The sequence below is a fragment of the Aulostomus chinensis genome, chromosome 21, assembly GCF_037954235.1.
Source record: "Aulostomus chinensis isolate RoL2024-O1b breed Wild chromosome 21, RoL_Achi_v1.0, whole genome shotgun sequence".
NCBI classification, from domain to species: Eukaryota; Metazoa; Chordata; class Actinopteri; order Syngnathiformes; family Aulostomidae; genus Aulostomus; species Aulostomus chinensis.
In genome coordinates, this window is record NC_141340.1 from 15151351 (window position 1) to 15294734 (window position 143384).

The 143384-nt window shown below is 43.2% G+C and overlaps 7 protein-coding genes across 12 annotated transcripts in view; 5 read left to right on the forward strand and 2 right to left on the reverse strand.

Annotated features, from left to right (window-relative positions):
- The window catches only part of LOC147241834 (uncharacterized), a 983-nt gene extending 489 nt beyond the window's left edge, over positions 1 to 494 (reverse strand). The window contains exon 1 of the mRNA XM_086191614.1: positions 1 to 494. This exon is cut by the window's left edge and continues 212 nt beyond it. Coding sequence (XP_086047740.1) covers positions 1 to 233 — 233 coding nt within the window. The 5' untranslated portion in view covers positions 234 to 494.
- Positions 495 to 9807: 9313 nt separating this feature from the next.
- Positions 9808 to 63105, forward strand: tgfbr1b (transforming growth factor, beta receptor 1 b). Of its 2 annotated transcripts, none has more exons than XM_086190816.1 (9): positions 9808 to 10091; positions 36389 to 36640; positions 39016 to 39285; positions 46846 to 47076; positions 49352 to 49519; positions 51810 to 51966; positions 54090 to 54214; positions 54361 to 54491; positions 56861 to 63105. In XM_086190816.1, exons 1-9 carry the CDS (start codon positions 10019 to 10021, stop codon positions 56984 to 56986), a joined length of 1533 nt encoding a protein of 510 aa, XP_086046942.1. In that variant the 5' UTR covers positions 9808 to 10018; the 3' UTR covers positions 56987 to 63105. The 2 variants fall into 2 exon arrangements, with proteins under 2 accessions (XP_086046942.1, XP_086046943.1); XM_086190817.1 differs by lacking the exon at positions 9808 to 10091 and adding an exon at positions 20159 to 20276.
- On the forward strand, positions 15535 to 16515 carry LOC147241836 (uncharacterized). Its single transcript, XM_086191641.1, has 2 exons — positions 15535 to 16238; positions 16284 to 16515. The coding sequence occupies exons 1-2, from the start codon at positions 15794 to 15796 to the stop codon at positions 16397 to 16399; spliced, it is 561 nt and encodes a 186-aa protein (XP_086047767.1). The 5' UTR covers positions 15535 to 15793; the 3' UTR covers positions 16400 to 16515.
- Positions 63106 to 68527: 5422 nt separating the features above from the next.
- Positions 68528 to 74750, forward strand: LOC147241837 (E3 ubiquitin-protein ligase RBBP6-like). Of its 2 annotated transcripts, none has more exons than XM_086191747.1 (12): positions 68528 to 68874; positions 70452 to 70554; positions 71144 to 71192; positions 71283 to 71371; positions 71618 to 71696; positions 71817 to 71905; positions 72186 to 72316; positions 72608 to 72711; positions 72810 to 72896; positions 73167 to 73612; positions 73742 to 74020; positions 74222 to 74750. In XM_086191747.1, the coding sequence occupies exons 1-12, from the start codon at positions 68571 to 68573 to the stop codon at positions 74313 to 74315; spliced, it is 1854 nt and encodes a 617-aa protein (XP_086047873.1). In that variant the 5' UTR covers positions 68528 to 68570; the 3' UTR covers positions 74316 to 74750. The 2 variants fall into 2 exon arrangements, with proteins under 2 accessions (XP_086047873.1, XP_086047874.1); XM_086191748.1 differs by having other exon boundaries at positions 68529 to 68874; positions 73525 to 73612.
- On the reverse strand, positions 74149 to 83174 carry map3k8 (mitogen-activated protein kinase kinase kinase 8). 3 transcript variants are annotated; one of them, XR_015110955.1, is made up of 9 exons: positions 83038 to 83174; positions 81887 to 82710; positions 81616 to 81786; positions 80703 to 80964; positions 80251 to 80357; positions 79003 to 79155; positions 77988 to 78234; positions 76253 to 77354; positions 74149 to 75349 (listed from the first exon to the last, which is right to left on the reverse strand). XR_015110955.1 is itself a non-coding variant. In XM_086191750.1 (9 exons), the coding sequence occupies exons 3-9, from the start codon at positions 82247 to 82249 to the stop codon at positions 77230 to 77232; spliced, it is 1428 nt and encodes a 475-aa protein (XP_086047876.1). In that variant the 5' UTR covers positions 82250 to 82302; positions 82528 to 82710; positions 83038 to 83174; the 3' UTR covers positions 76188 to 77229. The 3 variants fall into 3 exon arrangements, 2 of the variants coding, with proteins under 2 accessions (XP_086047876.1, XP_086047877.1); XM_086191750.1 differs by lacking the exon at positions 74149 to 75349 and having other exon boundaries at positions 76188 to 77354; positions 81887 to 82302; positions 82528 to 82710; XM_086191751.1 differs by lacking the exon at positions 74149 to 75349 and having other exon boundaries at positions 76188 to 77354; positions 81887 to 82302; positions 82485 to 82710.
- Positions 83175 to 84770: 1596 nt separating this feature from the next.
- On the forward strand, positions 84771 to 95897 carry mtpap (mitochondrial poly(A) polymerase). Its single transcript, XM_086191893.1, has 9 exons — positions 84771 to 84954; positions 85677 to 85843; positions 85938 to 86171; positions 86272 to 86496; positions 88778 to 88989; positions 91181 to 91407; positions 93134 to 93226; positions 93305 to 93378; positions 94958 to 95897. The coding sequence occupies exons 1-9, from the start codon at positions 84807 to 84809 to the stop codon at positions 95300 to 95302; spliced, it is 1725 nt and encodes a 574-aa protein (XP_086048019.1). The 5' UTR covers positions 84771 to 84806; the 3' UTR covers positions 95303 to 95897.
- A 25880-nt stretch (positions 95898 to 121777) lies between these two features.
- jcada (junctional cadherin 5 associated a) lies at positions 121778 to 142842 on the forward strand. Of its 2 annotated transcripts, none has more exons than XM_086191825.1 (5): positions 121778 to 121919; positions 133675 to 134190; positions 135855 to 136784; positions 137369 to 140811; positions 142722 to 142842. In XM_086191825.1, exons 2-5 carry the CDS (start codon positions 133823 to 133825, stop codon positions 142754 to 142756), a joined length of 4776 nt encoding a protein of 1591 aa, XP_086047951.1. In that variant the 5' UTR covers positions 121778 to 121919; positions 133675 to 133822; the 3' UTR covers positions 142757 to 142842. The 2 variants fall into 2 exon arrangements, with proteins under 2 accessions (XP_086047951.1, XP_086047952.1); XM_086191826.1 differs by lacking the exon at positions 121778 to 121919 and adding an exon at positions 123859 to 124161.
- Positions 142843 to 143384: the final 542 nt, after the last annotated feature.

A 143384-nucleotide genomic window follows, 5' to 3' on the forward strand; every position in this document is an offset into this window, starting at 1 on the left:
ATCACCTCATCCCCTGCACCATAGTACCGCCGAAATTCATCAAAGATGGCGTACAAGCCCTCATGCATGTCGGTGGCTGGAGCAGGGTTTCTCTCAGCATGAACCATTTCACCACCATGCTGTCCATCATCAGGAACATCCAGGACTGGCTCCCAGATCATCTCCATGACCTCATCCCCTGCACCATAGTACCGCCCATGGTCATCAAGGTGCAGGTCTGGATTCCTCTCCATCGTTGTAGTTTGGTTGAATTTCCTCCTTGTCTTCTCAACACAACGTGTTAAGATTTCAGTCGCGCTCCGTTTAACTGTGAGGTTTTCTTCTTTGTTGAGACACAACAGCAGTTGGTAAAGTCACCTTCAATATTCTGCACAAATATACTCATGGAGAGTTCTTTAATAAGTGTTTGTAAGTCAGAGATCAAAGACAGAAAAAAGAGGTGAAAGCACAGAATTCATGAATCAAAGAAAGAAATCAAAGACAGAACACAGAGATCAAACAAGCCACAGATCAAAAAGATCCATAGATGCAACAGCCAAGGATTTTTTGTATTGTTGTCAATATGATCATTTTCTATTATTTTGTCCACCCTCCACATCTGAAGATTATTTTGCATTATAGGGATAGAAGATTTTAAACAGCCTCCAAAAATTTAGAGTTCAGTACAGAGGGCAGCTGCCTCATGCTTGGTATCATCCTTCTCTACAGCGTTAGCAAACTAGAACTCTCTAAAGGTAATATAATTTCCTTTGTGTAACCTCTGCCACTCCACCTCGTGTCAGACAGTGGCTTTGGAATCTTTATTTTTGAATATCTTTATGTAACGCCACATGGCACTGAGACCAGAGCCTGGTGAGTTTCCGTATATGGAGCTTACCCTGAAGTTGTGACATCACAAAATGAGACTTTTGAAAAAACTCTCCAAATCCGAGCGTTCTCAGCAGTGCAGATTACTTTAACATACACCTACCTCATGATATGACACGACCATGTCCTCTAGAACAAGTATCCAACATTTTAAACATGTTCATGAGTCTGAAAAGCTGGAAAATAATAGACCCCTATAATGTCTTGCAACACAACAACGCAACACATCCATTTTTCGGCATGAAGAGTCTCATATTGGTGCCGCAGGTTATATTTTTCAGCACGAAACATGCTGTGAACGCACTAAACACACAGGTTTCCCCTTCACCTCCGTGAATAAATTGGGGGGGGGGCGGGGGGGGTGTCCACTTTACTCTTTTTTGACAAAGAAATTTTGGGGCAAAAAGGGTGCCAAAGCACATCATGTTCAAAGTAGAAGACATCATAGGCAGAGCAACAAAGTAGCTCCGGGTTAGCTATACTTGCTATCCCTGCTCAGCACTGTTATAAACTGTTTGCTTGCTTCACAGAATTGCCATTGCGACATCAAGTGGACACATTTAGAGCAGCAGTTTCTTTCATTGAAAGCTTGCAGCTCATTTTTATACGTTGCAAAATCATCTCGCAAGCCTAATTAAACCGGTTAGTGGGCCTGATCTGGCCCATGGGCTGTAAGTTTGACACCCCTGGGGTAAAGGTAGACATCGGATACACATATACAGTCAGGTGCATAAATACTGGGACATCAACACCATTCTCATCTTTTTGGATTTATACACCACCACAATGGATTTGAAATGAAACACAAAGATATGCTTTAACTGCAGACTTTCAGCTTAAATTTGAGGGTACTTACACTCAAATCAGGTGAACGGTGTAGGAGTGACAACAGTTTGTACATGTGCCTCCCACTTTTTAAGAGACCAAAAGTAATGGGACAAATGAACAATCATAAATCAAATTTTAACTTTTTAATACTTGGTTGCATGTCCTTTGCAGTCAATTACAGCCAGAAGTCCTGAACACATAGACATCAGCAGATGTTGGCTTTCATCCCTGGTGATGCTCCGCCAGGCCTTGACTACTGTCTCCAGTTCCTGCTTGTTCTTGGGGCATTTTCCCTTCAGTTTTGTCTTCAGCAAGTGACATGCACGCTCAATTGTATTCAGGTCAGCTGACTGACCTGGCCATTGCATAACATTCCTCTTCTTTGCTTCAAAAAACTCTTTGGTTGCTTTCGTAGTAGTATGCTTTGGGTCATTGGCCATCTGCGCGGGGGAGCGTCGTCCAATGAGTTCTGAAGCATTTGGCTGAATATGAGCAGATGATATTTCCCAAAACACACTGAAATTCATCCTGCTGCTTGTCAGCCATACATGCTCACGCCATGACACTTTCACCACCATGCTTCAATGATGAGGTGGTGTGTTTTGAGGGTGCAGTGCTGTCCCAAATTGCATACTGCCGCGTGGCGCACTCACCGGAAATGACAACGCGATGTTTTCTTCTTCTATGCCGATTTGTGACCGCCTAGCACCGCATCAGCATCAGCTAATTACCGCCACATTTTGCTTGCACTTGTTTGTCGATTTTTGAAGCAGTAAAACAGCAAAATGAACAGTCAACGCACATTGTTACTCCACAATCAGCGCTGACAACACGATGTCCTCCTTCTGTTGGCTGAGGATGCAACGGAATGTAGAGTTTATTTGTGAGATGTATTTAGCAAAACATTTTGGGAAGATGTCATTTTATTTTTGGGACGTAAATACCCTCAAATTTAAGCTGAAAGTCTGCAGTTAAAGCACATTTTGTTTGTTTCATTTCAAATTGAGGTGGTGTAGAGAGCCAAAAAGATGAGAATTGTGTTGATGTCCCAATATCTATGGCCCTGACTGTAGTACACATACAGTATTTGGTATTATATCAAACAGGATTCAAACAGCGGTTGCCTCAGTCTGCTTCCTGCTGCATTCACATACTTCTCAATCACATCGGATGAACGCAATGACATCAAAGACTCCACCCAGCTACTTATTTTCATGTACTGACATACAGTATTTATGACATAATTCAGTGTGTTATATTGTATTGTAACTGTCAAAATGGTGGCTCTTTTCCGTGTAAGATCAGAGTTCACAGATTGAAATAAAAAACAGCTGAGAAAAAAAAAGTTCTAATTCATGAATATATTCCATAATGGTGTGTTTCATGTTTCCTTGTGATTGATGTGTGGCTCCTGGCTTACTTTCCCATGCCAGTGTGGCTTTCTAAGAAAAATTGTTGCCCAGCCCTGGTTAAGCCTGCACAAAATCCAAAGAAGATGACAGCGTTATGCTTCAGTTGAGCAGCATGTGTGTTTGGGGAATTCAGCCAGCAACTCAACTAAATTGTCAGGCCGTCAATGAATTGACGCTGATTGACACTATACACGGGAATGTGAAAGATAATATTGTCAATGGTTGTAGAAAAAATGGGAAGTTAAACCTAAAAAGATTGGTTTGGTGATGTGATGAGTGCACGCACATGTGCATGTTCACACTCATACTGACTGCCACCCCTGTCAAAGAAGATGATTTGGGACTTTGAAACTGACTTCGTCCATTCATCCATTTTCTACCACTTATCCTGTTAAGGGATGCAGGGGGTGGAGCCTATCCCAGCAGCTTTCACGTGAGAGGCGGGGTTCACCCTGGACAGGTCACCAGTCCATCACAGGACCAACACATAGAGACAGACAACCATTCACACTCACAGTCACACCTACGGTCAATTTAGAGTATCAATCAGCCTCGTCCCCTCTTGATGTCTTTGGACTGTGGAGGAAGCTGGAGTACCAGAGAGAACCCACACAGGAACAGGGAGAACATGGAGACTCACACAGAAAGATCCCGTGCTCCAGCCGGGACTTGAACCACAACCTTCTTGCTGTGAGGCCACAGTGCTGACCACTGCACCACCGTGCCGCCTGAAACTAACTTCATTTGCTTTGCATTTTATTCGACTGGAACCTTATGTTCTTTGTGTACTGACACATTTTGTTCTCACAATTCCGTTTAATTTCTCTATTTTCAATTTCAGTTCATCCTTCCATCCAGCCATCCATTTTCTTCCGCTTATTCCTGTTAAGGGTCACAGGGGGGCTGGAGCCTATCCCAGCGGCTACGGGCGAGAGGCGGGGTTCACCCTGGACAGGTTGCCAGTCTACCAATACAAAAAGATATTCAAAAATAAAGATTCCAAAGCCACTGTCTGACACTAGGTGGAGTGGCAGAGGTTACACAAAGGAAATTATATTACCTTTAGAGAGTTCTAGTTTGCTGACGCTGTAGAGAAGGATGATACCAAGCGTGAGGCAGCTGCCCTCTGTACTGAACTCTAAATTTTTGGAGGCTGTTTGAAATCTTCTATCCCTATAATGCAAAATAATCTTCAGATGTGGAGGGTGGACAAAATAATAGAAAATGATCATATTGACAACAATACAAAAAATCCTTGGCTGTTGCATCTATGGATCTTTTTGATCTGTGGCTTGTTTGATCTCTGTGTTCTGTCTTTGATTTCTTTCTTTGATTCATGAATTCTGTGCTTTCACCTCTTTTTTCTGTCTTTGATCTCTGACTTACAAACACTTATTAAAGAACTCTCCATGAGTATATTTGTGCAGAATATTGAAGGTGACTTTACCAACTGCTGTTGTGTCTCAACAAAGAAGAAAACCTCACAGTTAAACGGAGCGCGACTGAAATCTTAACACGTTGTGTTGAGAAGACAAGGAGGAAATTCAACCAAACTACAACGATGGAGAGGAATCCAGACCTGCACCTTGATGACCATGGGCGGTACTATGGTGCAGGGGATGAGGTCATGGAGATGATCTGGGAGCCAGTCCTGGATGTTCCTGATGATGGACAGCATGGTGGTGAAATGGTTCATGCTGAGAGAAACCCTGCTCCAGCCACCGACATGCATGAGGGCTTGTACGCCATCTTTGATGAATTTCGGCGGTACTATGGTGCAGGGGATGAGGTGATGCAGATGATCTGGGAGCCAGTCCTGGATGTTAAATGCAATCATGATAGACAGTCGGGTGGCAAAATGGATCATCCCTACAGCAACACTGCTCCAGCCAGCAACACGCATACGGGCTTGGAGCATCATGACCAGCCAGGAGGCCAGTCCTCCCTCATGACCTACAGGGACCACAGGGACCGCAGTTATGAGTATCAGCAGTGCTGTGGAGAACTTGGTCCCTACACCAGCTTTGAACATCAGCAATACTGTGGAGAACCTGGTCCCCACTCAAACACCTATCATGAATGGATGGATCCCGACTTCTACTGCACTGATGTTGGGGAGTACTACGAGGACATGGATCCCCACAGCTCCACTGACACTGAGCAGTAGAACACCTGCTGGTCCAACTGTGTCAGCACCATCTTCTCTGTGTGGAACAAGTTTATGTCTGTGAAGAGAGGCTTCATCCAACAGCCCACCATGAATTACACTGCTTCAACGATTTGTATTATGTGAATAAATATGAAATACATTTGACATCTATTTGAACCCTTATTCTATGTGTGTGTGTGTGTGTGTGTGTGAGTGAGTGAGTGAGTGAGAGAGAGACAGAGAGAGAGAGAAAGAGAGAGAGAGAGAGAGATGGATGGACCTTTTATTGAAAATCACTGATCATCATTTGTTTTGCCTGAACATACTGGACTTTGTGGTGCCTGATGAGAAGACAACTTGGGCACAAAGTTGGAGCAGAGAGTTTTTGGAGAGGAGATTTTTTTATGGTCTTGCTACTCTACTCTTGCCTATTGTTGTGAATTGGAGACAAACCACTCCGGTCTGAATGCAGCCAAGATGGCGTATGTATCCCTGTATATTTGGATGAGGCACATTCTACACATATCAGGGAACATATTGGAAGCACTCTGCCTCCATCTAGTGGCATGAGTGTAAACTACATCCAGGTAATAGCTGCAGAAGTGTTGGCTTGGCAGAGCACATGGTTTCTGGAGATAATTTCTGGAAATTTTCCAAGATTGAGGTAAACTGCTTCTGTTACTGATGTATCGAAATAGACCACGTGATGAAAATTGTGGAAAATATTTGCAGACTTTGTTTCATATGGTTGCATATGAATAATATCATATCCAGGCGCAATATCAGAACAATTCGAAATCTTGGGCATATTTTTCAAATGCCTTGAAAAATGTATCTCCTAATTAATGTCTGTAATTGTAATTGTCAAGATTCAAAGTGGTTATTGTCATGTGGCACATTAAGGAAAACGTGTAACAGACTGTTGCATATATATATATGTATGTATGTATGTATGTATGTGCGTGTGTGTGTGTGTATGTATATATTGTACGCCATCTTTGATGAATTTCGGCGGTACTATGGTGCAGGGGATGAGGTGATGCAGATGATCTGGGAGCCAGTCCTGGATGTTAAATGCAATCATGATAGACAGTCGGGTGGCAAAATGGATCATATATATATACATATACATATATATATGTATATATATATATATATATATATATATATATATATATATATATATATACATATACATATACATATATATATACATATATATGTATATGTATATATATATACACATATACATATATATGTATATATATATGTATATGTGTATATATATATGTATATATATATGTATATGTGTATATATATATATATATATATATATATATATATATATATGATCCATTTTGCCACCCGACTGTCTATCATGATTGCATTTAACATCCAGGACTTGACCGTAGGTGTGACTGTGAGTGTGAATGGTTGTCTGTCTCTCTATGTTGGCCCTGCGATGGACTGGCGACCTGTCCAGGGTGAACCCCGCCTCTCGCCCGTTGACGCTGGGATAGGCTCCACCCCCCACGCGACCCTTAATATGTAGGAATAAGCGGAAGATGACGATGGATGGATGGATATATATATACACTATATTGCCAAAAGTATTTGCTCACCCATCCAAATGATCAGAATCAGGTGTTCCAATCACTTCCATGGCCACAGGTGTATAAATGAAGCACCAAGGCATGCAGACCGTCTTTACAGACATTTGTGAAAGAATGGGTCGCTCTCAGGAGCTCAGTGAATTCCAGCGTGGAACTGTGATAGGATGCCACCTGTGCAACAAATCCAGTCGTGAAATTTCCTTGCTCCTAAATATTCCACAGTCAACTGTCAACAATGGAAGTGTTTGGGAACGACAGCAACTCAGCCACGAAGTGGTAGGCCACCTAAACTGACGGGGCGGGGTCAGTGGATGCTGAAGCGCATAGTGCGAAGAGGTCGCCAACTTTCTGCAGAGACAATCACTACAGACCTCCAAACTTCATGTGGCCTTCAGATTAGCTCAACAACAGTGCTCAGAGAGCTTCATGGAATGGGTTTCCATGGTCGAGCAGCTGCATCCAAGCCATACATCACCAGGTGCAATGCAAAACGTCGGGTGCAGTGGTGTAAAGCACGCCGCCACTGGACTCTCGAGCAGTGGAGGCGCGTTCTCTGGAGTGATGAATCACGCTTCTCCATCTAGCAATCTGATGGAAGAGTCTGGGTTTGGCGGTTGCCAGGAGAACGGTACTTGTCTGACTGCATTGTGCCAAGCGTAAAGTTTGGTGGTGGGGGGGATTATGGTGTGGGGTTTTTTCAGGAGCCGGGCTTGGACCCTTAGTTCCAATGAAAGGAACTCTGAATGCTTCAGCATACCAAGACATTTTGGACAATTCCATGCTCCCAACTTTGTGGGAACAGTTTGGAGCCGGTCCCTTCCTCTTCCAACATGACTGTGCACCAGTGCACAAAGGAAGGTCCATAAAGACATGGATGGCAAAGTCTGGTGTGGATGAACTTGACTGGCCTGCACAGAGTCCTGACCTCAACCCGATAGAACACCTTTGGGATGAATTAGAGCGGAGACTGAGAGCCAGGCCTTCTCGGCCAACATCAGTGTGTGACCTCACAAATGTGCTTCTGGAAGAATGGTCAAAAATCCCCATAAACACACTCCTAAACCTTGTGGACAACCTTCCCAGAAGAGTTGAAGCTGTTCTAGCTGCAAAGGGTGGACCCATGATGAGGAATGGGATGTCACTAAAGCTCATGTGAGTCAAGGCAGGTGAGCGAATACTTTTGGCAATATAGTGTGTGTGTATGTGTAGATAGCTAGCTAGCTAGATAGACTGCTGTTGGTGTGGAGAGTTGAATCAGGTTAATGAGCCACCAGGTGGGCAGAGGAGGGTGGCTGCTGAGGATACCGGAAGGCCCCGCCCAGCCCTGGGGAAAACAAAAGACATGGACATGAACAAGAGTGCACTGGATCCTGACACGTCTTCCCTCTGTAAATGCTGCTGAAACTGTTTAAATTTCCCCTGTGTGGGATTAATATATTCTTATTCTTCTTATTCTAAGTTGTTCTGGGCCCAGCACAATAACTTCACTTTTGTCAGAGTTTAATAAAAGGAAAATGTGGATCGTCCATGTTTTTTCATTTCCTTTAAACCAGTGGTGTCAAACTGATCCAGTAAAGGGCCGTGTGGCAGCAGGTTGCTTTTGCTTGGTTGGAATGAAAACCTGCTGCCACACGGCCCTTTACTGGATCAGTTTGACACCTGTGCTTTAAACCAATGGTACCCAGCCTTTTCCAACTCAGGGCCCACTTTTAAGACTCAAAAATTTTCGTAGCCCACCTCCAACAGCTGTCGATTCACCACCAGTGTTTTGTCTCTCTTTCCTCTTAATTCTCCCTGTTGCTAGCCAGCTATCCATAGCTGATTACAACAAAATTCCTATCTCTCTTTTGCTTGTCACATGTCTAATACCATTCATTCTTTTTTTCTGCTTATCCTGTTAAGGGTCACAGGGCTGGAGCCTATCCCAGCAGCCTTCAGGCGAGAGGCGGGGTTCACCCTGGACAGGTCACCAGTCCATCACAGGACCAACACATAGAGACAGACAACATTCACACTCACAGTCACACCTACGGTCAATTTAGAGTATCAATCAGCCTCGTCCCCTCTTGATGTCTTTGGACTGTGGGAGGAAGCTGGAGTACCAGAGAGAACCCACACAGGAACAGGGAGAACATGGAGACTCCATACAGAAAGATCCTGTGATGGAGCTGGGACTGGAACCTGGAACCTTCTTGTTGTGAGGCGACAGTGCTGACCACTGCACCACCGTGCCCCCCATTACTTATATTGTTTATATCTATATTGTTAATCTATCCACTTTCCTGCTACAACATTGTGAATTTCCCTGTCGTGGGACTAATACAGGAATATCTATCGATAAAATTCTCATGATCACACTACAGAATTACAGAGCAGATCCTCAATATTTATTTTAATAATATTTACTTATGCTGTGGCCATCAAAAATTTTAATCATTTTAATTTTCAACTAGTTTGACTGTGTAAAAATAAACTGACATCTTCATCCACTGCAGGGGGCAGTGGAGCTCTGCTGAACACGCAAAGTAGCTGAGCGGCAAAGAAAGACAGATGAATCTTAAACTGGTTAAAAAAACACAAAGATACGATGACCTCACACCCAGACGAGGGATAAAGAACACTGAACAATTGCAGGAGATCAATTCTATATTTTTGAAATCGAGTCCATCCATTGATTGCAATCTATTTCCAAAATATGAGCCTAAACAGGAATAGATATGCCAGTCATTTATGTATAAACATCAGAAACGAATGCCAGAGTACTGCCTATGGTCCCCTAAACGTCATGTCTGATCTCACCAGGGGTGTGGCCAGAGAGTGGCCCCAGGTGGCACCGGCCATCACCTGAATCTGAGTGGCCACCCCAGGTGCTCCCCGTTATCCTGAAATATGTTTGGGCTTTTACCCGGTCAGAGGCAGGACATCCGTAGTAGTGACAACAAACCAGACTTACAGCTGTAATTCTGTTATAAACATCAGAGGCACTGAAACCTTAAAGTAGGGTCGAGACTCCACACGGGCAGCTGACGGCCGGTGGGCCATCCCAGCCCGATCCTCCTCAAAGGGTAAATAAAGACTGGCGGTACTCAGCCTGAGTGAAACCTGGAAGTGACCGTCATGAAGCTGCAGCTCCTGGACACTGCAGCTTCATGAAACCACAGGCTCCCCTTTACGACTCACCACCACGGGCAAAACAGAGGCAGTGCCTTCCTCTCATTGACGGTAAGATAAATTCAGACGTGTGTCATTTGAAAACTTTCTTGTGCGCATCTCGGACAAATAGCGACCATGTGCAGGTTTGGGCGGTGCTAGGAGACATATTGTCCCACCTGTGCTGGGCCTGCAGCAAGCACAGCCCCCACTGCAACTGAAGTGGTGTCAAACTCATTGAGCTCAGGGGCCACATGGAGGAACATCCATTCCCAAGTGGGCTTGACTGATAAAATCATGGAATAATAACGAAAATAACGACAACTTCAGATTGTTTTCTTTGTGTTAGTATGGTCCAAAATAGCACAAGCACATTCTGAAAATGTATACATCAAAAATAATCCTCTTGAAAAAACACTTCAAATTAGTTGAAAATTCTGAGGACAAAATTGGTGCAGCGGTGAGCACTGTGGCCTCACAGCAAGAAGGTTCTGGGTTTGAGCCCCGGCCCGCGCATTGCGCCTTGCGCCCAAGTTGTCTCCTCACCACAAAGTCCAGTATGTTCAAGCAATACAAATGATGATCAGTGACTTTTTTTTTTTAAATAGCTCTCTCTCTCTCTCTCACTCACTTACACATAGAATAAGGGTTCCAATAGATGTCAAATTTATTTCATATTTATTCACATAATACAAATCGTTGAAGCAGTGTAATTCATGGTGGGCTGCTGGATGAAGCCTCTCTTCACAGACATAAACTTGTTCCACACAGAGAAGATGGTGCTGACACAGTTGGACCAGCAGGTGTTCTACTGCTCAGTGTCAGTGGAGCTGTGGGGATCCATGTCCTCGTAGTACTCCCCAACATCAGTGCAGTAGAAGTCGGGATCCATCCATTCATGATAGGTGTTTGAGTAGGGACCAGGTTCTCCACAGTATTGCTGATGTTCAAAGCTGGTGTAGGGACCAGGTTCTCCACAGCACTGCTGATACTCATAACTGCGGTCCCTGTGGTCCCTGTAGGTCATGAGGGAGGACTGGCCTCCTGGCTGGTCATGATGCTCCAAGCCCGTATGCGTGTTGATGGCTGGAGCAGTGTTGCTGTAGGGATGATCCATTTTGCCACCTGACTGTCTATCATGATTGCATTTAACATCCAGGACTGGCTCCCAGATCATCTGCATCACCTCATCCCCTGCACCATAGTACCGCCGAAATTCATCAAAGATGGCGTACAAGCCCTCATGCATGTCGGTGGCTGGAGCAGGGTTTCTCTCAGCATGAACCATTTCACCACCATGCTGTCCATCAGGAACATCCAGGACTGGCTCCCAGATCATCTCCATGACCTCATCCCCTGCACCATAGTACCGCCCATGGTCATCAAGGTGCAGGTCTGGATTCCTCTCCATCGTTGTAGTTTGGTTGAATTTCCTCCTTGTCTTCTCAACACAACGTGTTAAGATTTCAGTCGCGCTCCGTTTTACTGTGAGGTTTTCTTCTTTGTTGAGACACAACAGCAGTTGGTAAAGTCACCTTCAATATTCTGCACAAATATACTCATGGAGAGTTCTTTAATAAGTGTTTGTAAGTCAGAGATCAAAGACAGAAAAAAGAGGTGAAAGCACAGAATTCATGAATCAAAGAAAGAAATCAAAGACAGAACACAGAGATCAAACAAGCCACAGATCAAAAAGATCCATAGATGCAACAGCCAAGGATTTTTTGTATTGTTGTCAATATGATCATTTTCTATTATTTTGTCCACCCTCCACATCTGAAGATTATTTTGCATTATAGGGATAGAAGATTTTAAACAGCCTCCAAAAATTTAGAGTTCAGTACAGAGGGCAGCTGCCTCATGCTTGGTATCATCCTTCTCTACAGCGTTAGCAAACTAGAACTCTCTAAAGGTAATATAATTTCCTTTGTGTAACCTCTGCCACTCCACCTAGTGTCAGACAGTGGCTTTGGAATCTTTATTTTTGAATATCTTTATGTAACGCCACATGGCACTGAGACCAGAGCCTGGTGAGTTTCCGTATATGGAGCTTACCCTGAAGTTGTGACATCACAAAATGAGACTTTTGAAAAAACTCTCCAAATCCGAGCGTTCTCAGCAGTGCAGATTACTTTAACATACACCTACCTCATGATATGACACGACCATGTCCTCTAGAACAAGTATCCAACATTTTAAACATGTTCATGAGTCTGAAAAGCTGGAAAATAATAGACCCCTATAATGTCTTGCAACACAACAACGCAACACATCCATTTTTCGGCATGAAGAGTCTCATATTGGTGCCGCAGGTTATATTTTTCAGCACGAAACATGCTGTGAACGCACTAAACACACAGGTTTCCCCTTCACCTCCGTGAATAAATTGGGGGGGGGGCGGGGGGGGTGTCCACTTTACTCTTTTTTGACAAAGAAATTTTGGGGCAAAAAGGGTGCCAAAGCACATCATGTTCAAAGTAGAAGACATCATAGGCAGAGCAACAAAGTAGCTCCGGGTTAGCTATACTTGCTATCCCTGCTCAGCACTGTTATAAACTGTTTGCTTGCTTAACAGAATTGCCATTGCGACATCAAGTGGACACATTTAGAGCAGCAGTTTCTTTCATTGAAAGCTTGCAGCTCATTTTTATACGTTGCAAAATCATCTCGCAAGCCTAATTAAACCGGTTAGTGGGCCTGATCTGGCCCATGGGCTGTAAGTTTGACACCCCTGGGGTAAAGGTAGACATCGGATACACATATACAGTCAGGTGCATAAATACTGGGACATCAACACCATTCTCATCTTTTTGGATTTATACACCACCACAATGGATTTGAAATGAAACACAAAGATATGCTTTAACTGCAGACTTTCAGCTTAAATTTGAGGGTACTTACACTCAAATCAGGTGCACGGTGTAGGAGTGACAACAGTTTGTACATGTGCCTCCCACTTTTTAAGAGACCAAAAGTAATGGGACAAATGAACAATCATAAATCAAATTTTAACTTTTTAATACTTGGTTGCATGTCCTTTGCAGTCAATTACAGCCAGAAGTCCTGAACACATAGACATCAGCAGATGTTGGCTTTCATCCCTGGTGATGCTCCGCCAGGCCTTGACTACAACTGTCTCCAGTTCCTGCTCGTTCTTGGGGCATTTTCCCTTCAGTTTTGTCTTCAGCAAGTGACATGCACGCTCAATTGTATTCAGGTCAGGTGACTGACCTGGCCATTGCATAACATTCCTCTTCTTTGCTTCAAAAAACTCTTTGGTTGCTTTCGTAGTAGTATGCTTCGGGTCATTGGCCATCTGCACGGGTGAGCGTCGTCCAATGAGTTCTGAAGCATTTGGCTGAATATGAGCAGATGATATTTCCCAAAACACACTGAAATTCATCCTGCTGCTTGTCAGCCATACATGCTCACGCCATGACACTTTCACCACCATGCTTCAATGATGAGGTGGTGTGTTTTGAGGGTGCAGTGCTGTCCCAAATTGCATACTGCCGCGTGGCGCACTCACCGGAAATGACAACGCGATGTTTTCTTCTTCTATGCCAATTTGTGACCGCCTAGCACCGCATCAGCATCAGCTAATTACCGCCACATTTTGCTTGCACTTGTTTGTCGATTTTTTAAGCAGTAAAACAGCAAAATGAACAGTCAGCGCACATTGTTACTCCACAATCAGCGCTGACAACACGATGTCCTCCTTCTGTTGGCTGAGGATGCAACGGAATGTAGAGTTTATTTGTGAGATGTATTTAGCAAAACATTTTGGGAAGATGTCATTTTATTTTTGGGACGTAAATACCCTCAAATTTAAGCTGAAAGTCTGCAGTTAAAGCACATTTTGTTTGTTTCATTTCAAATTGAGGTGGTGTAGAGAGCCAAAAAGATGAGAATTGTGTTGATGTCCCAATATCTATGGCCCTGACTGTAGTACACATGCAGTATTTGGTATTATATCAAACATGATTCAAACAGCGGTTGCCTCAGTCTGCTTCCTGCTGCATTCACATACTTCTCAATCACATCAGATGAACGCAATGACATCAAAGACTCCACCCAGCTACTTATTTTCATGTACTGACATACAGTATTTATGACATAATTCAGTGTGTTATATTGTATTGTAACTGTCAAAATGGTGGCTCTTTTCCGTGTAAGATCAGAGTTCACAGATTGAAATAAAAAACAGCTGAGAAAAAAAAAGTTCTAATTCATGAATATATTCCATAATGGTGTGTTTCATGTTTCCTTGTGATTGATGTGTGGCTCCTGGCTTACTTTCCCATGCCAGTGTGGCTTTCTAAGAAAAATTGTTGCCCAGCCCTGGTTAAGCCTGCACAAAATCCAAAGAAGATGACAGCGTTATGCTTCAGTTGAGCAGCATGTGTGTTTGGGGAATTCAGCCAGCAACTCAACTAAATTGTCAGGCCATCAATGAATTGACGCTGATTGACACTATACACGGGAATGTGAAAGATAATATTGTCAATGGTTGTAGAAAAAATGGGAAGTTAAACCTAAAAAGATTGGTTTGGTGATGTGATGAGTGCACGCACATGTGCATGTTCACACTCATACTGACTGCCACCCCTGTCAAAGAAGATGATTTGGGACTTTGAAACTGACTTCGTCCATTCATCCATTTTCTACCACTTATCCTGTTAAGGGATGCAGGGGGTGGAGCCTATCCCAGCAGCTTTCACGTGAGAGGCGGGGTTCACCCTGGACAGGTCACCAGTCCATCACAGGACCAACACATAGAGACAGACAACCATTCACACTCACAGTCACACCTACGGTCAATTTAGAGTATCAATCAGCCTCGTCCCCTCTTGATGTCTTTGGACTGTGGGAGGAAGCTGGAGTACCAGAGAGAACCCACACAGGAACAGGGAGAACATGGAGACTCACACAGAAAGATCCCGTGATGGAGCCGGGACTCGAACCCGGAACCTTCTTGCTGTGAGGGGACAGTGCTGACCACTGCACCACCGTGCCGCCTGAAACTAACTTAATTTCTCTATTTTCAATTTCAGTTCATCCATCCATCCAGCCATCCATTTTCTTCCGCTTATTCCTGTTAAGGGTCACAGGGGGGCTGGAGCCTATCCCAGCGGCTATGGGCGAGAGGCAGGGTTCACCCTGGACAGGTTGCCAGTCTACCAATACAAAAAGATATTCAAAAATAAAGATTCCAAAGCCACTGTCTGACACTAGGTGGAGTGGCAGAGGTTACACAAAGGAAATTATATTACCTTTAGAGAGTTCTAGTTTGCTGACGCTGTAGAGAAGGATGATACCAAGCATGAGGCAGCTGCCCTCTGTACTGAACTCTAAATTTTTGGAGGCTGTTTAAAATCTTCTATCCCTATAATGCAAAATAATCTTCAGATGTGGAGGGTGGACAAAATAATAGAAAATGATCATATTGACAACAATACAAAAAATCCTTGGCTGTTGCATCTATGGATCTTTTTGATCTGTGGCTTGTTTGATCTCTGTGTTCTGTCTTTGATTTCTTTCTTTGATTCATGAATTCTGTGCTTTCACCTCTTTTTTCTGTCTTTGATCTCTGACTTACAAACACTTATTAAAGAACTCTCCATGAGTATATTTGTGCAGAATATTGAAGGTGACTTTACCAACTGCTGTTGTGTCTCAACAAAGAAGAAAACCTCACAGTTAAACGGAGCGCGACTGAAATCTTAACACGTTGTGTTGAGAAGACAAGGAGGAAATTCAACCAAACTACAACGATGGAGAGGAATCCAGACCTGCACCTTGATGACCATGGGCGGTACTATGGTGCAGGGGATGAGGTCATGGAGATGATCTGGGAGCCAGTCCTGGATGTTCCTGATGATGGACAGCATGGTGGTGAAATGGTTCATGCTGAGAGAAACCCTGCTCCAGCCACCGACATGCATGAGGGCTTGTACGCCATCTTTGATGAATTTCGGCGGTACTATGGTGCAGGGGATGAGGTGATGCAGATGATCTGGGAGCCAGTCCTGGATGTTAAATGCAATCATGATAGACAGTCGGGTGGCAAAATGGATCATCCCTACAGCAACACTGCTCCAGCCATCAACACGCATACGGGCTTGGAGCATCATGACCAGCCAGGAGGCCAGTCCTCCCTCATGACCTACAGGGACCACAGGGACCGCAGTTATGAGTATCAGCAGTGCTGTGGAGAACCTGGTCCCTACACCAGCTTTGAACATCAGCAATACTGTGGAGAACCTGGTCCCTACTCAAACACCTATCATGAATGGATGGATCCCGACTTCTACTGCACTGATGTTGGGGAGTACTACGAGGACATGGATCCCCACAGCTCCACTGACACTGAGCAGTAGAACACCTGCTGGTCCAACTGTGTCAGCATCATCTTCTCTGTGTGGAACAAGTTTATGTCTGTGAAGAGAGGCTTCATCCAGCAGCCCACCATGAATTACACTGCTTCAACGATTTGTATTATGTGAATAAATATGAAATAATTTTGACATCTATTCGAACCCTTATTCTATGTGTGTGTGTGTGTGTGTGTGAGACAGACAGAGAGAGAGAGAGAGAGAGAGAGAGAAAAACCTTTTTAAAAAAGTCACTGATCATCATTTGTTTTGCTTGAACATACTGGAATTTGTGGTGAGGAGACAACTTGGGCACAAAGTTGGAACAGAGAGTTTTTGGAGAGGAGATTTTTTTTCAGTCTTGCCACTCGACACAACTGTTACCCAAAATATTTCACATATGTAAGGTGCCCAGGAACTTCTACAGCCCAGACATTGGAACATTTAAAAAGAATTAAAACCGCCCAAAGGCATGCATTCAATCATGTCATGTCATTCAATTCCCTGAAACCCTAAATAATATTTCTCTTTTATTTCAAATGTTTCATTTATCTGAATACATTATTCTCTTCAAACTCACAAAACAAGCCTGGTGTTTCCTGTTCACTCAAGGCCTGGCCAAACACTGGAGCCTCTCCCAGCTGACATTGGGTGAGAGGCGGGGTTCACCCTGGACGTGTCGCCAGTCCGTTTCAGGGCCATCAGGAGCAATTAGGGGCTCAGTATCTTGCTCAAGGACACTTCGACATGGTCAGCGGGGGAAGTGAGGATGGAACCAGAAACACTTCAGTTGCTAGACAGCTTCTCTACCTCTAAGCCATGCTGACCCTGTCAATGTAATTTAAACTTTCAGATCCAAGCGTGTTAGGAAATGCACTTACGGTGAGATAGCTGCAATGAACATCGAATTATTAATAAAAAAAAGTTTTTTTCCTCCTGGAGAAGAGGAGACCGCGAGTGTTCTGGGATGGTATGAATTTCTCATCATCACAGAGCAGATCCTCATTATTTTTTAATCATATTGATTCATGCTGTGGGCATCACCAATAACAGTTTTACTTTTCAACTAGTTTGACTGTGTAAAAAAAAAAAATGCAGTGAACATGAACATGAGTCCACACACACTCTTAACTCACGCATGGCAAAGTGTGAACATAAAGTCAGTGACACCTCTTACAGACATAAAAGTCCACATCCTCATTATAAGTCCTAATTACAATGTGTTGCGCTCATATAGGACCGACACAGAGGATGTGGAGTGTCGTGATTGTGAGCGTTGTTACTGTTATGTGATGAGGACGAGATGATAGCAGTCTTTGTGGTGCTGGATTACCTGTGATTATCTGTGACCGCTGGTTTTCACTGCAGTGATTTTACATAAACAAAAAAGGCAAAGTATTATAACACCCAGATCTGCCATTGTTTTAATGTGATCTTTGATTTAACTTATATGATAATTGGTGTGGTGCAGTGGTCAGCACGGTGGTGCAGTGGTCAGCACTGTCACCTCACAGCAAGAAGGTTCCAGGTTCCAGTCCCGGCTCCAGCAGGTGATCTTTCTGTGTGGAGTCTGCATGTTCTCCCTGTTCCTGTGTGGGTTCTCTCTGGTACTCCAGCTTCCTCCCACAGTCCAAAGACATCAAGAGAGGACGAGGCTGATTGATACTCTAAATTGACTGTAGGTGTGACTGTGAGTGTGAATGGTTGTCTGTCTCGATGCTTTGGCCCTGTGATGGACTGGTGACCTGTCCAGGGTGAACCCCGCCTCTCGCCCGCAGGCTGCTGGGATAGGCTCCAGCCCCCCTAGCTATAATAAGAACAATAATAAGAGGAATTCAAAACAGCATCAAAATGACTTGTCATCTTACATTAAATCTTTATTTTGTTGTACTGTAAATTCACCAGACCTCAGTAGCCGTGTCTGCTTGGGGCAACAAGAGCAGAGCAGTGACAACATCAAGTCCTCTACTCTTCCAACGGCAAAGTGACTGTTCTGTCGAGGCAAACTTGCCCAGCCTGAACTCTCATGTACGGAACACTCAGCGTGGTCTCATTAGTACTGAGACACACCCCTTATCAATGCTGCACGTCTCTCAGAGGGGTAGACTGTTGCAGTTGTGGGCACGCTCGCACTGAGAGGTAAACAATTTGAAAATTGTCATTGTTATATTGCAGATATTGCAGGAGCATTTTTTAATTGTTTTAAGAAATGGCCTATCAGGTGCTGTGCTCATGTAATGATGAATTCATGCAGTGTGAGCCTGCCTCAAGCAAGGTTAAGTGAAGACTGTTGTTTTTGGCTCACACTGCTGGCGAAGACTGAGCTTTGGAGTGCAGGAGAGAGGAGACCCCTGAATGAGAATGGCAAAGAGAAGCAATGAATGAAATGACAACACTGAGGCCAACATCAGCATTTGATTAAAGTGCAAATTGTGCCTTTGTGTGAGAGTGTGAATCGCATCGTATATCATTTTTACAATTTGTGCTCCGGGATTTTATGACACTACATGTTTCACCAATTTACATTATTCACCGGCTCAAAAGAATTCTGTCAATCCTTTAGGGACATGTCAGCCTGTGCGTGTGTGTGTGTGTGTGTGTGTGTGTGTGCGTGCGTGCGTGCGTGCGTGCGTGCGTGCGTGCGTGTGTGTGTGTGTGTGAACTGTTCAGGGCTCAGAAGGACGTGAAATAATAGGCTGTCATCAATCTCTGTCACGTAGTAGGGAGTGTGTGTACCAGCGTGTGTTGCAGTTAGGTGAGGAGAGTGGAGAGTGTGTGTGCATAATGGAGAGAATAAAAGTGAATGAGACAAACGAAGGGTTTAGAGGCTTATGTCCATGCATTAGAAGTATGTGTGTGTGTGTGTGTGTGTGTGTGTGTATGTGTGTGTGTGTGTGGTGAGAGACAGAGAGCGATAGAGAGAAAGAGAGAGAGCGTCTGTGAAAAATAGACGATGCCCCTGTGTGTCGCCACAGGCACAACATGCCATTGAAGATATCTTTTTACTGATGTTATAATTACAATATGTTCCCTCAATCAGAGTCACTGTGACACGTTCTCCTTCATCCTTAAAAGTGTTCTCTCAACATCAGATTTCTACCCTTCCTCTTTGAGTCATCGTTAGAAGTTAGGAAACCAGCCACAATGCTATTTTAGTCACAGCTCCAGTCGTTCCATCTAAAAATCTTCAGTCATGAACTTACGGGAATGTTCATAAGATATTCTCAAATGCTCTGTTTTGAATTAAATATCACCATAAAATTATTTCACAATATCATTAATATATACAGAGGCTCCCTCAAGGGGAAACCTCTTGGATTTTAAAACTTGACGCAATGGTATTGCTTGATTTAAATGAAGAAACTGTGACACAGGCTTTCTGTCTGACAAAATCATGTCTTTCTGCGTTTCACTTTCTTGTCAGAACACCAAGCTTCGTCTAGAAATGACCAGCAGTTAGACTGATGCAGATTTTAGTGTAACCTACTGTAAATGTATCACAGGAAGCAGTTGTTTGTTTGTTGTTGTTTTTTTTAGATTTTTTGGTTCCACTTGTAAAAACAAGTAAAAGTCAGGCAGGAATGGCAATAAATAATTCAATGTTATATAGTGAGTAGCAACAGTGTTTACAGCAGTGGTAGACTGACTCCAGCGGGGCGGGGTGTGGCAGGACTCCGTGCCAATCAGTGCATTCTATCCAACCGACTGCTGTTTGGGCGGGACCTGTGGCTCAGTCAGCCAATCAGCACCCGCCTCTCTCAGACCAGGGAGAAGTTAGCGTTCGGCTGCGGCAGACCAGCAGTCTGGTTCACAGCCACGATGGATACAATACCGTATTTTATCCTCGTCCTCTTATTCGGGACAAGGATACAAGAAAATGCAGGTAAGTCCTGTAAAGAGACAATTTAGTTTCTTTTGTTTTGCTCCTCGTTGTTGTCGGAAGAGTTGTATTGTTGGTTCCAGAAGCCTGAAGAAAGAAGAGTGACTAACTAAAATGGCGCAGGGTCGGCGGCTAGCCTGTTCCTCCCTGTCTGAGGAATCTTTATTGTCTGGGGGGGAAAGAAGTAGGGAGCCAAAAGTCACATTGGGCTTTAAAGGGTCATCGGCTTTGGCCCAGGTTGAAAGCTGTCCTCTCGTCGGCCAGGTTTCGGTAACACACTCGCAGGCTTTGGATGTGTGATTTACCAACGGAGACCTGGAGTCCGTGTTGACGGAGTAACTTAACGATATATCAGACCCCAGTTTCGCAAATACAAAGTTGGCAACATCTCCCTGAGTAGAGGTGAGCTGTTGGTCAAACACTGGTTGTTCATTTACTCTGTCTGGAGCGTGTCCCCTCGCAGGTGTTTGGAGAGCAAGTTTGGGATGAATGACACCGTCTTTCTCCATTAAATCCATAAACAGATTCGTTTGGGTTTGCTTATTACGACCCTACCTCCGTAACCATTTCCTCTTTTCAGATGCTGTGAAATTGAATTCTGCCTTTTTTTTGGCTGGTGGTTTGATAACGTTGAATGTTTTTGCGACTTCAGTAGATAATTGAATTCCTGACATTTTTTTTTGTCCTTTTTGCTCGGGTTATTGTTTGTTGTCGTGCCAGGTACCTTGTAAAGTTTCGTCTCCATCCTGTCTGCACTCGAAAGTTATTTCCGTACCTTAAATTGCCTTTTAATGTGCCGTTTAACGGGTGTACCACAGGCACAGCCACCGTGGACCAGCGCAGGAGACTTTAGATGTCGTTGGTTATTTTGATAAGCTATAATACTGTTGCTCACCATTAGTTTTAACCTCTGGATAATTAACTTTTCTATGCTGGTCTAATTATTATTTCAGTGACGGAGGTATTGTGACAGGTAAGATGTTCTCATAGGATGACAATTCTTTGGTAACGTTACTTCAGCTCATCCTCCAAATTCATCAGCGTGCACTTCACCCGGGCACGCCAACCTGCATTAAGCTGTTTGCCAATTTAGTGAAGATTTTATCCCATCAAAGTCGAGTCCTCTAGCTTGTAGTGTGTTTCATTCGTTTGCTTTGCAGTAATGGCGTCAATTCACTTAGGTTTGAATACTGTGGAAAAGGCTGCGGTTGAAATTTCTAGGGAAGACCCACAAGCGGTGTTTGACTCATCCTGCATCCACGGGAGTCTCACAAAGACGCTCGGATTAATGTCGAGTCATGTGTAAAGGGATGTATACAATATTTACCTCGCAGGATTTGGGACTATGATACGGCATTTACAGCCTGTCAGAGAATGCAATTGATACATTACCCACCATGTTGTCACCGTTTATTTTACACGAGCTCTCATCACATGATCTGTATGTCAATTTTGCAACAGATGTAAGGTCGTTTTTCTTTGTTTCAGTAGCCAGCATTTGATAAGGAGAGGCGAGGTTGTTGTTTTTTTTCTCGTTGGAGCAAACAGCAGGTAGTGTGATTTATCTATTGACTGGCAGACTCATGCGTTTCCTTTGTGTGCCATTCCTTTGTTAGTGAGAGACTAATCTGAGTGGACGAACATGCTTTTCACACAGCATACATAATCAATTTTCCATCGCATGGTTTCGGCTCGACCCGTCTCAACTTGGCTTACTTTTGGTAGCAGGTAGGGACGCCAGTTTCAATTAATTATGCTTTCGATTACCCGGAAGCCCTTGTTTGGAAACTAAGGGTTAATTAAAAAAAATCACATGACTTACAATAGGTGATGAACTGCTGTGGCTTCATCCTATAGCATCCTCCCTCATGTAGACCTACTGTTCCTTTCAATGATAATATTTTATACTGTCGTTATCGTACACCCGTTTTTATATTTGCACCATTTAGAATTTGCTTTTTGCAGAATGACAGTATTTCCTGGTGTTTATATTATCAATGCTGGGAGTATTTTTGCTTGTTCTCTGACTTATAAATCAATTTCATATAATTTTTGTGCTTTTGATATTTGATTATTATCAGGAGTGGTTGTTACTTTTTTGATCTGTGCTTGCAAAGCTCTTTAGACTGTGTACTGATGTGACCTGGCAACACAAAACTTTGTTTATGTACCATTATGGTATTATTCGTTTATTGCATTTTTATTGTTACTGGCAACACAGCAATTATCAAGACAAATTATTATGTTTATTGCCTGCCTGCTTTCGATGCCCCTTAAAAGCATCACTTGAAGGTTTTTTGGGGATTGCACTTTCTCCAGTAGTCCAGTACTGTATGTGATGTGCAGTAAGGATTTTAGTGCTGAATCTCTTTTTGATATTGGATGAAGTAGCTTGGAACTTTGATGCAGGTGAGAAAAAAAAAAGACTAAGGTGTTGCATACAGTTCACATTTGAAGTTATTTTGCTTTCGGTGGAGGAACCACCCTTGAGACACTTTTTTCTTGCCATTTCCCTGGCTCTTCTTCTATCTCATTATGCATCTGTTTTCGAGGGCTGGCTGAATCTAGCAAACACGTGAATCTCAGATTTTCTCCCTGAGATATTGGGCCACAATTCCGTGACAAGATCTTTTCAGCTAAAACATGCATTGGACTTTTGATGAGCCAGAAGAGCTTACTGTGTAGAGTAGAGATTAATCAGGTCATGTTACATATGTCAAAGCTTGAATTATCAAATTTTGTTTATCATCTCATTAAGGATGGGCAATTTGAAGAAATTAGACATGTCACTTGCCTCGGTGCGCTGCTTCGCCCAGGAATAGCGACAAGTCTATTATTGAAGGACAACACGTCGATTTGCACTAAGAAGATTGAGCAAGTCAGGAAATCTTTGCATTAATGTCATATTATGTCCAGTCAATTTTCAAAATTAAACAACACATGCAGGCTTCTGATGACAAACAAACCTGAAAAGGACACACTAGAAAGGGATACTCAACGTGCACCTGAAAGAAACGCATAAATTAATAGACAACAACCAAATCAGCAAAATCTGAGCAAGTGAACAAAGCTGGTTGGTAGCCAGAAATTACAGCTGTGCGGAGGACTTCATAATATTGGGGAAAAATTGACAATGCAATGCTTTTTGGCATTTTATTGCTATATGGAAAAAAAGATTTTTTTTACGATTCTGTAAGAGTCTTATCTTGTCTCAAAATTTATGTGATGGATGTTGCATCCAAATGGCCACATCGGTGCACACATATCAGTCAGTTGTGTACCCTCCAGTCTGAAATGAGCTTTGGTATCGATTCACTACTTGAGTTGAATTTGTGTCACACATACACTGGAAAGAAGTATACAGTGTGAAAATAGCAGCAGAGTGTGTCACGTTAGGCATGTATACAGTCTTTGTTGACTCCACTGACAGTATTTCAATCTTAGCAGAGCTCCATTTTTGCGAATTTGTGTCTGAGATGGCGCAAAGTTGCAGAGTTACCAGTGGAATTGACAAGCTTTCATTTCCTCCACATATATTATTAAAAGCGGGGTTCCAACTGCTCTTTTTATGTGTGCAAGATTGGAAACATCTGAAGATGGCTGTAAATTACCATGGCAACTTGAGTGAAAAAGAGAGTGTGTATGTCAGCAATTTAACTGCATCATTTTTAGCCCCTCTTCTTAAACAGTGTGACATTTTGCCATGTCTTTAGCTTATTTTTCCAACCTAGTAAGGTTACTGTGATGATGCTTTTGGGTGTGGGCTCTACTTACACAACATGATAAACAATGATGTTGTGTGATGGTGTTTGGCTTAATATCAGACCAGTTGGTTAAACACCAGCCAGGGTTCAACATCAAGGTTTTTTCTCACGAACTGGCAGCGGTGTCAAATCTTGCCACATAAAAAGTTCTTCTTGGCCTCCTTTGGGTTTCATCGCTGACTATGTGATGCATACATTTGTCTCATAATATACTTTTTCTAAAATTCATATTTTGCGTAAAACATTGCATGTTGTTTGTATCTAAACATGTCTGTTTTCTATAATTTTTAGTGCTGGACAAGCAGATAGACATTGTTCTTTCCTCTCTGCATGTATTATTGAGCTCCGGACCCCCACTGGATGGCTGGCTGCTTGTTAGTTTAGCTGTGATAAAGGTTAGCAGTAGGGCCCGGGTGCAAACCATCTCAAAAGTATATTTTTATTTAACCATTCCCTTCCGACAGACATCATTCAGTGAAAGTAATTAGTTGTAACATCAGTAAGTCTTCATGTCGTCTGGAAAACAACGGCCCCACAGTGCAGGAACAAAATGGCATGGCTTTCCACCTCTGTCTTCTGTTGGTGTCATTATCCGGGAAATATGTTCATTTATTTTGTCAGAGTTCTCGATCTGCATTTGGGTACTGAATGTCTCTTTTCGCAAAGGGTAAAACATTCTTGACTTGGTAAAGTCCTTTACCATATCTTAATGAGCCAGCGATGTCTGACATCAGCTCATTGCTTCCAACATAGAGAGGTTCCTCCAAGGCATGGCATAAATTAAGAAGCCAAAAACCAAATAATTATGCTGAGGTGGCAAGAAAACCTGTCATGAGTGCACTGAAATTGCTTTCTCCTTCTGATGATCATCTTTTTTTCCTGTGTCCTCGTAGGGATGTTGCCATGTCAAATTTCACAGTAATGGTAAGACAGGGATATGACATCGACCAAAATATCACAGCATAAATTATTTCACGATTTTGCCTCCCCTGTTTAGTTACATTTAGTATAACCCATCAAAAAATGAAAAACAAATGAGTATTTTTACAAGTAAGCCTCATTTATTTTTTTCTGCAAAGTCATTTGGTTTTCAGTATTTGCCAATACAGAGACCCAGTCAGATATTTGTGCAATGCACTAAGCCTGTATCCTAGTTGTTGGTGGAGGTTTTTAAATTTGATTTGCTTCACAGTCACTAATATGAGGCTGAACACTGCTCCAGGTACTGCAGGGTAGCTTTTCTTTGAAACCTTGTAAACAAAGTAAAGCTGAACAAGATTTTGTTGCATATTAGTTGTGCAGCACAAAATAACCATGTTAACAAAAATCGAAAATATCTTTAAATGTCCTGTCCTGTTGCTTGTCCATTCCCCAAATGTTGAGCAGCTCCTGGTTGCCCAGCTGTATGGGATCTTTGACTTTGACATGGCTTTTAGTTGAAAATCAACATTCCAGCTCTTTTGGTAACTAATTTGGGTGAAGGTTTTCAGTCTTTCAGAATGAGTCTTTTTTTTCTTTTCTTTTCTTTTTTTAGTGACTCCTGCATAACCAGTGAGCTGCATCACTCTACAGTGTAACATCAGATAGCGGAGCTGTGATTGTAATTCCATGCAGCTAAAATGTCTTGTGTTTCACATGATGTTGCTGGTAACCGTTGTTATTTGATATCACAGTTTACAGTAAAATGATATATTGTTACATTGCCAGTCTCTGGCACACCCAACAAAATGCACACCTGTAGATGAAATCGCCTGAATTTCAAGCCCCTTCAACTGAAATTAACTCGACTCCCCTCAAGTAAGTGATGACATCGGCAACACGGTCACGCCCTTCACTCACATGCGTTCCAGTATATGAATTGGAATTGATTCAGAAATTGATATTTGTTTAAAACTGTTTCCTTTTCAGTTATGTTAAATGTTCATGGTTTATTGGTAATATGAAAAAAACATTATTCCGTGCATATGAATTATTATTTATCCTAGATTCAAAGTGCAATTTAAAAATGATTTCCACTTTTATTAGGCTATAAATACTTGGTCCCTGCATAACCCCTCTTAAACAGCAGCCACTCAAAACATCCAGTCATTAGCCAAAAATTAGAAAGAAAGGCATGAAGAGATGTATAAGCAAGTGAAGACTCGTAAATTGTTTTTATAATTAAAGAATTGTTGATATAAATTTTTTCTCCCATCAAAATTATGAGAATCTGTCATTTCCTTTACAACTGCGAATGTAGAGCTTTTCTTCCCCTCATTTTTCTTGTTCAGGTTTTGAGTATTCTGTGTAAAGTTAAACAAAGCTGTAGTGAGAGCATAGTCTAGATAATACATTTCTCATGAGCTTTATACCTGACCACGTTTAAGGCCGGAGTAAATAATTTTAAAAACACATGGGCAAATTAACGCAGAGGAATATCATTATTTTTCTGGAGAAGCTTTTATTTTGTTAAAGCCTGATGCATCACGAGAGGAATACACTGCTACTCCCCTATGCAGTGTCTTGTGCAGAACAGGTTGGTAAGCTGGCAGATAGGTGGCTTTTGGTAGTTGGTCAATCAGTTATTTGATCATTTGTAATGTTACTCTGTAGTTAGTCAGTGTTCATTTAATATTTTTTATTGTAGTCTATTATACCCAGTAGCTGTTGTTATGTCATCGGTAGCGCAAGGTGGCTCATAGCATGCTAGCAATGACTGCGAGCATGCTATGAGCGGCTGTTGAGAAGGATCACACGATGGAAATTAGCGCTGGCTCAAATGTTTGTTGTGTTTCAACATGATGGATGTTTTTTGGCAGTGTATTTCTGGATGATTTGCTGACATTGGGCTGTTTTAGACAGTCATGCTGTCCATCTGTTGGGAGGATGTGAACTCCAGTGAGTGGGGACAGCAAAGCTAGAGAACATGCTGTGGTTGAGCAGTTTCTAATAGATATTACCTTGATGTTTAACTAGACTTAGGCTCCAAATGCTCCACCATCCTCAACAAATATCTGCTGGCCATTGAGCAACTTCCCTGTTCTCCCTTTAGCCTGTGGGATTTCTGCTGGAAGTTTAGTGTGGCTTGGAATGCTCAGCCAGTGTTGATTGTAATGTACAATACAATATTAGTTTAGCCCCTCTGAATGGACACTGAATTTACGTTACAGGTTGCTGCTTAAATATCCCCAAACTAAGCCAGCATGTTGAGTAGGCTAACAGCTAATGCTACAACTCCCTTGCCCCTCAGCCCCTGTTTATGTTGGTAAGGGGGGAAAAAAAGCACACTGTGGTGTAATAATGGCAAACAGGAACTCTGAAAATGTGGAAGGAAACATGGATCAGTCCGACAGCTGATGTGTGAATCATGTCATCAGCAGGCATCTCTGCAGTCTATTGGCTCAGTCCCAGTATGAGAGAGAAAAAGATGTAGCATGCCATTACAAGGAAAAATGGCCTTTAAGAAAAAAGTGCAACTGAAATAGTAAAAACATTCCATTAAATCGCAGAGAGTTGATGTTGTGAGTTTACTTCCCTATGCTCAACAATGTAGCGGACCCCCTCCCTGCTTGTGTAGCATTGTGTTCTGTGTGCTGCTGCTAACAGTACTAGAACTGGAGAAATGCAAGGCATTCGAGTGACCCCGGACATCCGTTGTCCTGGTCCAAGGAGCCGCAACTAATTCGAGAGGTTGCGGCTGTGCCACCAGCCATTCAATTCAGGGGCATCAATGTGTTAATGAATGGTCCCTTACCCTCCTTCATGGAGGGACCCGGGAATCACAAACTTTACTGCTGATTGGATGTTTCTGAGAGGTTAGGTTTTTATGTGTTTTACCTCAGTACATTTTAGGGCTCAATCTGAATTTCTGCATCACTGCTGAACATTGAAAAATACTAGGGCTGTAATCTCCCAGTCGACTGGTCGATTTATTAGTCAATACGTTCTGGCTCAACCAAAATTCTGATTGGTCGATTTTTTTGCCACGTTAATTTCATCAGGAGGAAAGTACCGAAAGCATCCCTGCTTCACAAATAACAATCTATCTTTGAACACCCCCCTTGTTTTTGCTATTTTGGATTAGCCTGACCCACCAGAGACAGACAGACTGAAGAATACTAGGCCAACGTCTGGTGGTTTGATGAATGTACATTTAATTTTGACGGTTTCATTTAAGGTCAGTCCTCGTCCACCATGTCAAAGACATCTGCAGCATGGCAGCATTTCATGAAAACAGATAATGGAAAAAAGTCGAATGCAAAGTTTGCAAACAACAGTTTGCATATCACAGCTCCACCACAAACACGACGGCGTATCGCCTAGAAACGGTAAGCTAACTTGTCCACCTTAGGTTGCCCCGTCAGTTTTGAGTATATGAACATATCGGCATTGACATTTCAATGTTTTAGTCTAATAATTGTTTTGTTTTAATCGTAAAAATTCTTACCGTGGACCTGCCTTTTGTGTTTAAGAGTAAAGTTTTAAGTTAAAAGTCTATTTGTGTCTCAGCCGCCATGCCGAGCTCCTCTGTTCAGTCTCGCTCTGTGCGCAGGACAAATGATAGTGTCGTCACTTATTATAACGTGACAAAAACAATTGTCTGAATCTTCCTCAACAGGTTTTGTGCTGATGGTTGACACAGTATATTTTTCACATTTAAAATTTGTCGATTTTTAGTCGAAATTTGAGGGCTTCAGTCGACCAAGAATTTCTTTGGTTGACTACAGCCCTAAAAATACCTTGTCATTCAATACCAAATTGGAATTCCTCATGGAGCAAAGCCTCAAGTTCTACAGAATATTAGATTCCTAACCACAGGTTCATCTAGACAACCTGCTGCATGGAGTATGCATGTTGCATGTGACAGGAGGATTTTGCTAGAGGCCGCGACGGATGCAGAACTTCGGGGTTTGGGTTTTCGTAAAGCCCCAAAGAATAACAATGACGGAGGAGAGGAATTATGAACATAGAGAAGTATTTTAACAGAAACAGTTTGAATTTAGCGTGAGAGATGCTGTGCATCAGTGACATGTAGAACCATCAGCAGCAGCTGTGACTTGGGGTTAAACTGTTCATAACGTTGCTATGTGTTTGCGTCTTGGCTGTTCTTGTGCAAAATACAAAGGAAATTTAAGAAAATAAATGGTACGCTGCAAAGACAGCTCTGTCCTGATTCTTCTGACTGCAAACAAGCAGGGTCACTGATATAAGGGAGTTGAGCAGATGAAGGAGAAAATTTGATACCATTCACTGAGTGGAGCAGAAGCGGTTAAGAAAGATACAGTCCTGGCACTCTGCTGGGAGTTTTGGGGTCATCTTAGTGTTTGGTTTCTTCCACTAGTATTCAGTTATTACTGAATATATAAATCTTTTTTGTTAAGTTGGTTTGAGTTGATATTTAGTTGCACTCTAAAGATGAACTATTTTGAATGTCGGGCTCTAGACGACTACGTGCTTGTCTCTTTGTGAAGGCTACCTAAGTTCATGACATGTATTGTAATATATATATTTATGAACAAACATCCAAAGTAATAACACTTTTCCATTAATTTTTTTTTTTAATGTCAATTATATTTTAATAAGGAAACAGCCAAAATGTGTATCAGCTATTGAATAAACTGTAGTCTGCCCTTGCCAACATGATTGGAATCTGTGTATATCTACATAAAATACAATGCCTAATTATGTTTACAATCTTGAACACGCAAACACGCAAAAGTTCAATGTAGGTTATGTAGAACATGTCATGACCAATATAGACCTATTTTCCAAGTTGCAAAGTAACACAACCTCTGTCCCCAGGGGACAGTCAAAGTGTGTGCATTTTTGACTCCTGTGTTATATATGAATCTGGTCATACCCTGCCAACCATGGTGTACATATGACCAGCCGCTGATAAATGTGCCAGCTAACACAGTTGTTGTCTCCTCTTTACATTCTGGTTTTGGAAGATTGCCCCTCAAGATTATAATATGGAAAAACTTTCACTCACCTGATCAACTAAACTTACTACTTTTACATGTGACAGCCAGAAAAATGAAATAAAAGAAAGTTATAACGTGGGGTTTTGTTTGAAATCACTTTTGTTTGGTCAACGGGGTTGCTGTCATCAATCAAATGCCAGTGCATGTTTTAATGTTTGATTATCATCATTGATAGATGGTTAGTAGATATTTTAAGGGGCATGTGGCTGTGCTCACAAGTGTCAGTAAATGGCAGAGGAGACACAAAAGCACCACTAAGCATATCGGAACATCCAGTAGCCCCGTTCAGCACAATATTTTGCAGAACCCCACCAATATGCCATACTTACTCCAGTTTGTACGGCAGAGGTCCTCCTCGCTGATCTAAGACAGTCATCTGTTCAGAAGCAGCCTAGTAAAGTTCTCCACCATCACCTTTCTGCATATCTGCCAACAGTTGAACCTGCACTCCTTTTCTATTGCAGTGTTGCATGTATTAAATATACAATATGACAGTGGTGCACATAGTCAATATTGTACGTAACCTTCAAATAAGTCAGTGCAATAAGTGTAAAATAAGGAAAATAATTAAGTGTATTATGATGAGATAGGCCGTTGTTATATTAATAGATGGCACTTATTACTTCCCATCTTTGCTGAGCAAGATTTTGGCTCAACGGAATTAAAGAACCGTCCCAAATTGAAGTCTGCTCGAGTTCAGTGAGTTCAGTAGGCAAAAAGATGTCGAAATCCAGGCTATGAAGGTTTCTTGTATTTTGAAATTCCCATTGCACAATGCTCTTTCACCATCTCTACTCAGTCCACCTTGGAAATTGGTAAATATTATCTCAGTTGCTTTTTGTGAGTTGATAGAACTATAACAGAATATTGAATGGACCTACGGTATTATCTCAAATTGATCACAGGCACCTAAATCACATCAAATTAAAATCATATTAGGGTAGACATTGTGATATCAACAAATCGCCCATTCACGTCAAAAGTATCAATATATTGTTTTTTTGATGACATTGGCAATTCCCACCCCAAGAGTATGCGTTGTTACATCAGCACAAGTAGGGGTGGGAATGGATAAGTTTTTATCAATATCAATGCCATTGTCGATTCTGCCTATCAATCCCATTCCTTATCAGTTCTCTTGTAGATTCCTGAGTAGTTCATTAAGTGGCAAAAAAGTTCTACACAGTCCTCTGCACCAAAAGCAACACTTCCCTTGCAAGGTGACAGCATGCTAATGCAGGATATTTAATGTGAACGTTACCGTCGTCATTGGAGGAGCTTGTTTGGCCAGCAACATTAGTGCTCGTATGCAGGTGGTCAAACACTTGGCATTCTTGTAATTTAACTCCAGGCCTGGTGGACAAATGCTTCTGGATGGTGCTGGTATTCCCACCTTTGCACACTATCACTACATTGCATTGATTGCATATGGCAGCATTTTCATCACATTTTGTGAAATGGAGCTGGACTTAAGACCGCTTCCTTGTCTCCATGATGCTGCTAAAGATGGTGGATATGGACGTGATGCTGCTGCCTCGTGTAGTCTGATTCGTCGCAGAGTGTGACGCAGTGTACCGCGATGCAAAATTTCTGGAAAACCAGAAAATGTCATGCAGGGAAATGAGAGAATCTTTAAGAAGAATTGATAACATTGGAGGCATACAATTCCGATTGAATGGGATAGTTGGAACTGGTTCTGTCTCAGAACCTAAGCACAGGGCTTTACAAAATAAACTATTTCAGCACCTCAAAAAATGGGCTCAAAAGTATTACTTTGTATCTTCTAAGCGTGATCTGAGGATCCTGTATGGATATTGCAGTAGTGACAAGGCCGAGGGATAAATGAATAAGAATATGTCCTTTTCTCAAGGAAGTAAAGTCCTCATTGGGTGTCTGTGTCTCACAACATTCTCTGATAGGAAGTTGGCCAGCCAGTCACAAAGAATCCTGCCCCTCCACACACACACAGTTGAGAGGCGCAGCTCTTCATGGCTGCTTCAGTCGTCACACAGAAGATAGACATGCTTTCTCATTGCCAAGTGAGGGCATAACCTCACTGTGTACAGGATTCACTTCCTTCATTGCTATTTGTTCACTGTTTATTAATTATTCCTCCATCAACCTGCTTCTGTCTGGAAAGTAACTAATCAGCAGATTCCTGCAGATTGCTCAGTGGACATGGCTGAATGAAGTTCTGCTTTATTTCCTCCATTGGATTATGTGTCAGGTTGCTGATAGAAAAACAGACCACACGCTTTTCATCATCCCGCAGGTTCACGATCACACGTTCAGTTAGTTTAAACATGAATAAACAAAACCCAACCATCATCTGGCCATCAAATGAATAACACTCACTCTTTCATTTCTGTCCTAAGCATGACTGTCCTAGGCAGACAAACTCACTCATTTAAATTTATTTGTATTTTATGTGAAATGCGTATATACTGAGGACAATAAGTGATGTCGGGGGTAGTTGGTCTGAGAGTGACACTGAAATAGCTGTCAGCTGCCATGCATTCAAAGGCAGTCAGCATCAAGTCCATGGCAGTTGAAGCCCAATCTGGGAATGATATGTAAAAAAATTAGGGTATGCTAATGATCAAAAACATTGGTCCATCCTTAATATGAAGCTTTTTTAAATAAGTCATAAATATATTAACTTCTGATTAATCCCTCCCCCCTCCTTTTTTTTTTTTTTTTTTTTTAGAAAGACATTTTGCACATACTTCTACATTAAGCCCCTCATATGTAGTATTTTTTTGTGCCTATTGACAGGTTCGATTGAAGCCAAAAGGACAATTTAAGCAGTCAAACCTATTAAGAAATAGCGACTTTTCCATCATGCCCACCCAGTGACTGGAGATGACAATAATGTGATAAAATACAGTCTCTCACAAATTAACTATCCTACTGTGAGGAAATAAGCGCTGTGCTAAGTTAGCATAGTGTATTAGCACAAACATACGTGTGTGCAGAGTGAGAGAAACTAGAATGCCAAAACATTATGTATTTACATTTGTTTTTCTCAAGTGATGTAGTTCATGACAAGAGTCAGATGGGCAAGAATAAAAGGCATTTTGTCATTTATTTTATTTTGTTCAAGGGTCCTGTCTATGTGTGTTGGGTCAAACTTGAAATGGCTTGGATGAGGGAAATGGTAAACATGATTTCAATCAAATACATTAAGTTTTGGACTGTGGAATCCATGACCTATGGTGGCAGGGAGAAATTCATCCCCCTTTTATGGAAAGACTTTAAATGGATTTGATATTACCTCATTGCTGTCTATCTGTCAGTAATTTAACCAATATCTGCAGGTTGTTTGTCAACTTGAAATGGGTGTCATAAGAAGTTTATTGATTCCAGATCTGCTGTTGAGTTCCCTTTTCAACTCCGCAATGGTGAAAAAGAGGTTGTGATATTTTAATATGGATTGGTCAGTGCTGCTTGGTTTGCTGCTTCTAAAGAGATTTATAAAAGCCCAGTATGTTCCACTCAAATTTGTCTCCACCCATATGCACCAACAGAGTTATAAATCAAGTCCCTCTCTTTGTGGTGACTTAACAATGAGTTGGAATATTTTTTTCTTTTGAAGTGAGTTATGCGCACATTGTAGCATGCGACAAAATGGTTCTGCTGTCTGGAATTTGTTTTCAATCCTTGATCAAGGACCGTGCGTTTGTGGGCGTGCACTGTCTCTAGGTTGAAGCAGCTGCCAGGGTGCTAGATGTCAAACCTTTAGATCAAACTGTTGAATATTTATAACCATCATCTTACGCAGATGTACTGCCACCCCCTTTTCCAATTCTCTCTCTCGGTCTTGCGCTCTTTCCCTATATTTCTCTCTCTATATATAGATATATCTATAGATATACTTATATCGATATCTATATCTATCTATCTAGATATAGATATAGATATAGATATATATCAGACTCCCGCCACACTCTTGGCCATCTTTGCTGTTACTAACTTCCAGCTGATTTCCAGTTTTCCCAGTATCAAGGACAGTGCCGATTTATCAGTTGTTTTTGCCCCGTGATAGTATGAGCCACAGTGTGGTTTACACCATAGAACTCAGCTTTGGTTCCAGCTTCGACCCCCAAAAACAAACAATTCAACAGGCCAGATAGCAGCCCCTTTCTGGGCTACACTCTTTGTCAAACACACACACAAAGAGCACATCTGGTATAGACAAAGGGCTTGCCATAATGGAGCTTTCTGGGTAGGTGGGTGCAGGGAGGATTTGGGTTGATGGGGCCATGACCTATGGAAATAAGTTTAGGCCCTGAAAGGTCACACTGAAAAAGGACGCACATATTGCACTGTTAAAAATGACCACACCCTGTCAGTGTTTGTGTTTACAAAGAGCCAAACAATGCAAATATAATAACAACCCAGCATTTGATTTTTGTATGGCATTCCACAAGTAAGGCATGGCATGTAAACATATGTGTCGTGTTGGGTGTGAGCTGTTCTCACACCACATTCAAGGTGCTGTTTTTCACTTGTCATATTCAGTTCAGCTCTGTGTTAGGAAAACTTGCTCAGGTTTTTAGTTGACAAAACTGCAGGATTGCTTTTTAGAAATACTTTGCATTTCAGGATAAGGAAAGGTGAAGGACACAAGCAGGCCCATATGCAAGTTACTAGGGCTGCACAATTTTTCATATCTTTACCAGGGCTCCTGACTGTGACCAAAATGGTCACATACGTGACCTTTTGTTTGTGAGTGTGCACTCTATCTGGGTACGGCTGCATTGCATTCCTGCTGTGACACTGATCACATCTGCCCTCCACACAGCTGCAATTTCCACCAGCAGCATTTTAGTCATGGTCTGTTTTGCCTGCCTGGTTTTGTTGACTTGCTCAGGATTTATTGATTTGGTCGTTGACTCTTGTTTTATGTGTTTATATTGTTTATATCATATGCACATAGTTTATGTGGTTATCTTGAGTCCTTTTTGCCTGTTTTTGCGATCAGGTATTTAGCCCTTCCTTTAATGAAGGGTTAAATACCCAAAATGTCAAATGTATATCCTGCGATGTCATTAAATTAAATCGACTGGGAGATATAGAACTATCTAATATGGGTGGCACGGTGGTGCAGCGGTTAGCACTGTTGCCTCACAGCAAGAAGGTTGTGGTTGGAGCCACGGCTGGAGCACAGGATCTTTCTGTGTGGAGTCTGCTTGTTCTCCCTGTTCCTGTGTGGGTTCTCTCTGGTACTCCAGCTTCCTCCCACAGCCCAAAGATCAAGAGGGGACGAGGCTGATTGATACTCTAAATAGACCATGGGCGTGGCTGTGAGTGTGGATGTTGTCTGTCTCTATGTGTTGGCCCTGTGATGGACTGGTGACCTGTCCAGGGTGAACCCCGCCTCTCGCCTGAAGGCTGTTGGGATAGGCTCCAGCCCCCCACCCTTAACAGGATAAGCAGTAGAAAATGGATGGATGGATGGACCTATCTAGTGTGCAGACTCTTATTATTTCTGTTATTTTTCACCAAACCCACTGACTGAAGCTGAGATGCCATTTGAAGCTTTTCTTTTTTGATCGGCTGAAATTTCTTACATTGAAATTTTTAAAAACGACTTCTTTAGTCTGTCTTTTAACTGACTTTTATCTACATATTTATTGAATGCTTATAAACTTGAATATTATCAGTTTTTGTATTGACTTACAATTAATATTTACAGTCATATTTGTTATATCATTTTATTCCTATTAACATCCATTAATTTATTACTTTATGCTCCTACTTGCTTGCATATTTTTGGATTTTTTTTCTCATATTATTTCTTTTTTTTTTTTTTTATGTTTTGTAACTCTGGTGTCAGGTTCTATTCTAACTCTGGTGTTTCCTGACCGATGATGGCGATTGCTCGGATTGATTCAATGAGTACTTTTATGTTGGTAACAAATTGATTGCTTTTAATTTGTGTGTGTATGGGGGGGGGGTTCTGTTGTCAAGCACTCTGTGTTTCATTGTATTTGTTTGAGAAGGGCTATATCAATAAAGTTCGATTGATTGACAATTAAAATCTGTTTTTTCACTCTAAAATCTTCTCTCTGTCCTCTTCTACTCTGCTCCAGTTGTACTGATCGTAACATAAACACAGTCATTAATGTGTATGTATAAGCATCAGAATACATTTTAAATAAAGCTAATTCCTCCAAAGTTTCCCCTTTCATTTATTTGCATCGTAAAAGGGATCAATGTTGTCAGCACAGACTACGTACTAACAATACTGTTGCATTACACATAAAGTTCTGCACATCGGTCACCAACACCTATGTAACCTGCACAGATACAGGTCTTGCCTTCACTAGATTTACCCATTCTCATTTGTAACTTACTATTCCTTTCTCCTTTCTTCTCCCTACAGCCCTCCAATGTCACTGTGAACGCTGCAGTGCCAACTCCAGCTGCACGACAGATGGCGTCTGTTTCGTTGCTATACGCCAGTCCGGCACCCAGATGACAATCGAACAGCGCCAATGTGTCCACGAAAACGAACTGATCCCGCGAGACCGGCCTTTCATCTGTGCTCCTTCTGTCAAACATGACACGGGCATCTATCCGTTGTGCTGTACAACAGATTATTGCAACAAGGAACCTAACCTCACAACCCTCCCTGGTAAACACACACACACACGGTTGATAATTCCAAAGAGAGGTTTGCAATCATCTGTATGTTGTATGTATGCGAGAGACGGTTACATAATATTTAGGCTTTTGTTTATCTCCTAATAGCCTTCATAGATAAATTGAAAGCTTATAAATGTTCTAGGTCATGGGCTTTAAACATCTTGTTTAGAAACTGTAGAAGCTCTACTCAAAACATTTGAGGAAAAATGATGCAGTGGTTCCCAAATGCAAGCCATGACCTTACAAACATGAACATTCAACTGCATAATATGCAGCAGTAGCCTTTAACAAACTATGAAAAACATCAGCTACATACCAACCGGCTGTATGGGCTGAGCAGATTTTACTTAAATGATATCAGAGATCGCTTTCATTGCCACTGTCAGCTTGTTATTTAAGTCCATAGGCTCAGACAAAAATTTTAATATTGTGGTTTCCATCTTGCTGGTCAATTTCTGGTTGTGATTTTTTTTTTTTTTTTAATACCTTTACATCCTTGCATCATGTTTTGATATTATATTCCTTTCTTAGTAGCAGTTCTGTAGCGTTTATTCCCACTTAACTTGCTAAAGCCTACATAAAAATAACCAAAAATCACCTGGACATGCCTTTGCATGTATGCAAATCCTGAGCTCATTTTTCAGTCATTATACCTCATATAATTTATGGGAATTTACTCATTTTTGTTGCAGCTCAAAGACACCATTGTGCATTGCCTTTGTTTGAGATTACCAGAACTGATTTTAACAAGTCTTATTGGGTAACTGTTAGTCAAACAGTTTTATGTTTTACAACTTGGAAAGCTCTTTATAAATGTTTAGAACCTTCGTGTGAATTTGGCGCAAATACACCTTTTCCTCTGACTTATGGCTCTTTACTTGAGGTCTGAACTTGTCGTCCTGATGCTAAAAAGGTGAGACAGACCTGTCCAGAATTTTCTCTGAAGGCAATCATGCAATATGTGGACTCCAACAGTTGAGATTACACCATTCCTAAACCTTCACAAGACACAGGCTCCCTGGTTATAAATGCAGTGGCAAGCTAGTCTATATAGCATACAGATCCATCTTTTGTTTAATGTAAAAAAACAAAAAAAGTGAGAACAAGAGAAAGAGTAAGAACTTTGTTTTTGTTACATTACTGGGAACAGCAGGGATGCCAGAGTTGTGGAAGGTTTATTCATCCTCATCCAGCACTGCTCACTACATCTTAGCCTTATTACACTTGGATGTGCATAAACTACAGATGATCAATGTCTTTTTACATTAAAAAAATGTGAATTGATGATTGGATATCCTACTGACCAAGAGAAGCAGGTAATTATTGTTATTGGCTGAGAAGATCCATATAGTTCATCCCTAACAATAACTTTGGTCCTTTAATGGGCTGTTGTCATTAAAAATGAACAAGTGCCTTCCCTGAAATGTATCTTTGTTCCATCATATCTTCTCCCTGGTATGTGTCTAAACTCCTGTATTGTATGTAGAAACACGTTCAACAGACGGAACTAGATACCAGGTCTATCTTCCCTTTTCAGCATTCGACATTGGGGAGAAAACCCTATATAAATGACTACAACTTGGTAACCAAAAGAAAATATGAGCAAATTTTAAATGGAGACTCAACAAATATCAATATAAATTTATAAGTTGAGAGAACCAAATTTCCTTGGTTGACTTATATATATATATATATATATATATATATATATATATATATATATATATATATATATATATATATATATATATATATATATATATATATATATATATATATATATATATATATATATATATATATATATATATACATATACATATATATATATATATATATATATATATATACATATATATATATATACATACATATATATATATATATATATATATATATATATATATATACATACACACACAGAAATGCATGATGGTGCCTTTACACTTAGCAAGAAATAAATATATTCCCCTGAATCATATGTGGTACCACACTTGAATGAATGAGCTCATGTTTGGCAACTGTACCGAGGTATGTCCAGTAGTTTTTTTTGGTTTATGCAGGTTTTCAGTGCAAAGTTTTTCCCACGCAGATGGGAAGGGTGTGGCCTGCAGTTACCTGGACGGTGTACTTTTTTTTTTGTGGTACTAAGTGGTGTCCGTGGTATCAGAATATGCCTCACTCTGTGATAAAAGGACAACCCCTCAGCCTTGAACTCATTAATATATTGTGTTTGTTATGATGTGGGGAGAAAAAATATTCCTCTGTACATAAAACAAAATCCTTCTCTCATTTACTGGTAACCTGTGATTTGTTAATTGCTCTAATCTGTGCTGTTTATCTGTTCTGTTTGTTTTCACACAGTCCCCACAGTGAAGCCTCCAACTATCGGCCCTGTGGCTCTTGCGGCGGTCATTGCTGGCCCCGTATGTGTGCTCTGCCTGCTGCTCGTTTTGGCTTTTTATGTTTGCCACAGCCATAGGGGTCTGGGTGGTGGGGGTGCTGGAGCCCACCATCACCACCACCACCGGGTGCCCAATGAAGAAGACCCCTCCATGGACCACCCCTTCATCACTGTTGGAACAACACTGAAGGACCTCATCTATGACATGACCACCTCAGGCTCTGGATCAGGTATGAAGTTGAGCCCCAATGATGTCTATCAACATAACCTCAGCTTGTTTAAGAAGCCGTGTTCATAGTAGGAATATTCAGGCAATGTTTGTTTTACAGCAGCATTCTATGACAGAAGACAAACCATATGAATACGGTTACATCTCTTTCCTGTGCTGCTCTTCACACTTGCTTGGTACGGCAGCAGGGCCAGATGTAGAGGAACTGTTGCACAGATGAAAGTTAGTTTTGTTGTTGGCTTCCGACCAGAGAATAGAAAGAATATCAGCCCTGCTGATTTTATTTAGTTAGAGATATATAAACACAAAAGTTACTGCTAGACTTGCCTTGCCTGACTTATTGCCATAGCTACAAATGTTTACAAGATGAGAAACACCAACACCATCTTTTATTAGCACTAAAGTGTTTGCTGATGAGCAAACAAATAGGCTTTGCACACTGACCATATAAGGACACAAGCGTCTTTCAGAGTATGTTATTCACATTCCTAAATCAAACATTTCCCAGTAAAAAATTAATTTGGCTGTTTGATTATGGAAAAAATTATCATCAAAAGTGTTCCACTGACGTGGAAATCACTTATCTTTCAACATGATTATCCATTTTTCGACATCATGTTTGTTTTTTGAAGTTTTATCAAGTGTGTTTCTTTTATTAAAAAGCCAGTCAACTTAAATTATGATTTCACTGGAATAACCCAAAAAAATCAGTGCAATCACATTTAAGGACCACCTCATCAGCTCCATTCGATGCAGCGTCTGATCATGTAAAGCCCACAGAAATATATTACAGGTCCATCACACATCTTTGGTGGGTAATAAGAAACAGACACATTCTGTGCTGTTTTGATTTCATTCTTACGTAAGTGGTACGGACCACCGTTAATCCATGACCTGTATGGATCATCCCCCATGGTTCAGCACAAAGTGATCCGTGGATTAATTGCAATGCCTGGATGTGCTGTTCAGCACTTTCCAAATGTACAATTCTCTGAAAAGGTCTTTGCCTACAGATAGGGCGGCCTATAATTTCGCGCTCGTGCTGGGGCCCTGACAGGTCCCTGCTCGGCAGTAGGCAGGTCCGTGACTGTAATGAGATCCCCCGCGATTACGTCATTGCCGTGGGGCCGACCCGTAACACCCCTAAGCGCCGTTTGTGGAAATTACCTGCACTGCTTTATCAGTCCACCAGGAGGAGCAGTCATTATAAATGGTTACCGTGTCTGAAGACAGCGGCTCTACTGTCATATGCCTGCAGCATTTAATGTTTTCATTAACCTCTTAATGTATTTGTAAGTCCTATCAATAGTTTCTACTCAAACAAACTTAATTTGTATTACTTAAACATGTGTCTTTTCTTTACATTAATTATGAAGTCTGAGTAAACTGTACTTTTTGATAGTTTAATAGTTAAAAAGAATCTTCTGCGTGTGTGTTTTTTCTTTTTATTAAAACAGCTTAAAGGCTGAAAGGTCATCATTGGCATCAGTGTGTATCCTTCTGTTCTAGCTCAATGGGTGGTTGCCATTGGGTGACCAGTAACGGAGGTGGAAGGGTGAGGGGAGCGCTTACCTCCAGTAATTAAAAACCAATTTGTGCCACAGATATTACTATTGTGTTGCGGGATACTACAAAGACTTCGCTCAACAGGTTTTGGATAAAGTTTAAATCCAGAGATCTTGAAGTTCCGTGCTCTTCCACACAGTGTGACATCTATTTTTATTGTTAGAGAGCTGCTTGACAGCAGGTCTGTTCTATAGAAACTAACAAACTGCTAGTGGCTTGTGAACCTCACTGTATTTGTGCATTTGAAGTGATGAACTCCCGGCACATTTCAGAGCTGAGTGAACCTGGAGTCATGCTCACGTTGATGTTCACTCCGTCAGGCGTGTGTAGCGCTGAGCCGGCCGTGTTCACGGTAGGATGGGCTGAAAGGTCATCATTAGCATCACTGCGTATCCTTTTGTTCTAGCTCAATAGGTGGTGGCCAGGCCAAACAGGTTCCCAGCCCCCACATTGTCACTGAAAGAGGCCAATACAGAGAACCAATACCAATATGACTGTCTACTGGCCGTCTCATGGTCTATTTTTGCAGAGAGCTGCACGCCTGTTGTGTAAATCACTGGCAAGCCTTGGAATCTCCAGGCGACGCGCTGCAGCAGACATGCAGAACCGGCGCAACTCTCTCACTGCTCATGCTGGCATGAGCATGAGACGGGAAATAGACAAAGTCAGACAAACCAGTATCATATGAGTGTTTTAATGTAATTTAAAGTTTTATAATGTTTGTATCTACATATGTGCCACTGATCAGAAAATACACAATATGAGAGGGACAGGAGTTCTCCAGCATCCCTGCTGCAGCTCCGTCTCTGTTCCAGCGCATGTTAAGTAAAATTACATCATCATTTTTGGTGATAATTGAAAAGCAAACTTCATGTAAACAAACTTATAAAAAGAAGAGAACTAAATATTTTTGACTGTTTCTGTAGTTTGAGGTATGCTTATAATAAAGAAAGTGATTATTTACGACTTTTTTTTTTTTTACATTAGTTCTCTTAAAATTGCATTTTTTATTGAATTGCAATTTTTGCCCATTAACACAATTTTACTGCAAAAACTCACATACAGTAAAGCCTCACAAATTATAGCTCAATTTTTGGGAGAAGCCGCTGCAAAATCAAGCATTTTTGATCGCACAATCACAAAAAAATCAGTGAAATCCTGGAGGGACTGGTATACATGTATGTACGCCTACAGTATATTGTAAGAGAAAAAATCAGGTATTATCTATTTGCAAATCAAAAATATGTTTTTAAGCAAAACTAAAGCAGAAGATGAATGCAGTAGAGTAAAAATCTTCTGCCATCTTCTGGTGACACCCTGCAATTGAAGAAATGGGCGTGATCATAGTGGATTCTGGGCACACCCCCAAGAGGAGGGGGGGGGGGAATCCCAGTGGCTGGAAACTGGCTGGAGACTGGCTGGCAGCCGGATGGCCTCTGGATGTCAGGGGAAATTCGAGGCGGCTCTATCTGTACATTAATAAAACAAGGGTTGTGCTTAACATTCTCTGTGAAACAACTGCTCCATTGCAAGTTGGTATTTTAGAGGCACAGTGAATGGATACAGGACCTGAGAAGCTCCGTCTATCCTCAGCAAACAAAACAAAACCTCTGTTGAGAGTAGAAGAGCAAGTGCTACTACTAATCATGGCTGACTTTGTAAAAGAGGACGTGGAAGATGACTTCTGTACAAACCAAGACTCTGATACGTTTGAACCAGAATACACACAGAGGAGGGACTGCAGGCTTTGGAAGATTGGAGAGCAGGAGGGGCTGGGAGGCTAAAGTATTAGAAGTAGCTCTGGGGATATATCTGGTAAAACATCATTTTTTAAATTTGTAAGTTTTCTCAGAGAATTTTTAGCACTACGCTAATTCTAGTAAAGCAGGCAAAGACCGATTTGCAGAAATGTGTAATTGAACTTTAAGGTGGCATGCTATGCTGCACTATGCTCACATTCATTGCAGCTAAGCTAACTAGCATTCAGCTTCCAGTGGGGTTTGTGCTCCGTAATGCATCCCCAAAGGGAGAGGCGTATCTGCTTGTCTGTCACCAAATATGATGGACAATAAGCTTATTGCTCAAGAAGTTGTCATGTTCCTTTATTTCTGAATTCATAGACATAGGAAATTATTTGTGTCGTTCTGTCTGGTTAAAAGTCAATAGCTCATCCAGCAGGTGATCCCTCCTTTGTAGATTCAAATACACCAGACAGCTCATCCAAAACAAGATGGTAACTCCTTAAATGGGTCAAATATGAGCATTTTTACATGAATGGATGTGTTGGCTGACACCATCCAAAACAAGACACGATTTTAGCAACATAATTGCATGTGTAGCTCACAACAAATACCAACTGCTGCAGATAAGTACAGTGACTAAAAACTCTTGCAAACTTCGTTAATATGGTTGCTTAATTCTATGTTCAGTGGGTTAGGAAAAGATCAGGTAACAAATGTTCACAGCAGATGCATTTTAATTTGTTATCTGAGTTAGGAGGACCATGGAGACCACTTTGTGAGTGGACTTCAGGTAATTAACCAACTGGTCAAGTTTCTTTGTGGAGGAGCTTTGACTGTATAACAAATCTTGCGCCCCCTTTTAGTCTGTTCCACAGTGTTATGAGCCTGCCTTTAAAACCCAAGGTCTACCTTTCTGACGTCTTCTTAACTGTCAGAAGCACGCCGTGATGCCCTCCTCCCTCTCAAAACCAGCTGAAGCCAAAACTGTTGCTGCTGAGACTCAAAAATGGTTTATTTTTATTATCTTACTTTCCTGATTGTGGGAAGCAAAATTCTGCTTGAAATTATCACATATCCCTCAATTGTATCCACTAAAAGGTTTAGTTCAAGTAGTTTACTGTATATTATAAAACCCTATAGGGGTGGGAATCTCTAAGTAACTAGGTAAAGGGGGTTAGGGTTAATGCAGCATCTCATTTTCAGAATTTTGGCATGGATTTGGTAGCAAAGTATCGGTTTTCATGACATCTCTAATATTCTCTCAGACTTCATGAAAGTGTCATTTATTTCTTTTTTCTATCAACAACATCAAATGTCCCTTCAGTGGTTTCTCTTCAGAGTTTGTAGGAAGTCATTTGTTATTCAATGTGAAATATTAGATTCTTGTAAGTCTATCCGAAGAGGGAGAGTGTGTGAGAGAAAGAAGGAGTGATAGTTGGAAAAACGTGGAGAGTGACAAGCCGGGACGTATTACTTAGCTTCCCATCATGGATATCAGAGCAGGGAACAGCAATACACTTGATTTTATATTGTATGGCCGTCTACTTCCTGTTAGCCCTCTCACTCAAATGTGGATAAATAATTCAATCATGCAGCTCTTTTAGGCTTTACAAATTTTATTCAACCAAATAGATAAGATTCTGACACTCAAATCATTTATCCATCATTTTGTAGCCACAGCGATAAAAGTGGAGGTAGCTACAGCAGTGCCTTTTATGTAAACACCTCAACAGTTGTTTCTGGTAACTGTCACTGCCAGAAGATGAAGGCAAAAGTACTACTTTAAAGCTTTAAGTAATTGATTTTCTGAAATGCACCCTTGATGATTAATACCAGACCTGGGCCAAGTCAAATTTATAATTTGGCCCCTACAGTTGAATCAAATGATGTCCAGATAAGCGCTCGATATAAATGTCACAACTTTTAAACCTAAAGGGAAGTGTATTCTCTGATCAGCTCTGATGGGGTAAATAAGAGCAGGAAAGGGGGGGGGGATTAGTACATTACGGCGTAATTACCATACTTCCTGTTGCCCTTGTTGTTCAGGTCAATTATGGGATCTTTACTGTACCAAGGGCCTCTTGGATTAGCAATCTGTGAATGATTATTGGAATGGCTTCTTCATCTGAATTTTTTTCCCACATGTTCCAGTCCATGGAGACCTCCACCTGACAGAACCATTTATATGTTTAAAATAATTTCCATGAGTAGTGTGGTTTGTGCCAGTGTGACAAATGCTCCCTGCAGCAGCAGTAGTAGAAGTCTGGCTGGTTTAGATCCAGACGTATTACTGCATGGAGCACATGCATACACTTGCGCTCACTCTCCTGTATCTGGCAGAAGCTGTTCCTAATGCTGGCCATGATTTAGCACCACTCTGTGGAGACTGGCACCTCCACCGTTCTGCCAAGGAAGCCCTTGGATTCAATCTTTCCAGCTATTTACACCATAGTGCATGATATGTAATTGTGTGTGAATGGGCATTTTGTCAGCGTGTGTGATGGCATAACTGCGTGGGCTGTTTTTAATTATGGTCACGAGTAGCAGTGAGTCTGTTTGCTGCCTGTTGAAATAGGGAGGTCTTCAATTTCATTTCAGTTTTTGGTTCCTCATGAGCAATATGCCAAAGTACTGAGGTACATCAGAGCTAGAAAAAAAGCTTTTCCAAGTTGTTTAACCTTGTTGCCTTACATCATATACAGTCGGAGGATTGGCTGTCCTATGAAACAACATGTTGGACTCTGTTGTAATGTTTCTGCCTCTGATGGAAAATCATCAGGTGATCACTGTACAGGTAATGATAAATGAAGAGCAAATGATCCTTCATGCATACACATCAGACACAGATGAGACCACACAAACATGAAAACGTTCATGGAGGCTTGTGCTTCCTAAAGATCAAAAGTGTTACAGCAGAATGAGGATGAATATTTGAATAGACTTGCCTTTGTGAATTATTATACCCACTACAATCATTCCGAAAGTTTTTGTTTGGTTGGTGATGTGAATGCTGACCTCATGGGTAGATGTTCACTGTTGCTAAGCATTTGCTGCACTTGTGCAGTGACGTCAGTCTTACATGATCCGGCGAGTTGCTTTTACTTTTTAGCTCGTTATTGTTGCACAACTGTTCCAGGGATACAACGTCATGGCTCGACTACCATGTTACGTTGTGATCAATAACTTTATGGTACTTCCGTATCTGATCATACAGCATTACCACCATACACACCAGTGGGTGATCTAGTCACTGCACCCTTTAGTGTTGATGATGGAGAAAGACCAGGGGGTTGCAGCCCCCAGCCCTCTGTAATGTGTATATGGACACATTACAGGATCCAAGCAGTGATTTAGAACCGAGGCCCCTGATAAGTCTTCTCTTGAAATCAGAATCAGAATACTTTTTTCATCCCCAAGGGAAATTGTGTTCATAACAGTGCTCCAATAAGCAGGGAATGACAGAGAACAAGGCTATGCACATAGTGCACATAATGACAGAATGTCTCACATGGTAGTACTTCATGATTAAATGAAAATACATTTAAAAATGAAACGATGTGAAACATTCAAAACACAGAGGGTTTTTTTTGTTTTGTTTCATCCTATAATCTTCCCAGTTAGAACACGTGAAGGAGCCACGCTCAGTGCGCTGTCTGATAGAGTACATGGCTTGGTCTTCAAGGGTAACTTATTATTCATGTTATTACATATGTGACCTAAATCCTCAGTCATGTGCTTAACTGTTGGTAAACCCATTGTAAACACTAAAATTTACTGAGGTTCCATCAATACCTTGTCATTAGGCCGTGAATAAACACAGCTGTTGGATAAACCAGACAGATTACCTCCTGAGATGTTTCTTCACCTGGGCCTTTGGAGGAAAATTGAGCAGGTTGCCGAGTTGTCAGCCAAAGTAATGCGACTTAATAGATTAATGCATTTGCTATTATTGTAGCTTATGTCATTCATAAGCAAGTGGGGCAATTTGCTCAACAACAAATCTGGTCACAGTACTTGCCCTCCAGTCCAGCCAAAGATGTGAGCTTGTTTTTTTTCTGTGTTTGTCAATTATCAGTGAAGGTCTTTGAGGTATTGGGCACCATCAGATCCTCATTCGGGTTGAATTTGACTTTTTGGAGTCTCTGGTTACAACTTATTTTGATATTTTTAATTCTCATTTCCTTCTCCCCACTTCCCTTCTTGTTATTTTCTATTCAACTAATAATCATTTTCCATGTCTGCTTTCTCTCCAGGCCTGCCACTACTAGTCCAGAGGACCATTGCCAGGACCATCATCCTTCAGGAGAGCATCGGCAAGGGGCGTTTTGGGGAAGTGTGGCGTGGTAAATGGCGTGGCGAGGAGGTGGCTGTAAAGATCTTCTCCTCCCGTGAGGAGCGCTCCTGGTTCCGGGAGGCTGAAATCTATCAGACTGTGATGCTGAGACATGAGAACATTCTGGGCTTCATTGCTGCTGATAACAAAGGTGAGAACCCCTAGGAAAGCTCTGAGGCTTTTCTGAACTATTTCTGTCACACACAGTGAAGAAGACGAAGAAGAATGAACAACAAATCTGACAATAGCCAGTAGGAAGATCAACAATTCCCCTAAGATAAAGATGAAACATGAGAAAACATCAAGTTAAACAGTAGTTCAAAATTAAGTTAAAGACAGTGGAGGATTTGACCAGTGTATCGTACCTGATGACACCCACTCCTGGCCAAAAGCCACAGCTACCGGCAAAGGTAGCTGAGGCAGGCACTCCAAGTGTATGTATCTCAGCTCTCTCAGTTCTGTTCATATCATTCTGAGCACATCATCCACAAATGATAATTTAGGCTACTTAGGTGCAGCCGAACTGTGAGTTGTCACAGCTCAAAGGCAGCTCTGCTAAAGTCGTAGCAGGCAGGAGTCTAGTGGGGATAGATGGGATGTTAGCTGGTGTGGGGGAGGAAGACGTTCACTGTGGAAAACAAGCACACATTACTGCACTCACTTGCTCTTACCTGGAGGAAGCAGGATAAGTCATAAAGTTGAGGATGGATTCAAATTTTTGTATTTTTTAATTGAGGAAAATTTGATAAGATGTTGAAATTGATCAGGTTGCATCCCTGCACAAGGAATGATTGCTACACTGGCTGCATTAATGTTATCATTATCTTATTCAGTGGGCCCCTGAATAAGATATTAGTTTTTATTAGTTCACAATGTTTGTTGCGCTCGGCAAAATGATGTTGTGAAACTAACTGGATCATATTAAAAATACAAACTTGATGGCAACTCCTCCCATTAACCACAGCAAGTTAACTGACATAGAAGTGGAAGTGACCGTAATTTACAATCAGGGAGAATGTCTTTGTTGGTCAGCCCACCTAAATTGAGAGTCAGTGAATCACGGGAGCTTATCTTGGGTTTAAAGGAGTTCAGGCATGAACTCTACACATGCATTCTTACGCCCGGTGGTGGCATCACTTATTGATCAGTGACGCGGATATTTAAGTTTCAGCTGCAACAGGAAAAAGCAGGTGAGCTTAAGAGACTTATGTGACACATTGAAATGTGGTTCCTTTTGTTCCTTGCTATTTTTTGTCTTTCCCCATGTTGCAAGCACTGCCATTCACAGCATAACAAGGAACAGTACAGTTATGTGGGGGAGAATTTGCATCAAGAAATTTTGTGAAGAGAGTGGAAATGTTTTTCAGCCCTGCATTTTAGCTTTTGTTGTTGTTGTTGTTGTTGTTTTTTACTTGGCCTTCAAGGCTAGGCAAGGCAATTTTATTTGTGTAGCCTGTTTTCACAAACAGTTTGTCTCAAAGGGCTTCACATGGCATCTTAACAACATCCTCTGCTCTTAGACCCTCACATCGACTGAGGAAAACTCCATAGAAAACCCTTTTAACAGAGAAAAATCTGAGAAACCTCAGGGTGAGGAACAGAGGAGGATCCCTCACCCAGGACGGACAGACGGGCAGCAGATGTTGTTAGACTGGTTCATGGGAGGGGAGCACAGGCCGGTTTAAAAGTAGAGGAAAAGGGGGGGTAGGGGGCGATGTAGGCGGCAGTTGGTGCAGAGAGATGGAGCTCTGGTGGATCTGTGGAAACACAGAGAGTCTGCGAGACACCAAGGCCAAACTACAAAGTGCAACAAGTAGTGGTAATGACAGTTCCAAAAATGTGAGGGGAGAAGAGAGGAGGGGAGAGGAGAGTAGAGGAGAGGGCTCCATGTAACCAGATGTGTCCCCCAGCAGTCTAAGCCTACAGCAGCATAGCTATCAATGGTTCAGAGCTACCTGAACCAGTCCTAACTGAAAGCTCTGTCATAGAGGAAGGTCTTAAGCCTGGATTTAAACGTAGTCAGAGTGTCTGCCTCTCTGACCCATGGAGAGAGATGGTTCCACAGTAGAGGAGCCCGGTAACTGAAGGCTCTACCTCCCAGTCTGTTTTTAGAGATACTGGGAGTCACTAACAGACCTGCATTCTGAGAGCGGAGTGCTCTGGTAGGACAGTAAGGAATTCCTCAGGGTAAGTCATTCTTAAATGTGCTCCCCATCTCAATTATTACCTGCTCTCCCTCAGGTTACCGTTGCGGACTGCGTGATGCATAGATTACTTTCACAACACACTACATAATAAAAGCCCTTGTTTGTGAAACACTTGAAAGCTCAACAGTGTTTAGAGTTATAGACTATATTGCAGCTTTGTAAAATCTTAACACAGCTCAAATAACCTTGAACCTTTCTTTCTGCTCTCTCTGTTTGTAGATAATGGGACGTGGACTCAGCTGTGGCTCGTGTCAGACTACCATGAACATGGCTCCCTTTTTGACTACCTGAACCGCTACACTGTCACTGTGGAAGGCATGATCAAACTGTCTCTGTCCACAGCCAGTGGCCTAGCCCACCTCCACATGGAGATCGTGGGCACACAAGGTGAAGATATGCACGCGTGCGCACACACACACACGGATGTGTATTATTAAAAGTGCTTTCTTGTGTATCCTTTTTTTCTTAAACAAAAAAGTCTGAAATGACTTAGAATCATTTGCACATTTAATATTTTATTGCAAAATCAAATAATATTTCTGTAAGTAAGGGATGTTAATTTTGAAGATATTTGCTTCATCAGTCATCTGGGAAATTAGAATTATGCTTTTTGACAAACTTAAATTTCCACAGATGTAACATTTCCCGACAATCTTCTCGCTCTTTCCAGCCAACTTATGGCAGCAAGGATCTGCTGCTCAGAGCCCCCAGTTACTGAGCCCCTGGGCCCTTCATTACCACGTGCACGCTCAGAGTGGCAGGTTAAGCCAATGCGACCACTGCACACAGAATGGAAACAAAAGGAAAATTATGTTTTTTTCATGCTTCAATAAGCAATGGGGGGACAGAGAGCTTCAGGGTATCATCAGGCAGGCACAATCTGAGGATCTTTTATGTTTTGTTTTTGTAGCATTGCCCTGTGGTTTAATTCGTTTGTACGTTGTGTTTCCATATGTCCCACAACCCCAGTGTCTGAATGCTCTGATTCCCCATTAAGGGAGCTGCTCAGTTGTAGCCCTGCAGAGGCTGCTGCTTGGTTAAATGATTGCTTTTATTAAGTATCGCTCTAGACAATTTAAAGTCTAACAGTATCTCTCAAATGTTCTTGGTTTATTACTACACAGTGACTCAGGATGAAAAAATAATGCAGAAGCACGCAGAGAAGAATGATAATTTGGCCGTTTTGCTTGCGTTAAATGTTTTCTCCTCAGTCGCTCTATACTGGCACCAGCTTACCTCAGCCATTCTCTTTTAGTTCGACATTTTCCTGCCTTAGCGGCAGCATAGATCACATTTCCACTTCACAAGTTTCCTTGAAATTGGACATAAACCAGACTGGACCAGTAGACTTGGAAAGGACCACATCCCTAGTGATAGTGATAATAATGATATTATATAATAACAATAATATTGACTTTGATAGGAACACTAATAAGAACAATTGAAAAATCACTTTTAGTGTCAAGAGAATGTGATTCAGCAAGTTTGCAAACAATTAACATTATTTTGAAAATGAAGTGCATTTATTGGCACTTCTGTTAAAATATGACATGAATAAATATACAAATAAATATTGCAAATTATTATTGATTGATAATGTATGGCTGTATACCACATTTTTCAGCAAAATACTACAAATACGACTTATAATGTTGGAATGAATGTACTTTTTTTCTGTCTAACCCTTTTTTGGTCGAAGCCAAGGTTTGTTCTTTCGACGTAAGTTCTCTTAGGTTGTTATGATTAGATTTAGTTAGCATTTTGGATTGTTTACTTGGCAATGTGTGTTCGGGTCATGTTTCGGTAGAAACTGTAAATTTAAACAGTGACCTAACATTATTGTATCCTTCTATATTATTTAAGGCGCCTTTAAGAGCACTCAAGCTCATTGTAAAAATGACAGATTAAAAACAATGAAAAGAAAACAAGATAAGATACATTATAAAAGATACCAAACAGAGTAAAAAGGGAAAGTGTAGCTCTGGTTCAGTGGGGGTATGCAAGGGTAAATGGGTGAGTCCTGAGTGTGGATTTAAGGAGAGGGAGAGAGTCTCTGATGACCTGTGGTAGAGACGGAGAGGTGGGGGGAGAGGTCGGATCTGAGGGAACAGAAAGGGGTGATGATGTGATGGAGGTCAGCCAGATATGGAGGGGAGAGGTTGTGAATGGCCTTGAATGGATGCAATAGGATTTTGAAGTTGATGCGAAACTTTGCTGGGACCCACTTGATGTGCTGCGGAGCAGGGCTGATGTGGTGGAAGAAGAGTATTTTGGTGATGATACAAGCGGCAGTATTAAGTTTATGGAGGTATTTGTCTGTGTCCTATTTTTTTTTAAAAAGTCAACAGTAGCTGCCACCCAGAAGCGTTGCACATTAGTTACATTTCAAAAAAATGTACATAGTAACATAAAATATAGTATATAGTAAGTATAAGTAGTTGGACATAAATATAGTATATAGTAACCAAAAAATGTATATAGTAACATTTCAAAATTCTGTCTGAGTTCATCAGAAGTTGAAGTAATTTGGTGTTTTTACGAAGATGGAGGACAACAGCAAACTCAACCGTTGTTTTTTTTTATATTCAGTATTCCCATATGTAGCAGAAAGTTCATTATTCTTTCTAGGATTCATGAATGCAGAACTCTTGTTGAATACATGACTCTTACTCTGCAGGGAAGCCAGCCATTGCCCACAGAGACCTTAAGTCAAAAAACATTCTGGTGAAGAAGAATGGGACGTGCTGCATTGCTGACCTGGGTCTAGCTGTCCGCCATGACTCAGCCACTGACACCATCGACATTGCTCCAAACCACAGAGTGGGGACCAAAAGGTGAATGTCAGCTGGATAGATGTCTTTTCTGGAATGCGGTTTCTTTTTGGATATCTGTAATGGAAAATGTGTTATTAATGGATTTTTTTTTTTTTGTCTCTGTCTTAATTTTATTAAATCACCATTTTTGGGACAGATACGCAATGCATACCTAGGTTCCTGTGGACCCTTAAAATGTCTTAATCCGTCTTAAATTTAGTTTTAGACACTCAAGCTCTAAAAAAAAATGTCTTTAAATATCTGGAATTAAAGGAGGCAATGCATTGAATTGGATAAAGGTAAAAAGAACGCCACACCGCAAGTGAGCGGTACTCGTACGACTACATGGATCCAGGTAGCCTGTGCTTATAAAAGTGAAAGTGAATCCTGGACACACTAATGTGCTGCATGATGTCATAAATATTGTTATGACGCACATTCATTTAATTCTTGGCATCATTGAACTGCCACTGTTGCCTTGTTTACCTCCTGCACCTCTTACTTTCCCAAGTTAATAACAAAGCATCCTTGAGTTTATGCAACTTCATGAGCAACCAAAAGATTTATGAATGCAGTGCCAAAAAGCAAAGTGCAAAAAGGATGCATTTGGGGATCAGTCACTGACTTCTATTGGCTTACTATTATAAAGCAGTACTAACAGATTCTGATGGAGCGCAAGAGGTGGCCTGTCTAGCATACACTGGGGGAACTACAGCTAAAACAACGGAAAATAACTCGGCAGCATTCAATTTTATTGAACCAATTGTTAAAGGTGATTGTTTCAAAGTGCTTCTATCAGTAGAACCAAGGACTGAATCTTGGAAACATGGATGCAGCACTTAAATTGCTAGAACTTGAGATGATACCCATTTGCTTACTTGGTTTGGTTTTCTCTCCCCTGTCCAACACGCTCTCCTTTGCGATATCGCCCATGATGCCTCCTAAAACAAAATTAGAAACTTGTCAGTGTTTTTACTCCCAACTAGGTGAAATAAGGCTGTGAAAGAATTGATTGACATGTGGCTAATGGGGTGTGTTTCCTTTTCTGTGAGCAAATGTGTAACCAGTAGCATTACCAAGGGAAAGATCATAATGGTTGGGTCCTGGTTAACATGGACGTCCTTACCCAAGAGTCACATTCGTAATCAAGTCACAGAGATTTGCTTTTATAGTAATTGTTGTATAATGTAGTTATCTGAAGGCTTTCCTGGTCTTGCAGTGACTGACTTGGTGTCTCTTTCAGTCAGCAATCCAGCCATCAATGCCCACCATTGGAGATCAGTCCCTACTTCACATAGCTGCTGTTGACTTTCCTCTTTCATGCTGACTGACTCCTTTTTCAAATCATCTTCAAATGTTGCAGAGTTAACACTCCACCTCTATGGCAACTTTCTTTTTGTCTCCTCGGAGGGTGGTGAGGCTATCTTCCCTGTCCACCGCTGGTAGTCCTGCTAACTCCGCCCACTTCCGCCATTACAATCGAAATGGCCCTCAGCTGTGCCCTGCTAAGTCGTTATGTTGCTCTACTACTCTGCTCTTGCAGTCTGCTTTCCTCTTTTTCTTCTTTAGTTTCCCCTGTAATATTTTTACATAAAGTTTAAAGAGTATCTATATTCAAATAAGGGGACAAACTGCCTGACCAGGAGCAATTTTTCATGGTGTCAGTCACCTCGACTTTTCCACAAGAAATTGAAACTCCCCATCCTTAAATGAAATTTGAAGCAAATGTATTAAGGCGAGATGTTAAAGTTGGTGTAAAAATCAATCCTTTATGGCTGCCGCAGGGAATTAGCAAAATTTTGTTACTTTTAAGTTATAGTGCAGAACATTAAGTCATAGGATAAGCTGTAGGCCTTTCTCACATTACTGTTTCAGCTGTGAAATCACACAAACACTGCAAAATAACTTGTTTTACTGTCACAATTTGTTTAGAAAAATGAATGAACTGCTTGGTGTCAGAAGTGTCAGATCCCAACTCATCCCTGTCATTTTAAATGACTCTGATTGGGGGCAAAATAACATCTGTGCATGTTTTGCAGTTGGAGCACACTCACAAAATCAAGTTGACATCATTCCTTGTATGACAGCAGTTGACAATTCTAACACAACTATGGTTTTGTAACCATGCATTATCATTTCCTCAGGTACATGGCTCCAGAAGTCCTGGATGACTCTATAAACATGAAACACTTTGAATCTTTCAAACGAGCCGACATCTACGCCATGGGCCTAGTTTTCTGGGAGATCGCCAGTCGCTGCTCTATGGGAGGTGAGGATCAAATAGGCAGATTCAATGAGTAGTATCGGCATAGAGGGAAGCAAAATGAATCAGATGCACGTCAGATACATGTTTCATGCAAAGTACCAAAGTTTGAAGCCATGTTATTTGGATCTCTTCCTTTTTTTTTCCCCCAGGCATTCATGAGGACTACCAGCTGCCCTATTACGATCTGGTCCAGTCAGATCCATCAGTGGAAGAGATGAGGAAAGTGGTTTGCGAGCAGAAGCTTCGGCCCAACATCCCCAACCGCTGGCAGAGCTGTGAGGTGAGGCGAATGTCATATTTCGAATTAATTTTCCTAATTTCTAAGTGACTGTGTCTTTTTATTCAATGCCATCCATTGTAACATATTGTTGTCATCATTTTAGATGGAGATATACTTGTTTGCATGTCAATGTTTGTTGACTCGTAGTTGGAGCACTGATTGTGCATGTCCTCCTCTAAGGTGCATTTGTTGAAACAAGGTGTGTTTTCTAAAACTGGCCCCTATATGTCCTTGAAATGCTACTTGTAAAGTGAAGAGTCAGGTTTTTGGTTTCCTATGTGCCATGTGGAATTGTACCAACAAGCTTGACATTTGTTTAACTTGAACTTGAGGTCTATCCATTGTTTTGGCTGTTCTGTTACTGTCGGGCCACTGGAGTTACAAGTGGAATATAGGCTGTAGTCCTATGCTTTTTAACAATTTTGGTGGAGCAAGACGAGGAAATCAATGAATATAATGATTTATTAATGCAGTACTCATTGCAAGTACACTCACAGAACTTACAAGAGCTGAAACGCTGAGAAACCAGACGGAGGAGAAACACGCAGGGAGCAGCCAGATAAACAGCAAAATATAACCCATGATCGAACATAGAATGCTGAGTAGAGATGCAGCAACTGCTGCGTCAACTATATGAATTAGTATGTTTTGCAAGCAGCTTGCCCAACTGGACAAAGAAGCAGGGGTACTGCCAGACTTGTCGACAGAAAAATACTGCATTTTAATCAACTGTGCCTCCTCTGTCTGATAAATAAATAGATCTTTATCTAATCACCGAGTAATTTTGAAAAATATATAAGCAAAATCCATCAGTCAGATTTCTTGATCTGTCTACCGACGATAGCAGACCTGCTTTTGACAGTGATAGTTTTCTTTAATAATGCTTAGCTCTTTTATTTTTAAGTAGTGGGAGCAGCTCTACTCTGAGTCCCTCCTGAATGACTGCGCTTCTCACCCTGTCTCTAAGGGAGAGCCCAGCCTCCCTACGGAGGAAACTCATTTCAGCCGCTTGTATTTGCGATCTCGTTCTTTCGGTTATTACCCAAAGCTCATGCCCATAGTTGAGGGTTGGAACGTAGATTGACTGGTAAATTGAGAGCCTCGCCTTTTGGCTAAGCTCCCTCTTCACCACAACAGACTGGTTTAGCGCCCGCATCACTGCAGACGCTGCCCCAATCCACCTGTCAATCTCCCGCTCCATCCTACCCTCGCTCGTGAACAAGACCCCGAGTTACTTAAACTCCTCCACCTGAGGCAGGACCCCCCCGAGCATGACATGATGTTTAGCTATTTTACGAGATGTGCACCTTTCTTGGTCTGTTTAGAAGGTAACTCTTGATTTTCACTACTCTCGTGAGATTTGTGTCCGTTGTTTCTGCTAAAATAATCAAACGCACACAATCTCTAGACACGATGGTCTCCGTCTTTCTGTCAAACTAATGACAGCAGGAACAGCAGAATGTTGCGCTGCAGTCTTTCACACACAGACTTTATTTGTGCAGACACTCAGGTTTGGGGATTTTGATTTATTTAATCAATCCGAGAGGACGACGGCATGTGCGATTGATGAGTGATCAGACCTGTTACCCTCTGCTCTGAGGAGGTCTGGCAGGTTCTGACAGACAAACATAGCGTAAAGGCCTCCGTATGTAGTGGTAATCTTACATGTACACCTGGTTGGCGTCTATGATGTCATTCACCATCATGGTAGTTTCAACTGTTTTTGTAAACTCTGTCATTATCAAGTCTCCACATGCAACCTTCTGCTGTGAAAACTGAATGGCGGGTGAAGTTATAAATGGAAAACAAAAATCAATGCGAATTTGGTTTTGGGTTGACTACAAAAACATCTTGCTGATGAAGAGAGTCAACAGATCAGACACACGGTGAGAGAAATGCACTGACCTCGTGTGTGTGCGCGCGCGCGTGTGTGTTGCATGCGCGTGTATGGAGCAACTGCATTGACGCAGAGAGGAGAGGCACTGCAGCCTTGTGATAATAAATTATATCAAAACTTAAGCTTATCAATACTCTGGTCTTGAATGATTCCACTGTTTAATACCAAATTCCAGGGACCGCCCCGATGTGCAAAACAAAGTCCAGTTCAGATTTAAAACAAAGCTTTGAGGCAAAAAAAATTGCTCTTCCTTTTTTCCCCACCTGCTCTTTTAAACAATAATCAGGACAAATCCTTGGACTACACTTCACCTCCAACAACATTCCTGGTGTTATTTCTGACAAAGGACCAAACATCAGTGCCTGTCTAGGGTTTTCAGATTTCTATCACATGTTTTATGACACTTTGTCTTGTCTTGTTTTTTGTTTTGGTTTTTTTTGTTCTTTTTTTTGTTGTTTTTTTTGCTCCACAGGCGTTACGTGTGATGGCTAAGATTATGAGGGAGTGCTGGTACGCCAACGGTGCTGCTCGGCTCACTGCGCTCAGAATCAAGAAGACCCTGTCTCAGCTCAGCCAACAGGAGGGAATCAAGATGTAGATACAACTACCAAACACACTCTGACACACCTCTGACTGGCATCCATATCTTTTACAACATTGAATTGTTACAACATTACCCTCATTATTCATGGATTATCAGTTGAAGATTTTTTTTAACCCCCCCCCCCCCTTTTGCTCTATTGTTTTCATTCTCATTTAATTGATTGACAAACTGGGGAGTTTTGCGTCTATGAATGAAGAACAGGGTGAGTGTGTACATGTGTGTGACCCTGGACGGATACACACATGAATTGTTGGATGGATAGTTACATGGATAGATGGATCTGACGAGGGATGTTTTTGCCTGAAGGCAAAAACGGAAGCATTAAAAGAAGCCTCCACCTGCTGGCCTTCATTTTCCTTTACTCATTACATGACTGCTCTTAAAGACCCGTCAACACAACCTGTCTCCATCTTAAGTTTTGCCTTCGCCGCTTTTCACAAACCCACCAACAGGAACTCACTCCTCATCAGGTAAACTTCAGACCAGACAGGCAGCTGGAAACCACCTGGGAGACCCCAGAGCTGCCTCACAGCTTTATCATCACCCCTCATTTGGATTTCAGTGTTTCATTCATAACGTCACACGATCATAAGCTACTCTTCAGTGGGGCTGCAAATCCTTCTGTTCTATTTTTTTATTGATCAACAGTTTCAGCTTCTTGTTTTATCGATGCAGACTATGAGACCTGTCACATTAACTGCATAAACAGAAATGTGACAGCACACATTCCTAACAGGTTGGATTGAAGAAAAGTGCTCCCACAACACTGTGTCTTATTCTTAGATTGCTTCGTAACACTAATGTGTCTTATTCTTGGGATGTTTGGCTATCTGTTGAAGACAAATTGAACTGCTCATCCTTTGTAACTGCAGTGACTCATTCACACTAAAACAATTAAGTGGATATTAAAGTTACAGTATGAAAAAATTAGTCCTTATTAATACACAAAGTAGAGCTTTGTCAGTGAATCATATTTACTTTGCAAAGCGTCTAGCCGTATTTGAATGTTTGAATTAGATATTTTGACCGTGCATTTGTGAAAAGCTTTTTTTTTTTTTTTGGGCCTCCACATATTTGGAGTCCTTCCAGCACACGCCGCTGTAGAGCTTGATACTGGTGAATTCAATTTGATCTCTCCTGGACACCTTCATAAAGGAGCATCTGCTCATTGAAATCTGTGCAAGCAATGGTATTCATTTGCCAGCTCTCCATCAGAGACCCTGTAGCGCTTGGAAATGAGCTGTCCGACCCAAACACTAAATCGATATTCTTGCACAGATCTGATTCCCCCCCCCCCCGTGAGTCCGATCCCTGCGTTATAGCCCCTCAGAAAATTCTGTGGTAAAGTTACTTTATATTCCATCTTGTTTTATGGTTTCCCCCCCCCCCCCTTTACTTTTTCACAAAAGGGGGAAAGTTTGCCTCCTTTGAATGGCCTCTTTTTTCCCTCATTGTTCTGGGAGCAACAAAAATGAGTAGTCATTGCCTTTCCTCCAGGGTTTGGCGCAGTCCTTCCTAATTTCTAAGGTAACTGTGACTAATCATGATAAGTAGTATTTCAGTGAGTACTGATTATTGATCAAAGCCATTGAACAAAACAGTTTATAATGCTATTTAATTGAAGATGGTTGCAGCCCTACTCCTGAGTCATGTTTACAGTGGTAGTGGGGGAACGCAGCATAGGTGTTACGGGGCCCCCTGCTGGGGTCAGAGAAATGTTGGTTCTCCCTTCTGCAATCTTTAGCCTTTTTTCCATGATGGTACCGGTGTATTATTTTCCCATCTCCTGGACAGATGACTTTAATTTATTATCATGTTTTTATTTTGGTTTTTTTTTTCTTCTTTTCTTTTCTTTCTGCTGATCTTTTTTTTTTTTTTTTTTTTGCAAACAGAACTGGACATGATGACCTCATTCATTTTTTTTTGCAAACATGCTGCAACATATGCAATATACAGTAGATAAATGTGTCTATTTTCTATACTCTGCTCTGCTAAACTAAAAACGGCAAGGACAACAATCAGCTACCATCATGCCTTCCAATACAGCTGTTACCGGAAAGTGCCAGTGCTTTAAAACCCAACTGCTCTCATGTAGGCTGCTGTGGCGTGCATTTGTTTCTTGGATGTATGCAGCTCTGCACGTGTGTGTGTGCGCGTGTGTGTGTGTGTGTGTGTGTGTGTGTGTGTGTGTGTACGAGGAGGCCTGCGGGAGCCTCGCTGAGCATACAGCAGCTTGTACTATGCACATCCAAGAATTAGGGAAGGAAAGCAAAAACTGCATCACAGCACCCCCAAAACCAGCTGACTCTCTGGTGCCATCTCGTCACAGCTCCCTCACCTGAACACTCAACCACCTCAGCAACAGCTCATTGTAAAGCTTGTCCTCTCAGTGGACCGAGTCTGAAAACGCATCTCCGGCATCTGAAACGCTTGGACTTAAGTTGGACGGTGGCTGCCACAAAATCTGGTGGTGGCTTTCAAAAGAAAGACGCAAAAGCTTGTTACCACGACTGGAGTTGCCCTATAAATGCTTTCTTTTGGATTCTTGACTCTGTTATAGATCTGTGTTTGTGAAGCAGCAAAAATCAGTCTTTTGTGTGTTTTCTTCTCATCAAAAAAAAAACAAAAAAGACAAAAGTGAGGTACATTGATTTAAATATAGCAAACAAATATTTACTAAGCCATAGGTTTCCCGGGTTGTGTATTATTTTTCTTTTTGTGGCAGTGCTTTTCTACTAGATTACGTTAACAAAAAAAAACAAAAACAAATTCACGGTTCTGTCGTTTCAGCTTATCTCAAACCTCAAGGGACCAACACAAGCATCAACCTCACACACACTGTCTGTGTGCTCCCGTGTATATGTGTGTGTGTGTGTGTACATATTACATGCGTACACATATATGCATACACACACATTGTGGTGTCACTCTTATCACACGTACTAATTTATTTGGTACACCAACATGAGACTAATGCAGTACAACCCAGCTGTTATTAGTCCTTCCTTCATGAGGCGTGGAATGTTTTTGTTGACTCTGTTTCAGAGAGGTTTCGGTTTATTTTGTCATTTGAAAGCTGTTATTTGCGGTGCTCCTCAACAGGGTCGACCAATTACATCCTCCACTATGTACCTGATTACCTGACGGGTGATGGTAGATGCACAGAACAACTAATGTAGCGCCTGATGTAACAGTTTGCTTCAGTGTAATGTTTGTCCTGTGTATTTCTGCACCTCTAAAGCATTTCAGCCTGTTTCACAGCGTAGCAACAGAGCACTTGTAATACACAGGTCAAAAACAAATGTATAATTGGATGCATTCTATCAACGCAAGTGTAATTTACTGGATTGATGACATATTAACCCACTAAAGTCTCTTGATAGTTCAGCAATAAGTGCATTTCTGAACCACTGCAGTGTTTAACTGTGTAGCTGTTTGGATGCCGCTGAGTCAGGCTGTCTGATTTTATTTTGTTTTGTTTTTTTCTTTCGGAATTGGTAATGTGTTGACTTGCTGCTACTTAGTTTTCCACCTCTATCCTTATTGAGGCGAGTGCTGCTGTGGGATGTAAATATCCTTCGATTGCCTAAATCTGATCTTTGTGTGCCATATTCCTTAAAGTCAAACCGAGCAGTCCTCTCAGAGACGAGCTGAAGTCCATTCGGAGTTATCAGACAGCATCTGTTGAAGTGCAGGCTTCCCTCCACCCTCCGCAGCAGCTGCCGGAGCCTCCGTGGGCCTGCTGGAGGTTAACAAAAACCGTTGTGCCAATTCGTCACTGAGCATCTGAGTGGGATGGGTTCACTTTGGTAACGCGTTCAATAATATGCACGGAGCAAACTGCTGCGATAGAACAGGTCAGCGGGGTCTCTGTCGATGTTGACGCTCATTCTAAGACGACAGCAAATTCTAGTCTCAGGTGTTCCAGTCAGTCCTACAAATATAATCCGATTCTATTTGTCCCCCTCCCCCGGAAACTCTTAAAAATCTTACATACAAGACCCTCGCAGCTGACCGAGCCCCCACACGCTGACCTGAGCTTGATTGAGGGGGAGACTGCACCCTGTCTTCAAGAGTCATGACAAACCTGTAAATTTGCGAACGTGATACAGAAAAACAGTGTTTCATCCAGTCAGGTGTCGAACAAACAAGTAAACATTTGCGATGCCTGCTTATGATTTGCAATATCTCAGCTTTTTTTCTCTCTCTCAAATGTACAGAAGTGTTTGAATGACATAATCAAGGCCTGTTTATCAATTCCCTTCAACAGTCGTACTTTTTGAGGAAATTGGAAGTTGTTTTTTTTATTATTATTATTATTATTATTATAATGCAGACAGTTTGATGCGATGTACTCATCCATGTAGTCCAGTATCGTCCTCACCAATTAAGTATCGTAAATATGTAGAAACGAGTGACATATTAAGCCATGTAGATATCGTCTGTGTTGACATATAAGAAAAGCTCTCCTGATATCTGAAGGAAGTAAAGTGGATATGATCGATTCGATAAGGGTGAGAGGAGGATGCTGATTTAAATGTTTAAATTAAAATGTATAGTAACGTTGGGGGGTTGCCGGGGAGGATTGGGATTCTATGTCAAAGTCGTGGGTGATTGCTGCTGCTGCTGCTGCTGCTGCTGCTGCTGCTGCTGCTGGTGTTGGACACAAAATTTTAAAACATGATAATATCCCTTTAAGTAAAACCTGCTGGGCCTTTAGTTGGGGATCGAGACAAGTTTGAGGTCACGTGTATTCCATTCGCAGTTTAATTCTCTGGGACAAAAAAAAGCACCAACAACAACTCAGCAGCACCTCTGGTTTGTCTCTACAAGGACAACCTTCATTTTGTCTTAAACTCACCAGCAGCCTTGTACTTTTCTTTTCATAACCCAAGATGACTTAACTGTAGAAAGACATGTTTGCACCTTTTTTGAGCTGTTCTTGTCTTCTGGTCTCTGTACCTGCAACCACATTCTGTCCTTGTTTCTATTTTGCCTTTCTCTCCTCTTATTCCGTGTTCTCGAAATACAGATATTTCTTAGCTACAGCGGCCACGCTTCACTGCAGCTAATATCAGTGGCTCCACAGCTCCAACCTTCACCGGTGAAACAGCAGAACTGTGAACTTAAGACAGGAGGATGCGGCGAACACATTCTGACGACGTATTGTCAAACAGAAATACAGCGTCTCCTCTAAAACCGTCTCAGCGTTGCTTCTATTGGTGCTGCTCACTAATAGAAGAGTCCTTCAGAGGAGAAAGCAGGCTGGGACAGAAACCCGCATCTTGATTGTACTCTCAGCTCAACTGCTTGTCACATTGTTGGTTACAGAAAGGTAGAGAAGGAAAAACACAGACGTGCGTCCTCAGTCTGAAGCGCGCTGATGTCTGGCGTGTTCGCAGTAAAGGCGAGCACAAGACCCTCCCACACACGCCTTTTATTTTTTAATTCATTTTGGTGATCCACCTCTCATACAGTCACCAGAAGTGACACTGGACTTCCTTATTTCATTCACCTGCTTGCTCAGTTTGCATCCTACAGTAGCATGGAAAGCAAGCATGGATGTAGGAGCCCTCGTCACACGCTGACCCCCAACCAATGGCTTCCTCTGTCTCTGTGCCGCGTCAGTCCACACCTGAGCGCCATTGCTGCGTTCAACATCTGCCTTAAAAAAAAAAAAAAAACCCTCTTAGATTTTTCACAATTTAGAATGCGTTAACTTTTTGTCTTCATCTTGAAAGCTTTAGGATTGTAAATTCTGTTTATCAATTTAAAATTTAGTCTAAATTAATTGGGTGGAGGGGGGGGGGTTTCTTAGAGGATTGGACCTTGTTGTGCTCTCTCAATATTTATCCTCTTGCACATCGCTCAGTTTGAGGTTGAGCCCGGGAACAGCAATATATCTGAGCTCTTTTGTGACGTAAAGCTTGAAGGAGGGATGCACTTCTAGTCGAATATATGCAGCCTTTTTGTGTCGTGTTGGGTGAAACTGTTCTATGTGTTTTGATGGCGAGCTATAAAAAAAAAAAAAGATATTCGAGAACATAAACTATGCCAGCGGCTCTACCGCGTCGAACCACGGGTAGCTGTGAATGTATCAGAGCCCCCCCCCCCCCAAAAAATCCAAGCACAGCCTGCTTAATTCAGCCCAAAATTCAAGCGTCACTACCTTCACGCTCACTGTGACGAGGGCAGCGTTGGCCGACACGTCCAGGAAGGAACTCCTGAGCAGAGGAGAGGCTTGTGTTCACCAGAGGGCTCAGGCGTTGCTCGTTGTAAAAGTTTCTCCTCTGGTTGGATGCTGCAGTGAAGCCTTTGTGGTAGCAACCGTAGCAAAAAGCTTTATCGTCTTTATTTGGTGCCTAAGTTTGACAAGAACTCTTCTTTTACTTTTCATCTCGAATGACAAGACTGCATGTGATTGTGTGTCAGCGTTGATGTCTGCATTGCCTGCTTTATAGATGGCTGTCATCCAGATGCCGAAAAAAGTATCTTTAAAAGCATAATTTAACATATTGAAAGTTTACTTAATCTAAAAAGAAAATACCTCCATTTAAAGACCAATGTGTTTTACCTCACTGTGTGTGTGTGTGTGTGTGAGAGAGTGCGCGTGTGTGTGTGTGTGTGAATGCGCGTGAGTGTCGTCGAACTAACTTCGTGGGGTCTGAAAATTAGGAGCCCAATCTACTTCTTGGTGGGGCCGATGTGCTTTGTGGGGCCAAAATTCTGGGTTAGAATTAGGTTCCGGTTAGATTTAGAGGGCAGGCCTTTATTTGTGATTTATCTTATTTCTATGAAATGCCTAAAAAATAAAAAATAAATAAATAGATAAAAGTTTTCTTTGATTTTTTTTTTTTCTTTTAATGGTACTTTTTTTTGGGTCAGAATGTATTGTCCGTGGTCGTGTCCAAGCAGTATACTACTATTCCTTGTTTACCTTGCTCTGTATATGACCTGGCTGTTGTTTTCTGCATGGGCTGTACAGTTAAACACCCCCCCCCCCCCCCCCCCTGGAAATGTTGAATATGTTTTAACAACAGAAAAAAAAGGAGGTGGAGGAGATCGGACGTGAAGACTCTCAACCTCTGACCCCCCCCCCCCCCCCCCCAAACTTCATGACCCCCCTTGAATTTCAAAACCTTTTATAATCATGACTTTTTCATGTAGTGTGTACAGATGAATGAGAGACGAGCATAGGAACTAGAGGACTGAAATGTTAACTTTTAACATAGCTGGAGTAGAAAATGGTGTGAATAAAGGAACTGTTTCATTAGAAGTGTGTGTGTTTTTTCATTTGTTGCTCCCAAGTGTCTCGTGCTTTTGCTGCGCGAGAATCACTCGGTGTGACTGCGTCTCATTCACGTTCCCCTGGCACTCAGGAATCGGAGTGTTAAGCTGCAGAGTGCGCGCTCATTCAAGGTGGTGAATGGCACCCGTAGATCGGCGGTGGACCTCACGCATGAACCGCTCACGCACGCACGTTCTTCAAACCCTCATGTGTGTGATTTACGAGAATGTGCTGCAGTCACCGACGTATTCAGATGAAGGCTTTCCTCCTCCGTGTCAACATAATCCACAAGTGGTGCAGAAAACCATTCTGCTGTAGAAGATCATCACTTTTTCGATAGAGATTAAGTTTAAATTCATGGATTATACTTCATTCAAAATGATGACACTAATGAGGTTTATGGCTGGACTGTGCAGTTGACACACATAAAACAGCAGGGGTGAGCGTGACGATTAATTTGGTTGCCAGGCAAGAAGAGAAAAGATGTGATTTATAGGTAGAAATCAGAATAATTGCTGTTCCTCCCAGCCCCAAGCAACATAGCAACAGACAGGGTGAAGATGGAACCTGCATCTGAGGAAATCTCATGAGTGCATCCTCACATTGATTCAGCCTGGACACAAACGAGGCATCAGATTAAAGCTCAAACTTAAATGAATTGTTTTTCTTAAGTGGAGCACTGATAAGGTGTAAAGGAGACGTATATACCCCACCGATATACACCCCACAAGTATGTACCCCACCGATATACACCCCACAAGTATGTACCCCACCGATATACACCCCACAAGTATGTACCCCACTGATATACACCCCACAAGTATGTACCCCACCGATATACACCCCACAAGTATGTACCCCACCGATATACACCCCACAAGTATGTACCCCACCGATATACACCCCACAAGTATGTACCCCACCGATATACACCCCACAGGTATGTACCCCACCGATATACACCCCACAAGTATGTACCCCACCGATATACACCCCACAAGTATGTACCCCACCGATATACACCCCACAGGTATATACCCCACCAATATACACCCCACAAGTATGTACCCCACCCATATATACCCCACCGAGATACACCCCACAAGTATGTACCCCACAAATATATACCCCGCCAAGATACACCCCACAAGTATATACCCCACCGATATAGGCTGTTCCCCAGGCAGTTGCTCTGATGAACCCTTAACAGTCACAGGGTGTCTGAAGAACCTCTACACAATGAACACCTCTTCTGCATATTTGGACCACTTCACTCATATACATACTTATTTATGAGTTGTATATAGGTTGACTTTTATAAATTGTCCTAGTAATTTGGTATCTTTATTTTTTATTTTATATAATCTTGAAATAACTTTTTTTTTTAAAGAGAGCTTAGTAAATGGAGTAAAATTCCTTGTTGTGTTACCAACTTGGCCAATAAAACTGATTCTGATTCTGATATGTACCCCACAATTAAACTGTACCAAAGTGTCATGACTCAGTGGATATTTCACAATCCATGACGTCAACTCTTTAGTAGCATGACTACACACTTTTGATGTATAAGTCATGGGGCTGCGTTGTGGGGGGGCTGGAGCCTATCCCAGCTGACACTGGGAGTGGAGCAGGGTTCACTCTGGATGGGTCCATCAGGAACAATTAGGGGTTCAGTATCCTGCTAAAGGGGGCTTGGACATGTTTACCGGAGAAAGTGAGGATCAAACCAGCGACCCTTCAGTTGCTAGACGACCACTCTACCTCAGAGCCATGCCCCCCCCCCCCCCATCCCCGTCCAGACTACTCGTAATCAAAATATTTACATCCCACACACAGACCTTTGGCTAATTCTTTTATTTTAAAAACACTGCCACGGTCTGTGCCCCCCTTAGGCATGTATGCATAATATCCTGATGATTTTGTTGTTGTTCTTGTTGTTTTTGGCGAATTAAAACTCAGCTAACTTTAAGAATAATTTCTTATCCAGTTCTAATTCTGCTCACTTATTGTAGATTTTACTCACACAATGATGAGTAAAGCAAATAATTAAGCCGGTTCCCAATGATTTATTGTTTTTTTAATTCAACAGCGACGCATTTGTGATGATTTTCATCAAGGCTGACAAACTTCTACCTGGCCAGGAAGTTTTTATCTGCAGTCTTATTTTCGTCTGTAAACCCCATCTACTGTTTGTGGTAAAGGTCTTTTATTGCCTGCCAACTGTTCCTCTAATAACTTTTAACTGGATTAAACCATCATAATGTGCAATTAAACACAACCTGACAGCCCTGTAAGAGTAAAGGTATTTGTCTGAGAATCTCTTTTGTTCCTAATAGCCAAACTGTCACAATTGTGCCCCAAGAATTATGGTATTGAATGTAATTAATCTATCACGGGTGGATTATATATCTAAAATAAATGATTGATAACTTGAAATTGTTTCAAATCACATCAATCAAATCAAGAGCCTTTATTGTTATTGTATAGCATACAACGAAATTGAAGTGCAACTCCCTTGGGTGCAATTTTTCAAACAACAGTGTAACAGTTATTAAATATACATATACACAAGCTTCTGGGTATAAAAATATATGTAAATAGAAATAATTATAAAAGAAAACTATTCATAAGTGTATATATATATATACACATATATGTATGTATGTGTATATATATATGTATATATGTATGTGTGTGTGTGTGTGTGTGTGTGTGTGTGTGTGTGTGTGTGTGTGTGAGTGTGTGAGTGTATAAAAATCTTTAAAGGGTCACAGTTCCAGAAGACAGCACACATCCGCGCTCGGGTTAAGCATGATGCAACAATGAAATTACCCATTCACACTGTGTTGAAACCCATGCCAGCATTTTCAGACAAAATTCATCATGACACTAAACTGTTTAGCCAGTCACAGGTTAACCAGCGAGCCAAGAGAGACCACGCCATGTGGAATGGGTCTTTGAATTTATCAAGACTTACGAAGGGGGGAGAACTATGAAGGTAAAGGTGCCCTGGACAGCCTTCGTGGTAATTGAATCAAATTGTCCTATACGATATTTAAAAGTAATTACCCAAAAACTATCATTAATACGTGAGTGTGTGTGAGAGAGAGTATGTGAAAAAGAGCAAGTGCATCAGGATGGGCATGAAAGAGACTTTGTGTGTTCATGTGCACGTAGCGCAGGGATGCTGTTCACCAAAAATGGCTCCAAATGAGCTATATAAATGTATGTGTGTGTGTGTGTGTGTGTGTGTGTGTGTGTGTGTGTGTGTGTGTGTGTGTGTGTGTGTGTGTGTGTGTCACAGCACCAGGTTAGTAAAGAGGGTAGTTAGTCTGTATTCAAAGACCTTGTGTCTGACACGGAGGATTTCTCCGGTTTTATCGTCTGTCTGATGACATCAAATGTCACAGGCCACCAATCCCAGCTGCACTTTGGGAAAGGACTGACATCCAGGTGTGTAATGGCTTCTGGGAAAGTTCCTCATGGACTCCCCCTTGAAGAAGGTTCAAGTATTGTACATGTTAAGAGATATTTGGATCTTATCTCAACAGAATTCACAACCTTTATTTCAATTTCGACATGTTCTTGAAATGTGCATCTTATTTATAAGAACTGAGAAGTGCTGGGCTTCCTCTAGTTTGGCTGGGATTATTTCCTTTCCTTTATCAGCCTGTAAGGAAGTGAACACCTCACAGACTGATGATGATATGGGATCGTGTCCTGGCTCATTGGGTCATGTGTCTCTTTGTTTCCTCATAAAAATGGATTAAACCATTCAATGAGTTCCAGCCATCCAAGGCTACGTCCACTGAAGCTCATCATCGCCCCTGAAAGCTGAACCCTGAACTGGGTCGTGCCACCAAAGTGACATGAATGCCTGTTTTATGGTGATGCTACATCTCTTAGTTTGTAAATGCAATAATTTCATGTAATTTTGAGGAGGGCGGCACAGTGGTGCAGTGGTCAGTACTGTAGCCTCACAGAGGGAAGGTTCCAGGCTCAAGCACAGGATCTTTCTGTGTGGAGTCTCCATGTTCTCCCTGTTCCTGCGTCGTGGGTCCTCTCCGGTCCTCCGGCTTCCTCCCACAGTCCAACTGACCCATCGAGGGTGAACCAGGCCTGTTGCCTGAAAGCTGCTGTGATAGCCCCCCCCCCCCCCCCCCCCGCATCAGAGCCACAAGTTCCATTAAGAAAATTACTTCACAGCTGCAGACCTGATTAGAGAGGCAGCCACGTGCTATGATTGTTGCCATGGAAACCTAGTAATTTGAAAATGTTGACCCTTTGATCATGAATCTTCATCACACTGACATTACTGGTATAAGAACCCTCAAAGTTCCTCCATGGTCAGTTGGTGACTGTTCCCTCAGTCGTCAACTACTGCTGCGCTCTCTGGAACAACAACAAACTGGTTTTGGGACTCTAGCAATGCCTGGCGTGCATTACAAGTTTGCTTCTCAACAAGTCTCTGGCAGTGTGGTGTTACATGGGGGCGTAATCCCAATGGAAGGCCTGCTGAAAAAGGTGATAAAGACGCAAAAGCTTGACCCCAAACTCTCCAGCCTGCTGGTCATCAATGAACAGACCAAAGAAGGTAAGGAACCACTCATCCAAGCGTTCCGCTTCCATCTGGGTCAACTGGTGTAGGTTTGACTGGCTGTCTGGTTAACTGGTGAACAGCGCTGGACTAAAACCCCAAAAAGTCAGACATAGCTATGTCTGACTTTTTGGGGTTTTAGTCCAGCGCTGTTCACCAGTTTTTGGGTCTGGACACAAGACTGATTTTAGCCACACATGTATGGTGACATGATGCCTGTCTCTCTCACAGCTGCATGGTGAGGCCATAACTTCCATCATGTTGCTGTCTGTGTGTCAAAAGTCTGAGTCAGTGTGTAATTTGGTGGTAAAGAGGTGAAAGGAACCCTAAAGCCTTTTAAATTATTTTTTTTTCAAAAGTGTAGTGTAAATCAAATGTATTTAGGTTTAAATTTCATGTCAGATCAAATTCAGTTGAGTGCTTTTAGTACTCAGTTATAGGCCTACTGCATCACCAAGGGTCCTTCAGTCACATCAAGGACACAAACTATTCTAAAAGAGCTATGTTACTCTTACAAAAAAATAGTATGGAAATCTAACTTTTCTAGGCTTATTATGAATATGGGTTAACAAATGCGGATTTAAAACAGAGCCCATTGTCACTTCAGGTATGATGCTAACAGTAGCTTGCTACTTCAAGTCTGGCGCTAATATTTGTTTGCTACTTCAGGTATGATGCTAACAGTAGCTTGCCGCTTCAAGTCTGGCGCTAATATTTGTTTGCTACTTCAGGTATGATGCTAACAGTAGCTTGCCGCTTCAAGTCTGGTGCTAATATTTGTTTGCTACTTCAGGTATGATGCTAACAGTAGCTTGCCGCTTCAAGTCTGGTGCTAATATTTGTTTGCTACTTCAGGTATGATGCTAACAGTGGCTTGCTACTTCAAGTCTGGTGCTAATGTTAGTTAGCTTCTTCGGGTATGATGCAAACAGTAGCTTGCTGCTTCAAGTCTGGTGCTAATGTTGATTATGTACTTCAGGTATGATGCTAACAGTAGCTTGCTACTTCAAGTCTGGTGCTAATATTAGTAAGCTACTTCAGGTATGACGCTAACAGTAGCTTGCCGCTTCAGGTCTGGTGCTAATGTTAGTTAGCTGTTATGGGTATGAAGCTAATTTTAGCTTTGTTCTTTAGGTTGGGTGGTAATGTTAGCTTGAATTTACGCGTGTGGGGCTAACACTAGCTTGCCACAAGTCTGGTGCCAATATTTTCAAGCTGCTTCAGGTCTGGTCTTTATGCTGGAGGTTTGAGTGCTTTCAGTTTTTGATTTTGTTTGTTCTGGTTGAAGCTAACGAGTGTCATTATCGGATTCACATATTCCAGAACAGCATAACTGCTGTAACTGTACTTAGCTGCAGCTTATATTGAGACAGTAACTAGAAGTATAAAAACACATTATACACAACTCACTGACACATTATGACACAAAAATGCCAGATATATGTGAGACAACTTTTTCCAGTATTTCATATTATTTCGGGGTAATGTTTGAGCAGGATTTTTTTTAATTGAGTAGATTTTCACAGTTTTGTGTGAGGTAAACTTTAAACTCTTTCTGCATGGTTCCTTCTCAGAGTACACCAGCGAGGACCAAATCCCGAAAGGGACGGATGTCATCTTAAAGCGAGTCCCTCCCTGGCGAGCTCAGGTCTCTTTGGCTGAGACCTTCAACAAGAAGTAAGTGGTCCTGACTGAATTCTGGTTCTGTTTTATTCTACTTTTGCAAAGACTCCAACTAGCCTTGACCAGCCTCCACCTGGTACCTCCACCAAGAACCAGAGCTTTAGTTACACTTCATCCTCATATCAGTTTCCATCAGGACTTACGAGACCATTTCAAGATGAACATCAGAATCAATTACAGACAGAAGTATTTATATATTTAGATTTTTCCTGACAGCATAAGTACATTGTAGTTCATGAAAATATGAGCATTAAGAGGAACATTGGTAATTTAACATGCTGTCGTTAGAGTCACACACCTGGAACATTTGGACTCTGCTACAGTTGGATGTTAAGAGGATGTTAAGAGGATTTTGAGCAGCTCAAGCTGCTTATTTGCATTTCTTGAAGCTGAAACTATGAAGAACTATAAAGTACCAAAACATTTGTCAGGTTTTGTTTTGTTTTTTCGCTGTCTTTCATTGATTCGAACTGTCTTTGAGCGTGTGGATGTAGTCGTTCCAATTAATCAGAGGCCTCCTAGATGAACGGTTTGTCCTGTCAGAGTCGATCAGCATCGACAACTCTTCCTCTCCATGTTTCAGAGTGCAATCACAGCTCCAGCGTCCTGACGCCGCTGCACCCCACAGAGCAGTACGTAACCAAACTAAACGCCACCACACATCTCCTACTCAACACAACAGTAGCATCAGCTTGTCTCTGTGTCTCTTCACTCCTGTGCAGATGATGACGCTGAATTGTAAAGCGGCATCAGAGGACGACAAAATCCGAGCTGTGATGACGCTCCACCGGACCATGTATGAAGGCATGACGTGAGTCACGTGATGCTTCCAGACTTCCTCCTTCATCCCCAGTGTTTTATTGTCATGTTCTTGTTCTAATGTGTCTCTCTTTTCTATCATCACTCCATCTTCACCTCAAACTTGACTTTACTCCCTTAAATCTACACTGTGGTGTCACCATTAGTGATAACACTGTTGCCACCATCGCTGTCTTTTTCTCCCCTCTTTCATCCCTTCAAACTCTCATTTTTTGTTTCTTTTTTTTTTTCTTTCTAGTCAGAAGAAGAAGAAGACGTGCCCCTGCTACGGCTGTGGAGACACTGAACATGACATCAGGACGTGTCCCACCAACAGGGTGAGTTTGTCTTTGACTGGATGTCAGTGTGGGACAGACAGCAGCATGTACTTAGATGTTGATTGTCAACTGTTATGTTCATAATTAACGCTGAAGGTTGGTGTGTGTGTTTGACTGCAGGATGGAAGGGCCGTGGCTCCTGAGACGGTGGTCAACAGTGGAGGTGTCCCCCAACCCTTCATGATCCAGGCCATCCCTCCCAGCACAGTGTGAGTACCAACATAAGATGAGTGTGTCTGTGTTCAGGTGAATGTGGACTGAATTGTTGTCTGCTAGGATCAGAGCACTTCCTCTGGTATCGGGGTTTGTTGATATTTTTTGATCTGGAACACGACGCAGATCTCCTTCATCTGAAGTTCAAATCTAAGTGTCACGATCAACATGCTCTTCAAACTTATGGAGCTTTGTAAAGTCCCTCTGAAAGAAAACGGTCTCAAAACACAATGAAAGGCAAATGTTTATGTGCAGCGTGTTGTCACTTGTCTGTAGTGTGAAGAAGGAAAAGATGGAAGAGCAGGGGGAGGAGCCTGTACCTGACGACCTCCTGTGTGTCATCTGTGAGCGGCTGATGCGAGACGCAGTGACCACGCCCTGCTGCAGGGGGAGCTTCTGCTCTGAGTGTAAGTGTCTGTCTCTCTCTCTCGCTCTCTCTCTCTCACACACACACACACATATGTGCTCATACACAGAGCGTTGACCAACACATGAATTTTATTATATCTGTTTATATTGAATTAATCTAGTCAGCGTGGATGTGTTCCTAATATTCTGACCATCCCATGAATAAGAATCTGTCTTGGTTTATCGAATAAACCTGCAGGTGAGGGGGCGTCGTCCTCGTCTTTCTCTGCTGTGACTCAGCTGTCCTGATGTTCATGTTTCCATCTGAACCCTCTTTCTGTGTCACTCAGGTGTCCTGAAGGCCCTGCAGGAGTCAAGGAGACAAGTCTGTCCCTCCTGCTTTAAGTCCCACGTCTCACCTGAAACCCTGACAGACAACCTGTTCCTGAGAGAGGTGAGCTACCAGAGGAGGGTGAATGACTGAGTCTGAGCAGCAGCTTCTCATTGTTAGCAGCTTCACGTTACAAACGTGAGTGTCTGTCTGTCCCACAGATGGTGGCCCAGTTTAAAGAGGAGACAGGCTCCGCCTCCCGTTCTCCCAGCCCTCCGAGCCCACACCAGGAGCCCACCAGCCAACAGGTGAACCTCCTCATGATGAGCCTCATGTTGGAAGCAGAAAGAGAGAACAGTGGTGTGCCTGTGGGACTCGACCACAAGGATGGTTCTATGTCCTCAGGGTGATGGTTCTCTAGTGTCAACTCTTTAAATCAGTATGGAGTCACTGAGACTCCGTCTCCACCTGATGTGATCAAGTCTGAGTCTTCTTTGACTGTCATTGTTTCATGTTCCAAAGAGGAATGAGGAACCTTCTCTTCTGTCTAACTGGAACTGCTCTTTCTGTCTGCTCAGGAGAACCGGCCCACTGAGAGGAACCCCGGACCTGATGCGGTTCCACCTCCATCCACCCCCCATTATCCTTTTCCTCGGCCACCTTTCCTCCCACCTTCCCTCCCCCCTCCACCTTTCCTCCCACCTTCCCTCCCTCCCCCACCTTCCCTCCCTCCCCCACCTTTCCTCCCACCTTCCCTCCCTCCCCCACCTTTCCTCCCACCTTCCCTCCCCCCTCCACCTTTCCTCCCACCTTCCCTCCCTCCCCCACCTTTCCTCCCACCTTCCTTCCCTCCTCCACCTTTATTTCCCCCTTCATTTCCTCCTCCACCATTTGTCCCACCTTCAGTTCCTCCTCCATCTCTCTTTTCTCTTCCAGGTCCTCCTTCATCTTCTTCTGCTGACCCCTCCCCCACTCACATCCCCAACCCTGAGAAGCTCAGCCACCACAGAAGGGAGGGGGAAAGGTAGACAGACCCCTGAACAAATAGATAGAATTTATCGATGCTCTTTCCTTCATTCTAGGCTGCACAGTTCAGCTGAAACCTGCTGATCTTTGACATACGTGTTGATATTCTTTTATCTGTGTCACTCAGGTTCCACCACCGAGGTTCCTCAAGTGGACTCTCAAACCGGTCTCCCCACCACGTCAGGTCTCCCTCCTGCACCAGGTCTCCCCACCATTTCAGGATTCCCTCCCGGTCCAGGTCTCCCCACTACTCCAGGACTCCCTCCCGGGCCCGGTCTCCCTACCACGTCAGGATTCCCTCCCGGTCCAGGTCTCCCCACCACTCCAGGACTCCCTCCCGGGCCCGGTCTCCCCACCACGTCAGGATTCCCTCCCGGTCCAGGTCTCCTCGCCGGTCCAGCTCACGGTACTTAGTCTCTTTTTAATCAAAGCTGTTGAAGGTCTCGTGTTCACTTTGGTGTTCCACATGGAAAGTGAACTAGTCAGGATTTCCTGATGCCATTTCAGGAGGCTAATGTATAATGTTGCTATGGTTACTGCAGGACACAATCAAGAGCAACGTATCAAGTTGCAGATTCTGTCAAATACTTTTTATTCAATTTCTCAGACAAGACGGAGCTGCAGGGAAACGACGTCATGAAGACAACGAGGCCAAAAGAGAGCGACACCACCCAGACAGGAAGAAATATAGAAGGCACTGAAGGAACTTTAATATGGAGTCGGAAGAAACTGTTAGATTATGTATAATTAAAAGTTCATGCTCCTATCTGTGTATTTGTACCTCTACATGTTGTATTTCTTGTCGCTGAATGCATTTATTTTTTACACATTTCTGTTTCTACTTGTGTATTTGTCATATTTCTGTTGTACTACATATTTGATATTTTGTGCACTTAAATTGTAACGTCACACTCAACAGTATCGTTGAAATATTTCTGATCCTGACATTTTTTTTTTATTATTCTTTTTCAAATATGAAATGAATCTGCTGCACAATGTTTTCTAATATTTCTTTCATTTTATTGTATTTACTCTGGTTTCCCACCATCTTAAGTTTTTGGATAACTTTTTGATTCAAATGGTTTTAATGTCCTTAAGTGTCCACATGTACTTTCATAATTGTCAGTGTTTATGTTCTCATTAAAAAATAAATAAAAAAAAACCAAAACACTTCCCCTCCGAGAATCGTCACCTTATCGTGGTGGAGGGGTTTGCGTGGCCCTGTGAGCCTGGTAGCTGTGTTGTCGGGGGCAACAGCCCCTGGTAGTGTCTACCATGACAAAGTGCTCCCAGGTGAGGGTCCAGACTAAGAACGATTCAGAAAACTCTGGTGGTGCTGGAGGTGCAGGAACCTTTACCACAGGAGGGAGACCGATGGCTACTTGCTGCCACTCATGCTTTTACTCCTGCAGGTTAGCCTTCCCTTCCATGTAGAGTTAAATAGCAAAGACACTGGTAATGGTGCTCCCGGTGTACTGGGATGGGGTTCGACTCCCTACAGTGTCCTGCTGACTGTTTGGCATTTACATGGAAGCCCAGAATTTCCAGTCCAGTGGTTGTAGCAAATGTCAGGAATGGTTCCTCCACCTAGCAACATGGACGGCTGAACATGGAAAGCTGAGCCTGTAGTCCAAATAAGAAAACACCATCAACCACATCCACTACCAGCAGGGGGAGCCAACAATCAGTCCACTCCCAACAGGCACACGTCCCCAACGGGCCCTGGACGAGTCAACTAAAACAAAAAAGAAAACACACTTCTGACCATTTTTAGTCTCAGCTTGAGTTTATGTTTATCTAAATCTCTTCTACGGGCGGCACGGCTCACGGCTTGTGTGATTCATGTAGTCATAAACTACGGTCCCGTAGAACTGTTCACTGCGTCTGCTGCTGGTATGAAGCCACGCACTGTAGGTGGGTCTCATCAGTAATCGTTAGTGAAATATATATTATAATGAACGATAAACTGTCTTCGCTCGTGACCTGAGGTGAGCATGACGTACAAGAAAAAAACTATAAAAGACATTTCCTGTGTGTCCTGTGCCTCGATCAAGAATTTTGGAGTTGTCTCCGTGGCATTAGTGTTGACATAATCTTGGTGATGCGTATTCAAGTCATAGAAATGGAAGACACAAAACTGCTCCGTGTATTTTGTCTGTTTAGAGTACGGCAGCGCTTTATGGCGTGACTGCGTGCGGCACCACTCGTGATATTTTGTACTGAATTGGGGTGGAGAAAATCCATAAAAAAGTTAGACGGAATGAGTCATTAAATATTATTGCTTAGCCTGCTTGCTTGCAAATCGCTAATCGCCATGTCTTAATGTTTATGTTGTAGCAAAGCACCAGAAGAGAACCATAGCAGGGCGATGTAGAGCGAGTCCAGGTGAAATAAGGCCTTGAAGTTATTACAACAGAATCTTGTTTCAGTTTTATGGATGCTTTGATACTTTGAACACCACAGTGAAAGTACGTGAGAATTCCAGGAAGTGGAAACATTTTAAAATGAGCCATTATGCCATGATTCAATGTCCGCCCAAAGTTTGTGCTCAGATTAACAAAGAATTGTTTTGGGTTTGTGTGTGTGTGTGTGTGTGTGTGTGTGTGTGTGTGTGTGTGTGTGTACACATGAGTCTTACTCTTAACTACTCAGGTAATGAAACCATAAAGCTCGTCCTCTTATTCTAAATGAAAACTGATGACGTGAAAGTTTGACTTCCACAGGAATCACATCGACTTGTACGGCAGAAAATCCCCTGCAAAATCCCTACAAAAAAACAAAAAAAAAAATCAAATACACCATTACACTCATTCACAAGAAGCCTTATTTACATAGCATGATGGTGCTAGTAATATTCCACAAGAATTACCAATAAGAAGTCCACAAAGACCTACATATAAATCATATATAAATAGTGCACACATACTGGTACAAAGTAGCTTATATTTTCTAGCTCTTATATTTTTAGCGATAAAACTTGAAAAATTTACACCACTAGTTAATGCTCACGGACATGAATGCATCTCATCCTGTTAGAAAATGCTGTATGTGGTTGTGTTCTTGTCTTGATTCAGTCCTCATGCTGGTTTTGGGAGGAATGCAGTTTCATTCGACTGCACACCTTCTGGGTGAACAGTGTTCATCAGAGTCCTGCAGGCGTCCACCAACCTGAACCATTCATTGGTCCCCTGCTGTGTTGAGAGGGCCAGATAATTAAACACAAGATTATCCATCCATCCATAGAGGAGCCTATCCCAGCAGCCTTCAGGTGAGAGGCGGGGTTCACCCTGGACAGGTCGCCAGTCCATCACAGGGCCAACACATAGAGACAGACAACCATTCACACTCACAGTCACACCTACAGTCAATTTAGAGTATCAATCAGCCTCGTCCCCTCTTGATGTCTTTGGACTGTGGGAGGAAGCTGGAGTACCAGAGAGAACCCACGCAGGAACAGGGAGAACATGGAGACTCCACCCAGAAAGATCCTGTGCTGGAGCCGGGACTGGAACCTGGAACCTTCTTGCTGTGAAGCGACGGTGCTGACCACTGCACCACCGTGCCGCCCCATCAGATCATCACATATGATAAATAAAAGGTGACATTGTTTCAGTTTTAGCAAAATTCTGAAGCAGGGAGCTCTGCCACCAGTTTACAGTAACCGGACAAGGATCCCAGGTCAATGTATAGGGAGCCATTCCTCCTCACAGGGCCAGAGTCTTCAGAGAAGAGCAAAGATTCTGCAGAAAAGAAAAAAGTAGAATTACTGCCTTCTCCAACCATTCCATTTGCAGTTCACATCCATGGGCAAATAACAATGTCGTGTACGTAGTGCAGTCTGGAAAGAGATTCAGTCATTCAACAAAAAAAGTTTCAAGTGTCATTTTTAGGAAAATAGAACTTCAAGCTGTTATTGAGACGCTAAGGAATAACAGCCAGGAAAGGGTTTTTGCAGATTATTATGATGGCATATTGAAGTTAACCTTTGATCTTAAAAAAAAAAACAAACGAACAAACAAAAAAAACGTAAAATGCTGTCAGTTAAAAATTTGCGTGAAACTTTGTCATACGTGTGAACTCTAGCGTTATGGCAAAAAAAAGCAAACCAAACCAAACAGTCTGGCCGCCTACATCTAATCAGTCCTTCCTCCAGTCCAAGTGACTGTTGGTGCTAACTATGACAGAGCTTCCTGCAGAGCTCCTGAGATATCAGGTTCACGGTGCCATAAACAATGTTTTGGAGGTCGCCGTGATCTTTACCCTCTCTACCGATACAAACGCCTCTTGTGAGAGCTTTTAATGATACTGAGCCACAATAAGGGGCACATGCTGCAAACAATCTGTTACTTTTTGATGACTGATAACGACTTTACCTTGAGTGGTGTCGTGGCACTGGCCCTGCTGGCGTAACATTGCATCAGGGGTCTTCACCAGAGCTGAATCGAGGCTGCAGCAGCGAGGCTGGTCTTCTTTGGGCGGATTGATGGCCTCGTCCTTCAGCAGCTCAGACGCTGAGCTCCGCAGCTGAGGGTTCCTCTCAAGCGCTCGCTCCAGGAAAGCATGCATGGCCAGGCTGCAGTCCTGCGCTACATCCTCTAGAGGGGGGGCCTTTGTGTAGATCTTTGGAGATTCACAAGGAATAAAATGCAGCATGAGAGACAAAAAATAAACAGCAAAGGCCTGCAGTAGGCTGTAACAACAGTGCATGTAGAAGTACAGTACACACAGCTGTAAGCCAATCGTTGATTTCCTTTTTTTTTGGGGCCATATTGTGAGTTCCGTTTAATTTATCATCCCAGATGGGAAACCTGATTTTCACTCGGGGTATCAAATTAAAATGAATAAAAAGCAGTTCCTTAAACACACATGAAAAGTGTTACTGCATGAGGAACAAACCAGCCTTTTGTGCTATTGTAACTGAACCTAAGTTCTCTAAATCTATGGGGTTCCAACTCTAGCTGCAGGTGTGGGTGGGGGCTGTTGCTTAGAGCCCTCGGTTGTGAAAGATAACCATCAGGGGAGTCTGCGCAACTCTGTTATCGCAATATTTCCAGTACAGTCGATTTTTGTAAATCAGCTTGGTAATGGCAGAAGAGAGCAAAGTGACTTGACTGCATGACAGCACGACTCTGTCAGTGGGCTCATGAGGAAGTGAGTAACCGCTTGAATCAAAGGAGCTGAAAAACAACTGTAAAACTGAAACCAACCTCCATCACAAGAGCCTGAAGCAGAAGCAGTGAGAAACAATGTCAAATGTCACTGCGGATCCAGTGTGTCATGTTATAGATATCTGAGCTGAGGAGAGCCACAACGGGGTCAAGAAAAATATGTCACTTATCAGAAGCAACAAGTTAGATAGTACAGTCTGTCTCGTGTCTGTGTGCTTACAATGTAGAGGTAAGATGGGTAGGCAGTGCGTGGATATCTCAGGACCCAGGGGGGGCTGCCTGTCTGCATATGAATGATGGTGGTGCCCAGACTGTAGATGTCCGTCTTGGTGTTATGTCCGCGACACAGAACCAACTCTGGACTCATGTACATCTGAATAAAAAAGGATAAAGTGACATGAATTTTAGCTGAAGGGTTGTGAAAGTAGATTTTCATCTGTCCTTTCAAATTTGTGTGACATCTCAAAACGCCACACGGGAAAACAAACTCTTGCAGTAGGAGGGTTTTTTTTTTGGTTTCCTTTAGCAACAAGTAAAAAAACCTCTGTGAGGTAAGGGCAGCACAGAGTGTGGAAAGGAGACTCACAGCCAGAGTTCATCTTTTTTCTCTGCTGGAAATTCCAGTCAGTCTTGTTCAAACAGTCCTTGGCAGCACATGTTTGCTTAGTGTGTTGCTGCTGGGTGTCTGCACCGGGACTTCCCTCAAGTCAGGATGCATGTTCTAAGAACTTCCAGGTTAAATAGAAAAATGGTTCATGGGAAAATGCCCAGTTTAGTCCAGATTACGACATCTGCAAGAGCTGAGGAGCAAAAAAGACTATTGACAGGACGCGAGGTCATGCTGACGCACATGTAACTCTCGTGTATTTTGGACAAGGGAGTGATGTACTGACAAGTTTTAAAAACTTGTTCCCACAAACCCCACAGGAAGTCTGATATAAATCAGTAAACACAAGACTACCGTTTTTTTTTTTTTTAATTCTTACAAAAATATATATTAAAGTTATGTGATAGCAGTATTGATTAGGGAAAACTCAAGGCACGGCGGCGCTCTCTCATCAGATCAGGCGTAGGTTGGGCTGGTGATCATTCGGACACACGACTGGCGTGGGCTACTCTGATGGTGTCCTGGTGTGTCTGCAGCGGATCCAGAGACAGAATTTCTTGTGTGGGATCGAAGCAGACAACCCATCCTTCACTCATGCATCCACAGGCCTCAGGTCCTAAACACCCAACGCACCAGAGGGCTTGCAGTTTTGGCTCTGACACGTCACATAGCCATCAGAACGGGCCACTTGTACAAGTCACTCAGAGCTTTACATTTGCTCATTTTTCCTAAGACATCGGCTTTACGAGGTGACTGTCCACGTGCTGACTTATTTATCTCTCCGCTCGACGGGTGTCTCTGTCACGAGATCAGATAACCAACGACTGAAATGAATGTTCATGTTGCGGCAGGTCCCCTTACCTCGGTTCCCCTCAGGTCTCTGGGTGTGTACGTGTCCTCGGTCATCTGCACAGCCAGGCCAAAGTCCACCAGTACTGCCTTGTCTGACATCAACACAATGTTACTGGCTACAAGAGGAAACAGAACACGTTTCTCAGTGAGCGCTCTTTACACGTATTCCTTAGCACGCTTGACTTTTCAGCACGCCTTTCATGCACTTGTACAGGTCGTCATGTTATTCTTAGTGTTTCACTTCAGGCCTTCACTCTGCTGTGCACCTGCCTGCTGTGTGGTCTGACTTAAAATAGAGGTTGTCTAATTTGAGTGTGCTCAAGAGACGGGTCCCCAGAGACACCTGGTCACAACTACACAGAGACAAACAGTGCGGCTCAACTCATAATTTCCTGGACCTGTCATGCAAGTTAGTGCCAGACAGTTATACATCTTTTTTTTTCCCCCGCCTCTTGTCTTACGTTTGATGTCGTGATGGATGACTTTGTGTGAGTGCAGGTACTCCAGGCCTCGCAGGATTTGCTTGGTCACCCAGATGATCTCAAACTCGTTCATGGGCCCGCAGCTGTCTAGCTTCTCCAGAACTGAACCGCCTTCCCCAGCTTCCATGAACAGATGGACGTTCTGCTTCCAGAGCAGAGCACCGTAGAGCTCAGCGATGTTGTCATGGTGAAAGCGAGCCTGGAACTCCACATCAGCTGCTCTAAAGTTCTCGATTGGGATCTGAGAAGGTGAACAACATGAGTGTGTGTGTGTGTGTGTAATACATATATACATACACACACTCTAGCAGTGACCACTCACACGCTGTTCAGTCAGAGGCATCAGCGCCACGACCGCCAGCTTCCTCTGGCTTCCTCCAGCAGGCGGCTGAACAGCTAACCCGCCTCACTAACCAGCTGAAGCTCAAATTACACTCTCCATTTACACATTTTACCTTTGACACCTGAAGTGGACACAGCAAATCATTTTTATAGAGGAACTTGGCCACAAAAACTATATGGCACCATAGGTTATTTGGTTTGGCTCTTTATTACTAAGAAAACTCTCATTCATAAAATGAAGCGATGCATGTCACGAACTATTAGATTCAAATTACACCAAAGCTTCAAATTTATAATGCAGAATATAAAAAAACAACACACAGCAGCTGATGAAATTATGCTTAAATTTTCATTCTTGTCTGGTCTGATTAACATATTTCCTTTTTACAGTTCCTCTTCTGCTTTAAGCAAGAAGATACAAAATGTCACGTTGACATGATGGGTTAGTTTCTTTGTGAACAAATCTTATTTGGAATATAAAATATGTTTTTTTTCCTGAAGGAAGTTTGAAGTCATTAGATCATTCCGCTCATTATTCAGCAGGACTCACCAGTTTGCAAGCCATTCTCTTCTGGGTGGTGACATCCTGAGCCAAGTGAACTTTGCCAAATGAGCCTTTAGGAATGAGGCTCGAACCATAATTCTTGTAGGTCAGTTTCCATGGAAACAGCAGCACATCCACGTTTATCTGGTAGCGGCCATTTTGGACAGCCATATGCTTCTACAAATATCAATTAAAAACATCAGGAAGCTGCGGCTAAATAATGCATGCTAGCGTTTCGACTGTTTATGGACACCAAAGTGCCAGAGGGCCTGCTCACCGTATTCAGCAGGACACCCATCTCCTCTGGAAGGTGCTGCACGGCTTCTTCCTGCATGTTGGAGAGGAGGTTGATGAAGGACAGGAGGTCTGACACCGTCCCGTGCTGAACACCACCAACCCCATCAGTGTAGTCCTTCTTCTGGCTCCCGCAGCACATCAAGTCCTCCTCATTCTCATCCATTGCCTCATGGGACAGAGTGTCTTCATCCAAAAACAACACTTTTTCCTCTTCTTCTTCAATCTGATAGAGAGTCTCTGCAGCATTGATGAAGTCCTCTATATTCATGTGACCCAGCAGCAGCTCCATCTCATTGTCATATTTGCGCTCCATCTTGATGAGGTCATAGTTGGCGGAGATCATTCATTTTTTTGGGATTTTTATATTGAATCAAAGTGTGTAAACTTGAAATTTTCCTGTGCAAATGAGATCAGAAATGAAGAGCATTTTGAGACACTCACAACTCTCCTCTGTGGCCTTTCTGATTTTTAAGGCATGGTGTGACGCGAAGACGCTGCAGTTCGTGCGCACAGGCATGGAATGCAGCGTCTACATAGAACACGTCAGCTGCATTCACACACAAGGAATGCAGACAGACCCCCAGGTGAAGAGTGTGTGGTCGGATCTCCGTGTGTCCTCACCGGCCCTGACCGCAGCACTGAGAGCCGACCCTGATCATAGCGCGTCCGTGGGTTGAGTCATTCAGAGCCGGGCAGCCTCCCTTCGAATCAGCTGACTTGACACACAGGTGGGCGGGGCTTGCTGAGTCCTTTCCCAAACAAATGAAGGGAGTTTCACAGTTAAGCTGGAAACCCCCAGGAAAGCTGAAAGAAACATTTAGAGAACAGCGCACGGATGCTTTATTATGGGTCGTGATTTGAACTCGTCACACTAATGGCTGCATGCACTCCTTGGCTACAAATGAACCTTCCGCCCCATTGTTGAACGGACAGACGATTCCAAAGTTAGTTACATTAACGTGGACTTCGAAATAAAACCAAAGTACCGATTCATCAGGACTACAACAGTAAGAAGTTGTGTGGCTCAAATGTTAAACTGGCAGAAGATAATAAAGCACACTGTCATCAATACAGATTGTAACGAAAAAGTACATGGATTTGAAAAACAAAACAAAACACCGCACAATTTACCGTAGGGTTTCAATCTTAACGGGACTGTTGTCGCTCCTCAGCGCGTCTCTGGTCTTCAACATCCACCGACTGACACACGCGCCGCTCTCAGTCTGTTTCGAAAGAAGTGAAACAAACGCCTACGTGTTCCTCTTCTTCTTGCGTTTTTTTTTTTTTTTTTTACGTCCATTGCCGCCCACATCCTCTCCGCGTGTGGACCAGGCAGTCGGTGAGCCCCCCCCCCCCCCCCCCCCCCCGTCTGATATTGATCCCATCCTCACAGCAGGTTTAACGTCATCACCTGAACCCTCGTCCCCTTCTTCCTCTGCCTTACAGCGACTCAGTTCCCTGTTTCTTTATCATTCCAAAACTTTATTCAAGTTATAAAAGATTTATAGATGCATCGTGAAAGTCCAAAGACCAAACTGGTGTGCAAGTCAGAGGGGCCAGCAGAGTCCAGGGGAGGCGCCTCTCTGGACCCAGCGAGCTCCTCCATGTCACCGTCAACAACAGTCTGATTTACGTTCATCGTGCATCTGCTTTTCTATACCTTTGTGGTGATGATGGCGATAATCAGCTGGAGCAAATTCTTACGGATGCTGGACGTCTTATCCTCCAAGAGAGCGTGCAGATTTATCCGACCTCTCAAATTTGGGTACTAGACCATTTAATACGGACCAGCCCTCTTGGGTTCTATAATAATCCATAAGGGGCTTTTGCTGTATTTTGTCCGCCTCACAATGGATTTTTTCCTTTTTTTTTTCATGTAGCAACGCAATCGGACCAGCAGACATCCTGGATGCTCTTTGATAAAATGATGTAACTTAAAACCTTTGTCACTTTGGTGTGATCTCACGGTTCAAATCTTTGTAAGCAATAAAATCTCCAAATTTATAATTATGACTTTAGCTGAAAGGTCTGTCCAATTAGATTCACAGGCAAGTTGTTGTCAAGTGATTTATAAGGTGGGACATATCTTTTTTTTTGTTCATCGACTTCCTCTGTGTTTCATCCCTGACCTACAGAGTGAACTTCAACGATGCGAAATTGAGGTAAACACTAAGGTCCTGTACCATTAGAGCAGCGTTTTCTCGGGTTTTAAACTAGAGTTCTCTCTTTGGGACCTCCCTATTGGTTCCCCGCACCAGATTCATGCAAACTTCTTTAAACTAGAAGGTGATTTTGTTAGGAAGAGGAAAAGAAGTCTTGATATAATCAGAGTCTGAACAATAGCGATTCTACTTTTAGAACTCATACTTTTGTTTTCCAATTTTTTTCTCCACCTTTCTCTCCCTACTCTTCATTGGTGCAAGTGGTCAAGCCCTGAATTTCTGAATTTTGATTTCATGTCTAATTTGATTGTTAATCTTTTGTCTGTTCCCTTCTTTTCTGGTCCAACCTCCTTCAGTTTTGCTATGCTGGGATGTGGCCCCTGGACACACATTTTAAGGCATCTAGTCCCAGCTGATTTTTATTTATTACCGACAGACGTGGTATTTTATGTCCTAATGTGCATAAATCATCAACACGAACCCCAAAGGCACACATCAGGGCGTGAACTCAGCTCGCCTCGTCAGTTTCTGTTGTTGTCTTTATTTTTTAGGTGAGTTACTGTTTAACTCACCTAAGTATATTTGAACTCGTGCTCTTATGGTGTGCAGGAATGTTTTATCAATACATTTTTACTTTACACTAACGGGTTTTAATACATACAATTAGACATTCTGGCGCCTCTCGCTTGCCGTAGGACCAGTTTTACGCATGCGCAAACATTTTCTTCGGGAGTAGCAATGGCGTCCTCCTTAGCGGTATACTCGTCTGGCATGGGTGGAAGGGGCATCGTGGTGAAATGCCTACGGAAGGTGGAGAGATTTCTCTACAGAAGAAGTCGGTCTGACGTCGCTTCGCTGACTGAACCTCAACGAAAAATGAAAAAGGGTCGGTGCTGTTTAGTAATCTACCTCCAAACAACACGTTACATAGTCGACGAACGAAGGTGGACGTGGTTTTCCATCGGGATTCAGGGATGTGTTGCGTAAAGTCTGACGAAACTAAATTACCCAGTAAATGTAGACGTCCTCTGATTTGTTGATGGGGCGTTCGTGTGTCGTTGTTGATGCTGGGTTTTACAGGTCATGCTCGTCATCCTCGTAACACCTCTGGACAGTTGGACACAAACAACATGCTAGCGCTGCACCAGCCGACCGAAGCTCCCCGAGACTGCCTCAACGATGCGCTCGGTGTAGGTCAGCTCGGTACCTTCACCGATGCGACCCTGCATGTCGTGCTTTTGACTAGCAACGGCAACCGGTACTCCAGCTTCCTCCCACAGTCCAAAGACATCAAGAGGGGACGAGGCTGATTGATACTCTAAATTGGTACATGGTTGTGGCTGTGACGCTACTTGTTCCAGCTCATCTCTAGTAAAGCACATTTGTCTTAAATGTTAAAGTTTCGAAGTGGAGATGGCGACACGGTGCATAATGTAGAGATGACGTGACTGTAAGGAAAACAGTAGGTTTGTCTTCCTCCTGATCCTTGCGGCCTCCTCTCCAGCCTGAAACTGTTCAGTAAAGATGGCAATAAAAGTGTTATACTGTAACATTTTCCAAAATCTGTTTATGAATAATTATTGTGTGTGTGTGTGTGTGTGTTGCCAGATGAAAGGAGTGGATTCAAGACGTTTTGTGCTGTCCAGGCAGAGAGACAAGAGCAGGCAGAAAGATCCGTTCTCATCAGCTGCCCCTCAAAAATGAAGGAGAAAACCATCCTCAAGTATTTATCCAAACATGGCGATGTTAAGATGTACTTCTCATATGAAAGCTTGGTAAGTAAAAGTCAGCACCGAGGAAGATAATAATTGATCACATGACAATCTTGGTCAGACTCGGCTGATGTTGAATGTTTGTGTTGTTCTCCAGCTCACGCATGCAGTCGTCGAGTTTGCTACCAGGGACAGTGTTGCCTCGTTAATGGAAAATGCCGAAATCCCCAATTCTTCCCCCGATCCTGTGGTGCCATATAAAACGAGACTGCTGACCCTCCAGAGCCTCAGCTCAAACGACACATCGAACCAGCCGTCGAACCAAATGTACCAATTGCAAACCACCCTTCCCATTCATCGGCTCATACAGACGCTATCAAGAGAGGAGAGCGTAAGTGGCTGACCGTTTCAGAGACAAATATGTGTCAATCAATTTAAAAACTTAGTAAAATGTGTGTGTGCCTGAAGTATTGTCCCCCTGTCCCCCTCAGATAGAGCAACAAATAACATCCCTGACTGAAACCTACCAGCTAACAGAGGAGAACATCCGCCTGCGTTTCCTCGTCTGCTCTCTGCTCAAGGATGTCACCACTGCCTTTTTCCCTCAAAGCACCATCAGGCCCTTTGGCTCATCGGTGAACGGCTTTGGAAAGCTGGGTTGTGATTTGGATATGCTCCTGGACCTGGGTGACATCGCTCAGAGGAATTCAGAGACGGTGGGTGTGTCAGATGGGACCTGATAAGCTAACAACTTTACCGCTTTGCTTCGCCCTCCTTTCTCTCACGGCGGGTTTTCACCAGCTTGTGGGCTAAAGGTGTCAGAGGTATCAGATCTCTTTACTTAAAGGGGAACTTCACATTATTTGAACGAAGAAGCGACTAAATCTCAATCTCTGCTTTTTCAGATACCTGTGAGGAAATGTCAGGAAAAACATGTAACTGTGGGAAATGAATGTCCGCTTCCTCTATGGATACTTTTATCATACATAAGCCCTGTGAGGAAGGGGGCGTTGTTGTACTTCTGTGAAACACTACAAAAAGCATAGTTAGGAAAAGAGGAGAACTTCAACCGAACTGAGAGGCTGAGTGTGTGTCTGTGTGTGTGTGTGCGTGCGTGCGCGTGTGCGTGCGCACAAATATTCCGTGAACTCAACCTGATCCAGTACAGTGACTAAATTACTCCAAGGACAGATGAAACGGTCCCAGGCGTGTTCTATACGTTGAAGAGTCATGAAAGGCAGGCCAGTGCGTTGGCCATGCTTGTAGCAGAAAAGCTTGTCGTACTCCTGCTGCACACCAACACACGGTATGTGGCGACCGTAGGCCTGCTGGCGGTCGGAGCGTTCATCGGCGAGTGAATAGATGATTCCAGAGTGTTTTTCTCCAAAGACGACTGCATCTCATGTAAACTAACTATCATGAGATGTCTTAAAAATAATTCTTTAATTTCCACCCCACTGCATGCATTTAAGGGTGGAGTTTCTAGCGGAGGGGCGTCCCCCCCCCCCCCCCCCGTGCAGCGTGTAGTTTGACGAATGAATCCAATTAATAATCAGTGTTAGTTAGCCTCCTGTCTACCGCGTGTCTTCCATCTGTTGTAAACTCGACACATCTCATGCTGCCACGATTGTATTTTACAACTTTTTCCAGAACTGCCATTAACAAGGACCAGCCCGGCGCATTAGCGGCGCTAGCCTGATGTGCTTTAGCAGCCTCAGAGCGATGGTGAGTCCCCGGGTGAGTGAATAAACGAGCAGTTTGCACGTCTGTCAGTGTCACTGATCTTTGGGACAGCTTGCCAATAGCCTGCGTGGGACACACCTACAGTTAATTTGGAGTATGGATTAACCTCGTCCCCTCTTGAATTAGATGCAGCTCCACACGGCTTTAATCAATAACAGTCATGGTCTGTTCCAATCAGGTGGGTCAGGGCCATAACACACCGATGGGACGGTCATCACCCTGTTATGACACCTCCAAACGCCTGTTTAATTCTTTACTTTTTTAACACTACTTTTTATTGCAATTCAAAATGTATATCATAACTTATGTTAAATACGCAGACCTTTCCAAAGATGCATATCAAACATACACCTATTCACATGGACAGAATAAAAGAGCGATGACATTGAACTGAGAAGGTGCGGCAGGATCAATACTTTGGTGTTTCGTTGGTCAAGAAAGACATAAATGAGTCCCAAAGGTCTTAAAACTCTGTATTATTATCTTCAGCGACGTATGTCAACCTCTCTAGTCCAAGACCTGTCAGTCCCTCCTTCCATAATCCAAATGGTGGTGGTGGTGGTGGTTCAACATTTTTCCACTCTAGTGCAGTCTCTCTCCTGGCATAGAGAAGTCCAAAATCAACCATTTTGGATTGTTTCGGTGTCCTGATAGTGTGTTCAGGGAACACTCCGAGTTTACAGGCTGTTGGCATCAAGGGAATATTACACTTGGTCATCCTTGATCGGCGTGTTGCTACACTTCCCCAGAATGACAGAATCTTAGGGCATTCCCATAAGCAGTGAATCAAAGTTCCCTTTACAGTCAGGCATTTAACACCGACATCTGGAATTTTAGGCGGAAAATGGTGAAGTTTACCAGGGGTTATGTAGACCTCCATTTATACAGCAGCAATTTCAGTCTCGTGTTAACTGAATTTTTTGGGGCTTTCTAACACGCCATCTCCCAATCCCTCTCACTAATCTCAGTTTGTGTGTCTGTCCTGTTCTCCAAGCATTTAATCCAGATGATGCTGATTCTGTTGAATAGCCGATTGTGCGTAGAGGTTATAGAATCTCGATACGTGTTTCTTACCATCCACGTTTTTAAGCACAGTTTCCTCAGTGACTGACAGCAGGGGTGCGGCCGTAGTTGTCTTCCACTTCGATGCCTGTTTGTTAATTCAAACGGTTCGTGTGGTCGTTCTGGATCAAGTACCTGCTTGTGTCGCTGTCACAAGACCTCAGTGAACCTCGTTTCTTTCCAATGTCGCAGCAAAAGTCAGGCGTGTCAGTGGTGTACCAGATGAAGCGGGTCAACTCAGAGAGGATCGTCACCCAGAAAATTCTGTCCGTCATTGCCGAATGCTTGAACCAGTTTGGACCCGGATGTGTTGGGGTGCAGAAGATACTCAGCGCCAGATGCCCTCTCGTCCGTTTTTCTCATCAGCCCTCTGGTTTTCAGTGTGACCTCACAGCCAACAACAGGTACTCCCGCTGTGTGCATGAACTGAGAGCGTGACTGTTAGAACAGTGTCAACATTTTCTTAAAGACCGGGTCAATGACTAGAAATGAGCTTTCCTGCTTCCCAGAAACTGCTTGTTTTACTCAATTCTGTCAAAATGAAACTACAAGAGAGAGTGGGCTTGTTTGGCTTCACTTCTGTTTCCTGTTGCCCTCAAGGACATTGTGGTCTTTCTTTCTGTGGCTACGCATGCATACACACTCCAACCAAGAGCGACGCAGTCTGCAGTTTCTACGGAAATGGCAGCGAGCAAACAGTAGTTTTTGATAGATTTTAGGGGGGTGAGACTTCTGAGTTACCGCATTTCCTGTTTGGGGTCTTTGCACAGTGGCGCCTGGGCGTGACTGATCCAGTCGTGGTGACAAGCCTGCCCTCAAGTGGTGGGTTAGCGAATTGGCCCCTGATTTAACCTTTAACTGTAGTCATCATATGAATTCAAGGGAATGTACATTTTACAGGTATCAAATTTTGGGGGGGTCTTTTTTGCCTAAATGCCTAAATCATACCTTCTTTCTCCTGATCTGATTTGTTGGAAGCGTATTCAAGAGACACTGCTGCCACAGACGTTTATAGAAATATTTGACTAAGTTGAACGGTGGTGTTGTGCGGTTTGGTTCATCAAGGTGAAGAAATCATACTAAAGTGCTGCAGTCTTCTTGAATGTGAGGCGTTTTTTTTTGTTGTTTTTTTTTAATTTTCAACTTCAGCTAGTCTTCAGTTTTTATCGTCCAAAAACTGCTCCAGTTACTTTGGCTCTGTGTACCCGGGGGCCCGTAGGTCCAACGCACATCGGGTTCATCTTGCTTAGGGTTTGAATCCTGCTCCCGTAGGTCTCCTAGATTTTTTTTTTTTCAGTTCATAAACAATTGAGCACCATGTCTTTGGTGACGGGAAGCGTCCGTTGTAAAAAAATTTCATTCAAAGGTCAGTATTACCAGGTTGGAACCAGTCGGGGTATGAATGCTCTTTTCTGGGCCAGCAGTAGAGAACAGCACAGTGACTGTTAAACATTGTTTTTAAGAATTAACGAGAGAAACGTCACTTTTCAACACTTTTTATCAGCTCAACCTGTTCAAAGTATTTTCTTCTCGTCTCCCCCGCTGCCGAGCTTCCTAACGTCAGAGGTCGATCAGACAACTCTTCCTCATTTTCCTGAGCGTTTCATGCAGCGTCGTCATGTTAAAATGGTCGCTGTGACGCTACATTAGACGCCTGGCTAGCTCACATCTGCATCATTCACGTCTGTGGTTAGCACTTGTGTGTAACGTGTAGCTTGTGCGCGCGCTGACCTGGGTTCTTCCATTTCTACAATCATTTGCCTCAAGTACAAAGCATTTTCATGCAGTTTACTTTATAGATCAAAGCTTACTTAACAATAACTTCACCTGTGAGCGTAGTCGGGGTCTGGTCCGGCTCTCTCGTCTGCCCTCCTGGGTGAGCAATATGGTTGTAAGAAAGCTTTTGTCTCACATCAACAGGGCTACTAATTAGCAAACACTGTACCGGATGTAATTTTATTCCGTTAACCTCCATGTTGAATGTCTAAAGCCTGATTTATGCTTCTGTGTCGTGGCGACGCCGTACCTACGCCGTCGCCCCTACGTCGTCATTGTGCATTTATAGTTCTGCGTCGAGGGAACGCCTTGCTCTGTAATTCACCGCCAAGCCACTAGAGGGGTGTGGCTTTATCTTCGTATGGTTTTGGGGGACTCTTTTCGAATTCCTTAGTTTTCTTCCGGTCATAGCACATGGGTCAGAGACAAAGACAACAATGGAAGTTGTAAAGGTGGTCATACTTGCGAACCTCCTCGATAACTCTTTCTTCGGCTTGGTCCATTTTTATTTTTGCGTGTTGCTCTCACTACAGAAACTTTAAAAATGGCGGTGTTGTTGTGCTGAACCGGAAACGTCGTGTGAGCGGACCAATCACAGTCCGTTGACGTTCACGTCACTACGCGTCGACCTTTTTGGAGGTGCACGTCGGGCTACGGCGTAGGGGTCTGCGTTGACGGCGTAGGTACGGCGTTGGTACGGCGTCGCCACGACGCAGAAGCATAAATCAGGCTTAAGAATTCACCACCCACCATCTTAGCCCACCACTGGAAAAATATCAGATAATGTGTGTGCTCATCCTGCCTGTACTCTCTGAACAGGGTGGGGATGAAGAGCAGTGAGCTCCTCTACCTCTACGGGGAACTGGACCCACGGGTGCGGCACCTTGTGTTCAGCGTGCGCTGTTGGGCCCGGGCTCAAGGGATCACCAGCAGCATCTCCGGGGCCTGGATCAGCAATTTCTCCCTCACCGTCATGGTGCTGTTCTTTTTGCAGAGGAGAAACCCACCCATCATTCCCACCCTGGACCACCTGCGAGATCTTGCAGGTATCCTCCAGTGTACTTTATTCTTACTACAAGTCCTTTTAAGAATTGTTCAGGTTAAAAAAAAAGAAATTGTTTGGAACTATCCTGTCGTGGTCAGAGACGGAGTTGGAGGATGTTACGCTGCTGTTTCACCTCGTCATCTGCATAAAAGCACACAGAGTTGGAATTGAGGGGTTCTGGTTCTGATCTTACAGCAGTGACAGCAACGGTTCTTAACCTGTGCTTGAGTGGAAAAGAGCTGGAACTGAAAAAAAACACTGAAGCTTTTGAGTTTATCAGTTTGCGCCCCCTCTACATGCTCGGATGCCGTTTCACCAGGTTTGGTTCTGTGTAAGCAACCAAATCATCTTTCTGGAATGTTAATATTTATAATAATATTGCAACATCTCTGTTAAAGTGACTTAAAGTGCTTGTTTTAGCACCAAAAGACTTAGATTGTTATGTGTCCAACAACATAATTGAAAAGGTCCCCACAGTGATGGATGTGTGGAAGTGAAGTCTCACTCAGAAATCTTCCCTGATGGATTGTTTCCCCCTGGTTGCCTTTCAGATACATGAACAAGACACAACTCCCAAATATGGTTACATGAACGCAGACACAACTCCCAAATATGGTTACATGAACGCAGACACAACTCCCAAATATGGTTACATGAACGCAGACACAACTCCCAAATATGGTTACATGAACGCAGACACAGCTCCCAAATATGGTTACATGAACGCAGACACAACTGCCAAATATGGTTACATGAACGCAGACACAGCTCCCAAATATGGTTACATGAACGCAGACACAACTCCCAAATATGGTTACATAAACACAGTTTTGCAGATAAAAGGGACACCAATGATTGACAGCTATTAGATGAATAATGATGCCGCTCTGTGAAATGTATATCCATACATCTACTGACAGTTTGAGGTGTGTGTCATACTCCTTTCCTTTTGGCCAATATGTTCGGTCTCTTTTGCACTCAACTGTTCACATGGATGCAGCGTAGGCCGTCTCAGACCGGCTGCCTTTAAATTTATGCATGAATGAGACACGTGAGCTTTGACATGAACAGTTGCTGAGTATCGTTACATTGCAGCAGTTTTGCAGAAAATAGGACAAATATTGGAACTTCCTTTCAAGGAGGGTGTTGCCAAAAACTTTGGCCAACAGCAGAATTTCAGTGTCAGGTGTGACCCAGAAACTTCCAAGAACATTTCCAAGTGGTTGTTTTTGGCCATGGAGTACATTGGTGAGGCTCTGGCATGATACCAGTCTGCAGCACCGTCTCCATCTCTCTGTCACTATTGCTGCCTGGTAATTGCCTTCTAAAAGCAATCCAGCCCATCAGGACCTCCTCCGCCCTGCACAGACTCCATCACACAGAGTGCTTATTGGACAATAAAAGGCCCATAACTCAGTGAAGGTCATTGACCCTTCTTCCCCTGGATACACATGTGAGCATGCAGGCAGCTCGGTAATTACTCAGTGGTTTAACACACACAGAGATTCACACTCGCTCATCACGGTTGAGGAGACTGGTAACAAGGGCGTCCCTGGAGTAATAAATGAGTCCGGCAAGGACAAGATAAGGACGAGGACATATCCATCATCTGTTCTTTTGTTTTCTCTCCATAAAGAGTCCACTGCCATCCGTCTTTGCCTGTGTATGTCCTTCCTAGATGTGTAAAAGCAGTTGTTTTCTGTGTCTGTCTCCTCTCGTCCCACAAGACCCCACAGACAAGAGCATGATTGAGGGGAACGACTGCACATTTGTCAGCAACTTAAACAAGATCCAGCTCCAAACCAACACAGAAACACTAGGTGAGCCTGAGCACTGCGGAGCGTACCTGGTGTGTAACAGCTGTCCATGCTAACACGACCTTCTCTTCTTTGTCTCAGAGCATCTACTTTGTGAATTCTTCGAGTTCTACTCCACCTTTGGATTCAAAACGAGTTCCATAAATATCAGAAAGGTGTGTATGATTATTTTTAACCACAACATGATATTAACCAAATATATTGTCTAATGGTGACAAATCGACAACGATTAAACAAACTAGGATCTGAAGTGTTATTCCTTACATACTGGACAGTTTGTCTTTAAACTATTGACATCCTTAAATTGTTTACTGACAGTTTGACACATTGGTCATATCTCAAACTGGGAACCTGCTGACTCTGTCTGACAACTTGGCCTCTGGGAGCAAGGGCCAGTATTTCAGGGTTTCCGGTGTAGCCAGCAGAGAAATCCGGTCAAAAACTTCCTTGTTCCATTTGCCACTGATTGTTAACAGTCTTTACAGCAACTTGAGACTTTTCCAATGAGTTGAAAGATGCTAAATAAAAGCAGAATATTTACGTTAACGATTGAAAATCGCTACGTCAGACTACAGCCATTTCTCCGACCTTGCATTTCAGCCTGTGCGTTCTCTTTTTGCACTCCCCGTGAACTTTTTACGTGAGCGAAACATGATTAGTCAAAACTACTCAAACTGAAACAAGAAGTTTCGCTGTCCCAACATTTTCTTCCTTGCCTACACATTCTATATTTAGAATTTCTTATAGAGATGAGTCTTAGTACAAAGAAATGTCAAAAAAATGTAACGAACAGTAAACATATATCCTGCACATTATTTAACAGATCTTTTAAATAGGGGGTCAAATCAACAAAATCGATGTTTATTATATGTAACCAAACCGCAATCTCAAAAAACCCCGGTGTCCCTCAGGTGCTCGAGTTGACGGTCTCTCCCTTAACCCACCTGATTTCTAGTCTACCTGAGAACTTGATGTAGAAGTCAGGCTGTTGCATCACCACAAAGGAAAAGCAATTCAGAGAAAGGAAAAAAAAACAACTCCTCCACTTGAGAAAAGTCATTTCAGCTTCTTCCCTCCCGGTCCTGAGCTCCAGGGGAGATGTTAGTTAGGATGGGGAAGATTCTCAGTCGTCCAGGTAATGAATTATCCAAGGTTACCTCTCCTGCTGCTTTTTTTTCTGGCTGCTCGATGTGTGGTTGGACGACACACACACACACACACACACACACACACACACACACACGACACTTCTCCTTGGCACTTGTGATTGATGCTAGCCCTGAGGCCTGCTGCGGGCCAAGGATAAACAAAATATGTAATGTATTTATAATCCACCTTTTTTTGCGGGCAAATTTTGCAGCACTTCTCAAGATAACGATAGGAGAACCCCGTCTGTATGATAAAAGATCTGTTTAATAAAATGGTTATGTAGACTTTGTAAAAATAATAAATTATTCAACCACAGAACTTTTAGAAAAGTAAAACAACATATCTACCTCCGCAGTGGTGCTGATCCCAGGCCAAGAGCTGCGTTCAAAGCCTCATTTGTTATGGAATTGTTATATAAGACTTGTGACAGTCGTAAGTTCTTTCCAGAATCGTTCCATTTGGGAGTGGTTAGTAAAAGTCGTACAGCTCCGTTAGGAATCCTCAAAAATATTGGTGTATTGTCAGTAGCACAAGAACTGGATGAAGTTACTTAATCAGGAGCGTTGTTTCCTTCTTCATCTCCAGGGTAAAGAGCAGAACAAGCCGGAGTTGGGAGCACTGCACATCCAGAACCCGTTTGAAACCTCTCTGAACGTCAGCAAGAATGTCAATACCACACAACTGGACCGCTTTGTGGCTTTGTGCAAGGAAGGCGCCTGGCAGCTGCACCAGACGGAACGCCGCAAACCCGAATCTTGCAGTGCGGACAGCGCTTCCAGACCTTGGGGACTGGCAACCCTCCTTCTGCCTTCCCAGGTTGCAAGGATTAACGCAAGAATACCAAAACAGAGTGTGCAGACCAGTGAGAGTTTTAAGACCTTGTTAGATTTCCTGAAGACCAAAAAGTCTCAAAATAGCCCAACGAGCTGAACACTGTCTTCATTTTATCCTATCTACTCAGTGAGTGGTGGACAGTACAAATTGAGTAGACATGGAGTAGAGGCCTCTGTGGTGGAAACGTCTCCTGGACTGCAGTACAAACAGAGAATGGAGAGTTTGACTGGGACCTGTATGATCATATGCTGTGGACCTGGACATGGGGACAGACAACTGTATCGCCGTCCCGTTGTAATTTAGGGCCCCACTGTGGAAATGACTGGTCCCCCCCGATCCCCTTAATTAAAAGTGTGTGCATGGATGTTGCACATGTCAAACGTTTCCATTATTTCTACAATTCTGTGGAGTAAGTAAGCCGATCAATAAACATCGTCATGTGTTTACTCGATGCGTGGATGTTAATTGGCTAATGTTAGCTCTTTGAGCTAGCTGGCTGCATCACAATCCTGCTGCACATTATTTTAGTTAAGTAGTTTTCTATAATGAGTTTGTTGCAAATTTTCTTTATCCAATGCAATGATGAATTCACTGGGCTTTCTCGTCTCCTGGATGACCAGATCTGGATTTAAGGTTTAACCACAAATGGTTTGTGTGTTTGAGATTTACACTGCTCAAATAAATAAAGGGAACACTAAAACAACATCCTAGATCTGAATGAAATATTCTTAAATACTTTCTTTACATAGTTGAATGTGCTGACAACAAAATGACAAATTATCAATGGAGATCAGATTTATTAACCCATGGAGGTCTGGATTTGGAGTCACACTCAAAACTAAAGTGGTAAAACACCACACTGTAGTGTTTTACCACTTTAGTTTTGTAGTGTGTGTGTAGTGACTACAGGCTGATCCAACTTTGATGTCATGTCCTTCAAACAAGTCAAAATGAGGCTCAGGAGTGTGTGTGGCCTCCACGTGCCTGTATGACCTCCCTACAACTCCTGGGCATGCTCCTGATGAGGTGGTGGATGGTCTCCTGAGGGATCTCCTCCCAGACCTGGACTAAAGCATCCACCAACTCCTGGACAGTCAGTGGTGGAACGTGGCGTTGGCCAGACATGATGTCTCAGATGTGCTCGATTGGATTCAGGTCTGGGGGAAGGGTGGACCAGTCCATAGCATAAATGCCTTCATCTTGCAGGAACTGCTGATGCACTCCAGCCACACGAGGTCTAGCATGGTCTTGTATTAGGAGGAACCCAGGGCCAACCACACCAGCATGTGGTCTCACAATGGGTCTGAGGATCTCATCTCAGTACCTAACGGCAGTCAGGCTACCTCTGGTGAGTACATGGAGGCCCGTGCGGCCCCCCAAAGAAAGGCCACCCCGCACCATTACTGACCCACTGCCAAACCGGTCATGCTAGAGGATGTTGCAGGCAGCGGAACGTTCTCCACAGGATCTCCAGACTGTCACGTGCTCAGTGTGAACCTGCTTTATCTGTGAAGAGCACATTTGCCAATCGTCCTGCACGGTGTTGGGCTGTAAGCCAACCCCACCTGTGGGCGTCGGGCCCTCATACCATCTTCATGGAGTCTGTTTGAGCAGACACATGCACATTTGTGGTCTGCTGGAGGTCATTTAGCAGGGCTCTGGCAGTGCTCCTCCTGTTCCTCCTTGCACAAAGGCGAAGGTAGTGGTCCTGCTGCTGGGTCGTTGCCCTCCTACGGCCTCCACACCTCCTGATGTACTGGCCTGTCTCCTGGTAGCGCCTCCATGCTCTGGACACTACACTGACAGACACAGCAAACCTTCTTGCCACAGCTCACATTGATGTGCCATCCTGGATGAGCTGCACTCCCTGAGCCACTTGTGTGGGTTGTAGACTCCGTCTCATGCTACCACTCGAGTGAAAGCACAGCCAGCATTCAGAAGAGAGCAAAACATCAGCCAGAAAGCACAGGAACTGAGAAGAACCACTCCTTCATTGGGGGTGTCTTGCTAATTGCCCATCATTTCCACCTGTTGTCGACTCCATTTGCACAACAGCAGGTGAACTAGATTGTCAGTCAGTGTTGCTTCCTAAGTGGACAGTTTGATTTCACAGAAGTGCGACTGACTTGGAGTTACATTGTGTTGTTTAAGGGTTCCTTTATTTCTTTGAGAAGTGTATATCCATCTCATTGGGACCAAAGTCATACAGTAGTAAGTCTGTAGAACTTGACTTGTCCTCTGACATTGTGCCTGAACTTCTAAGCTTTTAAAATCACTGCTCAGTTTCTTCTTATATTACCTAATCTACATATTTGGCTGTAAAATAAAAGAAGGATTTATTGTATGTGAGCAGAGGATCATTGATTCCAAGGCATATGATGATGGCATTAAGGCTGTCAAATGATGATCGGATTTAGTTCGAAGCATGACCAGAAAGCAATCAGTCTCTCTCAAAATGAAAACGATACATGAATGAATATAAAAAGGTTTGACAGTTTTTGAAATTCCGCTCTCCTCTCTTGCTCTCTCTCACACACTCACACACACACGACTTATTAGGTGGTTTGTCATGTACACAAGTTGAAACAAACACTACCATTATCACCACCTCCGCTGAAAAGCAGCTAACAACCCTAACTGTCCTACACAATTAAACCACAGGGTGGAGCAGTAGCTCACAAAGTTACAGAACACTCATCCATCCATCCATCCATCCATCCATCCATTTCCTATACTGCTTATCTGCTCAGGGTCAGGTGGGGGTGGGGGTGGGGTGAAGCCTATCCCAGCTGGCATTGGGCGAGAGGCGGGGTTCACCCTGAACAGGTCCGTCCCAGGGCCAAGACACTCGTCTGAATTTATCACTTTCACAGTTTAGTCTTTGATTAAGCCTCTTCTGATTCTCTGGCTTTCTGCTTTAAAAAAACTTCAAAATTCTTTTGTTCCAAGGCCAAACATGAATGCCACCCCCCCCCTCCCCCCAACTTTGAACTTGACTCACTGTGGCGATGTCTTCTTTTGCAGCTTATCTCCCCCTCATTTAAGGTGGCTCTCTTCCTATCTCGACCATCTCTTTCCCGTCAGAGTGGAGGGCCCCTCTGTAGTCTGCTGCTTGTTTTTTTCCCATATGTGACTTTCTTATAGATCTGCTCTGGTGGCGCAACAGAACCATTACGAAACTCAGTGGTTAAAGACGTGTGATGTGGGAAATCAAACCCTTGGGGGGGCATTTGGAGAAATGGGACTGCTGGGTTTTGCAAGGTTCATTTGAAGGAGCTAGTTGTCAGCACTATGCATCCTCTGGTTTTTATTTGCTGGTTCTGAACATTCAGCAATACTCCACCCCATTTACTGGAGCATTCAACGGATAATTCTGGGGATAGAGGGAGACTGGGGCCACTTGCAAAAAGACACCATCAGTTTAATCTGTTCAAGGTAAATCACTTTTTTTTTGTTTATCTTTGCATCTCAGACATTTTTGTGTTTTATTTGGCTGTCTTCCAGAAAGAGAGCGCTTCAGTGTGTGAAGGGTTTGTTTGGCTAACCTGCCCAGCAGTGACCTTCCTCGGAGGCTTTTCATCTGAGGTGGCACCCTGTGAGCTCTGATTTATTAGGAAACCGGCAAAGAATCTAAGATGAATTGGCTTCTACTCAGGAAGCCTACAGGTTCAGAGTTTATATTGCTGCCTTTTTTGGCTCCTAAATGTGCCTTCAGAGCCAGAAAGAATGTATTAAGGTGGCCTCAGGGACAGAAAAACATAGGTTGGATTTGAGAAAACGTGGTGGTAGTGAGTATGAAAAACAAAAAAGTAAAGCTCTTTGTACGCGCTCGAGGGTGAAAGCCAGAAAGAATTTTCGGCAGTTAGGTGCTGTTAGCGAAAGCGTAGACGGAAAACTGGTCTAGATGTTTGATGTGGAAGCCCTTTAAGTCACCTTATCAAGTCGTTTGATCACTACACCACCACACCTTCCACTTGTTCCCACTCACTCCAACAAAGACATGTAGAGAAAGTAATTGCCGGAGCATTTCCCCTCTCAGTTCCACAAATTGTTCTGGTGACATTGTGAGAGGTCTTGATGCTAGTTTCGCTTCAGGCATCCAGCCACTTAACCCCACTGTTGATTCTCTTATCTTCTAGTAGAAACTAGTGAGAAGGAACAGGCGGCTCTGGAATGCACTTGTTGCATGCCGAGGCCCCTAAAGTTATCGCTTTGTATTTCTGGTTGCAATGTACCTGTTTATCTGCAGTACTGTGTACTGGCTGAAAATGCGGTTGTTGAAAGTTACATCATGTGGTAGCGGTTTGTATCTCCGACGCTGTCCCTTCATGAGGTCAACTGTTGTGCTGACCCTGTATGGGAATTCCTGCCACTTTCTGTTACCACCAACAGAACCATTGTTCCATTACGGGATGGTTTCCAATTCGAGCCCGGCCGAACGTTTCTGACCGCCAGAGCAGCACCCCCATCGTTAGCAGCTCTGGTGATTTGAACTTTTTTTTCTTTTAAATTTCAATGGACAGTAGAGTTTGGATTTACCCATTCAGAGTAGACCAGGCCAGGCTGTATGCTCTGATGGAGGATAAACCCAGTCACATGGCTACACCACATGGCTGATGTACCTCTGATCAATTTACAGGTGGGTTGCCATGGAAACACATCTAGATCATCTTCAGTGCTCCCGCAACCTCTCCTGGGTCATTTTGCTCTGTAACATGAACATGCATGTGAGGTGCCTCCCTCAGACCTCTCCAATTATACCAGCAGGTACAGTTTCTTACTTCACATGCAGCATTTAAAGTTCACATTTCATTCATGGAATGTTCTAACACACAAAGTTGTTGTGCCAGCTTAGTCCTCCAGAAAAAATGAAAAGCTATTTGTAACTCCTTGCTGTTGCCCCAGTTGTAACATCAACAAAGCTTTTGTAAGTCTTCATGGGGCCCCCAGCAGTTCCTCTGCCCTGACCCCGGCCCCCAGCCTCTAACTCTTATTCACACCTGTAATCGCTTCATCAGCTGGAGCTGCATTGCTGACATCATTCCAATGTTAGCGCTGTAAATCTTCCTTAAAATGCTGTTCTATTTTTCTGATGTTTGTGTTGTATTGAATGTTGAAAAAAAATCCCAGATTCTTTAATGATGCCTTAATGCACTCACACACTTTATCTCTTGTTCAAATATGTTTGTCAATAATCTAAAAAACAAGTTTCAACCAGAAGTACCTTCTGGCTCAGGCCCTAATTAGAAAATAAAAGCCCAAAGTAATTGGAATTGTCAATTATTACAATTATTACTATTATTACTATTGTCAATTATTTTCTGAGTCACAGTGGTTTATGTGCACAATCGGCAGTTTAAGAAATGGATATTCTTCAAAACGTGTGAGTCAGAGTGTGTTTTGGCCGTCAGACAGCCGAGACACTCGCCTCTCCATTCACACTGTGGTTCAGCTACAGTTAAATGGCTCAAACCACTGTATCAAGCATGCAGCCAAACTTCCCAGTGTCAAAGTTTGTTTTAATGCCTCAATATTCTACGAAGTGCTACAGTGATTGTCGTCAATAGTAACTACCAATGACTTCTTACCACCTTCATTTTCTGCTGGGTTTGTCAAAAAATGGAGCCTAAGGCCTTACTAATAAGCTCTAGACGATTGTTGTGATTCCACCAGAGGAGCCACGGTGCATTTCAGAAGTGGCTTGGTGCTGCGCTCCACAGAGAATACTTAGCGATTGCATTTTACAGTACATCCTACAAAGTTGCTCTATTAAGTGAATTAAGACTCCATCCATCCATCCATTGTCTTCCGCTTATTCCTACATTAAGGGTCGTGGGGGGGGGGGGGGGGTGGAGCCTATCCCAGCGTCAACAGGCGAGAGGCGGGGTTCACCCTGGACAGGTTGCCAGTCCATCACAGGACCAACACATAGAGACGAACAACCATTCACACTCACAGTCACACCTACAGTCAATTTAGAGTGTCAATCAGCCTCGTCCCCTCTTGATGTCTTTGGACTGTGGGAGGAAGCTGGAGTACCAGAGAGAACCCACACAGGAACAGGGAGAACATGGAGACTCCACACAGAAAGATCCTGTGATGGAGCCGGGACTCGAACCCGGAACCTTCTTGCTGTGAGGCGACAGTGCTGACCACTGCACCACCGTGTAGCTGAATTAAGACTCCTGATTGCAAAAACAGACAGAAAAGGACACCCTGTAACAACTCAATCCACATACACATCATAGAAACTTTCAACCAAGGGGCAACAATCGAATCATCAGAAACTGAGGAGCTTGAAAAAAGTTGAGAGCAATGTGGAACCAAGAACGGCTGGGAACTTGAAGCAGTTGGAGCAGGCCCAAGCTTGGCTGGGTGGAGCCCCTATTATGAGCACAGTTGGAGCAGCCTGCCAAAAACGCAGAGGTACTGAGGAGGAATACAAAGGGCCAGTGGTTCCCTGGGTGACAGGTAAGGCGGGAGGAAGTAACCCACTGCAGGACTTGGGAATGGATAATCTGGTACAAAATTACTGTTAAGGACTGGGCCTGATGAATGATGGACTGGATTTACTTGGTAACTACAGCAACAAAATGGGAGGGAGGCAGGATCGGGTGAGGGGGTCTCCTCCTCCGCATTCTGACGGGACAGGGCAGAGGGCTTCACATTCTTGGAGCCTGGGTGGTAAGTAAGGATGAAATTAGATCTGCCAGAAAACAGTGCCCCTCTTGCCTGACAAAGGTTGCCTGGACGTCCCATAGGTAGAGGGAAGAAGTGTTGGTGAGTGCTGTTGAAGGGGCTGCCACCCTACTGGTACTGCACATAAATTTTTGTTAAAAGTTGGCAAAACCAAGGAAACATTGCAATTGTTTTTTTTGTTGGGGGAACTGGCTGGTCCATGACAGCCAACGCCATCTACAGATCTCCCTGTGTCAAGATAAATAAAACAATCTTGTGGATCATGTCCAGAAGAGCGTCATTCACTCTTCTGCTGGATGGAGGCAAGAAAATTGCTGATTTGACTGCAATATAAACAAGTCTGAGAATTAATTCTACAGGCTCTTTCCTCATCAGACAGGCGAACCTGGTCTAATCCCAAGGGCTCGGGGCTACTCGGGGATACTCAGCACTTCTCGGTGGGTCTTGGAGAAACTCTGTGGCACTGGATCAAGTGTAGAGGGCAGTGCAGGGGGAGCAGTCTGTTGATGGATTAATTTACAGCCTCATCCTGCAAAGTTAATTCCCCATGGAGAACTATTTTCTTGCCAATTTCTTGACTCAAGCTTCTCTGGAAAGCTGTGACCAGGGTGCCATCATCCCAGCCAGACTCTACTGCCAGCCTTCTGTACTGGCTAATGCCACAATGGACAGAAAGTCTTCCCTGATGGAGTGTCATTAGCTGCTTGGGCTGTTGACCTCTCGCTGGGTGGCCATACACCTATTCAAGTTCTTTGCTGAATGCAGTAAAATACAGGGTAAATGGAGAATCTTGCTCTGAGAGGGCAGTGGAAAAAAATGGGGGTTGTCATGGTGGTGGAAAGCTCCTGTAGTTTGTCCACTATGCCTTGCAGGGTCTGGTCTTTGAAACCTAATCACCAACCCTTAAAGGGAAAAAGCTGTCCGAACACATCATGCTCCACAGGGTCCATGGTGGCCAGATAGTACTGTTAAGGTTTTGGCTTGCGGACTCCAAGGCAGAGAAGAGCACAGACAGCAGGTTCACATCAAGCGCTTAATGAGGGGGGGGAAATGTCCTTGAGGGGCAGGGTACAAGTCCAGGTTGAGAGGGTGGGCGGATGAGGGCTGGAGCAGGAGGCAGGAGTCAGGCAGGGGTCACTGAGGCAGACAAAAAAAACAGGATTACAGTAGTGCAAAAGGCAGGCGGAACTGCAAACATACAATGCAGCCGGAGAGAGACTGAAGAAACAGTTTCGACATCTAGTGAGGTCTCTGTGGGGAGCCGGTGATTCTTGGCGACTGTGGAGGCTGATGACTCCTGACACACCTGAATCCAGAGAGAATGACAAAAAAACTAGGAGGCAGATAATACGAGACACTTTTTTTGTTTGACGGGATTTCTGTCTATACGTTTTTACTCTACCACTTAGTTTGTGAAATGCTTAGTTAACACTTAAAAGTATTTCCTGATTTTGTTTATCGTTATCGTACGTGCTGTTACAGGAATCTAAATGGGAAATCAATCAGAACTGGAACTGATAAAATTCAAATGAAAATACTGCCTGACGCTGCAGCTCTTGATGCCTGCCTTCAGCTCAACAGGGTTGAGGTTACTCGTGCAGGAATGAGAGAAAGGGAACAAACATAATCTCATCCTCAAGAGTATTAGCCTGTTTTCTGACACATTTCTATTCATCTCTCCCTTCGCCATCACATCTGCAGCCAAAGAGAGAGACATGAAACAGATTCTGGGCTCTCCTCTCACCCTCCACCTCCTATCATCTCTGGCCTTCCTTGTTGGCTCCAATTAAAACTGCCCCTGGTCCCTGTTGTGTAATAAACCCCGAATACACCCCCCTATTGGCTTCTTGCGCAAAGTCATAGTGTGGTTAATGAAGCCACTATCAGCCCCCAGAGTGGGCCTTACAAGGCCTTATTAGAGCCAGTGAAACGTGGCCAGGCCCACTAGATCAGAGGCTCCAAGCTCCTTACAACCTGTTGCAGCCCTCACGAAAGACTGACCGACTGATTGGCTGACCAGACTAAGCTCTGCTTTTTAATGTAAAAACTTTTTTGCCAATGCGCTTTGTTTACTTTCTATTGGGGATTTCTTTCTAGAACTGGGCCAATTTAATCACTTACTTAATCAATACTGCAACTCATATTTATGACATTGAAACATCTCTAGTTAGCATCAAATATCTCTACTTATTTAGTCAAACAAGGCTCATTGAAGTGTGAGTTCCATTTTGTCCAGGTTCATCTGAATCCCCTCTCAGTAACCATGGTACTTAAATGGCCTGCTCTGGACCAGGCTAGCTGAAGTGGTTAACAAGGAAATTCAATTGTTTGCCATCTGTTTGGCCTCTGTTGTGCTGGTGCTTCTCTATTTACACCGCAAGTATGCAGAGTTGGAGGGGTGTTCACGTCTCATCTTCATTGCTTTTTCACTAAGATCTTGCTAAAATAATGTTTAGCTTGCTGGTAAACTCAGGTTGTAAGCTCCTGTAAGAGATGATGAACTGTTGTGTCTCATTATTATTAGTTTCTCTTGGCAGAACCCAACTGATTTAAAGGAGAGAGCTGGAGTGCCACATTTCCTTTACTAGCAAAAATAAATATATTGCCCTGTGCAGAGCTGCGATTTTCTTTCAGTATTAGTATTCACAATATTAGAATTTAGCTAGTTTGTTCATTTCCCCCCTCTTTCTTTTAACTTTTCTTACCTGTTTTTCTGAACCTCTGTTTTCTTTCAATTCCAGGCTGGCACCGCATCCATTGCTGCGGGGGATTTTTGGATTTTCCACCGGTACATAATTAGACCTGGACTGCATTACCATGTTGTGTTGTCTTTGCACTGAGTCATCCTTACGTGTAGTGTCAGAAATGGGACGACTTGCTGCAGTGTTGCCCATAAAGGTGTGAGGTTGTTACCACTGGGTTGACCAGGTACGATAAGAAGATAAATGGCCCATGTCTCTGCTCTCTGATTGAGTTCCTGCTTTGACTGACCACAGCTCCATACCAGGATGGAGTCACTCTCTTTGCAAAAATCCCCGTCAATAAAAATATGCATCGCTTTTGTGACTGGAGACAGTGGTATCTACTGCTTTAACAGACTGTATATTGACAGTTTTTTTTGTAGAGTGGAAATTTATTTTAGAGATGCTTCCTGCTTTCAAACTATTCAAAAATGCCACAGCTGGAATATTTCATGGCTATGATTGGCTGTGTATTTGGTGCTCTCATTATCAGCGATGTCAATGCTTAACTATGACTGTAATGTAACAATTCATTCAAATTTGTCTCCTCGCGGCTCCTGCTGCTGCTGCTGTCTCACTGGTAGCATCCAGTCTTGTGAGGGATTCTCCTTTGCATGCTCCCTTCATTCAAAATCACACAAAGAAACATTACAAGGGTCGAGCAAACCTGTTGAGACACCCTGATTTTGTTCATTTCAGTCACAGACTTGAAGTTCTGTTAAACATGAGCATTCCATCAGCTGTTGGATAGGGAGTCTGAGATCGAGCATCGCTGTTTGGAAGTTTGGGGAGGGCTGATCTTGCATATCCTCTGCTGACAGGCTGGAGCTCATTAGAGGCCTGCTATAAGCATGGAAGAAGAGTGAAGAGAGGGAAGTCAAATTTGAGACTGAAGGGAGATAGGAACAGGGAGCTAAGATAGATAGATGGGTCTTTCCTTGAAAGAGATTAATATGGTAACAGAATAGGTCTGTCTGGGATAGTGGAACTGAGGAGATGAAGAGGCCACGTGAGTGAAGTGTTGTTCCTGGACAGAGGCCATTCTCCACAAAAATCCAGCCACAAATACTTTGTAACAAGAGCTGTGTTGTGGTTTGGCAAAAACCCCAATTGTGGCTGTTTCAAGAAGGAGGCTTTGGATGAGCCGTTGTGGAGACAGATAGGAAAATGGAAAATGACGGCTGTCAATGTGTGGGTTGCACACTGCATTGGAAAAACCAAACCAAACATTTGTTCATGGACGAAGAGAATCAGTGTAGCTGTTTACTCAATTATATTTATGAGAATATATATCTTAATTTCAGGTTCACTTCCTCAGATTTATTATTGGAGCTGAGAGCAGGGTGTGCCTTCCTCTGCTGTGTTTAGGTAGCAGGCGTGGGGGTGAAGAAACGGGCCAGAATCTTGCACTTTCACTGCAACAGCAGGTTTCAATTCTCCACCAGCAAGGCGGGTTAACTTAGACACCAATACGCAGAAATGACCAGGTTTATTTTCTTTTGATTAAACAGGCATTTAGGGCATGAGCAACCAGACTTGAGTCCCCATAATGCCTTTATTCTCTGTGGTCCTCCGGGGGTGGAGGAACACGAGGTGAGAGGGGTGCTGATAGGGGAAGTGGGGATGAAAGAAAGTGTGGTAGTCTATATATTCCCTCTGAGATCTCCATCTTTTTCATTGTCTCCCGACATGATTCCACATATGCCTTTAATTTTGGAATGGGGCAGCGCAGGAGTGAAGTTATCTTGGAATTTTCTGTTCACTTCTCCACCCCTGCCTCCGACAAGAGTCTCAATGTAATGAAGCAATAAAAGAACTAGGGTGTATAATAGGATTGGAAAACAGTGACAGTGAATGCTGCACCCAACTGTGTACTCTCAGGCCTGTGTCAGAGTTAATATTTGTAACGTGACAAAGGCATAAATATAACGGGGTCAGGGGTCACAAGCACTGAGAAGAACCTCTAAACTCAGATGATCCCTGCTCATTATCTCATTGTCCCCCCTCACTTATTTAGAAATTGTTTGCCCATTATCCTCCTCTCGATGAGCTGAATCTCAACTGAGTCATCCCTTTTAATAGGCTTTGCAGCCCCGGCAGAATAATGACGACTGTTACATAAAAAGGGAGTCGACACATTTTTTTTTACATCCCGTCAGAAAAAAAACCTCTTCATCCGTCTCATTCGGCTATGTCTCTGAGCCAGTAGTGCCCCAATCACTGCACAATGGATATCACAGACATGTCAGATCGGTGGCCGCATTTGACCACTCGGCCTGTTTTTGTGCTCATGTCCTTAGTTCATATTTTCTGCTTCTTTTGTCCAACTGCTGAGAAAAAGCCCGGGTTTTCAAAAGAACAGCAATGGCTGCGTTTGAAGTTTTTCACTAGAACTTGTGGAGAGGAGAGGGGAACAGTTGGGTCCCTTCACCTTGAAGTAGTAATTAGTTGAGTGCTTTGATATTTTGGTTACTGGCACATGTTCAAGCCTCCTATTCTCAGTGCTGTAACAGAGGAAAAACAGCCAATTTTCCTGAATAATTACCACATTGATGCTCAGAACAGATCTCCCCCCCCCCCAAAAAAAAATGACTGCGCTGACACTGATTCTCTCTTTCTCTACAATCTGAGAACTCATTTTTAGAGCGCTAATTGATATAGAATCCAGTGAGCAACATTTTCCCTCTCAATTAATGGTTGAGTAAGCTGCACGGTTTGAAAGACAATTTATCCGCTAAAAATAAGGATCACATGAAATATCATCTGTGCTCCGACCCTGTTTAGTTTCATAATCTTAAAGAAACTAGAAGCTAATAAAATCTTTCCATCCATGTAAGGGATTCCTTCCTGACTGCTAGTACCATTAGGAACTGTAGAGCCACTGTAGGTCTTTGAGCCCTTTAGCATCAGTTACAAGGAACCCACCCTTGCACTCTGGTCAACTCCCGCTCTCCACCCTGTGCTGCAAAAGAAAACATGGGTGTGTGCTAAAGAAAGAGAAAAGTAAAATACTTGCTTTTTTCAGTAGAGAAATATTTTGCAAAAACTCCCTTAGCAGATGTGAAGACAATTTATCACCGTTCTGATCAAGAGACAGTAGCAGACTGAGAGCGAGAAGACAGGGAGGAAGCAGTTGCATGTTGTTGCGTCCTCTACCTGAACTCAGACAGGCCAGTGGAGGTGACGCTGCCATCTGCCGCTCAACTGTCAGTATCAGTAACCACATTCAAGGTCACCGCAGGAGCATTCACACTAATGAGGTTTAATATACAATGCCGTACTTTAACTACATTTGCACCAAGCATCCATCAAAATCTGACATTTTTAAACCCTAAAAACACAGAACTTTGCTGCGTGAACTCTCTGCAGATCACTCAACACTATATAGACACGTTTGTTGTGATATCTCATGAATCCATCCTGGAAAAAAAAACATCACAATGGACGTCTGCATTTACTATCTGAGGGTCACATTTACTATCTGGTGCCTCACAGCAAGAAGGTTCCAGGTTCAAGTCCCGGCTCGGGATCTTTCTGTATGGAGTCTTCATGTTCTCCCTGTTCCTGTGTGGGTTCTCTCTGGTACTCCAGCTTCCTCCCACAGTCCAAAGACATCAAGAGGGGACGAGGCTGATTGATACTCTAAATTGACAGTAGGTGTGACTGTGAGTGTGAATGGTTGTCTGTCTCTATGTGTTGGCCCTGTGATGGACTGGTGACCTGTCCAGGGTGAACCCCGCCTCTCGCCTGAAGGCTGCTGGGATAGGCTCCAACCCCCCCCCCCCCCAGACCCTTAACAGGATAAGTGGAAGAAAATGGATGGATGGATGGATGGTCACTGCCCTTGTTGTCTTTTACTAGCAGTGGTCGGAAAACCTTAGAATGTTGGGACCAAATAAGGGGATTCTACTAATGACTACAGCTCATGCTTCCACCGTCTTGACCATCTTATACTGTTCATTTTTCCACAATGATTGACTATCACTCAAGTACCCCCAAAACATTTCTCCATACACCCATGAACTCACTCCTATCATTAGCATAGACCAGAGGTATGGTGCTCACGTATTAACTAGGTGCTTGTTCAAAATGAGCAAGTACTGCTGTCCTGCTGGTCGGGGAAAGCAGGAAAAGAAAAATTGATGTAGACAACTGAGGTTTGTAAGATGAGCGGACAGAGAAATTAGTTCTTTTTGTCCCAATCCAGCACGAAGCCTTGTGTTCGATTTGCACATGAGACTGTTAGAGTTGTGAAGATTGCAAACGCCATCCCTTCCAAAAAGAAAATACTCACAGTACAGGAAAACAACAGAACTTTCAGCTGGAATATTCCTATCGATCAAGTCACAAGTTGTTTGTGAAAAATCACGAGGTCAGTCAGTTTAATCCGTTTTTTTCAGGGCATGAAAACTTCGCCTATTTTGTTTGCTTGGGTATGAAAATCAAATCCGATGAGGATTTTTCTAATCAAGTTAAAATTTCCTCTCAAACAACACCGTGCACCGGTGAACTTGTTGTAGTGGCGTCGGTTCACAATCGACAGTGCCGTTCCTCTTGCACTGGCTCTGAGTGACTTTTGAACGATCCTGACACTTGAATGTAAAGTTAACAGTTGTTTTGTTTGACGCAACCTGCAGTCAGACAGTGGTGTTATTTTGTCTCTGTCTGGCTTGAGTGTTCATATGAATTACTTATAAGCCAGTTTATTAAAAGCTATTTGTTTACCATCAACCTTTCACCAACCAACAGATCTTTTACCATGACTAGAAATCAGAGATTTGATGAGACAAAACTTTCTCTGAAATCGTAGTGAAAATGTGAGCTTTAATGTTGGCCTGTTATTTTTTGGGTAAAGCGGGATCGGAGTTGTTTTCTTTACACTGGGATGTGGAGTAGCATGCTTAAAATAGGATGGGATGTGTTCTGTAGATAAGGAAGTGCTGACAATAGAGCAGGGGCAAGAACTGGTAAAACTTTATAAAAGCAGAGAAGATGGGATTACATCCACGGGCTTAGAAGATGGTTTTTCTTATCAAGTTCATGAAATCTTCTGAACTGACAGAATGTTAGGACGTAAAGGGTCTTAGAGGCTGGGGTCTTTGATATGTACTGGATCTTATGGCCATTAACTAGTTAACTACACGGTAATGTGTACTGTGGTGTTGTGACTATATCATCAAACAGAATTTGGGTTTTTTTTGTGTGTGTTTTTTTCAAGGTGAGATAAGGTTGGCAAAGTAGACAGATGTGGGCGTCTTTTACTGATGTTCTAAAACACAACTGGATATCTTTGAGGTGGAGGCGATGCAGTCTGTCAGGTGCTGCAAAGAAAACACACAAAAAACCAGCCGTAGCTCTCATTTGAAAATGTGCCACTTTCTCCGGTGAAAATGGAGCACTGCTCATTAAAAACGCCACATCATGCATGAAAAATCACAATAAAAGTGAGCATAAACTTGTTTGACGGAACTTTGAGTATAATCAAGAGCATTTGAGTATCTCCTATTAGAACACAGGGGTCGACATGTACTAAAACATTAAAGAAAACATGTTTAAAATCGCAGATCTGCAGGTGCTCGACAGGTGTCACCACCGCTAATCCCACAGTGAAGAGAAGTGGCTCTGTTGGCCCGTTTTGAAAAGCAAAGGACTCTTTTATGGTGCTAAATTTGTGGGGATATTAACACACAGAGATCCATCCATCCATTTTCTTCTGCTTATCCTGTTAAGGGTGGGGGGTGGAGCCTATCCCAGCAGCTTTCAGACAAGAGGCAGGGTTCACCCTGGACAGGTCACCAGTCCATCACAGGACCAACACATAGAGACAGACAACCATTCACACTCACAGTCACACCTACGGTCAATTTAGAGTATCAATCAGCCTCGTCCCCTCTTGATGTCTTTGGACTGTGGGAGGAAGCTGGAGTACCAGAGAGAACCCACACAGGAACAGGGAGAACATGGAGACTCCACACAGAAAGATCCCGAGCCCAGAACCTTCTTGCTGTGAAGCGACAGTGCTGACCACTGCACCGCCGTGCCGCCTAACATGCAAATATCACTCACCAAATTACAAGACTTTGTCCAGCTTGATAGCAGATGTGAAACAAAGTCAGTAAAATGAGATAAACTGGACCACAACCAAGAGGCCAATAAAAATGGCTCAGCTGAACAACTTAAGTCCTTTGTTACTCAAATGTGGTAAAAGGTCCTGTGCTCAGCAGCTGGCAAGGGAACTGGTTTTTCCAGACCATAATAAGATCACCTGCAAGGCCTTGACAAGCATGGATTCCCGATATATGCATTTCATGGAGCACAGTTCATTTCAATGGATACACTCCATATTCCGTTGCCAAGTTTTGGTCAGGAGTAAGAAAACACGATTATGCTGGGTCAATGAGTCATTCAGTATGTGGGCTTGTTTGCAGGATATCGAGCATTAATCAAACAGATTTTAATGGGGAAGCAACTGTGCTGTAAGAGACCTACCAAGCCACGAGGGCGCATTTTACAGAGATTGATGATCTTTGTTTACGAATATAAGATTTTACAATCGGTCCATTTGCAAAACTAATAGGTTTGTGTTTTTTTTTCTCTTTACAAATAGAATTCCAAATGTCTGGGCACAACACCATTGCGGTGTCAAGAGTGTCAAGAGAAGACCACACAAGTAGATGAGGACCCGCTCATTGGTCAGAAATTACGTGGGTTTTGCAGGTGGATAAAGGACGGCTTGTTTTCCTCTGGGCTGTCTTCTTTCATTCAAAATGAACCGGTAGCTCTAGGCTGGGTTTGTGCAGCAGCCCTACTCTGGCTGGTTTGATCCAGAATCTGGGTCAGATGAAGGTTGGATGTTGTTCATAACACAAACAAAACACACCAGATTTGTTTGTAACTGGACCTCCTTAAAGTGGTGGCGTCAGTCACTTTGTGAATATCCACATCTCAGTTTGAATGCTGTATTCACACCCACCCAAACAAACCTCATCAAGAGAGTTGATGTACCACAAATCACTTCAAATGGACGACAGAAGGTGGTTGTGAAAACACCCTGAGATAAACAAGCATTGGACAAAAGAAGGGTGTGTTTGTGTATGTGGAGGACCTCATACCTGTGTTTGCCCTTAGCCCCCAAATCACTATGACAACCACTGACTGATTCTTTTGGTTAGTGGCCACCCCTAGAGGAGATGCCTGGCAACTGCGAAGCATACAAAACTAATTACTCTTCAAAGAGATGTGCACATCTGGTGAACAGTGCAGTGGTCAGCACTGTCGCCTTACAGCAAGCAGGTTCCGGGTTCGAGTACCAGTCTGTCCTGGAGTCTCCATGTTCTCCCTGTTCCTGTGTGGGTTCTCTCTGGTACTCCAGCTTCCTCCCACAGTCCAAAGACATCAAGAGGGGATGAGGCTGATTGATACTCTAAATTGACTGTAGGTGTGACTGTGAGTGTGAATGGTTGTCTCTCTCTATGTGTTGGTCCTGTGATGGACTGGTGACCTGTCCAGGGTGAACCCCGCCTCTCACCCGTTGACTCTGGGATAGGCTCCACCCCCCTCCGCGACCCTTAATGTAGGAATAAGTGGAAGACAATGGATGGATGGACGTGACAACGGGCTCATGAGCCATTTCAGACCGTGTGAGTTCCAGAGCATGAATGCTGGAGCGTAAGCCATGGCCACGCCACCTGTGCTGGACAGCATCAGCCACATGTCAGCAGGTACAAGAATATTTGCAATCAGAGACAGTTTCCATCATGTAATCACAGCAATCAACTGCTCTCTCTCTATCTGTCTCTCTCTCTCTGTCTGTCTCACACTCTCACTCTCTCTCACACAAAAACAAACACACACACACAGAGGTGTAAAAGCACCATTTGAAGATTAATGAGTCAGTTAATACAAATCATATTCATTCATTCTATGTGCAAATATTGGATGATGTGCATCTGCATATATTATGGTCTGGATCACCCTGCAATTCATTAATCTACACAAAGAACATGGTTATGAACGTCTACAAGCTGGCGGTACACACACTTCTAGGTAAGTGCCTTATTTGTAGTTAGTGATCTAAATCCTCTGCAGCGCATGAACTGTGCTTGCCTCCAAATATGATATTACTTTTACAGCATCATCACTCGTCAGCGGCTGAAGTTATTGACATGCCATTTTTATCTGTTCCTATAGAATCAGAGCCCGACTGACTGTCTGTGTCCTCTGCTTTTGTCAATAATCAAAGGCGTAACATTTGAAATGATTTGAATCGTTTCACCTCTCCCTGGTGCACAGATGCAGGCTATTTATGAAAATAGGAAATGTTTGTAAGTACGTAATGGCGGATTGTCCACTTCAGGCAGGGGATAAGTCCTTACAACATGCAGCGAAGGAGTTCAAGTATCTCAGGGTCCTGCTCTTGAGTGAAGGGACTATGAAGCATGAGATGGCCCTGAGAATTGGAGCAGTAGGAGCAGCTTTGCATTTGCTCTTCTGCGCCGTTGTAATGAAAAGGGAACTGAGGCAGAAGGAAAAGCTCCCGATCCATGAGTCGGTCTTCAATCCTACTCTCACCTTTGGTCCTGAAATATGGGTCACGACGTAAAGTAAGAGACTGTGAATACAAGCGGCTGGAAAAGGGTTTCCTCAAGAGGGCAGCTGGTGTCTCCCTCGGGGATAGAGCGAGAAGTTCGGTCATCCGTGAGTGGAGCTGCTGCTCCTTTGGGTCAAAAGGAGCCAGTGAGGTGGTTTGGGCATCCAGTTAGGATGCCACCTGGGCGCCTCTCAAGGGAGGCATTCCAGGCACGTCCAGTAAGGAGCAGGGTGTGGAGCAGACCCAGGACCAGGTGGATACCCTAGTCAGAGGATGTTTATGTGGCTGGGGAAGTTTGGTACTTCTACCTCTCCAACGTGTCCCCAGATAAGTGGTTGAAGATGGATGGATGGAAGTGAGTACATGGATTGTAAGATAAAGAAATTACTACGGTAAATCATCAAGTACATTAAAATAAAGAGGGAATGGGTAATGTAAAATAAATACCTGAATTCTGGTGCAAGACAGAAAAAGAGGATTCTGGCATGAAAGCTTCATTTAACTTTGTTTTTTCTGATTCTGATGTGCATGTTGCAAAAATAACAACTCCAGAGGGGGAGACAAAGAAGTTTTACGAAAGCACAAAATCCTTGATCTGGGTTATGTTTGCCTTATTTCAAGTTGTTGGAAATTATTTACTCCAAATCAGCTCCAGTCAGGTGTCCTCTGCCTCACATCCACCTTCATACCCGACCTTTTTGTCTTCATCCATCCATCCATTTTCTATACCGCTTATCTGTTAAGGGTCCCAGCTGACATTGGGTGAGAGGCAGGCTTCACCCTGGACAGGTCGCCAGTCCGTCACAGGGCCATGAGGAGCAATTAGGGGTTCAGTGTCTTGTCCAAGGACACGTGGACATGGTCATGAAGGGGAAGTGAGGATCGAACCAGCGACCCTTCCGTTGCTAGACGGCCACTCTACCTCTGAGCCATGCCCCCCCTCCTTTTCCTCTTCAGTTCCTTGAATTACTTTTTTGAGAGAACACTTCTCTGACTGACGTCCTGCCTCTAAAGGGTTTTCATCTGTAGAGGCGCTTCACCATCACCAGTCTCAGAGCAAATAAGACAAATACACTCAACTGCCCTGTAAACTGCAGTCGTGTAACAGCAGCTGTTTTACTGCTGCTTTTTCTATGTAAACATGTTGTTTTCACCGTCAACTTTTCTGGTTTTAGAATACTTTCTTCTGACTTGTGTCCCGCCTCGTTTCTCATGTCACAGCCCTGAAGGTCCACCCTCTCCTGCACACGACAGAATGGCTCATTGAGCACCGGTTCATTCAAAGTTTATCACCGCACGTTCAAATTACACCAAAGTCAATACGGCTCTTCTTATGGTCAGCGGTAATGCAAACGTTTGATGTTGGTCTGCTCTACAGTGGATTGCCAGTGTAGTAGATATACTGTACATACACACAGATGCAGCTTTCTAGGTCTGAGAACACTATGTCCCGTCATTTCTTAATTTATCCGAGCTGCAGCTGAGTCACACAGTTGATTGTGTTGTCTTTTTAAACCAGACTCTTTGTTGTGGACAAGTTGCACTGAGGGAGCTGGCACATTAATGGAAGAAACGCTTCTTTCATCACAGGGAAGCTGGCAGTAACACGCAGTTGCCAACAAGAAGTCAAGACTTTGCTTGAACTGACGTAGGTGGTGCATGTGAATAATGTGTTGAGGCGTCTTTCAACAAAGTTGATTTCTCTTCATCAGCCAGCTCCATCCTCCCACCTCTGACCTACATGGTTGCCTAGTGAACTGACATGACAAATAAATAGTCTTCACTGTTAAGCTTTCTGTGTAATTATGATGGATGCCTTTTGTCTTGCTGTCAGTGTAGCACTCGGAAAAGGCTCGATGAAGGGTTAAAGCTGCGAGGCTTGTACTGATAGTGCGCTATCAGGTCTGTATTGGAATGCCATCACAGGGTCACATGCTCAGTTTGCACGCTGTTGTCCTCTGGAATTTGGCTGACCAGTGGCTGTTTCCACTGAGACACATGGGTGTGTCTCCCACCAGGGACATAGTGACGACGCACTGGGAATCACAGTTTGCCTTGAAATCAAGAACTGACATTGACATCTGGATGTGAGATTTCCTGCAGTGCGTGTGTGTGTGTGTGTGTGTGTGTGTGTGGGGGGGGGGGGGGGGGGTGCAGACTCCTGTCAGAGGAACTACCCTCGTTATTTAACTCTGGCTTTTTCATTCCATTTTGTCAACATGACATGGTGGTTAGTTGCACAGAACCATCCAGAAGGTCCTTCATAGAAGCTGTTAGAAAAAGGGATCATCAATCAGAAGCGATCACACTTCAGTTAGTCAGATCAACAAACTCACGCAGACATCGGTGGAAGAGTGACAACATCTTTAACCTGAAAAGACTTCGGTACTGTTCTCGGATCTTCTTTTCAAGAAGAAGCACTATTTGTAATGGAGTTGGTGTCTGTGGACAGACAGGCCAGCTGTCGTCACACCTAAACCACGCCTCAAACTCCCCAAAGGACGCTAAAGGGGCAGAACCAGTTTCGGTGCTAGCTTCAAGCCCTGCGTGGATTCTCCTGACCTTGCTAAACCAGCTGCCTTGCAAAACTACTACGCGTCTTCTGAGTCTCTAAACTTTCCAGTTAAATTTGGTTTCACATTTAATTAACTGACCGAGCCATTTTAATTAGAATCAAAGTGTTTCCACATAATCATGGAACCTTTGCGAGCCACGGCGTGTGAATAATGATGAAAAGTTCTGTTCTTTGTACTTCAAAAGGTCAAAAAGGATAATACAAGATTTTGGATCCTGTAGGGTAAATCAAAACCAACTGCACAGGGATTTGTTTTCAAAAATGGAAGAATTAATTAAATTTTCTCAAAATTGTTTTGCTTGGATAGAAGAATAGTAAGACCTTCTAACTCTGACCAGAATGCTTTTTTTTTTTTTTTAAACCTCACAAAGACATGTATAACACCTAAACTGAAAATAGAAAATAAGGTGCACAACATACCCCTTTCACTTTTTGAGCGTACAAGCCCTTAAGATGTATTTCCTTCCAACAGAGAACATGTGTCCATGAGGCCTAAACAGCATTATTTGTTTTTCTTTGTATCTTTTTTTTCTCTATGTGTTGCTGGAGTTACTGTAGATCGCAGCCAAGAAAAAGTACAAACTTTCCAGAGGAAGTAACTGAGTAGATAAGATAACTGATGTTGGGAAACTAGAGTGACCTCACTCGCGCCGAGGAAAAAGTGATCTCTTGCATGCGGTCGAACACGTCTTGTTCTCAACTGAGTTTTGACTTCGGAGCCTTTGGTAAAGACAATAACTGTTACCAAGTAAGAAATAAAGAGCACACGCTCGCAATCACCAACCCCCATTACCTCTGCTGCTGGCAATGGTTTCCGTCTGTTGGTTCACATTTTCTGTCAAGGTGGTGGTGATAGGTGGAGGAATGTCAGACAGAAAGATTTTGTGTTTATCTTACACCGTGGTGTTGGGTTCAGGGCAGCTCCTGTGGTTCTGCAAGATAGATGCAGAGACCACTGAATACACTGACATTCCTAAAATAATTGTAATTATAGGTCTGCAGATGGATTCTGATGGGAAATAGACAATTTTGGTCCATGTGGTCCACAAATGTGCAGTTATTACAGCCCTGCCAAGTTTAGCACATTCTTTCTGCATGAAAACGCAGCCAACTTCTGCAATAAGCTAGGTAGGCTAGAAGTTGTAGAAAATGACTCTGGTAGGCGCTTTGAGAGAGAGAGAGAGAGCGAGAGACTTCAGGGTGGTGCTGTTGAAGGTGTCTCACAACCCCTGGAGTTTTCAAACGAGCTCGCGACTTTCCCCTTGAGTCTTCAAGGGGAAGTATTTAATTATCTGTTATTAGCCCCCCTCCCACAAAAAGTACTTCAACCAAATGCTCAAGACTGCAAGAGTGTGTGAGGCTGATCCCCGAGCCACCAGTCAGACCAGTCGCACACAAAATCATAGTTGCCAAGCGTCACCGTGGCTCCCTGATGGTGAGCTGTCGGACCAGAGCCAAACTTGTGTGTGGCAGCGCTCCATCACGTTAGGATTGCTACAATTACCGCCTTTTTACAATCCTATTACCTTCCAATCTATTTAAAGTTACCGGAGCAAGCCACTTTCCAACAAAGCCTTTGATGTGAGCTTTACCTCAGTAATTCAATACAGCACATAGCATCGCTGGGGAGACATAATATAGGGACACGCACTCACTTCATGCAGGGCTCTGGCTTTAACTGAGGACGCAGAGGTAAAGTCCTCCGTTTTGTCTTTCAAATGGAAATTTGGATATTTTTTTACAATCCGAGGTGGAATTTACATCTTTGACTTGAATAATTTAACAGAAGCTCCAAGCAGATTTTATTTTTAGGCTTAAACCTATTTCGTCTTTACCAGGCAATATGGAAAGAGAAGTAATGAGACCATCAAGCGGAGAAATAAAATACACAAATAAGAGTTTAATTCAATTCAGGCCACAAATGGACAAAAAACAACAACCCTGTGTTTTCGCTCATTAAAGCAGTAGTTTGATAAATACACTTCCCCTCTCGCTGAGGACCAGATGCAGAGACTGATCCTGCGCTTGCAACTGTTCTCTAAAGAGAAGTTCAACTTTTAGAAATAAGAGTTCCAAAAGGACTCTTCTTGAAGGGCTGAACCATTTACTTCTGAAAAACAAACACACCCTCTTGTCATTAAAGATCAGTCAAGGGTTCTTTATACAACAAAGAGTTGCTCGAGGAACCCTTTGGAACCCTAAAAGCCCTCTTTTGAAGAGCGAGTTCTTCAAGGACGGTTGAAGGTGGCGGCGTACAGGCAGACCAGCAGTTTTACTGCTTAAGGCAGCAACATTATTGACTTTGAATCAAACTGAAATGGGCATAAAACTTCAAAGAGTAAACCTACGTCAATCAATACACTATGTAGCAAGTTAAGTGCAACCTGGGCCTTCTTATCTACTGAGCTGATACGTCCAATAGAGAAGTCAATGAAAAACTGAATTTTTAAAAGAAATATTTACATCAAATTACAACCTATCTGCAATATGAGAGGGGGAGGAGTGGGAGAGGCCGATCCTCAACGTATGCTGGATGGACGAGCCAGCTGCAATGTGAACCAACAATACGAGGTGCAATAAATATATTGAAATAAAATGTAATAATAATAATATATTGTGTTACGCCCTGTTTCACGAGGATGAGATCTCTGTCACATCATCACACCCTCAACTACTGAGTGGAGAAATCAAGATATTCTTCTTTAAGAGCCAAGGTGTCATGGTTCACCAAAAGGTTTTATTTGTTGTAGCGTTGGTGTAAAGTTTTTCCTCCTGTCTACCCCCCCCCCCCCTTCCCACCTGCTCTCCTAGTATGACAGTGAGAAGGGGGCGTGGCTTCCTGGCTCTGCCTGCAGCAGATGAGGCACCCCTGCTGTTCGCCGAGCTGAAACCGTGACAGCGACAGCATGGTCATCTCTCCGCTCTGACGCCAGTTCATTCAGTTTCTCAAGTGGCGTGGCTGTTGGGGGGAAAGGGCCGGTTCCTGCTGAGAAGTTTGTCAGTCTGACCACGGCGGCTTGCGTCTGAACGACCCTGAGTCCAGCTGTGGCTTCAGCTACTCTGCTTTGCCCTAAATCTTGTGTTTCACCAAGAGACTGCAGGCCCCCTTTGCATTTTCCCCAGCCTATTGATAATAACAATAAAACAAACAAACATAACTTAAACTGTTGCAGTCTTCCAGTCTGCTTCTGGATCCAACAAATTACCTTCATGATGACGGAAGGTCAGGTGCTTGCTTCTTTTTTTTTGTTTTTGAAATCATTTGAAAATTGGTTGTCACAGCAACATCTCTGAGTCAGCGTGAGGCAGTCTATGAAAATCAAATGCATTAAGGGCTCTGGGTGAAAGTTGTTGCACTAGTTAGGTTTGACACAAACCTAAATCTATGGCTATGTCAGAGAATCGAAATGAACTCAATCAATATTTCACCAAGCTCTTCTTTTTTGTCGTTTTTGTTGAAATTAATTACACAGCCTGTACCAGCAAGAGCACGCACCAGAGTCTTAGACTTGAGGGTTTGTGTGAAACCATAATTACGCTTTATTTTGTTTGTGCAAAGACTAGATAGAAGCAGTTCTGATGCTAAACCAAGCTAAACAGTTGCTAGCTGCAGTTCTGATGCCAAACCAAGCTAAACAGTTGCTAGCTGCAGTTCTGGTGCTAAACCAAGCTAAACAGTTGCTAGCTGCAGTTCTGATGCTAAACCAAGCTAAACAGTTGCTAGCTGCAGTTCTGATGCCAAACCAAGCTGAACAGCTGCTAGCTGCAGCTTTAAACAAAATCAGAAAACGCATGTTAAAGTGGTACTGATCTTCTCATCAGAATTGCTGCAGGAATACTGAAAACAGGTCCTAAAAAAACTTAACTGTTCTTTACTGTCGGTACTTTGAAGTAACTCAGAAGTTTCAATGGTGGAGTATATTTTCTTTCTAGTAAAAATCATGCTGCTCGTGAATCCAGTCGAGGAATATTCTCCTTGGTGACACGTGCACACGCATACACACACACACACACACACACACACACACGCCTCTACAAAGAAGTCTGAAGTTTGGGGGAATGTTAGCTGTTGCTGCTCACAAAGCTGTGAAGTGCTCAACCCCAATTTGCAAACGCAGCAGTGACATCACGGCCCCTGTGCCACATCGCAGTGCGGTACATATGAACTACATATGGCTCGATGGAAAACAGCCAGCCAGATTGTTGCGTTCAAGCGGTGTTTCACTCCATGAAGGCACGGAGAGGCTGAAGCGCTGACCTTTAGTGATAGTGAGCGGATGCCAGTGGGATAACCCACTGAATGAATATCTTCTTCAAATGACTCTGACACAAGAGTTACGAATGCTCATTCGGCCTTGATTATTCTTGTTCTTGTTCCTTGGACTTTCCTCAGTTTCTCTGTGTTTTAACATCAGGCCCGCAAGCTCACAAGAAGTAAAACGGTGACACGTATGTCACTAAAAAAAACCTGTGGCGTCTGTAGGTATCTACATACAAACTTCTTCCTCATTGCCCTCTTCATCATAAGCGCTCTAAATGAATCGTTCGTGTACGACAAACTAGCTCCAGCGCTTCCTTTGTCAAAATCATAACAGTTAGGAAAAGCTAACCTCAGCTTTAAATGATCCCTTGGTGCTGATGTTTCAGTTTTAGGAGAGACCAACATGTGATGATGAACATGTTGAGGTTACAACGTTATACACAGCAGAATTCACTGAACATCAGTTTACATGCTGACAAGCCGGCAGGTTTTCTTTTCGAAACAGGTTGAGAAAGGTTTCATGGAGAAAAGTTTGGATTTTTTTTTTTTTTTTAAACCAAGGCACACTTCAAACATGCAACGTTCCTCTAGCATCTGACAGCACATCGTTCTGTTGCAAACCAGACTCACCTGACCTACCGCGGACACATCCTTGGACGAAGACGTCTTACAAGAGATGTGATATTCAGTAGATGTGGTTCTGGTCTGCCTCCAGTCCACGGGAACTTCCACTGGACGCTATGGATCCACACTGTTCACGTCTTTGAAATGACAGAATATGATTGAAAACTTTGAATTTCGCCCCCCCCCCAAAAAAAAACAGCAGTGCAGCCCAAACCGGAAGCCTCTGCTATAAAACTGCTTCATAAACCGTGTAAACACATCATCCAGGGAACTAAAACACAACGAATACCTCGTGGATGTTTCTGCTGCGTGTTGTGTGCTGCTGGGTGTGTTCAGCCAGCAACTGGAACAACACAACTTTACCTGCAAAAAAATGATATTCTTCAAGCGCCTGATGAAAAGCTTCTGTATAAACATGACAATTGTTGGGAAAGTTTTGGCGGCAGTAGAGAGGACCATAAATTTGAGGACGTATTTGTAGAAGAATGACAGTCGAACTAAATTATTTTCCCTGAGGGAATAGCAAACCCAGGCTGACAGAAGCATCTGTGTCGAAATCACGGAGGTTTAATGTCCTCTGGTGTTTTCTTTCTCTTTTTAAGGAGAGGGAGTACGACTTTAAGCTCCTGTAAGAAGGTGTAAAGAGGATTTGTCAAACACTCAAGGAGGATCAAAACAAAACATAGTTGATTAGCAAGTGAAAATGCTTCTTATAATAAATACTATGTCAGGCTGCCTGCGTGTTTAGGGCTTCACCCAACCTCTGCTGACTAGTTTTTGACAGTGAACATTAGAAAACTGAAACAGGATACTTTCGAAAACACAGCTCTAGCATACATTGTGTGGAAATAGAAGACTAGAAAATAAGTCATAATTACATCCTCCAAGTTCTCACAAATGCGTGCAGATATGTAACCTTTGGACAGATACAGTGGAGGGCGTGTGGAGGAGACGGCCGAACGTGAATCCTGCAGACGTGAATCGATGTGTCACAGTAATTACAACAGGTTCTAAATGTAACGTCTGCTCTGTGGTTCAGGACAAGCCAGACACTGACCTTAATGCTAAGCGGCACTGCATCCAACCGCCTGCCCACTGGAGCAGAGGGATGTCTCCTCGGCGCTGTGCTCCGGTGTGGTGGGCTGTTCCCACATCCGAGCTCAGTCCGTCCACAGCAGCGGCAGGGATGAGTGCTGGGAACCGGGCGGCGACGCATTTCATAGGTAAAAGTGGCTCCAAGTCCAACGATGTACCGCATTTGGTTCAGCCAATTGTTTTGGTTTGTTTGTTTTTTTAAACAAGATTTCAGATTTTGGCGATAGTCGCGTTTGGTTGCAAAGAAGAGCAGGCAGAGGCTGACAGACTATCTACGGTGCGTTCAGTATTTCCAGCGGTCCCCCTAATGCCTCCTGCACCGGGATTCCAGGATTTAGGACAATTGTGTGACACTGACAGGACGCGACGGTAGAAGGTGAAGGAGTGCGGGGATGGCGGTCTGCATGTTGTCCTGGATTTGAAGCGTGTGCGGCGGCGTCTGTCACGTTTGGCGGACTCGGTCTCATCAGCTGAAGGTTACGGGCTGCTGATGAAGCTAGCCCGGCTAGCGTTAGCGCCTTGACGCCTTGTTGTCTCTGTTTTGAATGACTTCCTCCAAATTAACGATGAGCCGATTTGTGTCACAATTTGCAGGGAAACATATTTATAGTGACTTTAACATCAGCGACGGTCCGTGACATATTTGGGTCATTGTTTCTCGGTACATTACTCCATATAGCTGTTAGTTATCTGTAATTAGATCAGGTAGAAATACTTTGCTTTATATCTCCTCAGTGTGGTTTCACCCTGGTGAAGGTTTTTTTTGGGGGGGGGGGGGGGGGCTAAACGGAGACATGATTCAAATGTAGGCTACGGTGGGTCATGCATGCCGGAATTAACCAAGGACCTCTACTGATTCTGGAAGGTCTTAAGTGTCGATAGCAAGGAGAGCCACTTATTCTCTTATTATTCAACTGGTGAGTTCCAGTGGGCTTGGATTTCCGCTATAAATAGCTGTTTGGCGGAGTTTGGCGTGCTCTCTGCGCCACAGTGAAATGTGCACAGCTGAGCTAGGCTAGTATGCTACAGCAACAACCTGATCCGAACCAGTAGCATCGTGACGATCCTGTTCATCTATTTCACAATGACACACACACACACACACAAATCAAGGCACATGTCCTCGCCAGATGTTTGGAAACACTCCTGGTAATGGAAGAGGCCAGCTGTGATACGCGTTTGTCGATTGGTGGGCCAGGTTGAGGTTGCTTTGATGTTTGCATGTTGTCACACTGTCGCACCTGCAGCACGTTTGCATGATGCTGGCAGCTGCTTGACCTCTTGTGTCCTCCCGTGCAGCCTGCATCCATCCATGCATGCATGCATGCATGGATGGATGCAGCTAACCTTGCATGCCGAAACTGTACGCCATCCTGCTGTCATGATGTTGAAAATGATAAATAATAATAAGCTTAAAAAGATCGGTATTGTCATGTGATGTGTTGAAAATATTCTCTCTCAAAAGGCATCCGTTAAAACTGACACCTCATGAAGGTCATATGAAGTTTAGTGGTCATTTTGTCAGTCTTGATCCTTGGTGCTTGTTGTAATTGTTCACTTATCTGTTGATGTATGCCAAATATATGTAAAAGCAATCAGTACCAGAGCTGGGCTCCATTGTAAAGGGGGTGGCGACCCAATTGTAATTCCTTAGATTTTTATTATTCCATCAATAAAAGTGGTTAAAACAACAACAACAACAACAACAACAACACAGCAGGTATGTAAGAGTAACATTCTTTGCTCAGAAACAAAAAAAAGACATGTCCACCAGTAGATGGCAGTATAACATGTTTGACCGTGTAGCACGCTTATAATTTATCGTACAAATAAAAACCTTTATCCCGCATTTGCTGAAAACATTCATGAAATGGAAATGCAAAAACCAAAAGAGATTCACAAATACGTGAAGGGAGCAAACTGACCGCCGCATGCTTCACTAAACCATGATAACTGGCGTCAATAAACACTGCAGTGACCGCCATAGGAAGGTGAAAATAGGTTGCTAATTATAGAATCAGCGTGTTGCTATTTATAGCAATGAAATGGAATACGTATGCATGTGCAAAAAAAAAAAAAAAGTCTTGAGTTTTTATGGACAAACTTATTACTTTTTATACACACGAGCACAGTCCTAACTTCCACGCGGCCTCCCGCGCTCTTCAGCTAATTTAGCGCGGCGATAATTCTGTCGACGAACGGGCGACGCAGACACGAGTGAGCAGCTCTTAACAAAGATTCTCTGTTCTTAAACGAGTCGTGATTCAATCTGAAATTTCCCAGTCGTCCTGTTGGCTCTCAGCAGAAACTAAAATATGTAACTGAGCGGCTTCATGGTGAAGAAGCAAGCTGTAGGAGCGCAGATGGCAGGTGAGGAGAAACTCGTCTGTTTTTAAGCTGGCGTCCCAGTTGGCTTCAAATCCTACATGTTGTGTTTAGACTGAGTGAGTTTGGATCCTGAACTGCTTCACGTGTGGCGCTAAAAAAAAACTCATTTGAACGGCAGTAATATCTTATTTTCTACTTTTTAGGGAACTTGCTTTTTTACTTTGAAACTGATATGGGAACTTTTTTCAAAAGACACTTTCAGTTCAAGCCTTGTGTGCTTTCATGCCACTTGTGATGTGCTTTGAATTATTCAGTAAACAGCTGCAGATAGTTTGTGTGTCCATATTTACAGTAGAGACCAGGTCAGAACTCCAACGTATAAACGTGTGTGACTGATGATTGTACATTCATCGCTCCTATTGGCCAGCTCTGGAGGATACCACTATAAAGCTTCACAGCTACAAGTCTTCAGCTTGAATTTTGTCGATGTGGTCCAGCCCCCGTTTCCTCCTCACACTGTCTCTGTGCAGCACTTCAACAGTATTGGCTATCACAGCCTTTGCTGAATCTGCCTCATGTTTTTCTTTCCAAGTGTGTGGATTTGTGTGGTTGACTTGGAGTTGACGTTTCGAATGTAGCAGCCCTGTTCATTTTAAAACCGGAGAGGCTCGTTTCATCGTGGGTTAATGTTCTTTCCAGGCGTATTCGGAGACGTTAGTGACCTCTCTGCTGTCTGTGTGAAGATCCAGGACAGTAGTGCTCCCTAACCCTGTTAGTTCTTTTGGAATCTGGTGTTTTCCTATGAGCATGTAACCCTTCAGATAATGCAGATGCAGAATTAACAAGCGATCAGCGTTGCCTTTGTTTCCCTGCGGCAGCAAATGGGGCTTGTAGTCTTGGAGAGAGAACGAGCACGCTGAGTTTGTTTATGTGGAAGCGCTCCGCCTGATTCAGCGATCTGACTTGTCATCCAGGCTCTGCAAGTGTTGGCTAAACCCTATGAAACACTAAAGCATCCTGCGTTGTCAACGCCATACATGCTGTAACTCACATGATGATGTGCACAACCTGAAACACTGCACTTTTTGTTTATCTTATTTGGTTCACAAAAGGACGGTGTGCATGTGCATTTATGGTTTGGAACAAACCCAGAGATGGATGCACCAGATTTAGCGAGCTAATGTACAACCGTTGTTCATCTACAACACTAAAATGTGCTTTACTGTAAAAAAAAAAAAAAAAAAAGAAGAAGAAAAAAAACAAGGGATTTTCTGATGTGTTCAAATGCACCTCTGAAACTCAAAATCCATTCTCAGATGAAGAATGTTGTTTAAAATGGCATGTTTGTCATATTTTTCCTCTTCGTTCTGCTTTTTGTAATTCTTTTTCTGTTGAAGTACATATATCTGTCATCACTCTCGTACTCTTTTACAGCATTTTTTCCCCCCAAATCCTACAACAAGATAATCAAACGCAGTTGTTAGAAGCAAACCCCCACCTTATTTGTTCAAACATGCCCGTGTGAAAATGGACGAGATGGTAATTCATTTTCACAAAGCTTGTTATTTTACAGTCTTTTGTAAACTACTGAAAATAATGCAATTATATTTGTTAGTTAAATAGCTGCTATGTGTATTTTTCTGCTAAACTTCCTCTGCTCTGGATTCAAAAGCTAATACTTTACTTCAGTTAAACAGTGTACATGTGACAGGTCCCATTCCCTCTGGCCTAAAGACACTTAAACTGTTCTTTTCCTGCGATGGGAACAGCTTTAATCAGCACTCACTCCCAGGCCAAAGAGTGACGCAGTCGACCAGAGTGTGTATTACCCCGGTTCTGATTGGCATCGATGAGAACACGAAACCAACGTGAGCTGGTAATTTGTGTCCGGCCTCTGGCGACTTTTTGTCACTTCAGCCAGGGGTTCCAACCTGTCAGCCGTCAAGCGGTGGCACGCGAGCATCATTCGCTCGGTGTTGAGTTTGACAAACAGCCACTGTCCTCCATGCTGCTTCTACTCCTCCTACCAAAGGTTGTTTACAAGGCCAAGATTCTACAATCCGGTGCTTTTTTCACAACACTGTTCATTTCTTTCCGGTGCAGCCGCTGTGCTGTGATGCTGAATCTGACGCATCAGGAAAAAGAAAATAAAGCAACTCTTTGAGTCTTTGCAGTGGCTTTTTTATTTTTTTTAATTTTTTTTTTAGCAGTCTGAAACCCCTGTGTGTAGAAGGGTGTGTGTGCAGAGGGACAGGGCTATAAAACTTAATTTACTCTTTTGGCTGGTGCAAAATATGCTAGGCCAGTGGGTTTTAGTTTTACCACCCAGGTGAAACAAAAAGGTAATTTCACACCCTGGGTCTCTCACATCCTTGACACAGGGATGGAGTGTGAACAGGAGGCCCTCAGGAGGTTGAGTTATGATAAGATGGGGACAGCATTAGGAGGAAAGCAGCTCATTTATTTCTTCCTGCAGAGGATGAAAGGGTTGGTCAGCGATTTTGGAGGGGCCCTCCACGGCTATGAAATGATTCACATCAGTTCAGCTTGCAGGAGTGCTCCACACAGCGAGTGATAAGTCAAGGAAAACCTGCTGGTATCCCCAGGATAAGACCTCTCTCTCCTTAGATCATTATGGCTTTTTTTTTTAATTTAGCAGCACGGACAGACCCTCATCTCTCTGTTCACTCTCAGACTGACTTCAGCATTATTTCCGTGCCAAGAGCATAGAGTATGCAAGTTCCCTGCCATTGGCCAGCTGCAGCTGAAGCCTTGGAAAATCATCTAGAGTTTGCCTGGCTACAGGAATCCCCTCAGAGGTGCCTGACAGCTGTCTGATGTCACATGTGATGTCAGAGCTGAGGTGACGCAGCCAGGCTTGAGGATGCTAATGCATGAAGCCAGCCAGAAATGTGTGAAAGCTGCTCATATCTGCCAGTGTGCCTGTGAGAGCGAGAAGGCTGGGCAGGGATTCTGTGGCATGAAATGTGAAATGTTTGGTGTGTATATTGTTGTAGCCTGATGGATGCTGGCTGATGATTGCCCATATGTTTAGACAGATGGTTTAGCTGCCTGCTTTCTGATTATGAGTGTTCATGTGCACAGAATGCAGTGATGAAGCATCAGACATTTATTTCCACTCTTCCACTATTGCTTTACATTGCAATTTTTCAAAGACAGGGATTTCTGATTTTTATGCGCGTCGCTTCATCCCAGCTTCACGGTCATTTGCGAATATGTTTGAAACGCTCAATGTGTTGCTGTCTCTCGAGCCGGGTCTTGATCAAATACTGCCATTTTATGTTGGAAATCTCGAGCTGGTCAAGCTTAGCTATCTGTATGCAGGGTCCACACCTGATTAGCAGGAAGCCAGAGCAGGCTGACCCTTGGATCACCGTTTCTGACTGACACCACCGTCATCTTGAGCAAATCCTGGACCTTGACAGACATAAAATTAGCATGAAGCTTGGCAGGTTCAGAAACAGCATGAATTGGAAACAGTTCAGTGCAGTTGAAGGTTACTACAGAGCAGGGATTCTGTTGATTTGTGACTGGAGGATTAGAATGACCTTGCCTTTTTTTTTTTTTCCTTTCTCTTACCGGTCGAGCATTTCTGAATGCTGAGTGTGGTGCTAACGTTGAGCCCTTACTCTTGCGTGGCATCCATCTGAAGAAAATCTCATGACATCAAATCACTGCGGGACTGAGATAAGCCTGCGATTCATTGTAAATCGAACCCATTGATTTAATTACCCTGACATCCTCAGTGTTTTACTGGTTGCTGCAGAGATTGTGTGGTGCATTAATTAGCTATTAGATAGTTCTTGTGTGGAAACCAGTGAATGAAAGGTTACTTGGAAAAGAAACGCTGCTACTGCAAGAAAATTGCAGGACAAACGTTTGCACGGACTGCTTTCGGCGTCTAAAAAAAATCAGGATAGGATTGTCATGTTGCAGACTGCTGTGTTTGGAAATAGCGTAGTTATAAACAACACCCTCGCCTCGCCCATCCTGCCTTTGATTTTACTGCCAGTGGATTTGGATGCATTACATTTTGGACTGAAGCAACACAAAAGTAATATCTTAACAGTCCATTGTCTGTGAGCAGCCATTCACAAAAGCTAAACAACTGTTGCCATAGAAAATAACGCAAGAGGGCGTTTTTTTTTTTTTTTTTTTTGGGCTAAACCGTCCTGCATGAGCTAATTTACTCTGAGTGTGTGGGCCCTGCCTGCTGCTGATGTCTGCACCAGGAGGGTGTGGATGGAAGGAACATACCGTGAGTTGCAGGACGGTGATGAGCTCTGTTTTTTGGCCTGACTGGAGGGCCAGCACTATAAACAGAGATGTTGCTGAGTGCCTGAGTGGTCATAGTTGCTGAGTAACCAGTGGTGGAGTTTCTCATTGGCTGCTGCTCGTTTGAAGTGAATCAGGGTGAAGTGACATGCAGCGCTGACATGCGTAGTAGTGACACAAAGCTCCACACAGCCACAGTCACCGCAGAATGTAGTAGACAAGACATTCCAACTCCCTCTGTCTCTTCCACCTCACACAGCAGTTGGAAAGCAAAATTCAGAGACTTGGCTTTCCACTAGAGGAGACATAGCATTCGCTGCTACACTCGCCGCCTTTTCTTTTCTTTTTTTTTCTTTTTTTAACCGCTAAGTTGCTCCATTCTTCTCACCACACAAACATGCTCTCTCACTTTCTCTCCAGCTGTACAGCCTCTGTCTCTCGCTGGCTCTCTGCATCCAAGTATGTCCACTTTCTCTAGAAGTGTTTCTCGAATTAACGCAAGTGACATCCCATTAATGTAATGTTCACAGGTTTGAAGTGATTATTTTACAAGACAAGTTGGCGAGGAGAAGAGTCACGAGGGCACGTGAAGCACAATACGATCAGGAAAGTTAAAGAGTTCATACTTACTGCCACCGATCAGATGCGATAAATTGTGAGGTCGGAATGTCACAACCACAAGAATGTTTGGTGTTGGAAAATCTTGAGAGGAGGTTAGTACTTGTACAGAATGGTACAACTTTGTTAAGAGTGTCATTTGACACATCAGTTTTTATGTGGTATGAGAACTTACTAGGGTGCAGGTGTCTAATCCTGTATGGAAGTGTATCATTGAGGTGTACAGCTGTAAAAATAGAGCCTTCGTCTGATCTGTCCATCGTGAGCGCTCGAGCAGTTTGGTTTCGATGTGATGGAGATCCACTTCATCCAGCGGTGCTTCATAGAGATCCCTGATCCAACTGCACAAGGAGTTACGTCACAACACAGCAGTGAGGCCAACATGGCTGAAGCCGACAGCGAAGTTGTAGTGCGTGTTCACATTTGGCCAAGTTGTCTTGTACTGTGCTTAAACACGATTGCCCCCCCCCCCTCCCCACCCCCCTGCACTCACATTGCCACGGTCTTGAGTACGCTTACGTCATCACTGAGCTGTACCAGTCTGATATTCGGTCGGGAATCCTGCGGTTCTCATGTTTGATTTCATTGCAGGAGAGGGACTGGAGTGAAAATCCTCTCCCATGTCAGGTTCTGTACGCTCGTAATATGCACCGTAATGAGAGACGTGAGAGAAGTGAGCGGCAGGTGAGACGAGTGATGCGTGTAACATTCTCGAGCTCTAACGGAGCTGCAGCATAACTCGCTGGATGTGCAGGCACTGTCCGCATGTAAAAGATACGAGCCAGAGCCAGATGTGCAGACTACTCATTTATTTGCACTCCTGCGGACACGCTGTTTCTCAGAACCTGCAAAACAACCTCATGCTATCACAGCAGGCAGGGGTGTCATAGCACTACAGGTGGGGGTGCTGGAGCTGTGGAAAAGAGCCACAGTTGGCAGACTGAGTCATTTAGGTGTCAAACTGCTTGTTAAGTGTCTCACACGATGTGATTGTCTTTGAAAATCAATCAATCCTCATTCCTCCCTATATTTGCCAATGATCTGAACGCCAATGGGCCCACACATATTTGATCAGATATTGATTGCATTAACACTTTGGTTCAAGATTTTACCCCCCAGTTGGTGTGTTGTCCTCCAAAACTTACACGCTTACACGGACCGCCGGCACCTCACAGTTTGCTTACTACTGACATAGAGCGTATGGTTGATGGAGGAGCCCCAACTCTTGGTCATATGTCATACCAAGGCTAGTTGAAGCCTGTTGTTACCCTTCATTTGAACAGATTCTTAGTTTGTAGTTCATGAGTGGGGGCATAATGTGTTTGGTTGTCTGTCTCTTTGTCAATCCCACTTCCTTCTGTGAGGGAGATATCTCATTAAGATCTTAAATTCTCCAAAGTTTGTAGAAATGTTCACTTGCACTTGATTAACTAATTAGATTTCGGAAGTTAAAGGTCCCTGTGACCTGACAAGATGTGCTTTTAAATGTGATAGCTCAAGAACACATGGAGGTCATTTCTCTAGAGTTGACGTTAATGTTCACTTGGTCTCCAGGATGAACTTATAGACGTTGGTGGTCAAAGAGAACACGGTTGCCAGTGGGCTTTTTGAAATGGATGGTGACGCCCACAGGGTAGCTTAACATAATGTGTCTACGATGTTGCTGTTATGTTATTTGCCTAATGTGGAGAACGCTGTGCTTTCTAGAGGTCATTGTGGGTAAAATGAGATCCGAGGATTGCTTGACTGTTTATTCCACTGGCCTCAGCTAAAAACAGTCCTCCAACACGTATCCCCAGGTCAAGCCATATCCCACAGAAAGGCTGATTGGAAACATTTGCGACAGTGACACAGTCCCTCAAGAAGAGACGGCCCCTTCTCTGGACATAGTGATGTCACATAGATAAACACTCTGCAAACCTTTGCTGTCTGCTGAATGTGATGGGCTGTCATCCCAAGAACCCCCTGTGCTTGCACAGTCCCAACAGATACAGGCCAGAGTCTAGTCAAGTACACTCTCACTTGGGTCAGTTGTTGCAGTGCCAAGGAGACTTGGAACAAGAACAATGTGGTGGAGAGGTTTGGCTCTTGTGGAATATTTTTAGTCCAGGGACTGGTGTATGAATTTTCTTTTACTGTGGAGCCTTCATGCTAGAATTTAATCCAAATCTTATGTTTGTAGTTCTTAGTTTTCAGAGGTTAGGTGCTATTTGAACACATCCGTGTCTCCTTCAGGACAATGTAACTCTCACTCTTTGTTCGTTTCTTTTAACCACAGTAATGATTTTATATATTTTCATCAACTGTCGTCAGTAGTGATGGCATCAGTAGTGTTTATCTATTTTCAGCAGACGTTTCATGTGTTAGGCCTCCAAGCCTTACGCTGTTGACTAGTTAACAACACCTTCCTACATTGCAAGGCTTGATCTAAGTCTCTGTCATGCATGGTCTGTCACCCTTGCTGTCGCTTGACTTTCCTTCTTCCCCATCATGCTCTCATCTCAGTTTGGCCATGAATAAAGAGCTGACACCAAACTGTCAGCCTGTAAGCCATCATGCCCCTTCAGCCTGCCGTTGGTGTAGCCACCAATAAGGGCATGGTCCCCACTTACACAGCTGAAAATGCTTGTATTATTAAAAAGCTGTGGCTTTGATGGGAGCTCACGTGACCTCTGAGGATGTTATGACTGTGTTGTGTACGGAAATTAAGTAGGAGAACTTGTGCCGCATGGCCAGTGAGAGAAACTTAGAGGCTGGTGTGAGGGTGCCCTGTAGGGAAATGCCAAGCTAAATGCGGTTCCACTTATTTATAGCAAAGTCTGTTAACATAACATATATATCATTGATTTCACGCTTTGAATAATATGCGTCATTAAAATTATACCAGATCTACACTAATTTCACAGTTCCCGAATCTGTAATGTCAGTCTTTTTGACAAGAAGGCATTGTAATGAAACAATGTTTTTGTGTATAGCGGATGAAAGCCGACCATTGTTGCATAGCATTTCTTGCATCCAAGGTTTAATTTGATACAAAATGGGTAATTCCATTGCGTAACAGCATTAGCAGTTTTTAAATGCAGCTTTTCACAGGAAGGAAGCAGCGGTGCCGGGGTTAGGTGACTGTATGTGTGTAGATCATGTTACATGAGGAAATCCTCACTTAAATTGATGACGGTTGTAATCCTCATTTAAGCTTTTGCTTCAGATGAAGCTTTTAGTTCAAACAGAAACTGTATAAAGTAGAACAGGTTAGTATGCAGATATTATAATCGCGGTCAATTATCAACATAGAAAATACTGCCCTTGACCGATGGCTAATATAATTACACAATTGTTTTTTTTTTTTGGAATTGGATATTGCACCTGCAAAAATGAGAGAGTTGCACCAGTCTGGCTCATTTAAAAAAAAGAATAAATGAAAGCACAAGTTGTGACTTTATAGCAACTGGCTTGTGGCCCAACACAAGTTCAGCTAAAGTTTGTGATGTAATGGTCACTGAAAAATTGCGTGTCTGAGTGCTCCCAACATCAAACACTAGTTTGTGCATTGACATGATACCAAAGGAAATCTCAACCCAACTCAGAGCTAGCCTCTCCCTAAGGAGATTATGCAAAATGCTAATAGAAAGAGTTAAACTCAACAAAAGTATTAACTGGGTAAGCGCCAAGACTCAATCCTCCAAAACTAACAGGTTTAGGGTTTTAAATGAAAAAGCTAATCGTATTAGGGAGCCAGACATACAAAGAGAGCGGCATTTCACAGTCTTGGATCCTGTTAATCACCTAGTCTGCTGTCAGGGTTCAGGTGCAAGGAGGAGCGAGGGAGCAGGAGGATAAGGAGGGAGTAGTGACGGTGCCTTCAGAGTCAGGGCTGCTGGACTAGATGGGATGGATCACATCACTTGAGTCATTTCACCTTTTTACACTCACAACATAGTACTGGTGCACTCCACACATCTTGAATATTTTGAATCATATTAGTCATAATTGCATAAATGCCTCATTTGCTCTACTATTTCTATTAGTAGTTTATTGGGAGTTTTGAAATGTTTAAAGCGTAATCCAACCCAGTTTAGGGGGTACATGTGTAGCGTACTGTAATACACCTCCCCTTTCTGACTAACCAGGAACTACTTTTGAGATCCGAACGACATTCTGCAATGAGGATATGATCAGAGGAATTCAACCCTCCTCTCCCCTCACAGTAACGATCATGAACTGTGGCTGCAGCTCACGACAGTAAACAACAAAGTTTTGTGTTTTTACTTGGGAATCAGTGCCTAATGATCAGGTCGTGGTGGGTTCATTTCAACTGTTTGTTTACCTCCCCATCCTCTATAGTTCTGGATGTGGAGGATTTGGCATTGATGCAGTGAGATTTTGATGGAAAATAGGTTGTTTTAATGAGGACTGGGGCAGAGATTAGGGAGAGAGAGGCTGCTGAGACGACGGATTGTGGCAGCTCACTATGTGGGTTCAGGGTTACCGTTGTTTATTTTCATGCTGTTACTTGGACTTTTGTCAGAAACTGGACACAGTTAATAGAGATAATGGTTTTTCCATCACCTCCTCTTTCTCTGTCTCTCTTGTCTCCTCATGTCATCCGTCTCTTTCTGTTTTTTTCTGTGGTGGCCTCAGCTGCGCAACTGTGCCGGTGATTCTACTGCTGCACATAAGGAAGAAGCAGAGAAGCCTTGACAACCGACCTACCTTCCGCACTAAGAAGATAAGAAAAACAGGCTGAGAAGGGTGAAAAAAGAAAACACAAGTATTAACAAATGCCACCATGTATAGTGTGGAGGACCTCCTCATCTCTCATGGATACAAGCTACCCACGCATGCCACCGCCTCTCCCAGCCCTACCCCAAACCCTGCATCTTCCCGCCACGCTCCCTTATCTTCACCGCCATCCTACAGCATACACCATGAAATCTTGGAGAACAGGCCCAGCCCTGGGGCAGTGAATGGCTATGGAAGAGGGTCCAAGGTGACTTATGGAACTGGTGGTGGAACCAGGCAGCCCCAGGGCTATGGTGGCTCCTGCCCCAACAACAACTTTGAAACCAGGGACAGGAGCCAATCCAGGCAGGAGGGTGAGAGCCGGAGCCAAATGGATGCCCAGTCTTTTGGAGAGTCACTGACCTCAGACAGCGGGTAAGATTGTGGTTCTCCTCACCCTTTCTTTGAAAAATGACTCAATTTTTCACTTTCAGTGCATCTTGATAGAACCAATCAATGATATTAACAAGCAGATCAAGATGTTTTGCATTAGGATTTAGCTGCACAATTTTTTGATAAATCCCCTCCCATCATCTTTTATTCACTCCATCCATCTCTCTTGCATCTGTCTTCTGTGTCCCTCTCTTTTATTTTATGTCTTTGTTCTTCTCTCCGACTCTTTCCAGTGAAATCTTGAGTAAGAGAGGAGGGATAATGCATGCTGGACTCCTAATCTGCCCCCTCTGAATTATACCTTAGTGCATATTCCATCAATAATACAGGATTTATATAGGGTTTATTTAATTATGTATATGGAGCATAGGCTATATTTAGCTTAGTCTGAGTTATGCAATTGAAACTCTCATGGGTAAGGAGTGTTGGAATGCATGATAGTTCCACAGATATCGCCTAGATACTGCCAATCTGGGTTTTCATTAAAACAGGATTGTTTATTTGACCTGTTTGTGCCAGTTTTGTTGTTATTGTGCTGCAATAGAGACAAAGTCAACACAGATGTCCACATAAATAGACAGGCTTGTAATTTGTTTTTTTTCACTTCAACCTCTGGTTTTGTTCTTTATTTCTTCTTCCTTACCCCTTTCAACCACCAGCTAGTGACAGAGCATCTTAAAATGGTGAAATGACCTTGAATAAAGTCAGTGGGTATGTTCATGTTCACGTTGTTTTTTTTTTCAATTTCTAGTGTTATTTTTTGAGAAGACTAATCTGCATATTCATGTCACTGCTCTGCCAGTGCTATCAGAGCATTGTGCTGGGAATGTGGGAATTGCTAAGACATATGTTCTGCGCTTTCAGTCTGGTGTTTGTTCATCCTTTTTTTCCCCCTCATCCAAATCCATTTTGCCTGGCAGCTTTAGTTTAGATAAGGAACAAGCCTATCATGGCACCACAATTAGGCAGCGCTACTTAGACCTAATTAGACTAATGATGCTAAGTCATCCTCCATGAGATGCCGTCAAGTCTAACATATTGGCATGGCCACCCCCCACTCCTCAGTGTCTCTGACCAGTGTTGATCATGGATTGAAATGTCAAGGACGCTCAGTGGCCTCAGCCTTAGGGGGTGCACACTTGCGCATGTGCCTTGTTTACGTGTGTCAGTCAGTCAGTCAGCCAGCCAGCCAGTCAGTCACTGGCTGGCTGGCTGGCTGGCTCCATCTAGTGGGTTTTCTTCTTAAATCTGTCAACAGTATAGAGAAATTGAGATTCTTCTATTACATTTTATTGGAGCCTCTTTGTGTGGAGTTTGCATGTTTTCATTGACCAGAAACATACAAGTGAGGTTATTGGGAGACTCTAAATTGCCAGTAGATGTGAATGTGAATCATTGTCTTGTCTCTGTATGTCTGCCCTGTGATGAACCCGCCCAGAGACCCTGCCTCTCTCAGTAGAGATGATGGATGGATGGATTCAATTTGATATTAAATGGCTATGAACAGCAGTATTTCAAACTCATTCACATATTCAGTTGACTGCGCCCAGGGTTTCCCCATTGTATCGCACCTAGTCAGCGGCCTTGCTTGATACAATCAACTTTTTCAAGGACACTGATGGTTTTACACATGTGTTTCCTCACAGGTTCTGTGATGGCACCAGAGGTAAGCAGCCACAGCCTAAGGATGTGTCCTTCTGGAGAAGGAGAGGCCAGGACTTCAGTGTGCTGCTAGACTATGCTGACTATAGAGGGTCCCATAGAAGTGGGCAAGGGGGCTACATCAGGCCGCAGGGGCCTCAACAAGCAAGATGCCAGGTGGCGTCTGCAGAGGAGCGTCAGGGGATAGCCCAGGAGAGGCAGTGCTGGGCAGCCCAGGCTCAGGCACAGGTTCAGGCACAAGCTCAAGCCCGCTCCAGAGAGAGGGAGGCAGCCCTCAATCAGTGGAAGATGGCCACTGAGAGAAAATGCCAGAGCCTAGGGACTGACGAGTGGCGCCCAGTTGTGAGCTTTGGCCGGCAGCTTTCACAGAGTGAGGTTGAACGCTGGTCACAGGAGCAGCACCGGTTCCATGCCAGGACACCAGAAGGCATGGTAGTCCACCCCAGGACCAAAGCCAAATCCCAATCCCTGCCCAGGATGCTGCAGCCTGAGAGTCTGCAATATGTGGACATAGTGTCTTCTGGTCAGGAACTGTACAGACGGGTCAATTGTCACCCACTGTCACACCACGACTTTTACATCACACCCCGCTGGCCAGAGAATGGCAGGCCGGCTAGTGCCAACCAACTGTCAATGACACCAAAGCCTCGCTTCACCCGACCCCCGAGACCTCCCTCCTACGAGATGCACCAGCAGATCAGGGGAAGCTGTGATATGTTGTCCGGGAGAGACTCAGTTGTTCCCCGGGCCAGGGACAGAACACCACTTCCCATGTCAAAACCAGGTGATACTCAAATGGACTATTATGCACAGGAGTCTGGACCTCCAGGATACATACCACCCCCATCATACAAGAGAGCCCCCATGATAGTAGGGGGGCGCCCTGGATATGGTGAAATTGCTGTTGATTACAGGTGTGTTGCTCTGTTTGAATGAGTACTTAATCCAAGAAGGACATAAGACATTGCTTCATTAGTCTTTGGCTTGAATTACTTTAAATTGATTAATTTAAAACAATGTCAAAAATGTATTAGATCTAGCAGATTGGATTTTAATTTAGTAGGGATGACTGACTGGGGCCTTTCTGTATGGAGTTTCCTCAAAAGGATAATCTGGATGGGTGGATGGATTGAGATTGATTAATTTGCAAGAATCAACCCTGAATCCATACTGCAGTATTTTTATAGCTTCTAGTTGCAGTATGTAGAGACATAGGTATTGAAGACTAATTCTGGAGTGTGAAATTACCTGAGAGTGCATACTACAGCTCCTCAGACATTATTAATATACTAACAAATTCAGCTGTCAAGTGTAATGAAGACATACTTAATTTTGAAATGTATTCTCACCCCATCTCAAACTGGAGGAGGGCAGTGAGGTTAGTTTGGTAACTTGAATTTTTTTTTTTTATAGCTGTTGCTCTCTTAGTTTAATCATATACTGTATGCTTTATTAAATTGTTTAAGTGGGTAACATGTAACTGTTCTTTTACTCGTAGGTATAGTGGGGATGTTTACCAGCACATACAAGTCGCTCCAGATGGTGCTCACTGGTTGACCAGACATCCAGCAGGTTCTTGGCCTAAGCCCCAGAGAGAGTGCCAGAAGCACCTTTATCCTGTGTATACTACCCAGGAGTGCCCTGGTGGAGGTGTGCAATATATCCCCTTTGATGACCCCCGCATCCGGCATATTTCCTCAGCCCTTGGTGGCAATTCCCTGACGGATGCTGACAAGATCCGCCACATCCGCAATGAGCTTCCCTGTGTCACCACGTCGGAGCCTCCGTCCGACAATAGTGCCTTTTTGCCCCCGCCATTGGGGCCTCACATGTCTGCCAAAATGGCAGTCAATGCTCACAAGACGGCTTCTAGTGACTTTGACAATGACAGTAGCAGGTGGCACAGTAATTTGCACAAAGAGAATGTCGATAACTTCCCAGCAACTGACCAAAACTGCAACAATAGATACTCCAAAAACCAACGTCCTCCTCCATCACCCTCCTCAGCCTTTCAGGCCCAGTTACAAAGAGCTGCATCTTGCCAAGGCTCCAGCTCAGATCAGGTCTTTGCAAAAACCATCACTCAAGTGAAAAAAATTGTCCCAGAATCAAGGCCTGAGAAGAACAGGAACACAAAGAGAAGAGTGAGTGAGACCATCTTTTGCCTTGTGTCTGTTCCCGTTCACACACCCACTATCCTTTATAAAAATTCAACGGCAGATCAGAACAACAATGAGACAGTACCAGACCTGACCGTCACCAACACAGACACTTTCACTGTAGGCCTCAGAGAGACTCATAACCTGCGAAGCAAGTCGGTGAATGAGATGCCCATCAACCCCCACCATTCTCACTTTTACCCCAGCAGCACCTCTTCCATGAGGAACTATAAGAGGGCTCCCCTAAGGAAAGAGATTATAGATGCCTGGTCTCTTCAAGTCAGTGAAGACAAACAGATGTGCTATGCTGGGTCTTGGCCTGGAAACCAATATCGCAACCAGGAAACCCAGACTGGCTCTCCTTTGACAGTTTCGAAAAGTCCTGAACCCCAGAGCCCTCCTGGGGGACAAGAGCCTGTTCAGTCCTCCTCAGACACAACCACGGACAGTGGTGTAGGTACAGACAATTGCTCCTCTTACAGCTACTCCATGGCTGGCCAGAAAAACCTTCATCCCTCCAGCAACAGCGCCTTCTCCCGTCTCAGCCTCAGTCCAACACAACTGCCAACACTGCAAGTCAACCAAGAAGAACCATCCTCCCCACCCAAGGAAGAGGATCAGGGAGGCCAGAACCCATCCATAGACAATGCAAAGCAAAAGGCCTTTGGTCAATTTCTCTTAAAGCCAGTAAACCGAAGACCATGTGATGCTATTTTTGAGCTGGAGAGCATTAATAAGGAGATGGAAGAAACAATCAGCAACAGACCTAACGGGAGTCGTTGCACTGATGACATAGATGATAATAACAAATTAGCTAGATATAGAAAAGGAGCACTTTTCACTGCTGGTCCAGATCCAGGCAGGGAAGCAATCAGTCTTCCAACCATACACACCGAAAAATCCAACATCAAAGTCAGATCAAAATCCTTCCCCTCTGCCACTGATTTAGACTCCATGTACAGAAGAAGCGGTTTCTCCAGGCAACAAACCAACAAAACACCCCCAATAAATGAGATATGTTTGATCACCAACTCAGGTCTCAGACACAATGGCCTCCTGCCCTCACTACCCCTACATAGTGAGTCAAGTCGGCTTTATAGACAGGACATCCCAGTCCCTCAAGAGTCCTTGCTGAGGGATGTGGGACTAACTGTGTACACAGAGAGCCCCGGTGGTCCCCGGGAGTTGATGCAGCGCTCACTCTCAGTCCCACCTCCACTCCATCACAAGGAGCGTTGCCAGTCAGTGCAGCCCCCATGGGAGAGTGAAACTGCACTTCTCAAAAGTAGTGGTAGCCCAAAGCACAATTTGAATTTAAAGCTTCAAGCTAAAGAGGAAACTGAGAGAATGGCTCAGATAGATGGTATGCCACAATCCAAGAGCCAGCTAAATGTGAGCATCTGTAGAACCCAGAGTAGCAGCTGCATATCACCTAAGACGAAAGGTGCCCCTCATGAGGACAACATTGTTGATGAGAGATACACCATGTCTGAGCCTTTGACCTATGAGAATGAGTTAACAATAGCAGATAAGCACCTGGAGAACTTACTGATTCAAGAGAAAGCCAATGCTTTACCTGTAGAGGATCTCAGTAATCTGTACGAAGTCAAATGTGCTCAGGGCATCCCTGAAAACGAGTCCATTGAGCAGAGAGCTGCTAGAATTCTGGGTATTGCAATTCCAGTGGAGGCCTTGGGAGTAACTGACAAACAATTAGATGCCAACCAGGATGATGGAGACCCCACTTTAACTGAGGGACAAAAAAGTCGATGCGAAGAGACGTCGAATGTGATAGAAGAGCACGAGCAAGTCGTGGAGGAATCCTTGGAGGTAGAGACTAAGGAGGTTAAGGTGACAGCACTGAGAGACGATCACAAAGAAGACAGACAAAAGCACATCAGTAAACACAATAATGACAAAGACTATGAGGATACGGACTGTCAGTCAGCAGTGGTACTGGGCCTGCCTGAGTTCCCACCTAGTAAGCTTCCCCTATCCCTGCCCATCACACCTAATGAGAAGCTTGCATTGAGCATGTGCAGTGGAGAGAAAAAGGGATGTGATGAAGCATGCAAACAAAATGAATCTCTGCAAGATAAGTTAAGCTCATCTGCTTTCCCATCTGCTGCCTCTTTGAACAGATCAACCACAGACAGAGATGATAGACTTAAAGAGCTGGACACAGTGTCGCCAATAAGACAACTCATCCTCAAAAGTTGTGAGAGCAGGGGAGAAGATGGTTCTGAGGAAAGAGGTGGAGACGAAGAGGAGAGTGGGGTTCAGGAAAAGATACAGGGGGAAGTGAAGGAAGACGAACACAAGAATCCAGACGAAGAACGTTGCAAGATGGAAGAGCCGAAAGAAGATTGTAAACCTGAGGAGGAGAATGAAGAGATGGGCAAGGTGGATGAAAGACCAAAAGAGGAGGTAGAAGAGGTCGATGACATGTTTGCACTAGAAGCAAAAACTGAAGAAGTTCAAGAAGATGTTAAATTCAAGAAGAAAGTGTCAGGAGAGGCGGAGTTTAAAATTGCAGACACCACAGCAAAGCCTTTGGAGACGGTGAGAAATGAACAAAATGCAACAGAAGTGAGTCGGGCTGAGGCAGTACAAGACAGTCAGGGAGAGAAGTTGTCCAAAGCAAAGCAGAAAACAAGGCTCCAGAAGCCGCCTCTGCTTCCTAAACCTCGCAGTGTTCCCAAGAGAGAAATAACCCTGTCCCTCAGTATCAGCCCTGGAAACTGTGGACCCTCGAACATGGAGGAGATGCTCTCTGTCTCAGGTTGGTGCATGTCACATTCTTATGAAGGGTTGACCAGTTACAGGCTTGGCTGATTGTCCGATCCGACATATTTTACTATATTATTACTATATATTTTTTTAAATTTTTTATTCTTATTACGGAATTTGGGAAAAATCAGTTGGAAAAAAATGTCATTGAAGGATCAGATCTTTTTGTTCTGCAATTCTTAATGGGAGGTTATCTGGGCTAGTACTCTCTGTTAAAACTCCTTGGGCATCTATAGCTGTAAGTTTATTAACAGCAAATTTAGCATTGTGCTCACAAATCCCACCCATTCAACCAAGCACAAAAACACATGGCGTCCAGGTGGTGCGATCATCACCAATTTTGCATTTTCTCACATCTTCAAAACCTTTAGGTTTAGAATCGAAATTCCCTTTTCATCTTTGTCTGTCCTCTCTTCTTTTGCATCTGGTCTTAACAAGGTTTCTCTTGTAAATACAAAAGTATTCACGCCTATTTCTCGCTCTTAACCCCTCGTCTGAAAACTTCGAACGGATCTTTGCCTGCAGGCGCAAATTGCTTTAGACTTTTTAGATTTTACTGTTTAGAAGTAAAATGCCCATAAAAGCTTGAAACAAACTACATATATATATATATATAAAATTTTATTTTTTTTTCACACTCATACTCATAATGTGTGCATATAAAGAAAAAGCACACAAAGCTCACGTCTCTCCAGGGGGGGTGCAGCCAGTTAGTTGCCGGCCCTGGAGGCCAAAGGTCAGGTGTTTGGACTCCATGCCTGGCAGATGTCTTCGGCAAGTTTGAATCAACATGATTGAAGGCTCTGTCGATGTTGACACCATTAAAATGTCCTCTTCCCCACCAACTGTTCGTTGAGCACATGCTGTTTTTGTGTGTGTGTGTGTTGTCAGACATGCATTGGCCTCATTCAATAGAGCTTCTAGAGTTTTTTCACCGTTTCATCCGTCAAACCTGTTCCGTTATTCTCGGTCTCTCCAACGGTTGAATCGATTTCAGAAATACTACATTCACATGGGGACCTCAAGTGAAAGCATTTGTGGTCATTAAGTGCCTTCTAGTGGTATATTGTGATACTTTGGTCTTATCCACACATTCAAGAAATTACTTTTTTTTCGCACAGGTGATAATATGTCAAGTGGCACACTTAGTTTCTTGCCCTTTAAAGCAAGACTGAGGGATCAACAAATAGCAATAATACTGCATATTTCTGATATTATTCTGAAGTAATCTCTAGATCGATAGTTTTCCTGTGACATCAAGAATAGATCTTCTTCAGGTTTGTTTTTTTATTTATGAGAGGGTTTGCTCAACCTTTTGGACAAATCAGAAGCTACATGGCGCCGTTTCAAAATAAGAAAAAACAGACTTTGTTAAACTCCTCAGGCTGTTTGTCAACACTTTGCACACAGACTGTATATACACACACACATATTATATATATGTATGTGTGTGTATATACAGTCTGTGTATATAGAAATATATAAAATACTTTTTTGAACTGAACAAGGCTCTTTGTCCACTTTCAACTTATTTCTGCATTCCTTAACTTATACACATTGTAGGTGAAAGGTTGCTTCATTACATTTGATAACCGCTAAATTGCAAAAGCCATATGCCAAAAAACAGGAGGGGCTCCACACCACGGCAAACTGGTCCAATAAAGTAAATAAGGCTCGGTTGTGTCTGATGCCCTCATGAGCTTCATCTATAATATTCCTTCAGCTAAATTCCTCCTAGTATCAGGACTTTTTCCTTCCCTCGTCAGTGTCTGAATTGACCCTTCATTTTCTCAGACTACTTTTATGTGTATTTTCATGTTGGACTGGGCTGAAATGGCAAGTGTGTTGCTTTGGTTTTTGGTTGTGCTTTTTCATCTTGTCCTTCCTCCGTTTCCTCAACAGAGTCCTACGACCCCAGTCGAGTGGAGAAAGTGTAACCTCTGACTCCGCCTTCACTACAGTGGGAATCTCTCTCTCTCTCTCTCTCTCTCTCTCTCTCTCTCTCTCTCTCTCTCTCCCTCTCTCTCAAATTAGCAGCTTTTACCAACTACAATGGTTCGGATCTCAGCTCGTTGCTTGGTCAGCTGTGATCACACAACGCTGACATCCTGGTGCTGCGGGAGCATTTTTACAGTCAAGCAACGGCACCGCCGATGCCAACTCTCCGGACCATTTCAAGCCCACCATTCTTCCATTCACCTCTCAATCGTTTCTTTAGGTTCAGTGTTTTGCTTTAAGAAAAATGCATGTCATATCTGCACTTGGGCTCGTCGCCGAGCTTCATTGTTGAATTATGAATGTAAAAGTGCTTCTGTTCATCAAGGAAAAAAAAAAAAATTACAAACGAAAGCAACAGTATTGCATTGCAATCAGTATTAACCTGCACCAAATGTAAATAAGAAAGTATACGATTTTATTCAGAGTATAAGAATCCATTTAAGATATTTAATTGCTGAAGAACTGTGTATTTTCTTATGTAAAGAAAAAAATAGATTTTTTTTTTTTGTAAGAGTAATGTTTGTGTATTATTATCAATAATGATATATGTGGTCTTTATTCTTATAC

Excerpts from the sequence above, each read along its gene's own strand:
- tgfbr1b (XM_086190816.1), top strand. The coding sequence starts at position 10,019 with ATGAAACCACAGGCTCCCCTTTACGACTCACCACCACGGGCAAAACAG. Across the intron at positions 47,077-49,351 it reads CATTGCTGCTGATAACAAAG|ATAATGGGACGTGGACTCAG; the intron begins GTGAGAACCCCT and ends CTCTGTTTGTAG. Across the intron at positions 54,492-56,860 it reads ACCGCTGGCAGAGCTGTGAG|GCGTTACGTGTGATGGCTAA; the intron begins GTGAGGCGAATG and ends TTTGCTCCACAG.
- LOC147241836 (XM_086191641.1), top strand. The coding sequence starts at position 15,794 with ATGGAGAGGAATCCAGACCTGCACCTTGATGACCATGGGCGGTACTAT. Across the intron at positions 16,239-16,283 it reads TCAGCAGTGCTGTGGAGAAC|CTGGTCCCTACTCAAACACC; the intron begins CTGGTCCCTACA and ends ACTGTGGAGAAC.
- LOC147241837 (XM_086191747.1), top strand. The coding sequence starts at position 68,571 with ATGAATCTTCATCACACTGACATTACTGGTATAAGAACCCTCAAAGTT. Across the intron at positions 71,193-71,282 it reads CCGCTGCACCCCACAGAGCA|ATGATGACGCTGAATTGTAA; the intron begins GTACGTAACCAA and ends ACTCCTGTGCAG. Across the intron at positions 71,906-72,185 it reads GCCATCCCTCCCAGCACAGT|TGTGAAGAAGGAAAAGATGG; the intron begins GTGAGTACCAAC and ends ACTTGTCTGTAG.
- map3k8 (XM_086191750.1), bottom strand. The coding sequence starts at position 82,249 with ATGATCTCCGCCAACTATGACCTCATCAAGATGGAGCGCAAATATGAC. Across the intron at positions 80,358-80,702 it reads CATCCATCACGACATCAAAC|CCAGTAACATTGTGTTGATG; the intron begins GTAAGACAAGAG and ends TTCCTCTTGTAG. Across the intron at positions 79,156-80,250 it reads GAGACCTGAGGGGAACCGAG|ATGTACATGAGTCCAGAGTT; the intron begins GTAAGGGGACCT and ends TTTTTTATTCAG.
- mtpap (XM_086191893.1), top strand. The coding sequence starts at position 84,807 with ATGGCGTCCTCCTTAGCGGTATACTCGTCTGGCATGGGTGGAAGGGGC. Across the intron at positions 85,844-85,937 it reads ACTTCTCATATGAAAGCTTG|CTCACGCATGCAGTCGTCGA; the intron begins GTAAGTAAAAGT and ends GTTGTTCTCCAG. Across the intron at positions 93,379-94,957 it reads GTTCCATAAATATCAGAAAG|GGTAAAGAGCAGAACAAGCC; the intron begins GTGTGTATGATT and ends CTTCATCTCCAG.
- jcada (XM_086191825.1), top strand. The coding sequence starts at position 133,823 with ATGTATAGTGTGGAGGACCTCCTCATCTCTCATGGATACAAGCTACCC. Across the intron at positions 134,191-135,854 it reads TCACTGACCTCAGACAGCGG|GTTCTGTGATGGCACCAGAG; the intron begins GTAAGATTGTGG and ends GTTTCCTCACAG. Across the intron at positions 140,812-142,721 it reads GGAGATGCTCTCTGTCTCAG|AGTCCTACGACCCCAGTCGA; the intron begins GTTGGTGCATGT and ends TTTCCTCAACAG.